The sequence below is a fragment of the Oppia nitens genome, unplaced genomic scaffold, assembly GCF_028296485.1.
Source record: "Oppia nitens isolate AA-2021 unplaced genomic scaffold, nextdenovo-longstitch-racon4-pilon3 scaffold5_pilon_pilon_pilon, whole genome shotgun sequence".
Classification (NCBI taxonomy): Eukaryota; Metazoa; Arthropoda; class Arachnida; order Sarcoptiformes; family Oppiidae; genus Oppia; species Oppia nitens.
This window is the reverse complement of record NW_026533243.1, coordinates 2,537,043-2,650,188: the sequence shown is the minus strand read 5'-3', so window position 1 is coordinate 2,650,188 and position 113,146 is coordinate 2,537,043. Positions and strand designations below refer to the sequence as shown.

The 113,146-nt window shown below is 25.2% G+C and overlaps 5 protein-coding genes across 6 annotated transcripts; 1 reads left to right on the top strand and 4 right to left on the bottom strand.

Moving 5' to 3' along the window:
* Window positions 1-6,796: 6,796 nt before the first annotated feature.
* Window positions 6,797-11,159, bottom strand: LOC128961240 (delta-sarcoglycan-like). Its single transcript, XM_054307457.1, has 5 exons — window positions 10,746-11,159; window positions 10,075-10,176; window positions 8,288-8,525; window positions 7,641-7,843; window positions 6,797-7,045 (listed from the first exon to the last, which is right to left on the bottom strand). The coding sequence occupies exons 1-5, from the start codon at window positions 11,157-11,159 to the stop codon at window positions 6,875-6,877; spliced, it is 1,128 nt and encodes a 375-aa protein (XP_054163432.1). The 3' UTR covers window positions 6,797-6,874.
* Window positions 11,160-22,291: 11,132 nt separating this feature from the next.
* Window positions 22,292-24,879, bottom strand: LOC128961812 (N-alpha-acetyltransferase 15, NatA auxiliary subunit-like). Its single transcript, XM_054308096.1, has one exon. The coding sequence runs from the start codon at window positions 24,841-24,843 to the stop codon at window positions 22,438-22,440; it is 2,406 nt and encodes an 801-aa protein (XP_054164071.1). The 5' UTR covers window positions 24,844-24,879; the 3' UTR covers window positions 22,292-22,437.
* A 2,782-nt stretch (window positions 24,880-27,661) lies between these two features.
* LOC128961239 (natural resistance-associated macrophage protein 2-like) lies at window positions 27,662-31,014 on the bottom strand. Its single transcript, XM_054307456.1, has 3 exons — window positions 30,874-31,014; window positions 27,790-29,596; window positions 27,662-27,717 (listed from the first exon to the last, which is right to left on the bottom strand). Exons 2-3 carry the CDS (start codon window positions 29,345-29,347, stop codon window positions 27,662-27,664), a joined length of 1,614 nt encoding a protein of 537 aa, XP_054163431.1. The 5' UTR covers window positions 29,348-29,596; window positions 30,874-31,014.
* A 4,021-nt stretch (window positions 31,015-35,035) lies between these two features.
* Window positions 35,036-36,981, top strand: LOC128961237 (carbonic anhydrase 12-like). The gene is made up of 3 exons (XM_054307454.1): window positions 35,036-35,242; window positions 35,304-35,450; window positions 36,946-36,981. The coding sequence occupies exons 1-3, from the start codon at window positions 35,036-35,038 to the stop codon at window positions 36,979-36,981; spliced, it is 390 nt and encodes a 129-aa protein (XP_054163429.1).
* Window positions 36,982-46,582: 9,601 nt separating this feature from the next.
* Window positions 46,583-81,504, bottom strand: LOC128961811 (plexin-B-like). Of its 2 annotated transcripts, none has more exons than XM_054308094.1 (18): window positions 81,488-81,504; window positions 62,940-64,642; window positions 60,099-61,031; window positions 57,274-57,402; window positions 57,059-57,151; window positions 56,579-56,663; window positions 56,100-56,272; window positions 54,227-54,372; window positions 54,030-54,135; window positions 50,623-50,759; window positions 50,203-50,476; window positions 49,231-50,079; window positions 48,955-49,085; window positions 48,779-48,838; window positions 47,791-48,670; window positions 47,563-47,723; window positions 46,888-47,176; window positions 46,583-46,822 (listed from the first exon to the last, which is right to left on the bottom strand). In XM_054308094.1, exons 2-18 carry the CDS (start codon window positions 64,269-64,271, stop codon window positions 46,640-46,642), a joined length of 5,961 nt encoding a protein of 1,986 aa, XP_054164069.1. In that variant the 5' UTR covers window positions 64,272-64,642; window positions 81,488-81,504; the 3' UTR covers window positions 46,583-46,639. The 2 variants fall into 2 exon arrangements, with proteins under 2 accessions (XP_054164069.1, XP_054164068.1); XM_054308093.1 differs by lacking the exon at window positions 81,488-81,504 and adding an exon at window positions 66,482-66,592.
* Between the last annotated feature and the right edge of the window lie 31,642 nt (window positions 81,505-113,146).

Sequence of the window (113,146 nt, the reverse complement as noted above, 5' to 3'; positions counted from 1 at the left end):
AAAATTACTAAACAATTTAATTGTATTGATCACAAATAACTTTATAGTGTTATTAATAAATGATATTTTTGTCATCAATAATGGGATTATTATCGCCAGACAAATACCAGTTAATATAACCATTGCTTACATTGTCATCATTGATGAAATCAATGTATTGACTTATTGTATATCTCATGGCTATCATTAGGACAACAAAATTGTAAAAGTTGTCGAAATTTATTATAATATTCAATTTATTAAATAAATTATAATATATTTTATCATTATTATAGCAATATGTGCTACAAATACTGACTTTAATAAACGTAAACAAAATAATATTACATAAATATATAACAAATTACATCATAATTTATAAACACTAACAAAATATAAAACAATATCCAATAGTTAAGTAATATTTGAACTAAAATATAGTATATATATATAATTATATAACTATATGTATAATATGAATATTAGTAAAACAAGATAATAAACAATTTCTACATATCATCATAAAAATGTTATTTACGCCTAAAATATAAATAATTATATAAAATATAAATATTTATAATATCAGTATGTACTGTATATAAAGCTAATATTTGAAAATTACCTACATATATAATAGTTTTTAGTGTATTTGTTTATTATTTAAAGCATTTATTTCAAAGCAGATTCAAAAACTGTTATTTAATCATAATTAACAATAATTTTAGTAATAATGACAAAATCTAATTATTATTTGAATAAAAAAACAAACCTATTGCAAAGTTCAATTTAAATAATCTTTGATTAGATAGTTGTTTATTTACTGTTAATGTAATTATTTTTAATAACACAAAATATAGTTTTTTTTTGCTAAAAATAACTTAAATATACCTTAGATATACTTTAGCAATAATAACAATAATTTCCAAACAGCTTTTTGATTTGCATTGATTTACATGTTAAAAAATATATATATATATATATATATACAGTAGTATATACAAAGTATATTTAATACGGTATAAATATTATACAACCTATACAATGTATAGTATACATACTGTACTCATACTGTATATGTATGATATATAATGACACTTAAAGTAAAAAGTTAAGCAAAAAACATTGTCAATACTGTAATRTAATGTAAATGCATAACTAAAATAGTTATAATCGACAAAAAACATAATCTTTTGGTTAAATGTCAATAATAGAGAGAAAGAAAAAATATGAATAATAAATCTAAACAATTTGTTTTGATGTACTATTGATAAAATAACGTGACATTTGACACTCAATTTTTTATTTTAATAATATAACATTAACTCTACATAACTGAATAAACACAAAATTGAATATAAAAAATATTGAAACGAATCTTTTAAAACTTTAAACACATATAAATATTATTTATATGAAAAAAATCTTTAAATCCCTTATTCCCTAACATAACGTTTTTTTATTTGACAGGATTATGAAAAATATGTTTATGTATATACACTGTGTTTTTAATGGGTTTTATGTATATAAAAAGTCAACGGCAAAAATGACAAAAAACATCTAACGTTTAAAAGTGAGTGACAAGTAGTCAGAAATAAAATTAAATTGAATTCAACGCTCAATTCAATATCACTATATAAAACATATACTGTATATTAACAGTAAAAGAGAGAAAAAACAGTGAAAAATCAAATATAGTTTTGTGAAGACATTGAGATATAGATCTCACACACAAAATATATTTTTTATTTATTAGTTTATTATAGCAATCTATCAGCGGATATATTATATTTAACCAATGAATCGCTTGTCTGTCAAACTTTTAACGACCAAATTGTGTTCACTATATATATATAGACATTATATATGAAATATATATACTGTATATAAACTGTATATAAAGTATATATATATATATATATATATATATATATATATATATATATATATATATCGATCACGAATTTAAAGTCCACACCAAACAACTACAATATCTATATGTTGTTTGAGTGACGGACCACTTAATGGTGTTTCAAATATTAAAAAAAGTGTTTAAAATTATTGAAAGAAAAGATACTGTATTTGAACACATWTTTTTTGTCCATTTATTGTAAATTTGATATATTTTATACAATATTTGAAATATAAAGTCTTGCGAAGTAAATAAATAAAGTACTCATCAATTGCAGGATTTTTATCTCTTCATATATTATATATACTGTATATACTGTATATATATATATATATATATATATATACAGTATATAACTTTAATCGCTAATTTTTTTAATAACCATATAAACAAATATATTAAAAAATAAAGTATTTTATATTTGATTTTATATATTGTGTTTACTTAAAGTTATATCCATTTTACAACTTTATTTATTTGTACTGTACTTTGCATTGTTGTTACCATTTTTAAAAAATCACCGAAATATAAATAGGCAAACAAGTGTTTTCAAGTATGTTTGCTTATCGACACTATTTTTTGATGCCATTTCAATATAGAAAACAAATATAAAACCTTATTTAATAAGCCTATAAGTGGCCCATAAATTCAGTTCAAGATTTTTAAATTCCATTAAATTAAAGGTAAAGTTTTATATAATACTAATATAAACTTTAATAAAAATTCCAACAATATTTCCAACAAACTTATTGATTAAAGTTTATTAAAACTAGAATAGAAATACCACAAATATATATATATATAAATTTATAAATAACTATCATTTAAAATTAAAATATATTTTTACTTTATAAATACTAATTAACCTTTAAAAATTTAAAAATTATTTTTTCTAAACATTCTTATAGTGTAAACTACAATATATTAAATGTATATAAAGCTTATTATAGATTTGTCACATCACTACACAAACAATTATTTATCTCATATATTAAAAGAAATTAATTGAATAACAAATGTGTTGTTAAGTTAATCTCAAACGAAAAAAATAATTCATTTTAAACCCACAAAAGAAAACACAGAATATTTTATTACATAAATACATAGTATTGTATACATTGCGAKAATAGGCTTATAAAATATTCTGTGAATAGTGTATTATAATAGTGTATTATTTGTCAGACAAACATCAAAAATATACACACAAAAAGTGATACATATGTAGTATACTATTATTCTTTATATTTATATACTTATAAAAACTATATATACTGTATATACATATTATAATATCGCATTTACGCATTTGAATAAGTTAGAGCTGAAGGGCGTTGGGTTTTATTTAACTTAGTTTATATAATATTATCAATGGTTACTAAAAAAAGTAAAGACAAAGAAATTATCACAATTTTATAAGAAAAGAAAAGTTTAATAATTAAAAGGTTTTTGCTTTTTATGTTTAATATTCATAATAGTCTTGTTATCAGTTAGTGTCTGACAGAGTTATAGACATGTTTAATAGCACTGCAGATATAATCAATTTTCTCAACATTTTTTCATATTTAAACATTGCTTAGTTAATGCATATTACAGTAATATTCAATATATTTTAGTAAATGTAAGAATTAGATAAATATATTATAATTTATGTATTGATTATAATATAATAAAAATGATAACTTAGTTAACCTTTTGTTTTACATGTTATGTATTCAATAAAATTAGACATAATATCCGGCCTTTGTTTTAAATAAATATATTGAGTCTATTATATATTAATTTTTAAATAATAAGTATAGTTTGTAAAGTTACTAAATAAAAAAATCTTAATAATAGATATATTAAATAAAATAAAAATTGTATGAAAAATTAAATATGTAATTTATAATTACAAAATTTTTAGGTCTAATCTATTGACTTAATATATTGCACAAAGAAAATTAAAATAATATATACATAAAATATTATGCATATATATATATATATATATATATATTTCTATATATGGTTTTGAAAATATAGTTAAATAATTTACTATTAATCATATGCATAACGTGCAAATAGATTGCCGAAAATAATAATTTTTATATTATTATTATTCATGTATTGTTTTTATTCGTTTATTTAATCATTATTATTATTTTTTAATTTTAAATAATAATTGATAAACAAAAGCTATTTTAATTAAATAACAAAAWATAACAATTAAAWTAGCAAATAAAATGGTTCTGATAATTAATCTTTATTTATATCACGCTAACTCATTTTAAATCTTTTTATAATATAAAATATCTTTATTAAATTATATAGTTATTGAAAAATGATAATACTATTATTATCTAAATTTATTATTAAATAACTTTAGATTTAAAATTCAYCTAAAATAGCAAAATAAAGCATTAGACWGCTATTATAAAATGCCCTAAAATATAATATATAATTTAATTATTTAATATTTTTTTAAAAATTTTTTGATTATCATATAAACATTTAATCACTCTTTTTGAATGACATTATTAATTTAAAATATAATAATATTAATAATAAATTATACATAGCTAATTAATATAAAATGATAAAAATAAATAAAAAAWCAACGATAGTCCTCTAATGATTAGTATTATAATATTTATTTTTTATATTTCTATATAACATGTGGTTTTAAATTACAATTTTGGATCTATTTTTATGTTAATTAATTATTTTTAATAATTAAAAAGTTAACGCTAATTATTGATATGTTGTGTGTGTGTGTGTGTGTGTGTCACATGAGATAACACTATAAAATTTTTGCATTTCATTTAAGTATTATATTTTCAAAATAAACTACATTTTTATTATATCAATATAAGTTACTACATGTATTGTTTCATATAATGATTTACCTATTATTACAAAACGTTGACTTATCAATAAAAATGACATTTTTGTTGACTGTTTTATCTCTTTTATTTTTAAATGTATTATAACTAAAACTAATAGTGTAAAAAATTAATTATAAAACTAATTAAAATACTAACAAAATTCATGACAACAAATGCCAGTAAAATGTAAAACATAAAAAATWAAAATATGATATTATATTGACTACTATTTGGTTATATTAGATAACAAGACATTGATTGTCATAGAAATATAAAATTAAAATTAAACTTCAATTTTAGTGACACATAAATAATTTATAAAATAGTAATTATATTGAATATATAACACGATTTGAACGAAAGTTGGCAAATATAAGTGAAACCAAATGTAATAATAAGTAAATATCGGTTGAAGTGATTGGAAACGAGAAATTGTTTGGACAGACATCACATCAGTGTCTTAGTGTATATCCCTGAGTGAGCTCTGATAGACTCAAACATATACAGTACATAACTGTAACCACTGTATCCATAACTGTATCTATAATCACATTTCTCAATAAACTATGTGTTATTTAAAAGAAATTGGATCTAAAGGGAAAGGGAGATTGTGTTATAAACATATAGACTACAAATATGATCGCATGAAAGCACACATTGGGCACTGGTAGGTTAGGCCACTAATTTTCACACCACTATTATTATATACATATATTCTACAGTATATAAAATATATAGAATTACTGTATTAAAAGTTTTCTATTTAATGACAAACTTAATATTGAATATTTGTCATCAAAAACATAAATATTAAGGTATAGAATATATATAAACATATATAYCGGTATATAAACAGTATTTTTATCTATAAAATTATTACCAAAAATATTTAGTAAAAATTATATTATAAATACTAATATATTTCATTTGTCAAAAGTGATTGCTTTCCATAGCATAGCAACCAATCATTTGATATTACTTACCGCAAAAATATTCTGGCGTTAAGTCATACATATAGATAGATATATAACTTATTTATGTATACATTGTACTGTATATAGTATTTAATGGAAAGTATGTTAAATCCGAGACCCGAAACCATTAACCGCACAAATGTATAGTAAATAACTCACGTGTTATTTGTGGCACTCATTGTAATGCATACTCATTGGCACTGGTATTAAGTGTTTGACTAGTAATGCAATAGTAATGCAATCACTATTTATTACCAGCAAATAATGTGTTGGTATTATTTTGTCGACACATTTGGTGGCAAATATATTGAAAATATTGTATATTATTAAGAATAATATTCTTATTTATTACACAACTATTAATACCTATTAAAAAAACTAAATATTATGTTAAAGATTTTGTATGATTTTATATTGAATTTACATAATTTAYTTTTTATGTATTATGCAATATTGTATATAAATTTTATAATCTTATTTTATTTATACTTTTTAAAAAATATGAAAAAATATAATTGACAAAAGAATCGCATTTTATTATTTATATGATTTTAAATACAATATTACATAAAATTTAAATAAAAATCTTATTTTTYATTTTTTGTATTTTTCATTATATTTACAGTATGTTGCACTACATTGTAATATATAGTTAAAAAAATTGTGAATTCAATGCATCTTTCATAAGATATTTGTTGCCATTATTGTCAATAATATGAAAATTTTCATAACATAATTGATAATAAAATTAATATAAAATACTGTATACTTTTTTTAATACATTAGTATATTATTTATATATTATTTATATATTAATATTATATATAATATAATAGTATTTGGAAGACACGATACAATGTCTGATGACTGGAGGCAGTGATGATATTAAAGTTGTGTGTAATATGTTGTTCACTCCCTCTTCACTCATATAATCAGATTCCTATTGTTGACTAATAATTTGCAATAAGTTTTTTAGTGATTAAAGAGACTGTAAGACGAAACCAACAAAATCGGTGCTAAATATATTGAAAAGAGAGAGACATTATTTGAAGTAATGGAGAGAACTGGTAGATAGTGATGGTGTTTGTGTTCATACAAACACACATTTGGCAGTAATTTTGTCGACAAATATAAATACTATCTCTCTCTTAGCAAACGGTAGCGTCGGCTCGACAACTGGCCTCCGGCGGTACAATAAATAACTTTCCCGAGTGGGCGCACAAACATAATTGATATATAGCCGGATAGGTTCGACCCCTTTTTGTTGGATAAGCTGTTTTTATACCACGAAATTCAATTTGTTTGGCATTCAAATGTATCTATAATTACAAAGATATCAGTTAATACACTGTTTTGTATAGATATATTATGAGGACAACAAATTAATGCAAATGTATGTATAAATATAATTAATAAAATAGTTTGTGTGTATAAAAAATAGTATTAAATCAATGCATATAAATCATAAATTAAAAACACTGACAAAAATATTTAAGGAATCGAAGTCAGTAATAGAAATATGAATCAAACAACAATTTTTTTTTGAAGAAGTAATCAAAAATTTTATTTTATTTCTACCCCTACATAACGGTTCCCCTCGTGGACTACCATAACTTCCTACTATGCTTTCAATCTATTTAGTTAATATATAAAAATATATTAAAGCATAAGAAAAATTTTTAGAAAAAAGAGGAAATTTATTAAAGTCATCAAATATATATATATATAACTTTTTATATAATACATAAATAAATTCTATTGTATATACTGTACAGTACTATATATAATACAGTATATACAGTACTTGATATATAAATCAAATCAATTGGGAATTATATAGTTATTAGAGTAAAAATAGTGTCGGATATACTATACAATAGTGAAAGTAATGACAAGAAAACAAACAAAACATACGATTTTCTCTTTTGAGCGCAAGTATGTGTTCGTAGCACTGGTGGTCAATAGGTTGGCTGTACTAGAGTTACCGTTTATGAAAACATTTTGCGGTCCCTTAATTTTGATGCGACGCGTCGGTGACAACACGTTAAGCTCATGCCATATACTGGACTCGACTAATGGCACTTGAATTGAACCATTGAATCTAATACCCGCACCATCTATACCATCGGTTTTACCATTTTTTCAGTAGTTATAGGTGTCGGTGATCAAGATAGTGATGGTGAAGATGATGGTAGTGGTAGTGTTAGCACATAGAGATTCAAAGAAATGATATTAATCAACAAATACAAGATTACCATCATATGTCAGATTAACGACTAAACCAACGAATTACTAACTATTACAACAAACACAACAACACTATTGATAAAATATATTTTGTTCAATACAATGAACATTCACTAAGAAGCTAACCTTACTCTCTCTCTCTCTCTCTCTCTCTCTCTAAAACTCAATTTATATATTTTCTTATAGTGACACAAATCACACAAAAAACACATACAAATAGACAATTAGAAATAGGATGACAAGGAAAATGTATTTGCATTGAGTAAAAGTATGGTATTGTTTGACAAATTCAATAAATATAATACTATACTCACTGTTGACCCTCAGCTTATCAGTAGCAATGACAACATTTTTATGATTAACTAAAAATAGTAGTCTCCCATCGGGTCCTTTCACTACAAATTGATTAGCAATTGCATTGATCCGACTGTTGGCCACAACTAATCGATTGTTAGCAACAATATTATTATTATCATTATTATTGCCATCACTATTGGTTTGCCGCGAGTTTATTATAATACTATCATCCGATTGTATTCTAAGACTTTGATCCTTAATATTTTGGAAATATATATAAAAGTAATAAAAATATTAAAAATTTAATGGAAAATAAGTTTATTTTTATAAAATTATATACAATGATATTTTGATAGTTTAAAATAACATTATAGCATATTATGGTTAGCGATATATATATATATATAGCACTGTGGTTGAGATAATTTTAAATAAAAACAAACTTGATATATCATATATAAGAAAAATGCATTATTATTGTTATAATCCGATAATATATAATGTAAGTTATTATCTATTTAGTAATAGAAACTTTTATTTTGTTTTCTGTATAGTTGAACGGTTATATAGTTTTACGGTACATATGATTTAAAGCACACATAACTATACAAAAACTAGCAAATAATAAATATAGCTATTTATTGAAGCAAATATTCAGTGAGTACTTAATGTCATAAATGATGAATTTTAGATGAGATTTAGCCAAAAAAAAAAGTTTATATGACTAATATATAAACTGATTGTAAGTCACATATAAGTTATATTACATTAAATATTATATATAAAAATATTTTAGGCATCATTTAAAATCCAGACCATTAACCATAAAATTATTATATTAAATAAATTATTTAATATAGTTAGCTATAAAAATTTAATACTGGTTACATTAACTTATTTTTTATTTAATACCCCATTGATGCTAATTGTCTTAACATGACTTTTGTATAAAAATAAGTTTTAATAAAAAAAACATAATATTTATTTCATTCAATATAAAGAATATATTTTTCTATAATAAAATCATTTGTCAAAATTTGATAATAATTTTTGTTGTAAAATATAATATTATTAGAAAATATTTACATTGGGGAATACTGTTAAAGCAAATACGTATACATTTAAATAACATGCATAGATAAAACTGAATATTGTATGAATATATTATGAAAAAATATAAATTTTGTCTATTTATATTTCAAGTCAATGTAAATAAGTATTACAATTCACATATAGTTTTTATCTCTGATGACTGCTTATAGTAATAGCAATTGAAAGTAATATCAATATTGTAAGTGAAACAGATATCATAAATACATTTACAATAATATAAAGAAAAGACAAAAAGAAAATACAGTATATCTAAGTGTTATATGAGAGGGAACTGGCGCTCAATTTTGATAAAATATTAAAAGATATATTATTTTTACATTTTTATTACTACAATATATTATTTTCTGTTATTCATATAGTAATTTTTAAATATATGAATCATATTATATACAAATAATAAAAAACAATCACAAATTTTAATAATGATAAGTAAAATTATTTTRTTTATTTTCAAAAAAGTTAATATAACGTTACTAAATAGTTATTTTATAACAAAAAATTAAATATTTATTTTTTTTATTAAACTCAACAAACTTTAAATGTCTAATAATTTTATTAATATTATATTTTACAATATAATATAAAAAGCATATAAATTAAATGATTTATTTTCAAAATTAATAAAAAATATACAATTATATTAAAGTTAAAAAATTATTTAAAAAGTTAAAATAAATTGATTGAAACATACTTTGCTTGAATGAATGGCATCTGCAAAGACATCTGACATTAATAAGGCCTCTCCTGATAGATGTACACCATTTGTATGTATTTTGAGTTTTCCTATACCATCCTAATGTTGTAATTATAAATATAATTATTGATTAAATAAATCTAAATTTTATTATAACTAATACTAAATCAAACTAATATATTTTATAATATAAAAAATCTAAATAATAATGATAATTATTTTTATTGTTTTGTGTTAGTTAAAATATTTTTTTCAAAACTTAATACTATAAACAATTCTAAAAATAATGAGAGTATAATTTTATTTTTGAAATAAGATAAAGTTATTTGACAATATAACTTATTTACTAAGATTAAGTTACAATAACTTATATATACTTATGCTGTATATATATACACTCAATGTATATAATCTATTAATTTATCACATGTTTAATGAATTGAGTAAAAGTGATGAAAAGAAAAGAAAATTAAGAATTTCTGGCAAATAATTGATTATAAATCTAAGATATTACCTAAGATATTACTATATTATCTATGATAATAAAAAATTAAAGTATAATTTCGCATTCAATTTATATAAACAACTTTAATTAAATACAATATAAAATAAAATATTTTTATGTATTATCAAATAAAATTTATTAATTAAAAGCATATTTGGTCTACCATTGAAAAGCTGATGACAGCAATGATCCATAGGGTTAGAGCGGCATTGATGACAACGGCTACCGTAACTAATATAATGAAAAAATATAAACATTGTTTTCTCCAGCCTTTAAAACCTATTTCATGAACCAGTAGTGACTGTTGATGATAAACAACTGGTATCGCATCACCGACACCGGTATTATTGACAAACTGTTCAAAATTTAGTTGTTCACTATTATTGTCAACAGTTTGGCAATTATTAACAAATTCATTGTAACGATGTGTCAATGTATTGGTACGACTATTCATTACATGACGACTGTCCTCATCGTTCATATGATAACTGTTTTGGTGATTATTGTCGACCATTGAGTGCATTGAGAACTGTTCTGTTGGCACAAAATCTTCAATAATATCGTCGTTTCGCAACATTTTTTACACTTTTTATTACTTGATTTACCACTTGTGAGAGCACTGTCACTGATTATCTGTTAGTCCGACAATATTACTGATTCCCATTGCGCTCATGTCATCTCAACATTTAGTATAGTTTCAGTTAATAACAAGTGTTTAATACAAAATAAAATGTTAAATCGTTTGACGTGAGTAACGGTAGTCTATATTAAAAAGAAATATAATATTTAAAGGAAATTCATTCATTGCTTCACTGATTTCTCAATTTAAATTCAAATAAGATATCCTTATATAATATATTTAGACAATATGTTTAAATGTGACAATGATATGGATCAATGACAATAAGATATTTTTATTATAATATAAAACAAAAAAAGTATATATAATTTTTAAATTAGCTATAATTATATTCACTACTTAACGATACTTCAAGAATATTCTGCAATTTATGTTTCCATACATTGAATTTATTCGTACAGTGAGTCAACACAAAAGTAGTATTTAATAAAACAAATTGCTTTTCATTTATTTGATTCATTCAAATGTAATCAAATGACAAAACAGTGAGACTATCATTAAATCAAGTGATAAATCCCTATTTGTTTCTCAGTTTCCGTCCTTTCAAATTATGTTAATGAAATGCTGCCACAAATTAGTACAACAATTATTATCACTTTAATAATGGTTTTAATTAATATCTCCGTTGGGTCTCATTATAGAAATGAAGAGAGAGAGAGAGAGAGAGAGAGAGAGACTGAATTTAGCAAAACAGAGTGATATTATTATATGATGCATATACTCATGAATGAAACAAAAAAATGGTAGTTATTATAAGTATCGTTCAAAGTTGGCAACATTGACCATAAATATGTTTAATTATGCAGTGTATTCAAACACTATCGTTATACTACACTTTAAATCCTTTTAGTCAACAAAAAACATAATGTGTTTGCTGTTATTGTATCGCTCAGTGGTATTATGTAGTAATATATGACTATTTTTCTACTTTACAGTGATATGAGTGTTAAATCCTTATATTTTACTGTAGTTATACAATACTGTATAATGCAGTTTATATCTAATTTACAGAATTGTAGTGCAAGTGTTAGGTCAGTGTTGTGTAAAATCTGATTAAAACATTAAAATAATAACTTAAATTCAATGGAAGTCTTGTTAAACACACAAAACACCAATAAAGGTATGTATGAGTTGATCTAATTTAAGGTTTAATATTATTTAACAATACTATTGTAATATCAGACATATGAGAGTTCATTATAATATAGAATAGTTGTTATAATATTAACAAACAATATTTATTTAAATACAATAATGTAATAATTTTGCATTTTATATAATGTCACACTTAATCAACTCATCTAAAAATATAATAACTGGAATAAATGCTAAATATTTAGAAAAAATGTTTTTAAACTAATATATTTAAACCATTTAAGTGTTAAGTAATAAATTTATTGTTTTGCATATATATATATAACAAAAATAACAATTTTGATGATTCAAACTTTTTTGTCTATTGTGTGAATAAAAATAAAGTAAATAAAATTAACTACAAGTTTACTATTTCTCTTATTATACTCTGTTTATGCTTAAAAAAGACCCCAAATTTTGTAGACTTAAGTGAAAATGTGTGTAAAAATGAATTAAATTAACAATCGATTGATTAAATCATGAGTTTTACCGGAGTTTCCTCACAAACATCTCCTGTCAACTCATTTCTGTCTTTTCATATAATTTGTATCCAAGACTCAAGATTTTGCAGTAAATTCATGAGAGACTATGTATTTGCTATAATCACTTGCAATCACTTTTCATTGAACACACAATTTAATTGTCAATAATTTTCTTTTATTACCAATAAATTAGTTCACAGTTTTCCCAAAGATGTTTGTCTGAACTGAAATATTTGTTAAAATAAAAAAATTATGTTAACTGTTATTTAGTTTAAATGCATCAAATTATTAATTATGAAGTTTTAATATAAAACATTTACTGAAAAATAACTATTTTTTGAATTTTATGATGTAATATTGAAATATATAATATTAATATGATTAAATTGTTTTTATTATTAATATTAATGTAAAAATTATAAAATATATATTTATAAAACGCTTAATTATTTTGTATTTGTATTTGTATTTATACACTTGTATTTATAAATAACTGGTATAAATCATTTTTATATATTAATAATAAATTTATATAAAGTTATATGAGTTAAGGTTACTTAAAATTTTAGTTTTGATATTGATGAATTATGTTATAATTTAAAAAATATTTAATTAATATTTAAATTTTTTTAATTTGATACATAATTAAACAAATATTATAGTGAGATATAATTATATACTGTATATGCTTTAATAAATATCGATTAAATATAAATTTAATTTTAAATACAATACAATTTAATATATGTGTTTTTGACACTTGTAATAGTATCGCATAAATGTATTACTTTTTATATTATATTTTTTTATAACTATTACTTTTAGATTAGATATAGTAATAAAATTGTGTTGAAATAATAATAAAAAAGAATAGATATATAATAACATCGTTGTAAAAACATAACAAAATAAATTTATATTGTTATTGTTAAATAACTTATAAAATATTAGTTTTATTAGTAAAAATCTATTTTAAAAAAGAAAACATTATTACATTTTATTTCATTACATTATATATATTTATTTAATAATTTTATTTAGGAATAACAATAATTGATAAAATTAAAAACACAAAAACAAAAAAATTATCAAAAATATAAAATTATATTTTTTATTATAATTCTTTACACTATTATTGATATTTATTTTGCTAATAAAATGAAATATTTATGATAAACAAAGTTGGCATTTAACATAAAAAACATATTATATATATATATATATATATATAGTTTATATCTTAAAATACAGGTCTGTAAACCTATTAATAAATTGATTAAATTTCCGTTTTTGTCGCACTCCTTATTTTCTATCGTTTTATTCAATTATTATCCCCTTATTTGTTGTGAATAATTTATATCAAATGTTAGAGTAATTTAATATATAATAAGTCACTCTATCTTTATCTATAAACATCACACCATTTCTTTTTATTATATAAGGCATGAGTGAGTGAATGAATGAATGAATGAGTGAGTGAGTGAGTGAGTGAGTGAGTGAGTGAGTGAGTGAGAGAGAGAGAGAGAGAGAGAGAGAGAGAGAGAGAGAGAGAGAGATCTTATAGTCTTATTACTGTATTAGTGCTCAAAACGTACGACATATGAGATAAATAATGATTGGATTCCCAATTGAAAGACCAGTGCATTACAGATAAGGTTTCAATTTGTGTCCATAAAAAACTAAACGTTAAAACTTTGCAGTGATTTTATGCATCGCATAAAGATATCGATATTTACTAGACATTAATATTCAATCATTTATATATTAATCATTAACGAGTTGCAAATGTATTTTATATTTATAGCCATAATTTATTTGACTGATAATTATTTAATATTATGTTAAATGTTAAGTTATTTAAGTTATTTCTGTTTATTTATTTTGTTTAATATTAATTTTATTTAATACGTTAATTAATTAATTTTATTTATATAAAAAATTCAATAAATATACAAACAGTCAGTATTTGTAACAATTTTTCCATTTAGTTGTCCTCTTTTTTTTGTCACAACATTTTGTTTACAGTGTTGTAAATACAGACAAATTGCAAATTTTATGTGTTGTTAGACCACTCACTAAAACACATACATTATTTGGAAAACACTGTACTGTCATATGTAATGTGTGTATTGTAAGGTACTTATCATAACATATAAAATAAAATGTAATTTAGCACATAATAAGTGCTGGAAATGTTTGGCACTAAAAATTATTCATTATTACAGTATTTATTACATTTCATAAATAGTATTATATATATATATATATATATATATGTATATATATAGTGTTTATGATATCATTGTAAGAATAATGCTAACTATTACAGTAAATAATAATATAGTGATAATATTTTGTAAATAATAATAATATTACTAATATAGTAATAATATTGTCATTTATTATACAAGTAAATTATATTAAAAATATTCTGTAATATGATTTTAAAAATGTTAGTCTAATTACTATATGATAATCGCATTATTCAATTATTGTTATTATAAAAAAAACTATTTTTTGAAGCGAGGGTTTAATTCATATATTATATAATACAATATACTCTGGAATATAATTATAATATTGAGCTCAACACAAAAATTTGTCATATAATATATAAATATATAGTTTAACATGTTTACATAATATTTAGTTTGATATACCATACAATCTAACCACTACATAGACGATAGAGCTATATAAAGTAAAAATCCTAAAACATGACTATAATAGGTATAATCTACTAAAAAAACTAATAATAAACTATAATACTTTTATAAATTATTGTATATAATGATTATACTGTAATTTTACTTATCTATGTTTATATTATATAACTAGCATTATGGCAATCTCCGAAAACATTGTATGACAGCTAATATTTAAATAGTGCTATACTATGGTGTACTGATCTGTACAGTAATGTAAAGTTTATGATTCACTGAGGCATCTAATTAGCAATTAGGTATGAATAGTGTTTGGTGTTTATGTATTGTACATCTAAACAGTAAAGTATTAAATACAGTTATAATTTATATAATATTTATATTTAATATGAATACATGTGTTAAATACACGTTTTATTTAGTTTTTACAATTGATAATTACACCAACTACTAATAATTGCAATGTTTTTAATATAGATATTTTCTCACATATATTATCACTAATTGTTTTTATATCTCTGTAATTATTATTTTTAATAAATATTACAAAGTTAAACAAATAATCATATCTTTTTTACAAAAATAAGTAAACTTAGTGAACAATTTTGTAATCATATGCATTACATTTATAATCAATTGCATAGTAATGTTAATTAAACTTATTATTTTTAATGCTTTTATTTTTAAAAATCTATAATAAAGTTTGCATAATCACTGTCATAAATTTTTTTTTATTATTAGAAAAAATATATATGAAGTCTAAATGCATACTATGAAAGCTCAAGTGTTACTATTAAATGTAATATACAGTACAGTATATCTCAAAAAGATATAAGAAAATGAATGTCTCTATCAGTAAGTGGGAGTCAAACAAAATTGTTGTGTTATAACAATCTTTTTGTTACTCATATTAAACAAAACAAAAAAGTGATGTCAAGAAACAATAGTATTAGTTGATAGAGAGGATCATTGTTACTATTAAATGAAGTGCTCTCTCTCTTTCTCTCTTTCTCTCTTTCTCTCTTTCTCTCTTTCTCTCTTTCTCTCTTTCTCTCTTTCTCTCTTTCTCTCTTTCTCTCTTCTCTCTTTCTCTCTTTCTCTCTTTCTCTCTTTCTCTCTCTTCTCTCTCTCTCTCTCTTTCTCTCTCTCTCTCTCTCTCTCTCTCTCTTCTCTTTCTTTCTATGTCTTTCCTACCCCTATATCATCAATGTTTTTCTTAACTTAGCATTTAATATATGAGACAACTCTAGCATCTCAATGGTGTCGATGTCTTACAAATCAACAATCTTTGAACCGTTGCTTAAAGTGCTCTAAAAGATGAAAGAATTGCAATTAAGTCAACATATAGTACAAAGCAAATGAAATTTGTCTTTATTTCTCTCTCTCTCTCTCTCACACACACACACACACACACACACACACACACACACACTCATTCACTCACTCAATTATTTTTATTTTATGATTTACCTATAATTGCTTATTTATAATGATATTTGAGAATAAAATGCACTGCAATAGATAGGCAACTGTAGCATAAAATAGCTGTAAATAACAATATATGTTATATTCTCATAAGACACGGAATATTCTATAATATTGCTATATATTTTGCGTAAACACAGCATAAAGAATACMCATTGGAAAGCTTCGGGCGATAGAAACCTATATATAATAATAGTGTCGATCGTTTTCACATTAAACAACACACACACACACGACTACAAATGGTTAAACCCTGTATTAGTTGAATGGTTTGATAGTATGTCATATTTGATGTTTTTTAAGTCTTCAATAAAAAAGTATTGAATATATTAAACATAAATAGTAGTAACAAAATCAATGGTTTACTCTCTTTATGTAATGTATGAGTGATATCATCAATGGGTTTGCGAAGGGAAAGCCGACAGGCGTTTTGGCACTTAATTCATACCTAAAATTTTTATCACTTATAAGTTAGACATCGATTTGCGCGTCAGTTCACACATTATATACAAAAAAGGGTTTTTTATTTGGCATCAAAATAGTTATACAACACTACAGAATAGGCAGTGCTCTCTCAGCTAAACAGACAATTCAATCAACTATTCATTAAATGCTTTGAATTAAAAAAAACTTTTACTATGTGTTCCCAAACTCTCTTAAGGCTATAAAGCGTTGTGTTGTACGGTATATACGGTATACTATATAATACTGTATTAAGATTACAGACTGTACTGTATGTGCTGAGAGATTAAATAAGAAAATAATATACATTTTCTGGTTTTACTAAATTTTTGTATATTATATAAATAAAAATTATTTTTATAATACATTAATAGTTATATTGAATAACAATTTTTAAAGTTGATACTTAAATGAATACATTTTTGGGTCTATAAATTTAATGTCACTTTTGTTATACAAATTACTTTTGTGATATTACCAACTTTCCAAAAAATAAAATAAAATAATACTGTGATACACATGTAATACATTAATGGCTATAATAAAATTAATATTTTTTTTAAATAACATGTTAATAAATTGATAGAAAATTTGACGATATTTTCAAATATAAAAACTTTTATTTTTATTTTGTTTCAAATGCAAAATATATATTTTATATATTTGTTTTATAATTTAAAACAAAGTTAAAATATATAATTTTTTAGAGTATACATTTAAATAGTATATCTATATTTTATAACAAATATATACGAATATATTGTGTTTGAATTTTGAACAAAAAAAGCAAATGTAATCATAAAATGATAGATAAATTTAAATAATAAATTCAAATTCAATGATATGTACGCCGGAGTTGACACACATATCACAACATATGTGTCTCTCATTGTTTTCGAGGCATTACATGATTTGTACACATATTTTATCGTCACTTTTCTGTTAATATTAGATCAAACAAAACGACACATCAATTACTAGAAGCAACACAATTGACTGTATATTAATAATAATAATAATAATAATAAAGATGTGATGACTTATTTAACAGATGGCTAACAATTTATTGAGTTTTACTTTTTTATTCACTTTACTATATGTAATGTAGTTATTATCGTACAGACTGTTTAACAGTTGTCAAAAAATTATTTTTATATATAAAACAATATACAAGAGATGCCAAACTTATCTTATCCTTTGTCTCCCATTTTAGTTTGGATGTCAACTCATATTGAAATGCTTTTCCTTAAATTGTCTCACATATCACAACAAAAGTTTGTCACAATATATCTAAACTATATAAAGCAATAACCATCTGTTTCTTGTATTGTTTTCTATGACAAACATATAAACTGACAGTTGATCCAAAATAATTAAAATACTATAATAACAGAGAGAATAAATGAATATAGTTTTCATATCATGTCATCTAAATATTATATATAGAATATTCTTGAGTTTATTGTCCTATTTATTAATAAATATAATCAAATAACACTTTCTATAGAAATAATATGCTATTTTGGATGCTATTACTATAAGTTATACTAAAATATCGTCATAAAAAATATTTTTTTTATCTAACATTGATTCCAATAAATAGTAAATATAATATTAAAACTACAATTTTAAAATAATACTTAAGTTAAGTTACCTGTAAATTTAACTCTTGATATTTTTGATAAATTATTTTTAAAAATTTCATAAAAGTATTCTATAATTAATTTATATTATTTTTTATACCTTTACTTTATTTGTTAGCGGCTTTACTGTTATATATTATCAATATTTATGATATTAATATTAACGTTAATTTTGTTAAAATATTAACGTTCAATTACAACGATTGCTAATTATTAAATAAAATGCATTTCCGATTATTGACTTAAAATTATAATTAACATTATAGTATAAAATTTATACCATATCATTTAGTAAAAAATCTTATTTTATATCTATAAAAATTGTCAAGTTAATTTTTATAACTTGTTGAATAATGTTAGTATTTATAAATTGTAAATTTATATCTGTTATAAACTATGAAAATATTTAAAATACTGTAATATGTTTACTGTTAAATAGAAATAATGTTTAAAATAATAAAATATAACCAAAATTTAGAAATAAAACTATTGACACATTTAGAAGTGTTAATGCAATAGCAAACTGTCAAATACAAAGTCAATTGAGTTACACCTAAATTACTAAAACAACAATCAATGAATTGCTTTAAAGTAAACTCAGGGATCACACACTTTGCATAACATTTTACCACATTTTGCTTTTAAAAACTTTATTCAACAATATTATCGATTTAAAATATCTTTTTATATACAAATAAAGGCATAAAAAGATTTTTAAATATATATATATATATTTATATATATTATACACAATCAATTAATCATTTTCATTCAGTAAACTTATCGATAGTTTATTTAAAAACTGTCTTAACCTTAGGTTTTATGTGTTTAATAAAAGAGATGGCAAAGAATTGAGAGTCAAATTTGCTTAACATTTAAGAGTCAAGAAAGAGATGTCGAGAGGAAGGCATGAGATAAGAAAATAGGATCTCATATCTTGAGTCTGAGAGTTGATATATGAACCTAATTAAGTGCAATATTGCAACAAAACATAGTTTTCACACAACTTTCTATCTCTCTTTCATCAAACTATCTCTCTCTCTCTCTCTCTCTCTCTCTCTCTCTCTCTCTTATCCACTTTCTCTCTTTATGTAGCACTCATTTGCAACAATTGTACGGATCAGATGAACCACTTTTGTCGCTAAAATTATTCACCAGAAAAACGATATATTTGGGTGAGTGAGCGGATAAGTGATGATAATATATATGATAAAATAGCAAGAAATAAAATTGTTTTGTAATTAGTTTTAATTGATATTTAGATGACACTCTGTATTGCAGTTTTATTATAAATTAAATATTTTAATTAAAAAAATATTTTACAAATCTTTAACTAATAATTTAAAAATATATAATTTTTTTTATTAAATTTGTATAGTAGATATTGTAAGCAGCATTAATAAATATAGTAGCTTGTATTATATTTGAAATAATTTTTTAAAAACTACAAAACTAATTGTAAAATTTATCTTAAATCAATCTCAATTATATTAAATGATTACTAAAATTAATATAAGCAGTAAACTAATATAATTATTTCAAAATGACTTACCTGAATTAGAGACTTAATAAAAAATATCAATTATATCCAAATTACTTATTTATATATTAAATCATACTTTGATTTTTAAAAATTGCTGAATAATATGTATATCTTTTAAAACAGTGGACAAACACATAGAATAAAAATATTTTAATCACAACTTTACGGCAATTATAATGAACCGACAAATGAGTTATAAATTATATTCTAAATCACAGAATACTTCTTCTCATATCATATATAAAATTATATATAACTTGTATGCGATTATTATGTAATGTTTGTATAAACTATTATATATATATATACAATATATTTAATAGATATGTATGTAAGTGTAAAACATGACAAAAATGTTGATATGATCTTTGCTGAGCCAACACTTGTGGTCAAATGTTTTTAACCGAAAGCATTACACAAAAGTAAAGTCAATATGAGTTTGGAATCACTGTTAGGCAAAACAGCACCGCTTTGGGAAACTCTGCCTATTATTCATAGAGCATGAGCTGACATAACCGGCAAGTTGTGGCACTCAGATACCAGTGCCATATGCCAAGTGATACTACTTTATTACTATTATTACAATATCTTTGAGTATTGCCATCGGTGGCCACATTATATATATATATATATATATGATGGTGTCTCTGGGGACGGGTATAAATTTTTTTTACTTTAATATAAGTATATCTCTGGAGGCTTTCTGGGAACAATAGTGGACATTATATTGTGCGGTATATAATTGATAGTATATTGAATCGATATTAAAAATATTACAAAAATTGCTTATATATATAAATTGTATTAATAAAATACTGACAATACTGTATAATAAAACCATTTTTAAACTATATAACTATCAATACCTGAATGGTGTTATTAATTGCACAAATATTCAATCATTATTTGGTTTGTTTTATAATACAGATATTGTTATGATTGTCTCTGAATACTATTATTAACTATGAAACTTTTAACTAGTATTTCAAAATTATAATAATTAATAAGTTATCATAAAATTACTATATATTTATCGTTTATATCAAAATTTCTAATAATAATGATAAAATGTGCCACATTTTACTATTATTAAATCTAGTGATGTGTTTCGTATATTTAAGAATAATAAACAAATTTCATTACAATTTCAGATTTTAATAATAAATAAAACATAACAATAAAAATTACCACAAAATAAAAACTACAGAAAAAGTTTGAAATTTGGTTTTTAAAATAAAATCTAAATTATAAAAACATAAAAAAAGTAAATACTTTAAATAAAATCCCTTAATTTGTTACTGGTCAATTTAATAAATATATTAATACAGTACTATTAAATTACAATTAGTTTAGTGTTTCAAATTTTTAATAATATCAATAGATTTGTATAAAACAATTACATACAAAGGCTTGTTGTATGTATAGTAGAGATAGTATGTAAATTTAGTTAATATATTTTAAAAGGGGTTAATGTTGTTGTCGTTTTATGTACTAAATTGTTTGTAGATTTTGTTTGTTAGTTTAATTTAATAAAAACCAAATATGGTTACAAATTGGTGTATATTAAATTATTACAATTTTATTATATTTTATTACTAAAACATCTCAATTGAATAAAATAAGCAACAAAAATGTTTTTGTTATAAGTCACTCTATTAATAATTAATTTAATTATAATAATAACATAATAACAAAAAGAGAATTTTGTGTATAGAAACTCATATTAATATATATCAGTCAAATAATATATTGAATTATTATAATCACTTTATCTGAAAAAGTTAGCAAATAATTAATTGTCTATCAATTAGAAGTATTACTATTATTAGTATTGGCGGACACTTTTGGTAATTTAGTCATTTCCTTGTCTAACACCTGTAATAATGATTCATTGAGTTGCTCTTTGTTTGCTTCAACCAATTGGCCGAACTGTTGCAACTGTTTCTGAAGTGTCGGGTGACTGGAATCAGTCATTTTGACCGCCCGTTTGAGTGACTGTAACATAAGCATCACTTTATTCTTGCGATAATATATCTCGAAGGCCAACAAATGTGTTTCGAGTCTCTCTTTGGACAACATCTGAAGTGGTGTCAAGAACTTGATAGCTTCGGCCAAAGGGCTTTCGGGTCGTTCGAGTTTCTTGGTGTCCAACTTTTCCTGATGTAGTTCACTGGTATTCTCAGAGTTTTTGTCATTTTGCTGATTCTGTTTATCATTTTCTGTCTTCTCCTTCTCGGCAGTCGCGGCCTTCAGTTTGGCCTTTCGTTGTTTGTTCCGTAGTTTCTTTAGTTCCGAAGCCGACATATTCGATATGTTCTTATCTTCCAACTCTTCATTATCACCGAGTGGTTTGTCGTGTAACCGTAAGTACACTTCAATGGCAATCTTTGCCGCTTTGAAGTAAAAGATATGCGACTTCAGGACGTCTTCGAGTCGAAGCAATTCGATGTAAGAGCGAAGTGTCATTTTACGCATACAATAAGTATGGAAATCGAACTGATCCTCATTGATCTCAGCAAAATGTCTATCAATTTCAATGCATCTCTTGAGCGCTTCACCCCATTTCTCTTGTCGTTTGTAAGCCAGAGCCGATTCCGTCTGAAACCACATGCATTGCATTTCATTAAGGTTTTCACTGGCCGGCACTCCTTCACGAGTAAATTTGGCGCACATTTCTTCGGCTTCGGTAACTTTGTTGCCGCGCAACAAGTATTTGGCGCATTTAGAGTTGAGAAACCTATCGGCGGTGTCCAGACTCTGTGCCTCATCCATGCATTTAATCGCTTCATCAATTTCTTCGGCGTGCTTATGGATCTTGGCTTTAACCACATAAAGTTCAATGAGTGTTGGTGTATGTTCCAGTGCTATATTAGCATACTTGAGCGCCTCTTTATAATCTTTGAGATAGTCATAATGTTGAGCTAAGTAATAGTAGACCCATAGAAGACACGTTACGGCCTCCGACCCGCACGAGGATTCATTGCTGTCAAAGCTATCAAAATTTATCAAATTTTGTACATAACTTAACATCAAATCCTGTATTATCTCAATCTTTTTCGGCAAACTTTTGTTATTTATTATTAACTTATGTGTTATATAATTATTATTTGATTTATCTCGCAATTCATTATTATAAATACTTTTAATATCTTTGAATAACGCCGGCTGTCCTTTTCGTAAGCTTTTTCTAAAGTAGATGTCAATCATTTCTTTAAATAAGTTCTGATTTGTCACAAAATTTAGTGGTAATCGAAATGGCGATTGACTTCTGGGATATTGTCGTTGAAAGTCGAGATAGAGTTTAAGCCTTTCGTTCTCGTGATCGCCAGTTAAACCCAATGCCCGCTCTAATAGATAATAATAGTTTGAGTTTTCCGGATTGCGACCAATGAGCTGATCTTTAATTAACTTCTTTGCCTCTTTGAATTTCCCGTTGGAAACCATTAATTCACTTTTAAACTCACTTATGGCCAGTTTATCACAAATATCCGACTCGTTTTTCTCCAAATAAGACAACGCTTCGGAATAATTGTTGGCCTCCTTTAGGATCATCACCTGATAGAGCAATAATTCCGAGTTCTCGTAGAACTCACTCTGCATTCTCTGGCCACCACCGGAGCCACTGTTGGCCGCATTGTTTTGGTTATGCATCGCTTTCTGTTGCTGTGATTGACTTGTTTTGCGGAACTCATCCAATATTTTTGCAGCCATTTCGTAATCTTTAAGTAAATGATAGGCCATTGAGTAGCCGATCCACGAGGCTCTTTGGGTTGGTCTCAATGCAAACAACTGATACCTCGTGTCTCGATAGCCCTCGAGATCACGCATTTGTATCTGCAATAAACTCAAGTCACGCAAGATCTGTATGTTGTCTTTGTCCCATTTGAGTGCATTTCGGTAACATTTAATGGCCTCATCGTACTTATGGTCTGACCTTTGAAGCAAACCATATACGTGCCAACACACGTGCGACTGAAGATCATTGCGTAAACCACGCCTCACATAGTCATAGGCCTCATCTTTACGGCCCAAACAGTTGAGTGTAAGTCCTTTCATGGCCAGTGTCTCTCCGTGTTCAGTGTGTTTGGGATTCGTTAGTATCTGTTTGGCAAACTTCAGACCATTCTTGTATTGTTTGTGTTCATAACACTTGAGGATCTTCTTGAACAACGCGTTCTCCTTTGGTGGCAATGGCTGTGATGGCGACATCTTTGCGGTGATCAATGATATTGTCGACCAAATGGGACACTAAAGGCTAATGTGGACCAGTTGTCTGTCGACAGTTTGTTTCGAGTCTTCAACACGTGTTTTAATGTGTCAACCAATGGATAACTTGATGGTCAGTGCAATTGTCTTCTTCTTCTTCGTCGATGATGTGATTGTTTTCAATTTGGTTTTAAAATTATCGATAAAATCATATATAAATCATAAATATTACTAATAGTATATAAACTAAAATGTTTTCTATAATAATAATTAATTAATTTTAATCAATCAATCAATTGTTATGTGTATTGTTGTTAGCGATAAACGACATGTGATTCAGTCAACGATATGTTAATTACTGTAATATTATTATTATTACTATATATTAAATATAAATATAAAATGTGTTTCAATGTGTGGTTCAATGCAATCGATTCATTTGATTCATTGATACATCAATTCTATTGTTAAATAGATAATCAATTGTTTAATTCAATTAAAATATTAAATAATAATTATATGAATCAATCAATGAGTCAATCAATTGAATAGATTTTTTGAACGCATTTCTCAATACATATCACACACTCCTCTCTCATGCCATTCATTATAACAATGGCTGAACTATTGCCGCACCAATGCATTCATAGTGTCGTACATCAAGTACGTCATATATACTACAATACAGTATTACAATAATTGTATTTCATTTATTAATTACTTTAATTACTACTTACAAATTTGATGTAATAATGATGATGGTGATTTTATAAAATTATTACACATATAACATTGATTTTACTATGATTTTAATAGTATTAATGTTATGTTTTATATTATTTTCATTTTTATTATATAATAACAAATATTTGTTTTGATAAAATTTGCTAATTAATTTAGCTATAGTAATTATCAATGAAATTTTTTTTACGATAATTCATATTATAGATAATTGTAAGATATTATTTATATTAACAAATATTTAATTTATTAATTAATATAAACTATTATCATAATTATTTAGTAATATTTAAGTGCTATTAATTATAAATATATTTTTTTTATTAATATATATTCTATAGTATAGAATCTATAGTATAGATATAGAAAAATAAATTGTTTTTTAAATCGTATTTTAATATGTAATAATTCAATAAAATTAATTAGCAATTGATTTAATTATTTTTATTTAGTTATAATATAACATTTGTTTAAATTTAAATAAATTCATCACATTTAACTATAATTAAGTTACGTTGATTCAATAATTTAATAGTACGGTAATTGTATTTTTAAAATTAATTTATTATTATTTTTATTACGCCATGAATATTGTTGGTATTTAATACTATAATAATCATAATTAATTTATATAAAATAAAATCAAACTAGTAGACACTACAAGCAATTTATTTGAAAAATTAATATTAGCATGCAAGTTTATTTGACTTGAATTATCTAAAATAATAAATTTATAATACTGTAGTAATTAATAGTGAAAATATTATATTTATAGATCGATAAAATAGATTAAAAAATTTCAGGAAAATTAGTGCTTAGAATATATACTTTGTTGAGAATATTCTGTAAACATTTAAAAAATATACTCTCAATTATTTATGCCATTGAATTTCAAATGCATTATTTCTCTAGACTAGTCACGATATAAGATTATATAATGACTTATATTTATCTAGATGATCAGGATAGTTTTTATAATAATAAAAATTACCAATTATTTTTAACTATGCATTATATTATACAAGTATTATTTTATGATTATGTTATAGTAGCTATTTTTATCAAACTTGGCATAGTATAATATATAAATTATATTTTATTTAAATATCATCTACATATTGGTGATAACATAAAATTAAGTTCAATAAATTATTCATGTCTACTGAGAAAAAGCTTTTTTCTATTGAATACTTTATTTGTCAGTGTTTTAGTACATTTGGATAATAATTGCAAAAATAATAAATGACATTTATTTATTGAGTAAAGAATTTTTTTAATATTTATGTGAAATTATTAAAAATAACTATTTTAATAAGTATTTTAATAAGTATTTTAATAAGTATTTTAATAAGTATTTTATTATAGCTGTTTTAATGACTATTAATAAAACTATGAAATAACTAAAAATTAGCAATTACAATACATACAGTATTTAATGTTGTTTTATCCAAAAAATGTTTTATCTGTTTATTGCTTATTTTATAATGCTATAAATGCTATAAATAAATAGCTTATTTTATCAAAATACATTGATATTTTCCTGTAAATAATCAACAATTTTGTTTATTAAATGGATTCAAATCTACTGATTATATGTAAGTAATGTATTGATATTGTTTTCATATTATTTACTTAATAACTATCAAGTTTTATTGAATGCTCAATTGTTTATTTAATTAGATTAATTATTTTATATAACATTAATATAACAAATTATTAATAATAAGTTATCAGTAAATAAATTAATAAAAATATAAATTATAATATAAATAAATAAATATATATATATATATATTGTATATGATATATATAAATAAAAAATTATATAAATTATTTGTTAAAAAATATTTAAGACTTGATTATAAAATAATTGCTCTTGATTAAAATATATGCTAATCAATAAATCATATAACATTACTAAACTACTGTATTTAATACTATAATACTAACTACAATAACACAATTAGTTTTAATATTTAGATAAAAAATGATAATTTAAACAAAATAAAACACTCGAATCCATTAAGACATATGAAGTATTAGTTAACAATACTTTAATCAAAGCAATTATAATATAATATTATAGTCTTGGATTGGACAGAGAGTTAGTTGGTTTGGCTATTGATATCTTTGGATCTTTATATTGATATTCAATGCTATCAACATTTTTAAAATATCGGCCAAATTTAGTATTTTGTGGCCAATCACTTGATAATAATACCACAGAATAGCAAATAATAAGATAAATTATAAATATAATATATAATACACCAAATATTGCAACTAATGTATAGATTAATGTATTTCCATTTTCATATACTCTATCAATAACAAAGTATAGGTTAATTGAAATTACAATAAATGAGACAATTGTTGAAAAACATTTCATAAATATTCCGTTAACGAACTGACCCATCACTTTGACATTTGATGTAAATGTTAGCACCGGTAGCAATGCAAACGGCAACATAATACTCATTAAGGCATTTAAATAATCATTCATTCCTGTCAAGCGACCAATGTCTGAGGTTAGGGTTACGGCGAGTGTCGGTGCTATGGCTATAGTTCGGGTCAATAGTACTCTTTTCCAACGATCCCACTTAAGATTTAAGAAGCCCTCCATAACAAACTGTCCCGAATACGTGCCCGTCATAGTTGATGACTGTCCGGCGGCAAATATACCAACAGCCCAGATATACATAGCAAAGGCACCAAACTGACAGCCCATATATATGCCAGCCTTGTAAAGATCGGCATCAAATGGTTTGTTGTTGTCTTCAAAATCACTCGTGTCATAGATTGAGTTATTCGTGGCTTTACATATCTGAAGCACATCTGCGTTAGATTTACCATAGAGTTCGTGAGCAAACACTGAAGTGACAAATATGTTTATCATCAGAGAGACTCCCAGTGCTAATACAGCCTCAATGAATACATAACGGTTAGCATCACTGATCTCTTCTTTGATTTTGCGATCAACTTTGCGTGATTTGACTAAAGCTGAGTGAAGGTATAGGTTATGTGGCATTATTATACAACCGATAATACCGACGGCCTGTAATAAAGATTTACTGTCACACCCTTCACAGTAAGGTATGACCACTCCTTTTGCAATATCAACGGCCAATGGCTTGACTTTGATGAACTCATAACCAAAAGTAATGGCCATTATTGCTATCAAAAGAGCAAAAAATGCCTCTAATTTGCGTAAACCATATCTATCCAACAATAGAAATGAAAATGTATCCAAAATTGTTAGTAAAACACCGGCATATAAAGGGATAGTCCTATTGGACAATAAATATATGGACACAGCAGTGCCTATAACTTCTTGCATATCGGAACCAATGATTGCAATTTCTGACATTATCCACAATAAAATTCGCGGAACTTTCGGGTATCTGATATAACAAACTTCTGCCAAATGTTTGCCAGTGACCACACCTAGACGTGCGGCCAAACGTTGCATAAAAAGTCCAACAATTGTTGACCAAACCAGAACCCACAGCAGCCGATATCTGGACACTGTACCCGATTGCAAATCAGATTCAATGTTTCCCGGGTCCAGATAAGCGATTGACATAAGAAATCCTGGACCAGTAAAGGCCCACAATCTACGCCAACTGAACCGGTAGTCACTAACAACGGGCACCGATACTTCTGCTGTAAAATAAGTGTCCAATTGTTCCGATGTTTTCTTATCATTTTCATTGCTAGCGATATCATTGATATCATCATTAGAGACGTCTCCTATTTTCATATTCATTTTGATAGCAATTGTTTGTTGCAAATGATTTGTTACAATAATGTATAATCAATRATGCAATTAAACAATAGTTCAAATTATAATAGTTTTAATAGAAATATGTAATTTAATTAATTAATTGTTGGCACAGTATTATTAGTAAATATAAAATATAATTGTCAGCAAATAAAAAAAAATTACGAAAACTCATAAAAATCCATTTCAGCTATAGTTACGTTTAATATTGTATTTTATTGCTTCACAATTAAACTAAATAAAATTGAATAATACAATTAGTCAAATAAATAATAACTATTGTTAACGTAATAAAATAATATAATAGTAATAATTTATTATTCATGTTATATTTTTGTATATATATATTAATATGTATTAAATTTAACTTCTAAATTTTATATTATGTAAATTTTTTAATATTATTGTTAACTAAAAACAAAATAAGATGAATATTTGTATATTTTTTATTACATTATTTTCAGTATTTTCTTTTATATCAAGTTCTGTTTCACGACAATCAACTGGAGGTTTATACTAATTATTTATTTTAATATTATGATACAAAAATTTATAAAAATAAATTAACTTATATTAAATAAAACTATAGATGTTTTTTGGAGTTATTGGGGCAAAAAAGGCGAAAATTTTTGGGAAAAACAATTTGATAAGTGTAGGGGTAGACAACAATCACCTATTGATATCAATACCAATAAGTTAGTGATCGATACCAATATGAAAGTTGAATTTATTAATTATGATCGGGCTATCAACTCGGCTGATATGTATAATACAGGATATAAAGGTATTATTTCAAAAATAATAATTTTATTATAAAAAATAACATTAAATTATTATTTAAATAAAACATTTAAGCTATTTTTGAGGTGTATGTAATACGAAACGTATAAAAAAAACTGTAGAATAATATTTATAATTTTAGATTTTATTATTAAGAAAAAAGTTTTCGATACTTAAGTAAAATTTAAATTATTTTGCTGTACATTACATACATAAAAACACTTTACTGAAAACTGGTAGTCAATAAACTATTAATAGTTAAAATTATAATAAATTAAAAATATTGCAACAAATAATTTCTCAATTATTATAGAAATTTAATTTTTTATATGATTAAAGTTTTTATACAGTATAAACATAGGTTAACATTTGATATTAGTTAACTTGAAGATTGATAATAAATTAAGAAATGCTATACAAATAAACATTAATAAAACTTCATCACACATTTCATAATAGTTTGTTATTAACAGTGCATAAAGATATTAACACATTACTATTGATAAATTTAATGCAAATAAACAATTGTTTTTTTAGATATTATATTTACACTTCACTTATTAAGTAAATATTATGTCTTAGCTATTGATCAATTTTTTTTGCTAAAGATTAAGATAGATTTTTAAATATAATAATAAGTTGTTTAGTTGTAGTTAACTGTTTTTATTTAGTTATCCTTATAATGAAAACTATATAATATAAAGTATTTGTTAATGAAAATAAAAACTTACATTAAATCGGGTGATGATTAAAAAATAATTTAATTTAAAAAGACATAAATGAGATAGCAATAAAAATCACATAAAAAATTTATATTAAAAAATCACAATAATAATTGTTTATATCATTATTATAGAACAATCAATAAAATTGTTTTTAAATAATTAATAGCAAATTAACACTCTTTATATACTAATAAATACTAATCAATAAATATGAGATAATTATGAAACAATTGTTTGTCCACAAATGATAAACCTTATAATAATTTTTAGTATTGCTATAATTAAAAAGTATAGTATATTATTTAAATACTACTAAACTTAACTTATTATTGACATACAATATTAATGTTACATTTCTCCAAATGATATTTTAGTATTTATTGAATAAAACACAATATATCTAATCATAGATTTCAAGTTAAATAATCAGTAAAATTGATTGAATCGGTATTATTATAGAGGAATTAGTGTAAGTAATTAACAGTAGTTTAGTTTAGTTTAAATAAAACTCTAATTGTGACCAAACACACAGTTTGTTAAAAATGATTAAAGGCTTTACTGATTTAAAATTTTTATTTATATTGTAACAAATTATTTGTTTCAATAACTTTCAAACTAAAAAACAAAAACAAAATTAATAATTTTTTCAGATATTGATATTTATTTTTTATTATGAAAATCATTGTTAAAATACTTAATGATATAATTATATGAGTAGAGATAAGCAAATAGGAATTTCTAGTAAATTTCTAAGTAATGCATTTTTATAAAAATTTTACTATTTTCTTATACTATGGTATCTCCATATTTATAGCTATTTTAATACTATATTATAAGAAATGATACACTACTCTACTATATGAATCCTTTATATAAAATTAATATATGATTATAATTATAATTTTTGTAAAATTGTTATAATCAATTAATTATGTTTTTAGTTCAACGAAATTGATTAATTTTTTAATTTGAATATTAATTAAATTACTAATATTAGATGCTAAAATTATTATAATATTGCTATTGAATCTCCAAACATATTATTATTGCTTTATAAAATACATTTATATATTTAATTTTTAAGAAAAGATTTATTTTTGAAAACTAATTGTTATTTAATATATTTGTCTAATTAAGATATTAATGATTTTTCAATAGACACATAATTTACAAAAAAATATTTATTATAATAATATTGCAATTTTTAAAAAATATTAAATTTACTTTATTATATAATATTTAAAAACTGTAAAACTGTATTATATTTTTTCTTAAAAAGTAGACAAATATTATTTAAGATTTAGATATAAAAAACACTTAATGAATTCACTCGTGAAGTGTTACATCAGATATCTGTCCACTTAAGACATATGTTACTGACCATTGATAACAAGTGGATGTAATTAAAAAAATATTATATCATTTTAATATGTTTTTGTGTAATATAAACACAAATTTGTAAATCAAATACTTTATATTAATTAAATTGTGAATACAGTATAGCCGTCACAATATAAATAAAATTTTTCTAATTCTTTCTCATGTTTAACAAACTACTGTTTAATCATCAAATTCGTTAAGATTTAACTTTTAAGTCTTTTATAATATACAGTAGTATACAGTATATTATGTACATATTATTATACGAAAATTATATAATTTAATATATTTTATCTTATAAAAACATTTATTAAACATTTATTTATTTATAAATCTTCATAACTAATATTTGCTTTTTGATAATCTACATTAAGGATTTTTAATATCTGTAATAATAAATACTGTATATTATTTAGTATGAATACACAATTGTAATTATATACATTGAATAATATTCAGTTTGAGTTATTATATAAATAGTATAATAAATGTATATAAAGTATATATAATATGATAACAGAATAAATTAAAATTTAATTAAGAAATAATAATTTAATTTAAGATAACATACAATTTTACAGCTATAAACTTGTATCAAATAGATGTCAAATTGTAAATATTTTTTTAAATTTTAAAATTAAAAAAATAGTTATAATATATTGATTAAACTAAGACTTTAAAAAAAATGTTTATCAGTTAAATTTTTTGAATACATCATTAATGACTAAATATTTAGATTTTGTAAAAATAATATAAATCAATGAAAATTGTTAATATTTAAAACTGTTAATTAATTTTAATTTCTATAAAAATTCAAAAACATTAGAAAATAATACATTTAATGTAATTTTCGTTTGTTTTGTCATTAAAATAAAGAATATAATTTATAATATGCTATTATAGACACAATATTGTATATCAGGTTATTTATTAATAGTTATTTAATATTTAAAGTATTACAAAAAATTAATTATTAATACGTACCTTAAAAAGTTTATTTTTATTTAAATATTAAATTTTTAAAAATCAATAACATTTATGTTATGTTGTGTTTAATGAAACTAACTTATATTTATAATTATATTTAATTATTTATAACAAATTATAGTGCACATTATATGCAATTAATTTGAATTCAAAAAATGAAATATAATATCATATAAATTATGTTATTTTTTACTGAAAATATATGCAATAAATAAATTGTGTTTTTAAAATTAACTTATTTTAATTTAAAACATATACATATAACTAACCTTGAGCAACAATTTTCAATTATATTTCAATATACTGTATTGTACTGTAATTTTGTTTATTATTTATTATTATCAAATAAATTAATTGTATTAACTGAGTCATCAAAGTATACAACAATTTTTATTTTATTTTATTGTCAACTCTTTTACATACAATAATGAATAAAAACATTTGTCTACTATTATATCAAATTAATCTAAATATTTATTGAAAATAAAATATTATTGTCATTTTGTTATTTAATTTGTTTATTTAAATGCAATATTTACAACATATTAACAAATATGTTATTTATTATAACTATAAATAATACGTTTTTTAAAAAAATATTGATATACATAAATTTAGATATTAAAATTGTATATTACCGATAATAAAACTTTTATATTGCAATTGTATTTCCTATATTGTACTTAATTTTTCCTGATCATTTAAAAAGTCAAATATCTAGTTGTCCCTCCAAATTGCATGTGATTAATGACAATAAAACATGTTATCAATCACGTAGACAGCAATTTAAAAGTATACTTTATTAATTTAAGTTTTATTATCATGCAAACTGATAATAATGCCAATTAGTATCGGATATTAAAATATGTATTGATAATTCAATCACGTACACAATTTTGTTGTTGCAATTGCTTATTAATACCCTATAAATGTTTCGTAGATAAAAATTAATACATTTTAAAAAATAAAATTCAGTTAAGATAACAATAATAATAGGTCATACAATAGATAGATATGATAAATTATATTAAATAATTTAGTTAACTACTAATTAGTAAAATTTATTTTAGTCAAACTAAATCCCGATAACAACACTGATACTGATGTCCTGATAACGGGATCGGCTCTAAACAACCAGACCTATAGGTTTAGTGAATTGCATTTTCATTGGAATGATGGATCAGATAATGGTTCAGAACATGCCATCAATGGCAAGAAGTTTGTGATGGAGGTGTGTATAGTCATTGTGTGTTTGATGGGTTACGACTCATTAGCACTGCAACCACTAAAAACTAATGGTGTTTACCTTTATTTAACAAAAAAAAAATTAAGGCACATATAGTGCACATGAATATCAAATACAGCGACTCGGAAACGGCCAACGCTCACGACGATGGATATGCTATTATTGCACTGTTATATATCGTAAGCACCCGATAATACACACATATAAACTACTAATTAAGCACTGTTTGGACATATATATTGCTATAGAGTATAGTTAAAGTTGTGTCGGAAAAGCAAACGTGTTTAATGAGACGTTAGATTAAGATTATATCAATTGATTGTTTATACAATTAAATAGTGACTGATGGCATACATTATCTAAACATTATTATATAATCAATAGACTCATTAAAGTAATGTTTGTTAATTTGCCAACTATTACTATGAATTTGATTGACCAAGTTAAATTAGTTTGTTCAAACTGCTAAATTAGCCGCAAATAAATAAAAATTGATTAATTATTTCAATTTATTATTTTGTATTAACTGTCCAGGAATTAGATAAACCAAACTTAATGTATGATATGATAACAGATCACTTGCATAATGTTCAAGATATTGGCCAACAATACATATTTGAAACACCAATATATTTGGAGAGTCTATTACCGCCAAATAAAGACTTGTTTTATCGTTATTTCGGTTCATATACGACACCCAAATGCAATGAAGCCGTCACTTGGATTGTATACCCGGAACTGGTCTTTATTGGTAGGAATCAGGTAATGTTAATATAATTATTATATATATATTAAAAATATTAAATAATATGATTTAAAAAAGATTAAAAAGTTTCGGACATTGTTTACGACAACATTTGACATAAGGACCGGTCATTTGAAGAGAATGATCGGTAATATTCGTCACTTACAGGACATTGCCGGACGAAAGATCTATACATCGGGAAAATTACCGATCAATTCAGATAATGTGTTGATATATTCTATAATATTGTTTATATTTTTGAAACATTTCTGTTAACATATTTATGTATTAATTATTTTTAATGTGATATTAGTTTGTTATTTATTACATATAATAACTACAGTATTTATGCTTTAAATAACTATAATAATTACTAAAAGATAATTTGAATTGTATAAATTGTATACAGTATTATATGGTATATACCGTATATCAATGTTGGCAGAAGCAAAATGTTTGTATAATACAAAGCGTATTATACTGTATAATACAATGTATAATACATGATCAATTTTCCTTACAAACAAAATTTAGCACCACTTAATGTTAAAAGCATGATATAAGCAAAAATAAATATTTATAATTTAATGTACACGGCTTATGATCTACCGAAAACTCGGGCCCTTTTTATGTATATTACATATGTTTTTTGTGTAACTATATCTCTATTAAATAATTATATAATTACATAAATGATGTCGCATTTTTTTAAACAACTCATGACAATATGGTATCTTTTATAATTACCAAATGTAGCACAAAAAACATAAGTAACATAAATAAAAAAGTACCGAGTTTGTTCTGAAAATGTTTGGTGTATAATAATTTATAAAGATATTGATTTATTTTAAATTATTTTATTATTATAATTAAAAATCTACGATTATTATAACAATAATGAATATTCTAGTAATTATATTTTTACCAAATATTTTTACTAAATTTTTAAACATGGATTACTAGTTCAATATTAGTTTTGAAAATTGTATAATACAAGCAGTTTATTGTACAATACTATATCATATAAAGTCAAAATTCAAAACCTTGTATTTTCCAACCCTGACATACATATCATATCTAGATTTATATTAATAAAACTTTTTGTTTGTTTGTTTTAAGCTATATTTAATTATTATTATTAAACAATAAACTATGTAAAGTATAGATACATATTAAGAAACATTTCACTAAAATAAGTAATATTCAAATGGGCAAATAGAAAGTTTCTAATAAATTTCACTGAGAAAGTTTCTCAGTAATAAATTTCTATAGAAATTTAACTTTTTTGTTATACTATGGGATCCTTATATCTATAGATATTGTAAAACTATAAATATATTAATGAGACACTACTATACATATAATATTATACTATATAATGTAGATTACTGTATAATACTAATATACAAATGGGATACCTACATAAACCTATGTATATTAAGAATTATAATTATTTAATAATAATCAGTTTTGTAAAATTTTATTCACCATTTTATTATACCATAGTTTAATATAATTAAATAAATTAATTTTTTACTTTAATTAATAATTAAAATACTAATAATAACATTTAAATATTACTTATAAAAACAATGATAAAGATAACAAATATCGAGAAAATAAAATTAACCATGGGGATCCCATAAATAAAAATTTCTTTTAGAAACTTTCTAGAAATTTCTCTATTATTTTATAAATTTCTATTTTTTGTCAACACTAGGTAGTACTGACCATACCTTTTATGATTAGTAAATAAAAGTAATAGACATTACATTGACAACCTGTGCTTTACAATAATAACTAAAATTTGTAATAAAATTTCAAATTAAAATAAAATTATTTAATAAAAAATACAATCAGTTTTTAATCTATTGTTTCGTCAACTGAGTAACTCAACTAATGTTTTACAACTTTGAACTTTAAAAACTTTATAAAAGCTTAAATTTAACTATAAATTAAAAGTAATTTGTTATAAAATTTAATTTCACTTACAATTGATATCAGTTGCTATATTAATAAAAATTAAGATAAATTAAATCAAAATAAACAATAAAATGATACAAAATATTTTAATGTAATCATAAGTATTAGAAATTTGTTGCAATTAAATCATATCTAATCAATTGTAATACTTTATAATTATATTCAAATATTTTGTATCAGTTTTTTCTTGTTGTTTATTTTGAATCAAATTAGCTTAATATTTTATTAGCAATTTATTTTATAATACATATATATATTATTAATTTAAATAAACATTAAATATTCTATAATATTGTAAGTTCTCTCAAAAAATACTAATCAGAACCAAAAGTAGACAAAAACTGTTAAGTTTATAACAGTTAATAGTAATAATTAAATATAACTTTAAAAAATAATAAATTTCATTAATATATCTATTAATATATCACATGATTTATATAATTCTGTGACATTCTATAACATTGAATAAATAAATACTGTAATTGTTTTATTTGTTTTATAATAAAACATATTATTTTTATAAATTATATTAATGTATTATTTACTTATACATTGTACATGTAATATAATAATCATATAAATATAATTTTTAAAATAATTGGTTTTATTCTAAATTTAAATTCAGATCACAATTATTGTATTTACATTAATCATTAGTACAGGTATTAAAGTACAGTATATGTTTGCTTTCATAAATCTAATGTATTAATGTACAGTACTGTAGATGTAATTTATATTTTTAATATAATACAATTTTTATATTAACAATTAATAACTATGAATTTGCCATTATTACAAAAATATTATATATTTAAAATAAAAACAAAATTATTTAGTAGTATATGAATTATTATAATATTCTTGAACATCAATATAATTAGTTCCCATAGATGACACTATTTGAATCAAAATATAAAACAAATAAATAAGTTTATAATTTACACTTGTTATTGTTAAAATAATATTGTATAAATTATAATATATATTAATTACTGTACATTAATTTATGTATAACTCATTAAATATTTTTAACTTTTTTTATTAGAAAATTCTAAACAAAATTATAATATTATTATTTACTTAACTAGTAATTAAATAAGTCAAATTATACAATTTTATTTGAAAATTATTTTTACGATTTAGTTTTCATATTCAATTACAGTTACTATACTTTAACAGAGGCTTTTGTACTGTTAAGTAACATAACTGTCCAAATAATTTATTTAAATCTACTGTAAATTATCACGAATTATGTTTACTGTTTTGCAACCGATAGGGTTTGTCTTTAATGAAAATAGTTTTAATAAATATATAAAAACATGTTATTTATTAGTAATATTACACTAAAATGTTCAAATAATAGTGAAAAATATAATAATAATAAAAGTTAATATAATTTATATTTATTGAAGTTCTTAAAGAAATTGCATTTATATAAGAAAATATATGTAATATATGCTAAACTCACTGATTTTTTCATTAATATCTGAGTTTAATAATAATAAAAATGTGTGCAAATGTTTTACTGCAAAAAAATATATAATACACTTAACAAATAAATTATATTTAATATCTTTTAAACCAAAATGCATAACAATATTATTTTTTATTACATTACAGGAAATGTATAGTTTGAGAGAAAAAAAACTAATAAAATACTATTAAGTTTTCTAAAAAAGACTATTGTTAGCGAACTTTTGTTTAAATGTGTAACTAAGAGCACCGGGAGGAAAGACATTTAGATTTTATAGACAATGCAATGTTTGAATTTAAATGGTTTGGTTTGAAGAGGTGAGCATCAGTTTGACTGCTTCTTCACCAGATTTACCACTACGTGATCTGACATCAAGAGTATGGCATTTGTTTGTACACTATATGTGGGTTTGTTGTAAACAAAAGTTACTGAAAATATTGTTTTTGTTTTAAATAAAATATAACTACAATAAGATCTCATACATCTTGTTATAATTTTTGTGTTTTTTGCCTTTTATATAAATTGCAAATATTAATATTTAATCAGTCCATTAATTCATTATTTTTTTAATCAAATTTACTTTACAAAGTAAAGTGTCAAGTGTTAGATACAATATGTTTTTTTGACTTTATATTTTAAATATACATATATTTTCCATATAAATTTGAGGGTTTTTTTTGTGTCAATGATGCGACCATTTATTGGGGAATCCGTCACATGAAACACGATTGCGAGCGCTGATAACTAACACATATACACAAGTAATTGACTGACTTATGCATAATGAGACAATTGATAGATATGCAGACCGACCTGTGCAGGCATACCAACCCATAAATCATTGAATATCATATAAATGTTAAAACACGTACAGTGACATCACTAACATATACTATAAATAAGATAAAACAAAAACTTAACGATATTTTTTTAGATTAAACCTCAATAGATAAGTATTCATCAAAATGTAATTATTATATGAAAGTACTGTATATGTTATATACAGTATATACTATATACTGTAAAGTACAAAAACTGTTGTAATTTACACATACATTGTATTATTAATCACTTTTTAATCTCATAAATATAAGTATAAATTGATTGATAAGATTGATTATACGTTTAAATCAAATCAATAACATTATATATTTTTTGTATTGTGATCTAGATTAAATAAAAAAATTGTATATATCATAAAAATAGTGTATTGATAATTTTATTATAGCATTTTTATTAAAACAATTAATTAAATTTAGTACATCCTCATAATCTAAGTTTTATATGAATAAAAAAATCTAATTATATATTAATTATTATTTTTTTGTTTATTTTATTTTACACTATTTATCTTATTATGATTGGAAGAAAATATGTATATAATTTATTTTAGTTTTTATTAATATAATTTATGCTTAGAATAATACTTAAAATTAATTATCAGCAAAATATTTTATTTGTATAATATTTGTATATATTTATACAATAATTAATTTTGCATTCAAATAACAATTTTAATTAATAAAATATATATATATAAAAAATGATAAAAGCATTTTAGACAAAAAATATTTTGACTATATATTGATTATATGTGAGAACTTGGTATCTCTTTTACAAATGAAAAATTCAAATATAATGCAAATGAATGTAACGTTATTTTATTGATGAGCTTTTTGTTTGTTTTTTGTTTGGAAATGTTTTTTCTCTCAAAATAACTGATTTACATCCTTGTTATGTCTTGTTTTTAATTGTTTAATGTTTGGGGAGTCTATTGCATTGTTACTAATTTGTTAGCTCAGACCTTGTAGTGTGTGTTTGGTTTGTGCCTAAAAAAACTACAGAATCTAAATGAATTGAGGGCTGAAACTCGTGTATTCAATTGAATATAATTATGAGCCTAAAACTACTTTCTTTTAGTATTACTATTGCAAATGTATGGCTCATGTATTTACCAAAAGCTTTTTCTCGCAGACATAACAAGTACTGTATATACATATACTGTATGTCTATGTGTTTGTAATTAATTGATATTCAATTAAATCGCTTTTCTCCAAGAATTAAATTTCAATATTAATGAAATTTTTGACGTTAATTGCGGAACAAATATAATTATATAATACATTATATGCCTTTACTATTGTTGTCTTGTATTTCATTTCACATAATTGATTACATTATCATCATATGGTATATATTATCTATATGTATACAGTATAGTAAAGACATAATACAATAATATCTGAATATCTTTGTGTCAATTGCTATGAGAAACATAAAGTTAGGATAAAGTTATGGCTAATAATATAATTAATGTCAGATAACTAAATGACATCAATTGTTATACCAATACTGAAGATATTGTTATTAAGATTATTATTATTACTGCTATTATTATTATTACTATATTTTATTACATTTTAGTATTTGATGAAAACAATGCAAATATCAATCAATATATTCATTATATTAACTACACATAGATTGTATATAAAAGAAAAAATATTTTTTACTTACGGTAAGAATAAAATCATTTGGGATATACTTTAGTATTGTTGCCTTTAATATCATCGCAAATAATATGTTTGTATATATCATATAATTTTTTTCATATAAAATTCGTATAATAATTACATCTACAAATTGTCAATACAATATAATATTTTATCAAAACATAACTTGTATTACCCATACTTAGCGACACAATTATAACATAATCTATATTTGCAATGTCTACACAAAATTCAGTACTACCAACACAAATGCAATTTAAATTGATTTATGTTTATGTAATTTAATGCAAAAGCAATGGTCTAAATGATGGCAATGGGAGTGAAAATCACAGCAAAAGACAGTAAAAATAATAGACATTATCTTTAAATGTCTTAACAAAAGTTAAGTAAAACAAAATAATAATGAATGAGTAAACTTAACATTATATGTATGGTATTGACCGGTATTGTAGACTACTATTATAGGTCATGAACTCTTATATATCAGTTTCTGTCAATACAACAGTTGTAACTTAAACTGTGGAGAAAATATTTATGGATTACCTATGAATTTAAGTCAATAATCCTCATAATGAGTAATCTGTTAATTATTTTATTAAAACAGTTAATGTGTGACAATATATTTTTTATTTGTAGGACAAGTTTTATTGTAACTTAGAATTACTTAAATTAGAAACTTAAATCATTTATTTATTATTTAGTTTTAAATTTATATCAATTTTATAATTAATATAATATTAAATGTATTAATAATTATCATAAATTAGATCTTAAGTCAAATCAAGATTATTTAGATAATAATATTAGAAAATTAAAATCATCCATATATCTAACTTATGTATTATAATAATTTAAGATAAAATATTGACAGTATGGTCATAATACTATACTATAGTGATTTGATTCACATAATCACTAATAATATGTGGATATATTGGTAACATTATCTTTAATGTAAAGTGCATCCAATTGTTGTGGGGGAGAGACTGATAGACAAACAGAGATCAGTCAGTTAGTCGGTGAACCAAATATACAATAATATTATACATTTAAGGCAAAAATAATTATGTGATTTTAGGCACAATAATTGTATCAAATGAACAAATCAAATCCATAAGCACTGGTAGTGCATTGTGCGGCCAACCGGTAGGAAAGTTGGGCTAAGAGAAGGCTATCAAAAGTCAATGCTAGTGATGGTATAGTATAATATATATGATAGTAAATGACAGACAATAGAGATGAGGAGGTTGTGCAAAATGTGACGCCGCTTTCACAGTGTGTTCGCATGTATTTTATATGTAATCTATTGATGGTATATACTGTATATAAATATATATATATTGTATATAATATTTACCAAAAACAAAGAGAGAAATAGAGAGAAAATTTGAGCAAAAAAACAAATTACTTTAAAAGGGTCTCTAACTCTCTGATAGTTACCGACACACACTCAGAGCTGAAGCCCGTGTGACAGATATGAAGCCCTAAACCGACTGCCATTATGTCATATATTATGAAAGACAAGTGGACTGAAACAGAAATACATGGATTTCCCCAAACAAAAGGCTTTTATTAAAAAATCATTCAAAACTCTCTCTACTAATATATATTATACCGGTATATGCTATATGTGCTCATAACATGGTATGCACTGTTGAAACAATGTACCCAACACTGTAATAATAATAATAATAATATTTTTATGGTATTATATAATATTTGTAATGCAGTCAATATCCAAACTAATAACTAATATCTAATGTGTGTATAAGTTATAAGTATAACTGACTACAATGGCATATACAGTATATCCTAAAATATAATATAATATATAACATATTATTTTTGAATAATTTGAATGACTGAACACCTGATATATATGATATTATATAAAATATTACATAATAAATATACATAGAGATATAAAATGTACACAAATTGTATATTATATATATATATATATATTGGTATATATCGACAATTTATACAATTTAACTAATACTGAGTGCTTCACTATTCAATTGATTAAGTCGTGCATAAAACTGCATGTCTTGCATACAATAACTACACAAATACAGCAGTTGTATACTTCATATACTGTATATACACCGGTAGGTCATCATTGCACTGGAATGGACTCATAATAGCAAACATAACATTTCACATCCCTTTTCGTGTATTACACCAATACTACTATACTATTACTACTGACTGATTGTACAACAAAACCAGTTAACTCTTTATTAGCACCAAAACTAATAACTATTTTTAAGTGCATTGCCTAATGGTTATGGTGTTGGGGTCCAGACATTTTAGGCTAATTAAATATAACCATATATTGACTAAACATATATACATCCATGTGCTGCTAATGTAATTTTTGCAAAACTAATAAAAAATTTTACGAATATAATGAATCACACATTGAATAAGTCTATGCATTTAAATGCTCTCAATTTTTATATTAATAATTACAATAATCAAAATGTTTTGACTAAAAATTGCATTATATACAGTCTCTCTCTCGTTTACTAAAGATAAATAATTTATACTCAAATAATAATAATAAAATTTGTAAAATACTTGAATACACAATACAGTTGAAAACTTAGTTAATTTTCATTTGACTACTAAATTGTTTGAATAATAATGTGATAAATTTCTAGTGAGAAAGAAAAAAATAACACATTTTGCACTTCATTTAAAATAATTAAATTTTACTCTATTATAGCTAAAAACATACGGTGTATGTATTTTTGTAATTTACTCAATTGCATGAATTGATAGGAAAGGGAGTGATGAGTGGGTCAGACATAGACTGAAAAGTGAAAGCGAGAAAAAAGTTTTTGAGATATAATTCATAAAAATATATGTATTTATATTACTGTATATATAGTCAACACTTAAGTCCATTTACTATCCTATTGTGTATTTTGTTAGATATTAAGGACTGAAAAAATATAATTAATATATAAATAATATTTATTTGTCGGAATGATATAAGAGAGCGGGAAAGGGATCTTATATTTCAGTGGAGAATAAAAACGGTGAGAGTATGTGAGGGCTCAGACATCTAATTTGATTTATTATGAATGCATTTAGGAGTTTGTGTGCACAATATATCTATGGCTTCGGTATATAATGATTGTTAGTGTAGAGTATAAGTAGGTATACTATGATATGAATAGGAGGAATGGTATGGTATATACTGTATATATATAATATATATCATACAAAACCTCTTTTTTCAGTGAATATGAGCCCACAGTTTGGATTCCTAGCGGCCAAACATTGATCGCAATCCTTATATGTTGAGTGCATCTTAACCTTTACTATCTATTAGATTATGTATTGAATAATATATAATATAATAATAATTCTCATATTTATTATATGGGGTATCACTAGTACAGTATATACGGTATGTATTGCTTATGTAATCTAAATATCTGTATTTACAGTGCACTCCAAATATTGAGTGCAAACATTAAAAGCTCTGATGAGATGCTGTGATCAACACATACTACACCCTCACTGTAAATAAAGATCAATAACATTGTTAATGCCATACGATTAGTAGATACTATTGATTTCATGTCTAAAAATTGTGTCCAAAAAATTTTTTCATATATATTTCATGCTTTAGTTTCGAGACATTAATTTATTTTTTTGTTGCAATTAATTGACAAATTAATGTCTCGTTCAACGATAAGTCAGACATTTATGTTATCTCAGTGTAATAGTCAGCAAATAAATAACACAATAGCTTATAATTAATCAGAGATCGCAAAATATTTTTAAAAATTTAAATAAAATAGATTTTTTTTATAGTTATATGATTTTAAACATACAATATATATAATTTAATGGATAAGTATATTAAAAATATATATATATATATTTGTTATATTTTTAGTATAAAATTTTCATTTGTGTTTTTGATAAATTTTGTAATTAATGTATACAAGATTTACAATACAATAATTAAATCAACAAAATAGAAATATTATAGCATTTAAATAATAATATCATATACTGTATACTCCATTTAATTGTGTTAACTAATATAAAATTTACTATAAAACATAGAAATAAACTGAAATAATACTTTAAAAATTACATGGCTATAAATTTTTTAAAAAAATATAAACTAAACAAATTAACTATAACTTTTAAATAGTTTTTTAATTTGACATAAAAATAATTATCAAAAATCTGATATTTGGTTATACAGTATATGTGTCACAATATTATTGTTAATTAAATGTTTATAATATGAAATATAGATTATTGTTAGTTTTATGACAACTTCATCATATATATAATGAAAACAAACATTATATTGATATTATAACAACAGCTGTTAATGCGGTATTTTATTAGTTAATAAATGGTACAGAAATGATGGTCACTGAGCCGCACAGTTAGCAAAAAAATTATTATTTTCATATACTCTTATAGTCTATGATATTATGTCAAATAAGAGCATACTTTTTTGAAAACAATAAAATTATTTTGCAAAATAGTTTATTTGACTTATTAATGTTTAACTTTGAATCTAAGTCTTAGAGTAAAAAATGTTCAGATTTTAACAAATATTTAAAAATTAGTGAGATTTTAAATAAAGATTTAAGTAAAAGTAATTAATTAAATAAATTAACATTTAACACATAATAAATTCAATTATTTATTTCAAATATATCTTTATTAATTTTAAATAATAATTTTTAAATATTTCATACAAATTTATTTTATTTTGAGTGCACTTTAAAATTAATTTATATAAATTATAAATTTATATATGTACATATATATACCTATAAAGCAAATATAATTATTTTAGCTAAAAGCTAGATATATATATATATATATAATAATATATATTTAATTTACAAGTCGATAATAATTTCATAAAATTAAATTCTCATTAAAATTTAAAAAGCATTTAATAAAATGTATAATTAAATTTATGATGATAAAAACTATATTTACAATTTCAAATCGTAATTATTAATAATTACTAAATATAATAATAATATTTATAATTTTATAGATTTGATGCGTTTATACCCTGATTTGATTGGTTTTACAATTACAGTTTTAGTCAAAATTTTAAATGTATATTATAATTAACAAATAAATTGTTAAATAAATGCAAGTTTTCCAATAGAAATGCATAGATTTTCAATTAGCTTGGAAAACATTTGATAATTAATAAAACATTTAATAAAAACAGATACCTCAATGACAAATATGATAATTTAATCGCTTATAATGTTAATTACAATGTAAACTATTTAGTTATAGCAAATATAAATTATTGATTCAATACAATATGTATTTTTATGTATACAAAAATGATTATATAAACAACATTTGTTTTTATTTTAAATAAACTTCTCAAAAGACTAAGCTATTTATTAATCAATCAATTTAACAGTTGATTAGACTAACATAGTTTCCTGACTGCCCATTGAAAAGGCAATGGTCTCTAATTTGAGATGTAGGTGCTGTCGCTGACTCTGTGGATCACAGCACAGGGCTTCAAACAATGGTTCTCTATATCGTGAAACATAGATATAAAGTTCCCGTAAAGCGTTATATGTGTCAACTTCACCGGCATAAGACTGGTAGCAGAAAATATGGCAAATTTAATAACAGAAAAAAATTTAATTAATATATAAATATATACCTGTGATATGGCATTCATGTTGGCGACGACATCCGACTCATGTATTGGCGGCAACGATGCGATGTCAGCATAGTATTTGGATACCATTTTCCGATAGACAGGTATATCCCTTGCAAACAGTAATTTATTGGAAGGCGAGTCCTTTCCCAGTCTGTGCTCTTGTGTTGAACACGAGTCCATAAAAGTCTGTGCGATCACAGATAGACAGGCGTCCACTGATGAAGACTTTTCGATGTCAAACAAAAAGTCGGGATTTTTGACTAAATTCACCCAAAATCGGAGCGGAAGACTGGGTTTGAAGGAAAATAAATATAAAATCATTTGGTTTGTTATATTATAAGAAAATTGACAAAAATTTACACTTATGTCAAATATACTGAATTTACACAAATATATAATCATAATATATTTATTTTCAATGAAAAAATGCTAATTATTTATTTATATATTGTATACATAACAACTAACAGTGGCTTAAATAAATAAATAAATAAAATATAAATATATATAATAATTATTAGTAATAATTTTTATAAGTGTTTAAATTATATAAGTAAGTAAGTTATTTTCGTTAGAATTTTTTTTAATTGTATTTATTAATATTTAATAATTTAAATAATTTTTCAAATAGAGTTGTAATTATAATATTAACTGATTGTATTAAACTATGTTTACCTATTGCTTTTCCACGCGTGGATCACCTCGTGGTCAGTGATGCCGTAATTGGCGGCTGCGGTGTCCAGTAAGTCGAACAGCCATTTGACAGCGAGTGGCAGCTTATCATTGACTGTCAATATTGTGGACAAGAAATCGTCGACATATTTTTGGATTGTGCCCTAAGATTTAGAGTCGTTTAAGTTATTAATTATTGATTGCAATTAACAAATATAAAATAAATGTTACCTTTGTTGACAAAAGTCGCGTCAAATAGATTTCTGGTATCTGTTTGTGCAACTGATCCTTGGAGTTGTCGGTATGGTTGTCATCGAAAGGCTTGACCAGATGCCAGGTGCGCACCCGACTATCATCACATACACGGGTACTATTGCTGTTAATAGTACTGTAATAATGTGAATAATTGCTGGAATAGTGGTTTGAATAGTTGTTTGTTAATGTATTATATATGTTTCGGTGAGACGGCGAATGTGTAGGACTGTTGGATGGTATGGTTTCATACAAATGATTACTGGAACGCCTTTCCTTAATTATGAGACCCATTACAGCCATATCTTTGATGCCATAATGACTTAAAGTATTTAATCGTTTCCAACCATTTATCACTTTAGTAGTCAAATCTTCATCGGCAAGAATTAGATGACCACCTCTTCCGTGTCTCCACTCGAGGTTCACCTCATTGACTGTCGGCCGTTGAGAAAAAGTTACATTTTTATAGATAGTGTCAATGATTTTACTCTTCACTTGACTTATAGTATCGCAATTAAGGACTCGACACTGAATTTTTTCTGCCGTTCCCTCTTGAATAACATGAATAACTACTGTCATATAGTCAACCTGTTCACGGAGTAACCGTTCCTCGGACAGGGAGTATCTCGAGTCATGTGTCACATAATCTATGGGTCCTTTTTCTATCTGATGTTTAATGGCATTGAATAACAAAAACAGTGAACTACCGGCCACTTCATTGATGTATTTATACATGCAAAGTGACATCCAATTGGTCAACAGTTTTTCAACCACCGATTCCGTACGTCTAAGCAATAGTTGCGGATGTTTGGAGGACACATACTTTTGGATAAGTCTTATTAATAGTTCCCGAAGAATACTATGATTGATAACAATAAAAAAAATAAGATTATTGTCAATTGTTTGAACAGACAATTAATTATCACATCGAGTCAAAGATAATAATTCATTAGTTTTTATGACTTACTCAAAGGCGTAATCCATTTTCTCCATCAAAATAATCATCAAAAGTGATGCCACATTAACTCTGTGTTTGTCATCATTGAGGAAAAAAAGAGAGACAAAGGAAAAAAAAGTTTAACTAAGAAATGGATTTAAGTGATTGTCGTCTTTTACGAGACAAACGATTGAACCGATTCTTACTTATCACGAATGGTAAATGATTTCTGGTTTTCCAGTGTCTCAATAAACACCAAAAGGAAGTTACGGTTATATATGAGTTGCTCGAAGTGTGCCATCGACTCCTCACTATTATATGGATTGCCATTTGAGTGCTATTTTTGTGATGAATAACAACAAATAAAAAGATATAATAATAATTATGTAAACAATTAATAATATGGAGGAAACATATGAATGACATGAAATAAAACTCAAGAATATTCTAATCGATTGATAATCGGAAAGAAAAGTACTTACTTTGTAGTCACTTGAAAGAGGACTTCCATTGTCGGGTAAACCGGGAAAGAAAACTTTAATAATGTAAGCCCTGTGGTCAAGGGTAGGGATACCAGTGGTCTGTAAATCATTATTGAGGTCAGTCATGTCGGTCTGCAATTCGGCGAACGCCTGTTTGCATTCAGATCGGACACTGTTCTCGAGAGTATCCATTTGCAATTGGATCCGCTTATACTCGCGCTCAGCCTGAGAGCTCTTATGCTTGAAAATAGCTAAAACTATTAGACTCAATAACATGAGTACAGCACCGGCAGCCACGAAACAACCGATTACTAGTGGAGGCAATTCATAGGCGGCTGAAACTTCGTAGCGCAAGTAACCGATATCATAGCGAAGATTTCCCATTTTGACCACAACTGTTGGCAAATCATTTTCGTTAGGTCGACCCAACTCATCCGATCCCAGAGGCTGGACGTCGGGTGGAAAGCAAACCAGTTGTGTCATACTAAGAGATGTTATATTACAAGTTCGGGTGCCTATCGTCACGTTTACTTCGTGTTCAGTTGAGGCCAATCTAAGATTCTCGCCCTCAATGACTAATGACTCTCCTTTGTATAATTTGATACCATTTTCATCAAATGAAAACACCTTTGGGTCGGAAAGATATATAAGATTCGATGGCATCGTTGGATAGAACTCTTGCAAATCGCGAACAGACTGGACGTCGTCCATAACAAAACCAATTCTCAGTCTAAGTCCACTATTGCTAACATCGCGGATGTAATTACGTGACTGACTTTGGATGACCAGATCTTCCATAATTTTTGGTGACGGACACGACATCGTTGTCGAGTTAATTACATTACACGACTGTATAATTAGGATATGGGTTTGAAAACGGATATGAAATAAACAATTAGATAAAATACGCCTATAAAATGCTAAATAAATAAATAATTGAATATTGAATGGGGTCGGAGATAATAGCCATACCGTTTCATTGACAAGACTATTATCATCAAAGATAGCAATGCGTGGCAATTGTATTGATGTGAAATTACTTCCCGACACAAGTAATGGTCGACCGCCACTGAAAAAACTCTCCAACGGATAGATTCTGTAAATTGTCGGGTCTTTTGTGTATTTAAATGGATGGGAAAGAGTATGGTTTGATCCATCAATACATAGTATTAATTGTCGGACAGAGTATGAGGAATGGGGTGCAGGAGTGGTACGACAACTCAATTGTTTACTACTCGCCAACGAACTGTCCATTCATTATGGTTCACATTAAAAAAAATGAATTAAATGACATTTTTATAAATTGATTGATTGATCGTTATTTATAAGCAATAATGGCTTTAATTGTAGCAAAAAATCAGAAATTAAATGAACTGAAAACAAATGACATACCGTTCCACACGACAGGGCAGCTCATCCAAGAAAATCTCAATGTTGGAACCGATATTCAAATTAGTACCACTTAAATATAGACGGGTACCACCAGATTGTGGGCCCAATTTAGGGTTTACATCCATCAAGTGAACCGTCTATTGTGGGGCACAACAGCATAATAGGGAAAGATAGACAACAAAACATAACAATATTATTAGTTTTTATTCATGAGATGTTCCTCTAAAGGCACACCCAATTGAGTGCTGAATATTATAAGACATACAGTATTATACAATAATAATTTACAAATACTGTTATATATGTTATAATAATCAAAATTAGTAGTCATTAGTCATATTCCCAAAACATATCCATCACACAACCCGGTGCTCATTAATGAGTTGCTAAATATCAGTGCTAATTACATGTAATATACTGTACTATAGTATAAACGGCACAATGCCTGTGCTATTACTTCCCATTCCCCATCACTTAAACATCAAATAATTTGAATACATATTTTTGTAATCTTTTGTTTTTGATTAAATTATTTATTATTATTATTATTCTCGTAACAGATGCTAAAAGTGCGTTAAGAATCTAATTTTTATTTATTTGCTTAGTTTTATACATAGAATATTCTGTAGTCTTTTATTAAATTAGATTATATAAGAATATATACCACTTTATACATAAAATAATATAATGATTTGTCATTATCTGCAACAATGTGTATAATATTTATATAATAGCTTTATTTAAAGTTAATGCTTAGATAAAAACCAAACTCACATTTGTTAACAAAATGACATTTTTATAAAAAGATTGTTTGATTTCAATCGTAAAATTCAATTAGGGTTTTGTTTGTTTTGTTTTGTTTGGACTATATTTTCATATCAGTCTGTAAACTATTTTTAGTGGATTTCAAAAATAGATAGTAAATCATAAATAGATATAAAAAAATTACTAAAAATTTATTTGGATTTTGGTTTTAAAAACAAAAATGAAACAAATTATTGTTGTGTTTTATATGATTTTTAAAAGTAAAAAAGATTAAAACTATATATAATAATAATAAATAAAAGCTGAACTCAACTCTCAATTTAAGGTTGTTATCGAAGTATTATATAATAAATATAGTGAATGAAGTAAAAGATGGGATAAACTATTGTATTATTTCACTATCTTTTTGTATGTTTGGCTATAAATCTGAACTAAGATAGAGATTGAGTCCATTGATTTTTAAAAGCTTACAACAAAATAAAAAGAGAGATTAGATAACAAATAGAAAATAAATTACCAAAAATATCATCAAAAGACAAAAACATTATTATTTCTAAACAATGGATTTCAGGGCTGTATTGCCATTCAATAGAAAATGTGAAATAAAATGCCAAAAAACATATAAAAACAAAATTTACTAAATCAAACACTCAATACAAAAATTATATCAACAATTTTTATACTCTCTTTTTCTCTCAACAAATATGTTTAAAATTGATAAACTTGATCATAGATATGACAGATACAACAAATAGATAAAGTGAGAAAAACAGTGTCAAATACATGATGTGTGTGTGTAGTACTGTATACTATGTTTACTGTTAGACAATAACAACAACAAAAAATAAAATAAAATAAAAGGTATCAAACAATGCGTGTCTTGAGAAACAAATTTGGATAACTATTATCACGCTTTAGTTGAGAGTAATAACACCTGCGATACCAATATACTACTAAAGCATAGAGTACTCGTACAGTACAACCACACCAAAAGCAATTTCCAGTCGAGCACTGGTAGGCATAAAGATATATCGACACAACTGTATCTCTAATACTATATATATACTGTTGTATCACTTTTTGATTCAATTGTTTGCTAGTGTTTTGAGAGAGTTAACTGAATTGACAACAAAAAACTCAATAAACAGAGAGTGCTATTAACTAAACATTAAGTTCACTATTGATAGTATAATAAAATTACAATAGAAAAACATGCAAACTATAAATATTTATAAATTACATGTTATAATATATGTATATATCATAGAATATTATATTTTGTCATTATCTAAATTTTTAAAATCCCTTCCCAATGTTTTTTGAGCAAAAATACTAAAATAAAATGTGTTAGAATTAAACAATTTATTTTCAATATATATAATATTAAAATTTTGAATCTAATAATATAAATTAATTAATTTGATATTAGTAACTAATTAACAATGAAAATAAATCTTATTAAACTATTATATAATAATTAAACTAAATAATAAATGTTGTCATAACTTTTTAAGGCTAAAAAACATAAAAATGGACTTTGTATAACAGTTTTGTAATAATACTAATAATAATATATAAATTTAGCCAATATTATATGGTTGTTGTTGTTGTTGTTGTTGTCTGATGTCAATATAAATATAAAGTTTGATGCATTGATACCGAAAGCTAAATGTAATTTTAATCGACACACAAAACGTAATACTAGTACACAATTGACACAATGAAAGACTCGCTTTAATATTATTACTTTTATATGCCTATAAACTACAATATATTACTGTAATATTTTTAGAGCACAATATCAAACAGATATGAAAATATGTAATTAAAATTATATCAATCATTCACCGGAACATAAACACAATCCATCAAACATTGTTATGTGTGGACTAATCTATAACATTGAACGTAACGTAAATTTTATATATATATATGTATGAATCGAGTTTATACTACTATGTATGTATGTATTATATACAGTATATATATAACTTTATATTGTATTATATTATAGATATCGTAGTATAATAAGTATATGTATACTGTAAATATAGTAAATAATAAAAATTTATATAATAAAAGGAATAGTAATTGAGTTTTTTCCAATGGATGTAAAGTTAAAATATATTTATGAAAAAACTTTTCCTATCTTTAATGCTAACGATAAAAGCCTTCGAGACCTTTATTATTAAACTTAACGTATATTTACTGCAAATATGATATAAAAATTTATATATAAATAAAAACTAAAATTCTCAAAAAACTCAGTTTTTGAGGGTTTAAGGGATTTGTGTTTTCTCTCTATTCTTAAGACTGAAATTGATATGAAAAGCACATTAACTTAAGTGAAAGTAAAATATAAAGGAGAGGGAGAATAGTGAACAATACATTTAAAGTGCGAAAAAATCGAGAGGTTGTGTTCACACAATTTTTGTCAAAAATAATTTTTCAATCAATAATTTCATTTGTTTGAGAGCAACGTTATTATACATTAGCAACACATTGTATTTATAATAATAATAATATTAGGAGTTCCTCGCAAGCTATGGTGTGGGTGAACCACTTACTTAATGCCATAAGCTTTATGTATTATTCAACGATATACATACTTCTAGCGAAACTCAATTATAATAGTAACGTACCTTATATTGAAACTTTTCCTGAGCCCGGGTCACACCGGCCCGGTTGCCAATAACCACAACTGCCGACTGTTCACCAATAGGACTGACACCCGTACGACAGACAACACTATTAGTAGGCGTAAAAATTTAATTATTATTAGTTAAATAACTAAAAATATGTTTTTATCGATTTTATTAGTTAACATCAATAGACTTACCGAACGGATATACTGTATTCAACTGTCACACAGGGAATGCCTCCGAGCGCTACTTTGTCTCTGATCTCATCTTCAGTTAAGCCCAAATTGGAACCTTCGATGGCCACCAGTGTTCCGCCTTCTACTGGACCCGACAGGGGATGTATCTGTAGGTGGGTTTGCATTAAATAACAAATTAGAAATTAACTGTATATATCATTTTCTCATCAATTAATTCCTGTCTAATACATCATATTTTTAATAATCATTATTAATAACATTTTTGTAGGCAATGAATGGGCTGACACTTAAATTTTTAGGCCACACTATTGTAATGTTTTCGCTATTATTGTATTTATAAAAAATATAAATAAATATTCTGTTCATTCATTAGATATACAGTGCATTGTTGTTATCGGTTTGTGTTATATACAGTATAAAGAATATTCTGTATGTATTAAAACCATTTTGCGTGTGAAAACCATTGTTATAAATACAGTATACACAGCATCACAAAAATTGACTGAACAAATAGGTTTTACACAATATACAGTGTATACTTTATATTCTATAAATTATATGCCAAACTATATTTTTTTATATCAAATATATATGAGAAAAATTACTATTTTATATATACAATAATATTATAAAGTATTTTTGTGATTTCATTCATCATTTTATTTGTCACAAACACCTGACTATAGTCTATGCAGTAGTAGTAGTAATAGCTGTAAACTGTATGATATATATAAAAATAGTTTGCTTAGCAAGAATTGCAACCAACAATTGCCAGCCTTTTGGTGGTTTTAGTTTAAAAAAATGTGCAAAAAAAAGGGATGAATTATATGTGCGGAAAATTATTGTGTAGACTATAACATAAGGCAATTGTTAGATATACAGAATATAAGATATATATATATATATATATATATATATATATATAAAGAAATCTAAATTATTAAACATTATATAAGATATTTTTCCTTTTATGGTATATATTTTAATTAAAAAATAGTAATAATACTATATTTGATATTTAATTTTTACGATCGTAATCTGTATAAAACAGATTACTGTATAATAGAGAAAATGTTTAAAATATTTACAATTAAAATAATATTATGTATATACTATATGTAAGTACTTTATGTTTAAATTAACTCAGATTTAGTAGAGATATACGTATAATAAAGCTTTTCTTATTAATCTTTTCAATGATTTTGTTTAAATTAATAAAAATAGGGGTTTTTTATATTAGTTTGAATGCATTTTCGGAAGAGAAACTCAAATATATATTTATTTTATTTATAATTAATTCTGATTTTTCTCTATAATCATAGCAATGAACTCACGCATTGATCCAAATCTCTTAGGATTTTAATCAACTGATTATTTCGTGAAATTATTTTTTAGACTAAAAATAATTATTAAATGTTTTATAATCTATACATTAAAAAAACTAAATAAAGTTTCTTTAATATTTTAAATAAAAATTTTGTACTAATTTTCAAATGAATTATCAATTTTATATTAAATTTTTTAGAGCATTTTCTTTAGTTTTTTTGTGATAATCAATAAAATAATTGCCAATAAATATATGCTAATAACAGTAATAATATTAGTAATAATAAAATATTTGAGTATTTTTATTATAACTATAATTGTATGTGTTTTTTGATTGTGAAATCAAACCCAGCAATTAGTATCAATGATAATACATATAATTTAAGTTAATTTTGCTGGCATTTAAATTAATGCTAAAATGTATATGCATTTTGAAAAACAAGTTGAATTATATTATATATATTATACTTCTGGTGGTAGTATACGGTAGGCATACAATTAGACAGGTATTTCATGTTAATATATATGATATATATATAGGACTCACCCAATCGATTCTGGGTGGCGGACAAGAGGGCGCCGGGTTATCCACACACGAGTCCACGTATGAGCACTGAGAGGAACACCAAACGCACTGGTATTTCTTGTCTCGAGTCTGACATAATGAACAGTCAGGTCTCGAGGCATGACTTCCCAGTAAATGGCATTTGTATAGCGTAACTGACAGATAAATAAACAGACAGACAAAAGAATATGAAATATTTAATATCAATATAAATATTGAATACAATGTTAAGAGAGTCTCTGAAAGATGAAAATAAAGTTTTTTTTGTGAAATGTCTTTTGTTATATTAAGTAAATAGTATTTATGATGTGATGTAAGATAAAGTGTGTGTATGTGTGTGTGAAAGAGAGAGAGAGAGAGAGAGAGAGAGAGAGAGAGAGATAAACCATGAATTCAATTGAATGAATTGATGGCTTGAAAATGACAAGAAATATACAGAAAAAACTTAATATATATCTGACCATTGGTTTTGTCAATAAACGTATCGCCGTTCCATAAGACAGTCAACTCTCCTTTCATTTCTCCCACATCTTCTTCATAGGTGTACTACAAATGTTATACAAAAAACAAAATACATTGTGTTATAAAATATAATAATAATAATAACGGCAAATGAATAAATGCCATCAAATATTGCAAAAGAGATACAATTGAGACTAAACTACAAAAAGATGTGTTGAGAAAAAATAGACAAAAATAGTATATAAGATATGAATGTATGAAATGATAATAATGAGTAAAATACCGGATAAAAGAAAGAAAGAGAGAAATGGTTGGATCAGAAAACAGGGATCAGAAGTGGAGAAAACAAGTGAAAGGAATGCAATCTTTATTAATGTTAGGTAACGGGTATTATATGTTGGGTTGTACTGTATTGGTTGATATCGCGACTTACAATCAAATAAATATATATCACATACTAAAACAAATTCAATACATACCACACTTTCGGCACAAATTACTTTATTATCTCTGACTCTGGCGAACACCCGTTCCTTTGCGCCCTCAATCTCGACAATACATTGGAATCCCTCCTAAAATGTTAGCAAAAAAATAGATGAAACAAATTTTTATTGTCAATAAAATGTATATAAAAACAAATTGCTGTTTGTTTTTATTACAATAAACTATTTAACTAATATTTAATAAAACTAACCAAAGATGAGATGAGATTTCTGACTTCAATAGTTATTTCACGTTTAGCGCCGTTAGGTATAAGTATCTCATTGTCGATACTAAATGATGGACAGTGCTGTCGGCCCTTAATTAATGAATTTTGATGACTCTGATGATGAATGTGCCAAACGTTTGGGTAAAAAATAAATAGATAAACAACAGACATAAGATTAATACATTCATATTTAATGTTTATAAAAATATATTACTCAGTAATACAGTATTTATCATTAATGTTATTAAATGTAAATTAATACTATTTATTATATACAGTATTTACTATACTGTATATTATATATCTTGAAAGCTAAATTAGGATAATAATTAATATATGAACAAAATTTTATTTCATTTATCATAAATTATTACATTAAATGCAATACTAAAATGACATTAATAAATATATAAATAAGTGTATCAACAAAATAAAAATCACTTATTTTAATAAATTTAAATACAGTTTAATTAAAGTTTTTGAATCACATATAATTTCGTATTAATTGTATTGCCTTAAGAAATATTAAATTTTCTCATTTATTCATTTAGTATTATAATTTGTGTTACCATAAATAATATTAAATTTATATTTAAAACATATTAAATTATATTAATTTATACATACATGATATAAGTAACAAAATACAACAAAATATAATTTTAAAATTAAATGCAATTTATTATATATTCAGATGCATTAAAATTATAATATAATTTTGTAATAACAAAACAATACCTTTTATTATATCATATTTAAGAATATCAAGTAAAGTAAAGTAAAATAGATATCAGACTAACAATTAAGTTGTGACTAATATTCATATGAATATAATTTTTTTTATTATAAAAGATTATTATTCTATAAAAAATCACTTTATTTACATTTCAATTGCAATTTTGTTTGAAAAAATAAATGCATGTATTTATTCTATTCATTCATTCATTCATTTTCTTTACTTTTTTTTTGAATTTTTATCAAGAATTTAAATAAATATAATATGCTTTATAAGTAAAAGATGATATAAATGTATCGCACATATAATAATAATAATAATAATAATAATAATAATAATAATAATATACTTATATATCTATATATAAAGTACTTTATGAATATATAAAATACATATACATTTTATGTTAAGGAATTTGAAATGAATGAATGATTTCTTAATTTAAAAAATTATATAATATATTATAAATATTATTACCGAATGTGAAAGAAATAAGAAAAACATATTTTTCTCAACAATATTTCTGACGATTATTATTATTATTATAAGTTTTTTAAGAATATATACATAAAAGTATAATAATAATGCTTGAAATGGGAATTAAATTTTAATTTAAAAAGTAATATATGAGTTCATATCTAATGTGTGAGAAAAAAATCCAAGTATTGTATGTAAAATAAAATCTAAAATGTGTGCATCAAATCTGTTTTAATAGTAACTATGCAATGAATAACCCCAACAAATGAAGCATTAGTTATAATGTAATGAATGTACTATACATTTATATTATGTATAATAAATATTTTTTGTATAATATTTAGTAAATTACAGTAATATTACATAAAAATAGATATCGAAATTGCATGCATTATAAGTGTGTGTGTGATATACCATACTAAATGCCATATCATATCAAATACAATTTATAATTTATATGTATTTACAAAATTTGCATAACAAAAGACATATATAAAGTATATATATATATATATACCGGTATACAGATAATATTAAAAGACTGAATTTTGTATGAGTTTTAGGGAAGTCATTGAAAACTAATATATTTTATATTAAGGGTTGGGCTCTAGTATTCACAATAGTAGGCACCGGGCAATAGTGCTGGTAGTAGTAGTAGTGGCGGTGTTTGTGTGATTGTGTTGTTTTACAAACACAAAAAAAAACATTCAAATAAATTTATGTTTTTCTTATGTATGCCAAAATAAAACTGCATTTGAAATGTAATTTTCTAAATGCATGCTATAAATAGTGTCATTTATATGCAATATCTTTTTTCAGTACACTTGCATTACATAATTTTATAGATATTTTTGTTGACTAATACAGGAAAGAAAAATAAAACATAAATTGGATTTAAAATTTTTTTTTATAAGACAAGTGAAGACATCACATGAGCCAAACAAAAACCAATATATTTGTCTATTATATTGTTTTTAGTTGTGAGTGTGTGTGTGTGTGTGTGTGTGTGTGTGTGTGTGTGTGAGCTTAATATGATAGTCAAAACGGTGATTATCATAAATATATATAAAATAAGTTTGTGTGCACACAAAAGTTTTTTAATTTATTTATATATAAAAAATTGCAAAACTTTTATGAATAAATTTAATTTAGCATAAAATCTGTTGAATATCAATGGGTTTCATATATATATTTAGGAAAACACCCGAACATTATGTCCACACAAAAAACTTGTTTAAATATTATATTAAACACATTTGAAAAAATTATTGTTTTTATTATTAATATTAAACATAATATTTGTCAAATTAAATGTGATTTAAGGTTTTGTTGAACCCTTTTACTTGTTTACAATAATCATAACTTTAATAATAAAAAAGACAGTTATGAAAAAAGACATGACTGGAAAAATGATAAAATATTAAAGCCTTTATCTACTATTAGTCCTAAAACTTTAGCTATCAATTTATGATATTAAATTCAATAGTCGTTAAACGCAATAGATTTTAAATTATAGTATTAAATAATATTAAATACTGTATAATAAACATCAATTACTGAGTAAAAAAATAATTGACAGCACAGGTATGTAACTTACATTTTCGCCGACAATCATCCTTCGGGCGCATTGGGATGTGTTATGTGTACACATGTTCTCATGCATACACCAATTGCAAGCCCACGAACTGGTAACACATGATTTGCATGTTTTATGGACACTGCAGTCATAAAATACGAACGACCGGTTAATGAAGTCGGTATCGGTTTCGCTACTCCTGACCGCCAGATTTACTACTGTATGATCTTCACCGGGAGGAATGGCAGGGCGGGAGGCAACAGATGGTGCCATACATGAAAGTCCATTACGGGAAACACGGGCAGGAATTGGCGATCCGACACCAAATACACACAAATAGTTTGCACCGTATGGTAATTGAGGCAATTGATAGATAAGTAGTTCAATATTAGAAACTGTATTGTAAGGCATGAACTCGGGTTTGATGGCCTGAAAGTCGATACATTGTGTCGTTTCTAAGGAAAGCCATCGCGGAGATGAGATAATGCGCTCAGATATACCCCAATTGGTGGCGTTATTACACTCTGACTTAACCGTACATCTCTTTTCTAGTGAACACCACCCGCAGTAAGGATTTCTGGCGGCCAAACACTGGTCACAATCATGATATTGGGTACACCTCTCGATCTTGACTTTTGATATTTTATAAGGTGACGATGCGATCACATATTTAGGGTGATGTTCGTGATCGAGATGTATGTCTCCAAGTATAGGATGACCCCTGTCTACAATCACATCCTCAAACTCTTCGCCCACTGTAGAGCCAGATATTAAAATCTTTTTGATGGCACCATCACTGGTACCGACAAAAGCAACGGTATGTTGACCGGTAACAGTGGCCGTAACAGCTGTTAATGTGGTATTTTGATAGACAATAATTGCCGTCGAAGTAATTGGCAACGAACCGTTCAGTTTGATTGCTTCGTTACAAAAATTCTGTATATTTCCAGCTTTCTGTAGACACCGGGAGATAAAAACATATGTATGTGAGTTATGTATTTATATATATATATACTGTATATACCGTATACGGTATATACAGTATATAAAACATTTTATATAATCTTAGCGCAAAATTAGTGCCAAATATACAGTAAATAAGTCTTAATATTATTAGTATTAACTCAGACTTATATTATGGTCTCTAATACCCAGAGCTGGCAATTCTTGATTTAATAGTAATGACATTAAAAAAAAGTGAGAAATTGCAGTCGTATTACTAAATTACTGTTATATTCTGTAACTAATACTGTTTTTTCAAGTAATAAAAGCATACATGAATTGCAACATAACTTGCTTTATATGAATCGAAAGTACATAGAAATGGCTTATAAATTGCTTCAATCATTAAAACCTTTTTTATATATATATGTTTCATTTAGTACCGTATGTTATGTTATATTATGTTTATATCTCATATAATATTTTGACAATTTTTCTGTATTGTTATTATTTTTTGTCCAAATAAATAAATTTATAGCGTATATTAATACAATTGATGAACATAAAAATGCTATTTTCAAAGAGAATATTATTGATATATATATATATAAACTGTTGTTTTATATGAAACATAGTGTATATACAGTACAATCAATGAGGACAGGAATGAAAATCAAGTTAAACCTATTATTGGGTTATCAGAAAAAGGCTTACTTTGCAACAATATATTGTCAGATACTAAAGTGTTATATAATGCAAATCAATAGCTGAGAATAAAGAATAAATAGCAAATAAATGTCAACACATTTCAATGTCATTTACTATCAGAGATAAGAGGGCACCGGCATGTGTTGATCACAATATTTAAATGTATGGCATGAGTGCAATGCCACACACTTACAGAAGTTATACACAAACAATGACAATGGCATACATTTTGAAAGCAACAAAAAAGGAAACTCAGTCATGTTTAGATACAATGTATTGATATCTGTGTGCAAAAACAGGGTTAAGGATAGGGAACTGTAGGATATAAATGAACAAAAATAGTGGCAATAAATAGCAGTTATATATTCTGTATTAAAGAATCTCAATATATATATAATATGTGAGTTTATGTGTGAAGTCAACTAAGCATATCGTGTTATAATATGGTTCGGAAATGAATGGCTGGTTGTTATGCTGACGAGTGCTTAATACATATCATACATATCTACAGTATATATGAAATAACATATAAATACATACTGTATATGAAAACCTAGTCTCTGGTAATATCAAGTACTAGTCCTAAAACTATGACTAAAAGGATTTATGAGCACTCATGAGCTCTAGTAATAACATAAGCCATAAATTTATCGTAATTAACATAAAAGATATTTAGTAAATATCTCGTAAAATATATACAGAATATTCTTTCCATTTAAATGTCTATTTATATATGCAATGACTGCCTGTTGTACTATTGTTTGCGCTCCAGTTATGTATAAAAATCATAATATTTAATATAAAAAAAAGAAAAAAATTATGATATATTAGTCTGAAAAATGTATATAATGTGTAAAAATATAATAAACATAGTTTTGCTTTATGTATTTTATTGTACTATTTGTTAATAACAATTTCAGACACCAGTGACTAAAAATGTATATTTTGTTAACTCTATTTATGTGTTTCTAAGTAATTCATTTACACATAAAATAAATTAAATAATAGTGTTATGAATGAACTAAAAAATATATACTTATTGTAAAGTATTATATAATATACAGTTATACCATATACAGTAATAAAGTATATTATTAAATAAATGATATACTCTAGTAATGGCAATATATCTTTGAATCATTGATATATGAGTTTTGACAATTAGAGACCATAACAGTTATCGCATAAACACAGCACTAACAGCACACTTACCCCGGGCTCCGGACACTCATTAACACTGCCGGCAATATAATCCATATTACGAGTCAAAACACTTCCATTATAGCACAGGTGTATGTTTTGGGTAAACTTGTGTTCAATTAGTGATAAGGGAAACACACAAACAGCCGAATACTGGTCGGGCTTTGAAGAGTGGTCTATACTCGAGGAGAACACTCCTAATAATACTTGTGATCCCCTTTCGATGCGAAACTCATCCGCCAAATCATTGCCGACTTTGATGACAATGGCGTCCTGTAATAGATTATATTCTTGGCCGTCCTGTGCCACACATTGAAGGGTCACTTCAGTGTATGTGTGAAATCCGGCGTCACTGACACAGACACGCGTCAAACGGCTTATGTAACCCCACTCTTCCAGCGCTCGTAAGTGTGATTTCCTTTGAACGGTTGCAAAATAAATGAAGTCATTTGCGTGAAAGCCATAAACATATTTCACGAGATAGTAATCTCTTAAATGAGAACTAATGTCGACTCTGGCGCTATCAGTAAATGACTTTTCAATAATATTGAATAATCGGGGACCGGATTCAAGAGACCGACTACTAATGGCCGGAACCATATCTCTATATGAACCAAGCCGTGAGTTGGTGGCCCCCACGTATAGCACTGGTATGGCGTTATGTGGACTAAAATACTTTGCCGGTCCGACTAAGGCTATTGTCGACGAGTTCTCATCATTAGAGGCAACGGGAACTGTAACTAATTCTTCTCTCTGTCCGATATCACGCAAACTATGTCTTTGACACGACCCCTGATGAACTGATCCACAGGCGATCAACATTTTGCTGAACGGGTCAATGACTAGCACTTTGTTTATATTATTCACATACGGTATTTGTGTCTCATCGACACCGTGACAATCGCCAGGTGAACACATTGGACTATCACGCAGTGGACCCGTTTGTACGGCCACTTCAAGAGTTAGATTAGCACTGAATTGATAGACCCAATTGGAAGCGCCGACATATATGTGGCCAGAGATCGGGTCGATCTCAATATGGGTAAAGTTGATGCTCTTGTTTGTTGTGGTATACGAGGCATACACTGGTGGTTCATATTGCATGTGTTGTTGTAGAGCATCACATATATTAACCACTGAAATCCACAAAATTAAACATAAATATAGAAATTTGTGAAAATTATGACGACTTTTCCTAAATACGGATCTCCTGTATAGACATTTGTTGTCGATAGTGACAACACAATTGTTATCATTGCCGTACATTTCATAGTCGGCTATACTCCATGTGCTCATAGTTTGCGTTGTTTTTGACTTATTGTCGACTTGTTTCTCGACAATCATTTTTCTCGGCGATATCTCATCGATTTATTATATGTTAAGACTTTATTTCTGGTCAGATATGAATTGCTGTCACAAAACAATGTACTTATCATTCCTCACAATCTTTAGAATACGACTTTCCTTTCGTTATTTTCTTTCTTTTTCTTGTAGGCCTTTCCTCTCCAATTGAATGCAATTTGTGTAGTGATATCACTGTAGCAATCAATAAATATTTTCACTTTTTTTGAAACCAAATATATTTTGCTTATATTTTCTTTCTTTTTCTATTATTTTCTTCACTCTTTATATAAAATATTATTACATTATTTTATATATCGCTTTGAGATTTAAGATCCACAAAAATATTGTGACCAAAAAAAAAAGGATCGCATCTGAAATTTAAAAAATATATATATAAAATCATATCGAGAAAAATTGAGTACTTAAAACTATATTAAGTAAAAATATATAGATATTATATATATATACACAATATAAATTAAATTGAAAAAATATAGATTGTTATTAAATAAAAATTTGATTTACGATTTAACATCTAAATAAAAAAAATCATATACAGTAAATTTATACGTAAAAAGTAAGTCAATTGGTAGGGAATGTCATAAAAGTATTTCTGGTAATTATTAAGAATTTAAAAAATTTCACATTATTTCTCCAAAAATTCAATATCTAGTGGAAAATTCTGGATTATATTTGAAAATATTTTCACATTCAAGTTAAACATTATATTATTTGCTACTTAAATAAAAATTTATATTATTTAGATAAAAATTCAATAACTGACAAATGCTATTAAAATATAATACTAAAAATATTCATTTCAAATGTATTCTAATTATATGTAAAACTTAGACAAATAGTTTTACTAAATATTGGACTCAGGAATTGTATATAAGTTTATTATTAATAAGTATTACAAGTGATAATAACACAACAAACATATGATATGATAATCTTTAACTTTATTTATTGATTACTAAATCAGTTGTCACACCGTTTAATCCAATCAATGATATTTTGAGGCAAAAGCAATGGTCAACACTAATGACACCGACATATACAGCTTGTCTTTTGGGAACGTAGCACAAGGAAAACTAGACGTAATTTATGAAAATAAAAAATTTATTTTTTAAATATAGTCATTCGATGCATAGCTCCATTCGGGATCTCCACATCTCGCTTTTTTATAGCGATCTTCATTTGATATATGCTTGTCCGCGAAGAAAATGCTTCAGACCACTAAACAACCAAAAGTCACACATTGCAAGGTCGGGGGAATATGGCGGGTGCGGTACAGTCTTGACATTATTTTTGGCCAAAAACTCTTGAGTCAGATAGTATGAACTCGGCTGTTGTCGTGGTGCAGTAGCATTCCTTTTTTTGCAGATCCCTCAATGACTTTAGGAAGACATTGTGTGGTGTACCACAAAGCCGTGGCTGTCTTCTGTCCGCATAACTTTACCGCGGCCAAAACCCGCCGTATTGAAAAATACGGCGTACATAACTTTTCCAATAGTTTTATCACGTTTGACAATATCGGGCGGTACCTCATCTTCAAACACAAATATCTTCGCTTCACGTGACAATTTTGGCTCATAATAGTGAACATATGTTTCATCACCTGTAGTGATCTTATCAATTAAAACATGTCCCTTATTCTTCCACATCTTTAGATTTTCTCGGCAAATGTTCACACGTTGTTGTTTTTGTTCATCTGATAGAAAGTGAACAATCAATTGTGCGATGAATGCCTGATCATTTCATTATCTTTTCGACAGCGGCCGCATTTTCAGGGGTCGATATAATAATAGCCAAACACTTTTCTTTCGCCATCTTTGAGTGACTGTACACCGAGTTTGAAATGTCGGATCCATTTGGTGATTGTACTGTAAGCAGTTACCATCCGATAATTTCGTTCGGGTCTTGTGTGGACAAAAACTCATTTAAATTATGACATTTGTGTTCCTCCGATTCCATTGGTATCACCGAAAAACTTCCGACCAGACCTCAAATGGTTATATCTTATACACGACTAGAGATAATTAGATGAAAATCATTGATATGTAATCAAAACCACGTGTCAACTTTTTTATATTATACCGTTTAGGTGGCGCTATTTCCCAAACATCATAGAATTTGCTTTCATTTGATATATTAAAAGCTATGATACAATATATATACAAACAAAACATTAAGATACTAATACTCACTCATTAATGGCTAACAATCAATTGGCTCATCATTTCATTGACTATAATAATAGCCAAACACTGACTGTACTGACACACATGTGTTGGCCGTTTGCTTCAGTTATTCGTATTAATCGTATATTTATTTCATTATTTTTCGAGTCAATAACCAAAAGTCATTGAAAATCGTACTAATAATTGGTATTAAACATCACAATAAATACAATATAATACACACAATAGTAATATAATTTTGCAAAACAAAACGGGAGTGCATTTTATCGCAAATATACACACATTGCTTGAAATACATTGCTTTTTAAAATATATATACTGTATATATATATATATTGTATGTTATTATTATTATCATTATTAATATATTAAATCAAATTAAATATAAATAGCTATTATTTTTTTTAGATACGATTACAATCTTTCTCAATAATATATGATATATATAACTATTTAATTCACTTCACTAGATATACGGTATATAATAGTTAGGGGGAGAGACTTGATATACTGTCTGTATATTCAATGTAATAATATTATTAATTTAAAACATCATATAAATTGTTTTCAAAAATAAACTACTTTTTTAAGACTAAATAGTCGACAAACGCCTCTTAATATATTGGCTTTAATAATAATATGAGAAGCCAACAGTACTGGGAGAGCTCTGGGATATGAATGAAGTGGTGCACCAGCACTGGCAATCAGTGAGGTTTGCAAGTGAGTTGAAAAATAAAGAGAGAGAGAGAGAGAGAGAGAGAGAGGCACCGATTGAAATGAGTTTAGACCACCAGGTTTTAGGATGTAATGATACCCATCCACTGATTGCTTTAACTTTTTTTTAGTAAAAACTTTGAGCTCTCTGTTTGAAAAATATAGTAATGGGTGGGAATTACAGGCAAATTGAGGGGAGATTTTTCATGCATTACAACATTATGGGCCCAAACACTAATACAACAGTGCCTTCTCGTATTAGTCTACTCTCTAGTATTATATGATCGTACAGGCATTGAACATAYTRTATGAGATGATGTAGTCATATTGTAGGCTATACTTTATACCAGTGCTTATAATGTTATGAACACAAGTGCACAAAATTATTACTGTCAAAAACATATCTACTGAAAATTATGTGAAAGACATACCCGAAATAACTCACAGCACACACACACACAAAATTACCCCAAAATGCTTAGATTAGTTGAGATTTTGAATAGACATGCAAGTAGTATAACATCAGTGAGAGAGAGAGGAAGCAATCATCTCCCTATCTCTCTCTCTCTCTAGTTTTGAGTTTTAGGCTTTAAGTCAATGTAAAGGCAAGTGTCGGGCGAATTGTTTTGGGGTCAAAACATAACTAAAATATTCGGAATATTTTTATTTTCGGTCTCACTCTCAATAATATCCAATATTTATCAGCTTTGGTGGCCTACAAGTGATATGAGAGATGGACTCACACTTTATTAATATTATAATTCTCTTAACATTTCTATTATTACGATATGAGACGAGTCAAGTGTCACACACACACACACACACACACACACATACATACATACATACATAAACAACAAATGATTATTATTGTTATTTATTACAATAATTTTCAACATTAACCTATTGTTCTGTTATAGCAATAATGTATGTGAAAAATATAAAATAAAATTAGAGATTAAATAGGAAAGAGAGTGATAAATCTGATTGTATTATTATATACGGTATAATAAAACTATTTATTTATTAATAGTTATTAATATTTGATTTAATTGAACTAACAGTGTGTCTGAATTTACAGTGTATACAAGTTTAATAAGGAAAAGTAATATATTATATAATAATAAATTTTGGTGTTTTATCAAATTGAATATATATATATATATATAGGTTGGTCTGCCCTCATAGGGATAGGTATTAGATATGAGAGATCCGCACAAATCGAAATCAATTAAATTAATGGAGTTTTTCACATATTTTTTTATTCACTGCAAATATTTCATTATCTTTTTATTATTATTATAGTATATTAAATTTATAAATACATTACATATTTCTATATATTTAGAAATATTGTGTGTGTGTGTGTCTTGCTATTTGAAATGTATTTGTGTGAAAGTTTTTTTCATTTAATAATAAATTAAAATTGAATAACATTTATGATAATCATAAAAATACTGCAATAATATAATAATATAGTAGTGTTGGTATTCAACCTAAAAAAAGTTAAACTAATGTATAATTGAATTTTATTTTACACATATTTTTTCTCTCATAGGAAAATTATGAACACATTTTTGCTATAAAAATATCGTTAAATGTAATTATACTTATAATATTATAAGTTTTTTTTTTGTTAAAAGTATCAATTTATAAAATTTCAAATATATTATAAACTAACAAGTATGAATCAAATTTCAAATAATATAATATTGTAAATATTTATTGTAAATGTAAATGTTTTATAAATAAGAAAACATCATTTGCAGTATTTACTTAGTGATATCATTAATAAGTATATAAATAAATGCATAAAACTTGATTGGATTGAATTATTTGATCAAACAAAACGAATTGTCCTTATTTTTAGGTCATATTTAGTTTATGGAAACAAAACAGACAACAAAACAATAATAATAATAATATTGCTTAAAATATTGCTTTTCATAATGTTATCAAAACTATAGAAAGAGGGATCAATACATAGAATTAATAGTACAGTATATATACAGTATATTTATATTATATGTTATTTATACAGTACTTTATATACAGATATCTCAATTGGAAATGAATGGCAAACAAAAGTGAATACAAACAGCAATTATTAAAGCAAAAAGTATTTACCAGAAAAACATGTAAAATGTTTTCTTATGGGATGAGAAGGGAATGCATAATAAGTTTTCATTTGCAACCCAACCGTTCACTCGGAAGACATCCCTTTAATAAGTAGTGTTCAGAGAGACAAACATAACACACATACACACGACTAATGTATTATAAGAAGTCAATAAACGATGCGATAGCTTACTGTGCCGATCATGTTATTGTATATTTCAAGTAATAGCCCAGTAATGAGTGTGTTTTGATTAACAGTACATATATATGACGGCCAAACCACACACTAAGAAACTCATATATTAGGCCAGCGGTCACAACCCACACATTACAAATGTGTATATTTTGTTTGATGTAAGGGCTATGGTTAAGGGCACTGGTATTTAGACATAGCGTCACTCAGTTAATACTTAAGTCTGAGAATTTTATACATATGTCGGATATTTCAATATAAACTTTGAACATATTATATATATTATTATTGTATATATTGACACATATTTGAAAGCAAATAGTAAACAAAATTTTGGTGCAAATCAATAGATTAATGAAATACATGTTATAAATAAGTTGTATCCAATATTAGCAAACATCTCTGATATTAACCACACTTTTATAAATCCATTTGTTTGGACACACAATATCTCTCTTACAGTAATATTGCGGTCAAAGACATCATCAAACTATTTATTGACTTTACTATTATTATTATTATTACTCGGTCTCTATGTTTGTGAACCGGGAGGAGGAAAGTCATTTTCATTGAACGTGAAACAAAATGATAGTCAATAAATAGTTGGTAAGATAGCAGTCCAGTTATATTATTTGACTCTGTGATGGTTAAACATTACTAAAACTTATTTTTCTAAAGGTTTTATATTATATATACGATAAAAGTTTTCATATAAAACTACAATCATTGAGCTTAAGGACTGGTATAGACTCTCAGTCCATGGATTTTATTACTGGTCTCGTGTTGTTTGATAACCACAATCTATGGGAACAGATATTATATTTTTGGTTTACGTGAAGACAATGGTGTTGTCTACAGATTATTATTAACTAACAGTCAACTCATTTCAATTGAGACTCTGGTATTTGTCAACATTTTTTTTGTAGCTCATCTACTGTAGCGCATACACACTAACAATCAAATATGTTAACCCTATCTCTAACCAATTTTTGTCAAATATTGTCCAATGATATGACAAATAAAGTGAATGGTTTTGTGGTATATGATATTGTCAACGACGACCACAATCGGTGAACCCATAGAAAGTCTAAATAATAATTACTGGGAAATAGTATCCAAACAAATAGAGAGACAATAATATTAATACAATTGTCTACTCTTTTGGTCCAACAAAAGCATTATATAGTAAGTCGTGAATTGCTAATCAAATCACTCGTTTATCTCACTATTTACACAAAAAACTATTTGCAATTTCACCGAACCTTTTAAACTCTTTTTTTTAATTAAATAGAGATTTTGTCTTTTAATAAAAGTTTTTGCAAATAAACGTTTAATGTGTTTATTGGACTTATCATATATACTGTATATACAGTATATATAAGAATAATATATTTTTTAATTAAATCGCAAACTGTTTTATTTAACAATTATTTTCTTAGTTTTTGTTGATTGAGTGATTTGATTACTTGACAAAAAATTGTTTTATTTATGATTATATTTTATAAGTATATATATATATATTATAAAATAGAAGACTATATTTATACAAATCACATAATTTTTAATTTAAAATTTAGCTCTATTTTAGTACATTTATATTATAATATTTATAATATTACAATATTTTATATTTATGTACATGTTTTGTTGAGTCAGTAATGAGAGAGAGAGAGAGAGAGAGAGAGAGAGAGAGAGAGAGAGAGATTCAAATATTTAATATATGATTTTAGTGGAAAACTCTTTTAATAACATTTTTCTCCATATATTTCACTTTCATATATAGTATTTGTTGAGATATTTCCGTATGAAATGATAAGACGAGAGGAAAAATAAAAGTTAATGTATTATTACTGTAATAAATATTTAGGACAAAAATACTTATGTTTATTCATCTAACAGACATCCTATCGACGACTGACTTTAATGTCAAAGTGATATATGCGCTCATATTTAATGGTATATACCATTCATAGAAATAATGGCAAATAAGTATTTATAAAATACATAAATTTCATAAATATTGTATTTTCTTAAGCAAATGGAGTGTAAAACTACAACTTTGTAATTAATGTTTTGTAAAATATTTGTTTTAAAAAATAAAAATATATATATAATTAAAAAAATATTGTAGTAATACTTAATAATATACATATCTGTATAACAATGTATATAACCTAAAAGGGGTTTAACTTTTAATATTAAATTGAATAAATATTTATAGAAAATTTTGCTCACACACACACACACACACACACACACACACACACACACACACACACACACACACACACACTCACTCACTCACTCACTCACTCACTCACTCACTCACTCACTCACTCACTCACTCACTCACTCACTCACTCACTCACTCACTCACACACACACTCACTCACTCATTCATTCAATGCAAACAATTTAAATGAATAAATCAATGCCTACTCGAAATCCGTGAAATGCACTTAACATTCATGAAGTTTTTTGTGTGAGTCTTCATCTAATATACCGATGAAAACATATATACATTGAATGAACAAAATAAATAAATTTATCCAAAATTGAAGAAAAATTTAAATAAGAATAGATTGAATGAAATGCCAATGAATGGAAAATTTGGTTAAAGAGAGAGAGAGAGAGAGAGAGAGAGAGAGAGAGAGAGAGAGAAAGAGAATATATTATACTGTATACTGTTGTAAACTTTGAGTGAAAGTCTCTCTCTCTCTTTCTTTCTTTCTTTCTCACACATACACATATATATACACTCTTAATATTAAGAAAAAAATTGTATTAAAAAATCAGAAAAATAGGATATTTATCAGATATATGGGTGTATTGACTATCATTAGAATAGCAATATAAAAGGCACCGAAAAGCAACACAATATTATTTGGATGCATCGGTTAAATTGTTAGTATATTACTGATGGCTTTAATCCTATTGAGAGATACTATAAGATGATAACTATTTACTACAGTACTACTGAAATAATGTTATTTAACTTTAATACTAACGATACAATAGATAGCATATGCTGTATATGATATCTACTGTAACTTCACTTTTTCCCAACTTCTAACCCTATCTATAAAATCATCAAAAGTTAACTATTTTTTATGAAAATAAAATAGTAAAATAGTTTTCAATAAAAAATAGTTGGGTTCAAAGTTTATGCTTGAGCTCAATGCACGCTACATAAGCGATACAACAACTATTGGTTTATATAAAAGTAATATTCATTGGGAACTCATTTCAAACTAACTTTCAAATAAGTCTCGGTTTCAATGAGACTCAGGAATTCAATGAATGGGTTCAACGAAAAACATAAAAATCAATATTTTTTATCAAAATATATCGTAAAAGCAAAAGTAGTGCACTTATTGTTGAATCAGTTGTAAAAATTTTTGTTACGATGAGAGCCATAAGTTATACATGTTTTGTGGTATAAATTGAAAAATTTTCAAATGAGTAAAAATATAATATATATATATATATGAATAATATTATAGATTGAGAAAAGTAAAATTAGTGCCAAAACTTCAGTGGCTTTCCTAATATTACAGTGCAATCCGATAACATAATAATGACTGCTATTAAATTGAATAATATTATCTCAATGTGTTTGAAACTATAATAATAATAACCAAAGTGTAATGTATTTTTATATATAAATATATTGTTATAATTTTTTTTATTTCAATTTAGATATAAAGTTACCATTTTTTGATGCATTTCCCCATTACTTTTCACTCTCATTCTCGCTATCCCTCTATCTTTGTCTATCCTTCCAAACATTACCCATAACTTTCTCTATGCAAACAATTGGTAATCCGATAGCATTTAAGTCAAAAACAATACTCATTTTTATAGTGTTGAAAGCATTATAAAACATGTGAACAATAGGATAGATGTGAAGCCATAGAAAAATGTTTGCTATTTATTATATAATATAAGCTATTATTCAATTGTAATGTTTTTTATGCTCTTATATTGATATTAATGAGAAAATAGTTACTGTTTTTGAAGACATTATTATATACCGTATATTTATGTATCATTTAATTTATTTTCTCTATATTTGATGCAAAAACCTTTGTTTGAAAATTTTTTGGCAAATTTTTTTTCAAATCTATTTTATGAGAAAAAAGCTGAAAAATTAGTATAATAAATAAAAATGTTCAAACAAGCAGTCTTATTATTTTCTGACTGTTATTACGTAATATTAAATATTTTAAATAAAATTTTTACATAAAAAATATTTTTTAAACAAATACTAACTCGATAAATTGCTCTCATATATATATATAAATATAATTATGATATTTACAAATTACTATATAACTTATAAAATACATAAACCAGATTAATGCAAATTAAATATATGCATAAAACTATTAAAAAAAATTAAGTTAATTGAAATTTTCTAACGGCAAGCATAGTCTAAATTTCAAACATGCCTGTTATATATGATGTTTATAAATGCATAATATTGTAATATATTTTTGTTTTGTGAATATAATTTGCTAAGTAATTAATTAATGCCATAACATTAAACCATCAAATAATTTAGTGAATAACACATACAACACATAATACACAATGCATTTGATTTTAAATTAAATGAATTCATTTGGGTATTAAAATATCTGACAAATAATCATCTCATTTCAAAAGTTAAATATTTAATATATATCATATCTATGTATGAACTATATATATATATTTATATATATTATTTTAACTTATTAAACTAAATTAATATTTGTCTAACTAAATCCAATTATTATGTATTATTAGCAAAAGAAAAGTTTTGATTACACTTTCAAAGTAAACACAAAACTTCATTTAATTGTATAGTATTTGTTAATATCGTCATTAAAACACAAAAACAAGACTAATGAAATAAAATAGTTTATATACAGTATATATAATTTTTATGAGACAAAAAAAGCCAGTTATTTATTGACTGGTTTTAATTAAATAAAAATAACACACACACACACACACCACACCTAAAAGTTTTTATTGTTGTAATAATAATATAATCAAATGGTTTGCTCATAAAACCCAAAAACCAAACAACAAATAGTTATTTACTCAGACTATTAGAGATGAGAAATGCATTTATACTATCATCTAATTTACATCTAATTAATGGCATTCAATGATTAGCGACAGTGAAAACCCGGAAATATCAGCAAATGATATAATCAATTACACAAACATTCAATAAAATGCATAAAAGCACCATGGCAATTTACTTTTAATTCTATTATCATTTATTTTATAGTAAATTATATCACCTAATAAATTAATTAAATTTTTATAACTACAAATATAATTATTAAATAATTATATCACAAATAATTTTATTGTTTTTTTTTGTCAAATAATAATAATATTTGTATGATTTATATAAATGAATTTGTTTTTATTAATGACTTTTAAATGATTTGACCGAAAATTTTTGTTGGAAACGGTTAAACAAAAAAGTCATTATATAAATAACTAATGATTTGATTTAATACAGTTTGAGAGAAAACTATCATTTGTTATAATAATAATAACAATTTATTTGGTGAATATAATGATATCGATAAATAAATAAAACCTTTTTAATGTTTATTATTTTTATTAGTGTTTACAGAAGTTTGTTTAAAAGTGGCAAATATAACACAAATAAAAATTTTACATTATTGTTATTATTATTATCATTACTTTATTATGAAAACAAATTTGAAGACTAGATTTGCTTTCAAAATGTAGAGTAATTTCCAGATTTGAAAACAATTTTCTTTTCAAATACTACTCAAATATATATATACTTTATTTTCATATAAATACTTCTTATATATATTTCTTATATAAAATATCATATAAGTCTCGTTGATATTATTATTATTATTTTATTTTTATTATGATTACAATAATAGTGAGACTTATACTATAATATAATAAAAGTGAGAGAAGAGTCTTAATCTTCAAATATCTGTGAAGAGGTTGTCAACGAAAAAGAGATTCATAATTGTATACCAATTGGATATAAGGACTAAATATGTGATGAAAAACAATTTGCGAGACAACACTTGGGACATAAAATACTAGTTATGAGTGCATGTGTTTGCTATAAAATGACAATATTGGAGACATTTGGAAAGGGAGATGAAATTAGATGAAAATATTATATATATATATATATATATATACAGTATATAAGAGATAGAGAAAGAGAGACTTTCAATGAGATTATAACAGATTGAATGAATGCCTTTTCAATCGCTTTTAGTGGTGATAATCATAAGTGCGTGAAGTCTTGTAGTATATAACATAAAATTATAGATATTGTGTTTTTTTTGTTTTCTGTTTTCATATAATATTGTATGGATTTTATCGATAAGTATAATGGTATGAAAACTCAAGTGAATAGCACCGGTAGATATACAGAGTATACGTAGAAAGTATAGCCAAGTGTTTCGCAATTACTCAATCATTTTGAAAGGGATGGTCAGTCATCACAAGCACACAGATTATGAGTTAAGGAAAGACTCTTCAGAAAAGACTAGTGTTTCCTCTCTTTTCACTAACAAATACAGTAGTTATCTATCAATAGCTTCCTTATGTGTGCACTGAACTCGACATCTTAGGTAAGGATTGAGAAAAAGAGAGAAAAAAGAGGAAAAAAATTGAAAGAAATACAAATGTCTGTCTTGGGATTTACATCCCTAACCCAACCGACAAATGCAACGAAAAGTGAAGAAGCTCTCAATGAAACAAAATTTTTATGGCTACCAGTGTTCTAACGAATACGTATTGTAGTATTCATGTAGTATTACAACTAAAATCCATGTAAAGTCATTGTATTTTGAATTTATATTTTATACCATACATTTACAATACCCTCTCTCTCTCTCTCTCTCTCTCTCTCTCTCTCTCTCTCTGACTCTGACTCTGACTAACTCTAAAACATGATTTTAAAAGCATTTTTGTAATTTATCTTTTATTTCTATTATATTAGGCATTTACTAAAACTGAATAATAGAGAAAATGCAATACCTTTTTACAGACAGTTTTCAAATACAAATAGAGAAACGTGTTTCAAATCGATTCAAATTTATTAGATTATATCATATTTTTTTGTGTTCACTGGGAAAGTTGTGTTGCATTTGATGGCACAAGTTATGTATTGGCAGCTAAAAGAGTCACTGCGGTTGGCCTCTCAAACAACACACGACCCCATTATCTCTATCATAAGTGCCGCCGATATGTTCGCTATATTATTGGCACATAAATTGCTAGTATTGTTGTTATTAATTTAGTAAAGAGAGTGAATCAAATCAAAAATCATATACAATATATAATAAGTTATTGTAAGAAATTGAAAGTAAAGCAGTAATTTACTGGAAAAAAAGATTTCGTTGATATCAAACGTTTGCAATCATTGAATTACTTGTAGTAATAGTAGTAGTGTTTCACAACTAAATAAAAAGTGAAATCTAAAAGTAGAAAATCATTTGTCGACTTCTGGAGGCATAACAGTGTCAATGCTATCAAACAAATTCAATGAATGCTCTCTCTCTCTCTCTCTCTCTCTCTCTCTCCTAAATGTTTTAACATTTGAAAGATATAGAGAAGAGTCACGTTTTGCCTCTTTTTATTGCCAGCTCTTAAGCAGCACAACAACATCACAAAAAATGCAATGGCTTTTCATAGACATATATACAAACACACTGTAATATTATACACTATTGATTATGAGATGCCATTGTATACAAACTACACTATAAATTGAGTTTTACAATACAATTTTCAAAATGCTTTCAATATATCTCTATATATAATATATATATATATTTATAACAATAATGTTTAACAAAAGGCGCTGAAAAATGAAGATATTTTTCACACAACGACTTTACCATTCGTTACATTACGTGAACTATTGGAGCAAATGTTTGGTTTCATTACTATAATAACAATGGAAAACCTATGAAAACGTTTGCCAATTCACACAATATTTTTAAATACATCCAACAAACTTAATAAAACATTTTTATGATATTAAAAAGGGCTGTTCACTGGTATGACTAGTTAATGCCAACCCCCACATGTACTCTCATAATGAGAGAAACACCGGTCTTAATGTCAAACTGTCAGTCTATCTATCTATATATTGGGTGCACGACTACATCACATACCACAGAAAAATACATACATTGAACACATCAATAGTTGAACGCCAACTAAATTTACACCATTTTTCTGAACAGTAGTCATCAAACTGTCTGAGCTTTTAGAGGTAGTGGTGGCGGCTGTCCTGTCACTCATCCAAAGCTAGGATTACATCATTAAAGCGTCGGTCGTATTAATGCATTATTTGCACTCTCCGTAACACACGCTGAGGCCATAGGGCTTCGGGCACTGTTGGGTATAATGTTTGGAGATATTGCTATATGGCTACGGAAATAGTGCAGATGCCTGTGTGCGCTCAGTCAGTCGGAAATGACGAGAAAATAACTTATGACGGCTTCGACACTGTTATGTTCATACCATTCCCTTTTAAAAACTAGACACACTCTACAACATAATGTTCAATAATATGTTCATTCATCCAACTGTTTGACCAAACAATGTAATACACAGTAACACAAACATACAGACCATAGCAGACATTGCCATTAATGATGACTTTAATGGTTGAATCATTTGAGACATTACAGTGAAAAATCAAATGTAAACGAAAAAAAATCATTTGTTTATTTGTAAAACATTCTTAAAATTTTAGTTTAATTTAATGATAAAAGAAATAATTTAGTTAATTATATACTTAGTAATACTAAGCAAATATATATATATATATATATTTATTTAATTAAAAATAACACTTTTAATGTATTTACATTTTGATCATTTAAAAAATAATATTTATAAATTTTATTTATTTGATATTTTATTTTTAGGTCTGAAAGATTACATTATATTAAAATTGTATATTTATGTAAACTTTTTTTCTTATTTAAACATCAATGAATTATTATTATACTTTTATATTTTTTCTATTAAAACTCAAAATGTTATCTTATATCAAAATTACATATCTTTTAATATATTTAAATTCATATCTCATTTCAACAAATATTGCTTAATAAAGAAATTTTATAATAAGAACTAAAACCAAAAAAAAAAAAATAAAATTCAATTTTTTCATATATATATCAAAGCCATACATAAATATCTGAGATATTCGTAGAAATCATTTTTGTCCGCTTCAGTGATAACTCATTTTAAATATCATATAATAATTTAATTGAATTCATAAATTGAATTTCAATTTTGTTGGTTTAATAAATAGTATTTTTTATAATTTATTTTCTATTTTTAATTTTTCAAAGAAATTTCAAAAACTTAGAAAGTTATTTTAAATAAATAATTAAATATTTATACATATTATATTATGCAATACTATTATCATGGGATGCAAAATATTTAATAATATATAAAATGTAAGATTTTTTTGTTATAAATTTTATTATTACACTCATTTTTCAACATAATAACAAAAAAATGTAATATATTTAATAATTCTAATGCAAGGATAACATTATTATATAAAATAATTTTTCATTTTTTTCGGATTTATAAATTGATGAATTAATTTATATTATTTATATATTTTTTTGTAAAAACAAACATTACTAAACCTAGTTTTAAGCATCAAATTTTAATCTCAGATAAAAAAATGTGTTAAAACACACACACACATCAAAAATTGCCTTCAAGTGTTTATACATTATTTTACATTATATACAGTGAATATATGATACAATATATTCAATATTTATGTATTTAAATATTGAATATATAAAGATCTCACTCAAACAACATTACGTGTATATTAGAGAAAGTGAAAGTTAAGCAAAAAAATATGTATAGCATAATAATGTATACAATTTTATTTTTTCATTGAATTGTGAATTATGTTATTGAATATTATCTGTGGTTTGTAAGTCATGAAAGTTGAGATGGGTATTAAAATCAGGAGTCAATACACTACACAACAACAACAACAACAACAACAATATAATACTGTAAGATACCGATGCTTTTCAATATGTTACGCAACACTGAGGATAATGCATTTTTATTGAAAAATACAGTAAACTTTTTAAGTGATATTTTAATATGTATTAATACCTCAATAGTCGTACGGTTTTAAGCAAACACAATATATGCTATCAAAGCGTTTTTTGCCTCAAAATAAAGTAAACATAAGAAAATGCTTTCAAATAAAAAAAACTATAATAACTTAGATTTTAAGTGTTAGATATAAGAAAAATTGAGAATTAATCCGATTTCAAGCGTTTGACTCATACAGTGGATGAGAGGACAAGGATATGAAAAAAGCATATCATCCATAAGCACCATAAACATTATATAAAGTATTAATGTTTATTATAAGATTTCTAAGTTTTTTATATATATTATAGCGTCTATAATATGTTTAAAACGTATTGTTTTTTGTCTGTCCGTTTGTGGAACAGTCAGCCACTGGTAGGGGTTATGTCTTAGTAGTAGTAGTTGTAGTGAAATGGGAATTATAATAAATTATTGGATGTTTTTTGTTTATACGGTATGTGTGTGTGTTTGTGTGTCTGTGTTGACTGACTCTCATGAGTGAACATATAGACTGGTAATCGTAGGAAAAACTTAGCCATTTTCCAGTTGAAGGGATTATTTTTAAAAAATTGTTTCAAATCTAGTGATCGATTGCCTATTTTCTTACTTTTGTTGTTGTTGTTGTTGCCTCCACTGATATAATACCAACACACACATATAGTATATATATATATAATATATCTTTAGAGAGAGAGAGAGAGAGAGAGAGAGAGAGAGAGAGAGAGAGAGAGAAAGAGAGAGAGAGAAAGAGAGAGAGATAAATGCAATAACAGTAATAGTGGCCAATTGTTTGGGTTGGGTTTGCAGCTCTATTTGTATGATTGTGTGTTTGCTTTAAAAAATAATAGCAAAATGAAAGTTATGACAAATAAAAATTATTGTATAAAAATTTCTTTTTTGAGCACAAAAAATAATATTACAGCAAAAAAATATACTTGTATTTTATCCTTTTAAAAATAAAATTTTTATATAACACACTAAAACCTTAATCATTGGCGTTAAAAATATAAAAATAAGTTTTTTTTATTGCTTTTATTACTTATATTCTTGTACTTTTACGTTATAATATATATATATATATATATATATATATATATATATATATACGGTATATATACTGTATATATATTAAATAATGTTATTTTGATTTCTAATCCTATTTTTAAGTTTAGTTAAAGTTGTTGTTATTTGAAAAAATAAAATAAAGATATAATTGTAATATACTGGTTGGAGATATGTACAAACCATTACACTTTGGATAAAATTATTGCTATCATAAAATGTGTTGATTTTATGTTATAAATTATGTGAAAAATAACTTTTTATAATTTTTATAATTAAAAAATAAGTTATAAAAATTATAGTTTTATTTATTACATTGAACTTTTTATAACCTAAACAATTGTTTTAAATATTTTTTGCAAATATAATGAAATATATGAAAATACTTATTTTGTTAATTATATTCAGTAAAATATTTTAGTTTAATTATAATTTGATGAATATCTTTGTCTAAAAAAATCAAAACCAAACAAAAAAATGCTTAAAGAGATTAAAATCTTTGCATAATTTTGTTTTATCCATTAATTTAATAAATATTTTTTAGACATAAGTTATTAAATCTATGCTTAGGTACTGTGTATGTGTTTGAGTCTATAGATTAACATTAATGATGTGAAAATGAAATGTATTAATAAATAACAAAAATATAAAAAATTAATTGAAAATGAATTCATAATTAAGGGAAGAGATTAAAGCAAACAGTTTATGCTATAATAATAATAATTAAAATATCTATAAAATTATTATATAAAACTTACCTAAAATATAGAGTATAAACTTAATTAATACATCCTATTGTTGCGATAGAAGTCCTCTTTTAAAATTAATATCTATTAATTAAATAAGACAAACATATTATTAGATTAATAAATTACAATTTAAAATACGAATACACATATAAATTATATAAATAATATTGCATAATTAAATTTATATATATCAACATTTTATATTTATATATTTATTAAATTTCATATATTCTTTATTATGATAATATTATTATCATTGCATTTATCAAACAAAAAAAATATTTCACAAAAAATGTTTAACTTTTTTCATTTATAAATAGAGTTATTTATATTTGATAAGAGATCAATCAATGGGTTAAATGACTGAAAATACAATATTATTATTATTATTATTATTACAATTCTTGCTATAAAAACAAACTTAATTTATAGTAAAAATATTTTCGTTTACTGTTTTTTGTATGTTTGAGCAATAAATAAGTGCGAAATTTAATTTAGTTTAATAAAATTAATAAAAGAAAATATATATACTAAATAAATAATGGGGGAGAGAGAGAGAGAGAGAGAGAGAGAGAGAGAGAGAGAGAGAGAGAGAGAGAGAGAGAGAGTACTAAATATTTAGTATTCATAAAATGTCACCAAAATTATACAAACATTAGTGACTCATATAAACGATAAAAGATTTGTTGAGTATCTCTCAGGCATTTTAAACACCAGCAGTTGCTGTCAGTCTGTCTGTCCTTAACTTAAACAGTGACCTATTGTTGTGATAAAGTGCTCCAAACATTCATTGATAATGAAAACGGTGTTTGCATTGCATTGACAATCATTTGACTTATGTATAGTAGTGTGTCTTAAGATAAGAATGATTCACTCATTTTGGAGTCATTTTTAGAGAGAGAGAGAGAGAGAGAGAGAGAGAGAGAGAGAGATAGTGTGTATGTGTTATAAATCTAATTAGTCTTAAGTGCAATCCATGCATCAGATCTCCTGAGATCTATTATCCTAACTTTGTCGATGAATGATGTAATGGCGCCACAATCAGTAACACCAATACACAACTGTCCAACCAATAGAAGAACAAACATAATGGACTGTCTTTAAGACAAAAACTGACTTATACTCTGTTGTGTTACCACTTCTACGATTGACTAACTTTTTGGAAAAATTAGTGCCAAAAGATAATGAAAAAATAAGACAAAGTATATATACTGTATCTGCAATTTACACACACATACACATACATATATATATACACCGGTGCACAACACGACCAACCATTTATTAGTGGTTCAAAAAATAAATACCAACTATTCTTAACCATTAAGTTAATAACAGTAAAAGAGAAAACAAATCAATGGTTTTTCAAAGTCTACAGGAAATAAAGTCCCAAAATATATATCATTACATTTGTATTAACAGATTTTGTCACTTAAATCAATCCTAACTTTTTAAAAGTGCAATAAATTACTTTTCGCATATTAAATATGTATTTGTCATTAAACTAATGCCAGAAAACACAGCGCTATTGAAAATCAATTTTTATATTATTGTGGTGTCTATTGTTGAGAGAGAAAGAGAGAGAGAGAGAGAGAGAGAGAGAGAGAGAGAGAGAGAGAGAGAGAGAGAGAAGCCAACAAAATATTTAATCAAAACACTATTATTAGCACTAATATTGATATTGAAAACATTATTCATGAGCTGTTTTTATCGGTCATAGTATACAAAAAAATTTACTCCAAAAATATTAGTCATATATGAATAATAAATGAGAAGTATATTAATAATAAATATATATACAAATATTGTGAGTGAATGGCAGTACTTTTTAGATATAATGGCAAATATTATGTGTGGGATTCAGGTATTCACTGTAAAACATGCAATATATATAATTTTATAATATTTACTGTACTGTATAAAATTATCTGTACTAACATTAAAGCTATGTTGTGTTAAATACTATCAATGATTATATTGATATTGATTTTAACATTTGATAAAAGCTTTATAATTAAAGCCAAATAATAGTTTATTTTTTTGAGGGAAAAATATTCAGGAAATGAAAAAAAGAAATAATAAATGCAATACCTTTTTGTGGATATATATATACTGTATATATATATATATATATAACAAAATAAACTTATGTATGAAAATGATAATATAAATTGTGATTCAAAGAGAGAGAGAGAGAGAGAGAGAGAGAGAGAGAGAGAGAGCACAATAGATTGTGTGATGTCTGAGTGTTTGGATCAGTTGTCAGACAGACAGACATGGGATCAGATTTGGCCGCAAACTATTGCCATCACTATTGCCATCAATTTTACCAAACAAAACATAATTTCCAATTCCAATGAGCGCTCAATTCAAGTGATGCCCCAAAAAACTTACTGTCTATTCAAGTGATGGGGAAAACCTCTTATTCTGAATATCTATGTGTCTCTAACAATGTGTGTGTGTATTGTTATTCATGCGAAACTACCGTACATTACAAGTAATATATACGCTGACACACAAAAAACACCGAAAAAATCCTATTTTGATATCAACACCACTCACCCGTCTATTCATTGATTATATGATGGAAAAAAAGGATCTTTAAATTAGATGAGAGAAACAGTCATCAAATAAGAGGGTGTATATCAACACTGCTTTAGCGGTCAATAAAATGATAGCTTATATAATGCAGTATAAGAAATGGCAGCTCTTTTTATAATCGCTGGTAACGAGTGATGCAATTGTTATCAATAGTATAGTAGTATACTGTATATCAATACAGTTATGGCATTTGGCTGTCACTTAAACTATGATAGCATCCGATATAAGTATTATTGATGTCTTCGGCCAATAGTTATTTGAACACTAAATATGTATTATATATCAATGACATATAAATGTAATGTAATAAAATATAGTAGAAAATAAAAATCAATAAAAATAGCGTTCAAAATGAATAGCTTACTAACAAACTATCAATTTATTCACTCGTCTCTCTCTCTCTCTCTCTCTGGCCACTCTACCAGTGCTTTAGTGATAACAGTGCTCTGGAAGTACTGTAGTAACTGTACACTAAAGTATAAATTACACTATATTAAGAGAAATTTAACTATTAATACTATAAATATAAATCATATAAATAAACATTAATATATACTGTAGAGTAATGTATGAGTGATTGAACCGAAGCTATAGATATGGAAATAAAGGCAAAACTACTGTATATAATAAATTTTGCACTCATTATAATAATGAATATAAAGAGATTCAATTGCAACGCCAACTCAATTATACATTATATTCAATAAATATCACTAAAAGTATTGGCGTTTGCATTGCTTTTGTGGGCATTGATGTCACAGCTGAGACTCCAAATCAAGTGTTTCGGTGATCAACAATACATTTGCTGTATCTCTATGTCTGGGAAGCAAAGGGTGATTATATTTGAATCCCTAATATTCATTTGAATTACAATTATTCACAGAGATTCAGAAACTGATGGACAAAATAGAGAGGAAAGTCAGTAGAGGATGAGTGAATAAAAGTGTCGGCAGACACACACATACATACATACTCTCTCTCTCTCTCTCTCTTTTGGCCATTTACCGTCAACAATATATTGAACATCATGTGTACACATAAGTACAATATATGTATGAAAAACATTAGATTTTGTAGTACTACTTGAGTGACGGATGAAAAGTTTTACCGTTATATACAAACAAACGCATAGTTTGAGTGCTTCACAGTTAGTCAGTCGTAGATTTTATTTGTTTGATCGCAAAGTTTTGCCCGTTATTTGTGCGGTGGCTTATGGGTCGAGACCTCAAACATATATGGGTTGGACAGTCAACCCTTCAATAATATTCAACAATAGATTGAAAAATAGAAAGAGAGAGAGAGTTTTAGAGCACAGTTAGGTTTTTGGAGGAAACCAATGTTCGGATGTGTGTTTTTGTTGGTATTTCCAAACAACAATCGGGGAATAATTTTCTTTATCGCTCCTGTAGTTTAGATACACAGACCAGATATATGAGGCGCTCAATCAGTCACTAAATTATTGAAATGGGAGCCATAAATATCCTTCCCTTTGGCTAAAAACATACAACTCATAACTCTTAGAGTGAGAGGATGTATATTATTGTATTAAATGGCTTGTAATGGTGGTCACACTTAGATACTGGTCTCAGGGAACGTCATGTCGTAAATGAGAGGAGAGTATTGTATTAATAGTGAAGTAGTGCTTAGTGTGTGTGCATTATATTATCTGGTGTTATAAATATGGTATAAATTTAATAAAGCGTCCAAATTGTCATTTTTATCTCAAAAACAATCTCACAAAACAATGATATATGAAGTGTCGCCCCATCTCTAAGGCACTGACACTCTATACTAGTTCTACAGTATAGTCATATAGACTGCCATTTCATCTAATCAAAGATTATATGTGAGACCAATCTTGCAATCACATCAATGATTGAGAGGAAAGTTGAGTCTAATAGAGTGAGTAAGAGAGAGAGAAAGAGAGAGAGAAAGAGAGAGAGAAAGAGAGAGAGAGAGAGAAAGAGAGAGAGAGAGAAGAGAGAGACTAAAAAGTGAATGTAATTTTCATTATGAGTCATACAATTTGCTTTTAGATGTTTAACTCAGATGGAAATGATATACCGTATACATTGTATTATACAGTTTATACTGTACTACCAGTTATAGAGCAATACCAATGAAGTGTAATTATTATCTCTCTTTAGTTGAATTACAATTGCAAACAATGTAAATGACTGGTCATTGAATCAATTGTCATAATTATAACTTTTAAGACAATCGATAATTGACCAAAAAAGTAGTCACAAAAAATCGACTAATAAATTGAGATTACATTTATACATACATATTATTTATACGTATATAATAAATGACAAATATATATATATATTATTTATTTAAAAAATTATCACAAATGTAAGTAAAGTTATCTAAAAGAGATAATCTATAACTTATCAAAAAGACAAACTCACACACACTGTATCACACAAATCCTGTTCAATAGACTTTTGTGACATTTGAGGCAAATAAGGGATTGGGTTTTGTAGACGTTTGTCCACTTCTGACTATTTAATATGACAGTGAATACACTTTAATAATAATTTCAGATGTGAATAGAGAGAGAGAGAGAGAGAGAGAGAGAGAGAGAGAGAGAGAGAGAGAGAGAGAGAGAGAGAGAGAGAGAGAGAGAGAGAGAGAGAGAGAGAGAGAGAGAGAGAGAGAGGAGAGAGAGAGAGAGAGAGAGAGAGAGAGTTTGATAAAACAAACTCATCTATAATACAATACACGTCTCGATAGTCCTAATGTTTATCATTAGAAGAGATGGAAAATTTGTTAGCAATAACAGCGCCGTTGACTTCAAATGTAATACCAGTGCTGTCTGTGTACAGTATGAGTATATGTGGATATTTGAGCCAATAGTTTGGTAATAAGCCGTTGTGTTCAATGAAAAAAGATGTGCCAAATATTTGTTTGTTTAAGTAAACATCACTTTTGCCAGTTATGAAGTATTACTGGTATTAAAACTCCTAACATTGCATGTGTTGTGTTGTGTCAGTTAATTCATATATTTTTACTTATGGCTGGCAATGAAGGATCAGATGAAAAAATTGAAGTCAAAGCCACCAGAAAATAGTCAACAAAACCAATAGTCAGAGAAAGAGAGTGCTTGTGATAGATATACCTTTAGGCCATTAATTTTACTGAACATAGAAAAACATGACTAATATTTGTCATTCACTTTCGGTATAAACTAATACTTAAATCCTAATAACAAATTTTGCGTAATAATAATGATATAATAATAATAATAATATTTTTTGACATATATTTCATGTCAATAAAAATGAGTGACATTTCATTGCATTTTCAAGAATATTCTGTTAGTTGTTCACAGTATCTCTCCCTCTAATTCTCGTTATGTAAACACCAAAATCACTATATATTTCAAGTATTTTAATAACATTTTTTAATATACAGACTTTATTTTTATTATTGCAACAATTTCAATGACAACTAAATAGCAATATTATTACAAAATATTTTATTATTATTGAAATGTTTATTAAAATGTGTTTTTATAAGTCATAAAATAAATAAAATTGTTACCATGTATATTATTACATTAAAAATTATATTGTTTTAATTAAATCAAAATTAGACTTACAATTTATACTAAATTTTAATAAAAATTATTTGATTATATGAAAATTATTTAATGTAAAATGTGAAATATTTAGCTTTTTAAGGCTAATTTTATATAAAAATAATACTTTAAAAATTTTTCTAACTTTTAAAAATATAAATAATTTCTATTTATCAAATAACTAATGTATACTATATATTATATACTATATAAATAAAAAATATATATTATTATTATTTATTTTACTTGATGGTATCTCAAACTTTAAAAAATATAAAAATTATTTTGTTATATATTTAAAAATCTAATGTTAAGATAGTGTATGACATTACCAAAAAATTATAGACATTTTAGTCACGACCGGGTAATCGTAGTAAAAATAAATTGAGATAATGGCTTGAATTAAGTGTTAAGTGTACTCATTGTCGATAAAACATTTTTGTCGCACTTTTTTTATTTTAAGAATACTTTTAAATTTAAAATTAAGTTTAAGTAGTATATCGTAAATATAATAAAACATACGAAAGAGAGAGAGAGAGAGAGAGAGAGAGAGAGAGAGAGAGAGAGAGAGAGAGAGAGAGAGAGAGAGAGCATTAAAACAAAGTGTTAAATGAGAAAAGTATTTAAAACAAATGCATAAATATTTAAATATCGTAACATTTGAGTCTCAATAATAACTACTGTGTTTGTAATACTTAAAATAAAGTAGTTTTTGTTGTATAAATTTGTTTAAAACTCTCAAATGTATTGCAAAATTTATATAGTAATGCATTCAATGTATAGTTTGAAATGTTTAGTTAATTTTAATTTCTTTTACACTTTTAAAATAGTCTTCATTACAAAAATAATAATTTATATTTTGAACTGTGGACTGTATTGTTAAAAAAACTTACAATAAATTAACATTAACTTTTATAATTTTTTACAATTTTTATATTATTGTATATGATAAAATATAAAATATAAAATTTGCATATAAGAAAATAAATATCAACATCTAATACTACTTTTACTCTTAATGTTTTTAGCATATAATTGTAAATATAAATGCTATTATAACAAAACCTAATTTTGTTTTATATAAAAATATATATTTATTTATTATAGAAAGATATAATAATTTTGCAATTGTTGAAGTATTTAATCTATACATTGAGTAATTTATGAGTAGAAAAATAATATTTGTGTGATAACTATTAGAATAATGGATACCCAAAAGTTAAACATATACTTATACACAATAGTTAATAAAAAAATTACATAACAATATTGAAAATTGTATTTTATTTTATAAAATAAGTGTTATATAATAATATTTATATTCTTTTATCCAAACGTGACATCTATTTTATATGTATATATTAAATAAAAATATATACTATATATAACTATAGAGATCATACATTATGTAAAGGTTTCGGTGCATCTATTTCTGTAGGCATACCCTCACTCATTCACAACCAAACTTTTTATGTATGTATGTATGTGTGTGTCCTTTCAAAACAGTCACTTCATGTTATTTATCTGATTTGGATTGTGTCACACATTCAGACATCAAGTGAACCGTTATATCAGTAGACAGACTGATATGATATGAAAACACACACACAGAGCACAAAGTTTTTTCAATACAATATTGTATTATAATATTTGATATCATATACAAAAAAAATAATAATACATACTCTGCTATATTACTATGATTCAAAGCACACATCAAAAATTATATACAGTATATGATAATATATATATATATTTAGATAAGATATGTAAAACTATCTATTTATTCAAACTAAATTATTTTTATTGCAAAACTAAATTTAAAAATAATATTGATATATTTAATATAAAATATTTTTAAACCTTATAACCTTTCAAATAACAAATTATTGAATTAGAAATTTTAACTCCAATTATTATATTTAATAGAATTTATTTTATATATTTTTTTAATAAATGAAAGTTTAATTTATTTATATATTTAAGATGTATTATTAATAAAACATTTAATGATAAGCCAAATGTCATTTTATAAATATCTTTATTTAGATAAATATATTTGTCTAAATTGCTCGGCTATTAAAGTAAATGCAATTGAATTTTATGAGAAAAAGTTGAGAAAATGGCTATAAAAATGATGGCTATATTATTGGATGAAAATGATGAAATCATATTACGATATAATATTAGATAGAATTATATTGTGTTATTTAATTTCATTTTTTTATTACTAAACTATTACATTAATTCAGAATATTAAACCAATAAATTAGTATTAATTTTTATGGATTATATTTAAGTACATATCGTTATAAGGTTTCTAATATAAGAATTTATTTATTTATTTTTGCTACTGATTTGTAAGCACTGGTATGAAACTAATAAACTGTATTTCTCTGTTTGATCTGAATATATAACAGTTAATGTGTTGGATATCTCATCAAAAAATAAATGATCATAACTTATAAGTTATTGTTTGCCACATATATTAAATACTTAGTGCGCTATATGTGTGCGACTATTATAAGATATAATAATAATTCACAATAAAAACTGGAAAAGAAAGAAAAGTATGCGAAAGATTAAAATGATAAGCGACTCAAATGTTAGACCATTAATGGACTGCCAGTTATGACTTCCACAATAGACAGACACATCAAGTGATGGACAAACAAAACCATTTTTAGTGCAACACTTAAATTGACTGCATTTGCAAAGCCGTCAGATATTTAGATAGTTATGGTTATACTCTGAGTGAGAGACAAAACTGCAGAAAAAATACATTTAGAGGAAAAATATGAAATCATGTATTGGTTGGACAAAGAAATGGATGGGCAATAGATTTTGAACAACAATGATGGCCGAACCTCCCAACCCACTCATCAAAAGTACACTAAGAGAGAGAGAGAGAGAGAGAGAGTCCGCCATAAAAGTCCAGCTGAGGGTTTAGATATATTGTATATATAAATCTATACACAGTATATATATTTATTATAATAAATACGGGGAATATGATCACCAAATGAATCAATATATTATCAAACGATCAAAATGTTTCATAAAATTTGTAGTTATATTATTATTTGCTTCTTTGCTTATATAAAGATTGGGCACATCCCATCCCTTTACATATTAGATATATAATAATAATAAATACTTCAGTAATAAGATGTAGAAGAAAATAACAAAAATATATTTTATATTCAATACTCAATTCAAGTGCCGATCCCCTCCCCGACAGCCATGGTTTCAATCAGTCGATTCAGTAGTATATGAGATATAGAGAAAACGGAAAACAAATAAATAGGAAAAATCTTTGGATATTTGTGTCACTTATTTCATTGTTCAGTAAGCAATATCTTGTCTCCCTTTCCTTCAGCCCTTATTCCTCTCTCTCTCTCTCTCTCGACAACTAAAAACATATAAGCAATCACTGAATTTATGGCAGCAATAGACACTCATTAATATTTGGGACTAAAAACAAGGCAATTACTTTTAGTCAAATATATGACTTATAAATGAGAAATGCCATCATTTTTATAAGTCCCCGGACAGGCATTCAATGATAAACAAACAAGAGTCGGGTGATCAGCAGCACAGTTAGCTGAGACAGCCGATGCCATTTGTTTAGACCAATGATGCATAACTTGTAATAGTTGTGATGGTTTGCGGCACAAATGGCAAACAACAACACCAACAAATGAGAGATAAATGTGTCGGTTATCTCAAGACATAAAAGAAAATTTGTGTGCATTTAAGTGATGCCAACACCCGACTGTCCCCTTACTATCTCCACTCTCACTCGCACTCGATGTCAGTTCAATATTTAGACTATTAATTGAACGCCTCAACAGTCACAGGAAAAAAATATATATAAGCGTCCAATGAGTCCAATGTCTCCTTTTATACATTCATTTACTTTTCGGCAGTCATTCAAACTTATTGCTTGAGATCTATAGACCAGAAAATCCAATTTATACTAAATTTCTTCATAGAAATGGTTGTTAGGTCTAAGTTTAAATAACAACTATACTCTCTCTCTCTCTCTCTCTCTCTCTCTCTCTCTCTCTCTCTCTCTCTCTCTCTCAACTCATCCTCAGCTAAATCCAAAGCAATTGACATTTAGTTACTGTTGTAACTGTCAATCTGAATAAGGATGAGGTGAGCACATGGAGATAGCCATATCATTGTTAGTCATTTAGTAGCGTAGCCTCTATTATATTGTATGAAATAGATTTGTATTTACAAAACTAAATAAGTAAATTATTAAATAAAGTTTTAAGTCAATACAAAATTTTGTCATTCATTCATTGAAAAACATTGTTGTCCTAAATATGCATTTATTTTAATTATTTATATTTAAAGTCTTTTCAATTGAATTGAAAATAAAGTATTTAAAAAAACGTATAAAATGTAAATAACATTTGAGATAATAAATTTAAAGCCAATTATATGTAAATGCCTGCTAACTCTTGCAAAGCACCGGTATATTTACAAAATGATTGATTTTTGTTTATTTGCAGACATTTTAATAAATAAATCATTGTATTAAATGACATTAATTTTGCATTTAACTTTGCCCTTTCATATAATAATAATAATAATAATAATACTTTTACTGTAGTCATGTATTTTTATTGCTAAACGATTTTATATTTATAAACAAGTTATTAAATTTCTGGATCTCTACCATTACTGTCAAAATTGATTTTTTTTCTAAATTTAAATAAAAATTTATTTATTTATTACTTGAAAATATAAGAAGCGCAACGTTTTATAATAAATAAATATAAAATTCAAAGTAAATGTAATGTAAAACTTTAAATTTAAAGTTCATAACACGATTCAACTTTAATATAAATTTATATATAATAAATAAATAAAATATATCAATAGTTATAACAGAGAAAATATTTGCTATTAAAATATAAAAGTCATGTAAATCTGTTTTTATTTAACATATAATATTAAAATTTCAAAAATGTTATAATAAAGTTTAAGAAATAAATAAAATTTTATCTAAATATAAAATACTATTATAAATTTTTATTGGTAAATAAAATTTTAAATAATTTAACTAAAATAAATTAATTTTACTGAAATATTTTCATATACTGTACTACAGTTTTGTATATAATTTATGTAATAATAATAACAATATTTCTTATTGATTATTTTTAAAGCATAGTATTAAAATATACATGTTTTATGAGTGCAATAGATAAATCATATATAAAATATTGATGAGAAGCAATAAAATCCAAACTTAATCTCCTAAACCTAAATATACCAAATATACGTAATGTAGTGGACATCTCTTATCTCTTATTTTAAAGGTTACGCCACTTATTTTGCTGGCACTACCCATCTAACTATAACTACTTTTTTTGCTATACAAAAGTTAATCTCTCGTTTTCTACTTTTGTATTATCTTTAATCATAATTACATATAAAAACACAATACAATTGAAAAAAGATAACAATGAAAAAGAAATGGGGAAATATAGCAATAAGTATTGAGTATATATACTGTATTAGTAAAATGCATGAACTCATTGACGATTGTCTTAAAACAACTGATCTCTAATTTATCAGTCGTTTCCCTCTTTTTTGTCTTTTAATATGACTTTTTTCTGCTCAACTGATGAAAACAGTTATAGCATTAAAACTACATTATATACAGTATATATAGCATATTATAACTATTATTGAAGCAAATGTTGACTTTCAGCTTGCTTTTCATTAGTTCAAAGTTTATATAATTACCTCTTAAACTAAATATATGTAATAAATTTGTGGCAGTTTTCTGTAGTATAGTACTTAAAACATACAATTTTGATAAATAGTTAGTCTATCTGTTGTTAATATATATATAAGTGCACAAACAAACCAAGCAGAAAGTGAACTGACATCTTTAACAGCACACACACATACATACATACAGTGTGTTTGTATTGTATAACTCAATACATTTTTCAAGCTAAGAGTAATACAAATGTAAACTTTTTTCTATGTTAAGTAAAATTCTTTCAGATATATTACTTCATCATAAAAGTTGTGTTTGTTTGGCTTAAAAGCAAAAATTTATATTTTGCTTATATATATATATACACTGTATATACTGTTTATATATATTTACACTTTTCTAACTCTTTTGAAGCATAAAAGTCTTTTAAAGAATTGGTAAAAAAGACACAACACTTTCAGTTGAATACAACACATATATTACATACCATATAATGTATAAAAACATAAAAACTGAAGACTGCCGTAGACTTAATATACAGTTTACAACTTGAAAGTACTGTATTGTATATTACAATAGTAAGTGAGTGAGTGTGTGAGTGTGTGTGTGTGTGTGTGTGTGTGTGAGAGAGAGAGAGAGAGAGAGAGAGAGAGAGAGAGAGAGAGAGAGAGAGACTGTAATTTAATGATCACTTGTGTGTTAAGATAAAGATATTAGATTTTATGTTTCACTATTGAAACTGTAACGACATGTCATATACTCTCAATCTCTCCCTTTCCTATTGTATTATCTTTTTGTTAACAATAGTCTGTATAAACATTATGTCTGCGATAAGACAATCATCTGTTGGTTGTTATTATATATAGTATTATATATTATATAATTTAAATGAAAATATGATTCATGCAATTTCTCTGTGTTTATGTTATATTATTGTTGTATTTACTTATATATATATATATTTTCTTTTTGTCCCAATTTTTTTTATAATCTTTATTATAAGTATAGTATAAATGTACAGAATATTCCCAATACATTAATAAAAGTAAGTAAAAGTAATGTAAAAATGTTTAACATAAATACAACATCACATTTAAATAAATTACAAAATACTTATATTATAGAAAGCATTTTAGATTATTTGTGTAATATTTATAGAACTTTTATGCATATTTATTATGTATATATTATATTTAATAAATAGTATGTTATTAATAAAAATGTGACATAAATTTCATAGCAATTTCTTTTATATAAGTTATATATATACACGAGATATGCATTTGTCAGGTAATAAATGTTTTGGTATAAATATATACATTTATATACATATATGTATATACTGTATATTCTTTATATTTATTGGAATTATAATTAAAATAAAATTTATATTAAAATTAATAGATGCTCTTCATATAAATAAATTTATATAATTTATATATCTGTTTGACAGATGATATGATATAAAAGGAAATGCAATGATTTTCATTGATTAAAGCAAAACTAGTAAATATTAGGTATAATTTTTATTTAATAAAATTAATTTATTTTTCAAAAAAAATGTTAAAACCATTTATATAATCATTAATTTTTAAACGCAAACTCATAGTTTTGAGGTCAATAACATTGAAGTCAATTTCAATTTATGAATAAAACAATTTTTAAATATTCATATAGTGGTGTATTTTCTATATTAATATTTAATAATATAGTGTATGCTTTTGTATCAAAATTGTTTTATAAAAATAATCATTTTTATTTGTTTTATTTTAGAAATTGTAAAAATTATATTTCTAATCAATTAAATTTTTGCTTTAATATTAAAGTTAAATATTAATAATTAAAAACAAAATATTTTTAAATATTCTTATTTGAATTTAAATATTATACTTTTTAAAAGACTGTAAATTTTTATATAGCAGCAAGTTTTACTGCAATACATTGGTTATATGGTGTAAAGCCAGTTTTACAGGTGATATACATATGAGTTTAATGGACAGGTAGTTAACCAAATGCTTCATACATTGCGTGACTTTCAGTACATTTGATTGCAAACCCTAATAACTGACCAGTCATTCAACTTTTATTTGCATCAATAGACATAATATAAAATATATTTTGCTTTCAAATCAATAAAATAATTTGAAAATTACATAAATATACAAAAAAAATATAAATACTGTTTAGTCATGAATTTTATTTATTTGTTTTACAAATTGTAGTTATAATAAATAGTAATGTAATAGAAAATAGTAGATTAAATTAGTTTATCTCATATAACTGTACTCTCGTTAAAACAAATTATTGTTATAATGGCCAACAAACAAACAAAACAACCAAAATTAAAACCAATAATAAAAAATAAACAAAAAACTTAATTAAGTTTATTATTATTATTATTATTTGTTGTATTGCAAAACAATATTATTTTGATTTTCTCATTCAAATTTAATTGAGTACTCAATTTTTATCATAATTAATGACTGCCATCACCACTACAACTACTACTCATTGCACTTATAATAAACGACATAAAAAATATATATTATTAAAACAAATGGCATAATAATTATAATAATTGTTATGATATAAGAGAAACACAAATTTTCCATATAATTAAAATAATTTTAATATTATACATATGTTATGCTTATAAATAATTTTGCTTTGCATAAGACATCAGCAAATGTTAAATTCAATTTACAATATAATAAATGCGCGAATAATATATAATAAGCTACAGTATATTGAATATAATATAATATATAATATAATAATAATATTAGCGGACATACATGAGATCCATTGAAGTGGCAATAATCACTTTAACTTAATGTTTGGCAATCTTTTTGTATAATCAAAATATAATTAAATATTAAATAGCAATTTTTGTGTGCATTTTGAAAAATTAGAGTATAAATTATAGTCATAGCCTTATATACACACAGTTTGCTAACAATAAGCTATATTTTCAGTCAAACAACACTACAGTAGAGGTGAACTAACTTTTACTGTTTGTCTGTAATCGTATATAACTATTGCAGTATTAAAAATATTTAATGTTTGCTTTGAAAATAATGGATAAAAATTTTTAAATATTCAAACTTTTAATTGAATTAATGTTTGTGTTGTTAACAAAAAAAAGTTGTTATATCTTTTTCTCAAACAAAATATTTTATATACAAAATATAATATTAAATTTTTAAACACACATGTGTTGTATATAATAATATAAAATTATATGTATATAAATAAATGATATGTTTTTATAAATTATAAGTTTGAAAATATTTTTAACAAAATTACTTTTGAGCAGTTAATGGTCTATAATTTAAAATTAATTTTTTTCTGATAGATAAGATAATTTATTAAATAAAATAGTTCAGAATAATAAATAAATAAATAAATAGGTTTTACAATATATGTATCAAATGAAATCACGTAAAATATTTTTTTATATATAAAATTTTTGCTTTATATAAATAAGTCATTAAATATTATATGCAAAATGAAAACTATCCATTTAAAATAAAATTTAATACAAACAACAAATGTTTTTAATATCAAAGTTTACTAAACAACATATTTTAGAGATACACTCAACTCTCATGTAATTTGTGCTCAAAAAATATTCATTTTTTTCAAGAAAATTACCCAAAATTTTGTTTTATAATAATAACATGAAAATTGTAGATATAATTCATAAACATGTGATTTTCAGGGCAAACAAATTGCGTGATATTTTATAAACATAATTTTGGTATATTTTTATGCAAACATAATATATAGATTAGCTTAATCTATGGGATACACATCTGTATCACAGAAAAAATATATATATTATGACAGACATAAGCAAAAGGATGGAAAAGGGGAGAGAAATTGACAGTATATTACATATGAGTGTTATTTCCAACGATAGACACACGCATTGAAAAGTTCAATACATCACTGGATTTTAACATTATTTTGTGATAACTTTTTTCTATCAAAAAATATATAAAGATTTTACTATTTATTATTTTTACTGTTACTTTTATACAATAAATAATCAATAGATAACACACAACTATAGATAAGTATTCAATCTTTAGTCTCTCTCTCTCTCTCTCTAACAATATAATACAACTGGTCTTCAAAAGAGTTGCCAATTTTTTACACAATTCTTTAAAATAGACATATTTTTAAAAGTAAAATAATAATAAATAAAAACTTTATAAAACTATTTTATGACCAAATTGTGTCAAATTATTTTTTAAAAAGAATGACATCACTTATGTAAAAAAGAAATAAAAAGAGTTATATAAAGTTATAAAATAAATTTTCTGATAGAAATTTATGTTATGTAACGCTGTATTTAACAAAAAGTAGTAGTAATAGTTGTATACATATATGAAAAATGCCAAAAAAAATTGATGCCATTGTAAGTCAATTGCTGTCAAATATGAATGAAATGCTAATTTATATAAATAAATGTCTTTACATATTGATATCATATTTTTTTAGTAAAATATATTTTTTGTTAAATTTTATGATATAAATCTATAATATTAAATTTCATTACTTATTTCAATACGTGATAATATTTAATTAATATTTCTATTTTATCTAAATAATTTATCTTATTTTAAGTGATTGCATAATTTTAATATAGATAATATTAGCTAAATAATATTATAAAATGTTTTAAAATTAAAATCACATTTTAAAAGATAGACAATTTGAAAGTTTAAAAATTATCAACAGACTTACTGCTGACAACAATTTTTGTAAACATAAATTTCACTTGAAATCAGTGTCAATATATGATAGTTTAAAATATTTTTTAATAAATAAATACAAAATATTTGATTTGTTGTGTCAACATTTGAATAAACTTTTAGTATTGATTTATTTGAAGGAAAAACAATGCAACAAATATACTGTATATAACTTATATTATTATAAAATCTAAACATATTTTGATATAATTTACTTTAATAATCTTTTAGGATTTATTTTTATATACATAATATATAATATATATATTTTTGTTAAATAATACAATATATTTGTTTTGTTTATTATATGCATAGAAACAACAAAAACAAATCACGAAATCTTTTGCATATCGCTATAAATATCAACAAAATAGATATATTTAATACTAAATAAATAATAAGTTATATATATATGTATATTGTATGTTGTTTGTTGCTTACAAAAAACAATATGGGAGGCAATATCTAAATATTATTTATGCATTTTGTCCTAAATTATAGAAATTCAATACAAAAGCACAGTTATCTGTGAGTTGTGTTGAGCACATTAATGACAGACATAATGCCATAATTATAATGTTTAGCAAAATTTTATATATCAATGGGAAGACCAGTTTTGGATTAAGCAGATGTCTCATGACGTCCTCCTCCCTGTGCTCTCTCTCTCTCTCTCTCTCTCTCTCTCTCTCTTATTTCTTTTATCAAAACTTTCATTAGACTAGTATTTCAAACAACATATAATTAGTGTGCATTTATTTTTGCACAAAACTACACAAACAATAAAACTAAATAATGTGTAACTTTTGTCACAAATTATCTATTATTTAAATCAAAGTTTTATTTCAATACATTCATCATTTATACATTCATTCATTTATTTATTTCATTTATTTATACCATTATGTCTATCTTCGGGTAACTTAACTAAATACATATAATGAAAATACTAGTAAAATGTATTTTTTTTAAAAAAGCAATAACTTTCCCAAACTCCTACTTTTTTAAGACATACATTATTATATTGACTGATAGTTATTTTGAAAACTAAATGATTTTAAAAAGCGATAAATAAATTAATATAATGTTTAAGTAAGGCGAGAGACTAGTCATCATCTGCCAAATGATGGGCTAATTATGTAAATGTTTTTTACTGACTCCACAAAAAACAAGTGTATTAATTATGTATAGATTATTGTTGTTATTTATAGACATATAAAAACAACATACCTGTTCTGTTGCTATTTGTTATGGGTGTCTGTGAATCCATTTATTTATATATCATAAATATATACAGACATACATAGACATAAATTTTCAGTTTTATGTGTTTTTAATGATTTTTTAATTTTGCTAATGTAGCGATAAAATCAATTTTCAAATATCTATTACTATACATATGCACTAAAAAAAATATTTCTCATACATATTGTATACTGTATTTTATTTTTTAATATTTATGTAAGTATAAGATATAATGAAAACGTTATATACAGTATAAATATATTTTATATAATAAAAAATTTAGTTTGAATGCAAACCCACAGAGAAATAAGCCAAACATTTTCATTTTTATCATATATTAATAATATGCGGGATATTATCGTCACAACAAAACAACATAAATGAAAAAATAATATAAAACTTATAAATTAAATATAATTCAGAATATAAATTAATGTCAGTATAAAAAATAATATTAATTTCATATATATATATATATATAACTTTATATATTAATTTGTGAAATTATAGCAAAAAATTTATAATTTAAATAAAATAATAAAAATTTATTTTTATCTTTATTTTTTCACTCTTATTTATATTATATTATTATTAAAATTAACTATAATTATCAAAACACCTAAAAATGAGTCAAAATTTATTAATTATTATTCAATTTTATTTTATTTTAATAACTTTTTAATAATTGTTTAAAAATGAAATATTTTATATGCATTGTTTCTATAATATTCATTATTGATTGAGATATCTAATATTGTTTATAAATTTAATATATTGGTAAAATTATCAGATAATAATTATATTAGTGCACAAATATTTTTTTATTTATCTATTTTAATAAGACGATATATTAATTAAATATTTAAATAAAACAATTGTTGATATTTTTATAAAGTTTGCCGACAAAAATTATATTTTCAAATTGGTAACTTTAACTACACTTTATTATTATTATAATAACAAAAAAAACAATATAATATAATATCTAAAGACTTACCATAATTTTCAATGAAAAACTTTCCGTATATGACTTAGGCTTTTAATGGGTGTTATTTGCAGTTTTTGTATTAAATAAAATATAAGATAATAGTCTTTGGCTTTTAAAAGTTCACAATAAAATAAATGTCTGTAAAATTATATATATATATATATAATTTATATATATATATACAGTATATTTATGGGTCACAAACAATATCTTATATTTTCAGTTCTTAAGCTTCGCATATAAAAACAATAAAGTCTTATCTTTGTCTTTCACTCTCACTATCTAATGGTTAAGATATTCTTCTCTTCTATTATTGAAATGTCTTTTCAGTTACCAATTCTTGAAAGTTGTCGATGTCTTTGATAGAGACAGACAACGAGTGTGTGTCTCTGTGTGTGTGTATATGTTATGCCAGAAGAATAATTCATGAATCCATTAGATTTTGGACACAAATATACAGTATTGCGGTGTTTGCAATAGTAATGATAATAATAATAATCTTGAAAATAGTATTGACTTCTACTGAAAGGACTGTCTTTTTACTTTTTTCAGTATTTTCTTTATTTATATTTTTATATCAATAAGCAGCGAATCGATAGGTCGTAACTATTTTTAAAAATAAAAATAAAAAATTGTAAAATAAATTTCAGATTTTCTCAATCTTATATATAAATTATATATATATTTATTGTCTCTCAATCTTTATTTTAAATCTTAATGTTAAGGTACAGACAGACATTTCTATTATTAAATGAAAATGTGTGAATTGGGATTCTGGGAATTCAGTGCACAGCATAGCACTGGCATCTAATTCATAGACATACCAGTGCACTGTTCAGACACAACCAGTGAATGCAAACAAACATTTATTTTATTTTTCTATATCTTTTCCATAGAAAAAAAATCCAACAAAAATATTGATGACTTAAGCGAAACCCATATAAGTGATAGAAAAGTCAATGAAAAATATTGGGAAGTCTTTCAACACAATTATTATAATTTCCGGCAAAAAGAGTGAAATGAGTGTCTAATCGGAACAAACCATCATTTGGTTTGGTTTTCATAGTATTTTCACTTTATTTTTATTCATAATATCGCTGGCAATTAAATCCAATACCAGAGAGTCGGCGGCCAAATGCTTGTCCTAAACATTTTGATGGACAACAACAACAACATAACTAATACACCAAATACTTACTATGGTTTTGAACAAATGTTTGGTGTATTGTTGATTATTTTTTGGCGTAAAACGAGTGGTAAACAATAAATATAATTTAGTGCCACTTCATGGACCAGAAGCTCAATGTCCGATGCAATTAAGCCGCTCTTTCAATGACGACTTAATGACATACAAACGCCGAGTATTTATAAATGCGGTTATATTTTGTTGGCAAATGTTTGTCAATGTTTTTATGTGTGCAATGGTTTGGACTGTAAATTGCCTGAAGAGTGGAGAGTCCAACCAATAGGGCATTAAATGAGAGCTAACTCTTGCACAAGAAGTGGATGAACTTCAACGTCATATAAGCCGTTGTATTAGCCATAATAGGAAAGGCAAATATAAATAGCCCTTACATTTGCTTATGGCATCACACGACTGGTTGACCACAAGAATTAGGGCCAAACTTATGGGTATAAAAAACAAATAAAATGTGAATAAATATACTTATATACAAAATAGTAAAATAAAAAAGTATTGCCATATATATGCTGTATATAAAACTTTGTAATAATATAAATCCTGACTAATATTGGATTTTCAGAGACAGATCGAGACTTGTATTTGGCATTTGATATAAGCCAACCATTCATTGCATTATGTATTAGACACTAATATATTACAATCAATAACAGAAACAATGCAATCACTATCACTTGCTATTTGCTATATTTAGACTAAAAGTAAATGAGATTTCAATTCAATTATGACAATAACTAATAAATTAGATCATAAATTGCATTTGTATGGCCAGTGTATTAGACTTTTTGATTGTACAAAGAATTTGATTATTAAATTAAATAGTGTACTAATGATAGCAAAAAAAAAATAAATAAATACAAAATTAAATAAATACAAATTATTTACAATCTATTTTTGAAGACTTGTTATATTGAGACTAAATTAGACAAAAGAGTGAAAATTGGGTGATAAAAGAAATAAAAGAAATAAAAATAAATTACTATTTGATTGAAAGTGTTTGTTGTTTACCAGATTTTAGTGACCAAGTGATAGATAGAAAGTGAGATAGAGTTTATATATTGAAAATAATCACAAAATTTAGTGATTGCGTGCCTTTACATTCAAATATGTTTTTACCCAAAAAAATATTGAAACTAAAAGTTTTGTTTTTGTGTGTAAATATAGCAAAGTTTTTAAAAGAGATTCCTATGCCATGCCTTTCATCAATCAAACCGATCACAACTTTGTATTAATGGTATACAGTAAATGATACCTGATTTTTCAAGGTCAGTTTTTCAGGTCAGGTCAGGTACGGGTCCGAACACCAAAATTTTTTGGTCAGGTCAGGTCAGGTCCGAAAATTTTTTATTCATTATTTAAACGACAATTATTACAAAATATGACAATCAAACACAAAATTTATTAAATTATTATTTATAAAATATTTGTATAAATTAAAGATAAAATATTACAAAAGATGATGGTTTTGATCTAATAAATAATAACATATTAACTTTATTAGAATCTAAGTTAGATCTACTATCAGTTATCGTTAATMCCGAGTAATTAAAGTTAATTTAGACAAATTTGTTGCATAAAATAAATAAAATTGTTTTCTGATAAAATTATTTTCGGACCTACATAGTCAGGTCAGGTCAGGTCAAAATTTGTACTTGTTAGTATTAATCCGAGATTTTAGGTATCAGATCAGGTACGGGTCAGGTACGGGTCCGAAACTTTTCGCTCTCTAGTATACAGTATTGTTTGATACATGTTTTTGTCAGTTCAGGCATCTCTCCCTTTGCTTTGTTTTTATCTAACTTTCATCTGAACTAAATAAGCACAAGTGATATATCCAGTGAAACGCAAAAATCTAATATAAAATAAAAGTGAGGCAAATATATAATTTATATATATATTTGAAGTCCCAAATGTCATATTTCTTTACTATCGGGAAATATATGCCTCTTAGTTGGTATACCTCAGCTCTAGTATCATAAAATTATAAATACAATATATACTGTAGTAAATAAAAGTACAAACAATAAAAATTTTACATAAAAAAATTACATTAAAAGTATTTGGAGAAATCGTTGAAAATAAAAGTTAAAATATTGAAATATTAAATCCACAAAATATTCACATCCACTAAAAGTGAAACCAATAAAAGCTAACTGAAACAAGTGAACATCTATTAAATATTATAATAAGCTTAAGTATCAAATGGCTGTCTAGGCCTACAATCATACAACAGTGCCATATAAATAATAAGCAAACTATGACTGTTTATATGTTTGTTATACAGTATGTATAACACCATAAATTGTAACATTTGTTATTCAATGCAAACTCACTCTTTCATCCAAAAACTGTTATAATAATAATTTGATGCACAAGAGTTAGAGTAGCTTTAATTTTACCATTACTAGTAACAGCAGCACTGGTAGCTTTCCGTGTCGGGGGATCGGGATATTGCAATCACGTTATTTACCTCATGGGATCAATGATCGAGCCCGCAGTTAGTCACTGTATAATAGAGGAGAGAGAAAGAGAGAGAGAGAGAGAGAGAGAGAGAGAGAGAGAGACCCGAAATACAAAAAAGGCAATGAATTTTCTCTCAATTTTCAATTGGCATTATTGTTAAGGCCTACTAATCAATCAAATGGTCGGTTATATACGGAATGTAATGCCTTTGCTATGTGTAAGAGTGGCAATTCTGGTGCAATAAGTTTAACACCAATTACTTATAACATTAACCATTCATATAAATTATTAGTTGAATTTATATATATATGTTACCATTTTAGCTCCAAGTGCTGCAAAACAATACCATTTCATTATTATTATTATTATTTTGTTACACCGCACCAAACCTATCAATTATCTATGCATATGAATGGCATCACTAATGAATATTTCCAATTTAATCCAATAAATACGGACTCTCTATAAACTGTTTATATGATATGTTTTGTTAAAATATAGTTTTGAACACCAATTTTCAAACAAAATATCTGTTTTTATAAATCATTTACATCACTAATAAATAATATATGTATAATCAGTAAACCCCTAATTGAATTGTCAGAGCCACACAGTTATGTAATGGCAAGACTAGGATGTCTATAGCCATCCATTATCTACTAGTTATAACCATCGGGTAGATGACTGGCATTTAATTAATAGTTATTTTTATGAAAGACAAATATATGAAACTATAAATTGATTTTATAACAAAATATTTTAACTATTATTGTTATTAATAACGATGTTAATAAATGAGATATAAAAATAACATTGTGTCATTTTACAGTAATATTTTTAGTAAAAATATTATTTTTTTAATATCAACTCACATTAAAAATATTTCTGTGTTTATATACTGTATTTTATATAATTAATATGTAAGAGATGTTCAATCAAAATAAATAGTCATTCATTAACTATGAATTTAATACCTTTATATTATTGTAGCTATATTTTCGTGAACACAACCAATACAACATCAAATAGTATATCAAATATAATATTATTATATAACATATGTTTGAGAGACAATCTTCATAGTTATCTAACTTTTGCAGAGTTATTAAACATATGAAGTTTAATAACATATGAGAGAAACAGAAAAATTAATATTTATTACATGAAAACATGTTTGTTAAACAATAATACCTTTTAAAGATAAATACTGTAAATATAGAAATATAAATAATGATATATATAAGCATTTTGTTATGCTCTCTCTCTCTCTCTCTCTCTCTCTCTCTCTCTCTCTCTCTCCTCATTATTGAACAACTGATTTCAATGTTAATAATTGTAATATTATTTGAGTTTGTATTTTATATATAAATAATATTATATCAATGACTTGGCGTGAGTCTTGTCTATCATACAATGAATGCGTGTTTTCATTCAATTACACGAAGTTTTTTTTGAACAGAAAGTTATAAATATATAAGGTTTAGATTTAATATACAAAACACATATATTGGCTAACAATTCAGTAAAATGTCATGTTTTAAGAGTTTTAAAGAGTCAAATATATTGTAGAATATTCAGAACACAATTATAGTTATATATACTTTGATTTTTTCATAACAAAACATTAGGTCAAGTCATTGAACACATTTAGTTTGTACTGTACAGCAGTTTTTCACAATCAATTCAAATGCAAATTTATTATACAATAAATATAACATCAGTTACTGGCAATAGATTTAATGTAACACAAAATGTATGTTTAGTCATTGACTTATACTTTTCATTATTATATGGGTTTGAATCAGTCAGTGATTTCCCAACAATTTTATGATTAGCCGAGAAAAGTAGTTCACAGACGACAAGCCCTCTATTTTTTGAACACTAATTCAATGGATGGTGTGTTTAGTTCGTTCATCCATACAATCCCTACTTAAAACTGCTGTATTATATCTCTTTTGGTTTAGCTCTGCAAATGTTATATCAATACTACAGTATTCAACTCTTTTTAGACCAAACTTTACTTTAAGTATATGCTATATAACTCGTTAGCCATAGTCAGCCACTTAGTAAATACTCGAGTTGTTGGTTATAATGATTCAATATATCTATATCTATGTATTAAAATTATATACAGTATATATAAATATACTGTATTAGTAATGTATACATCAGTATTATCAATATAACAACTCTAGCATTTGGTGTATCTATGACTATGAGTGCATCCCTTTTATCTCTAATGAATGATTAACTGATTGATGAGAATTTTATTCATTAAATATTAATGCCATTCATCTCTTATGTCAAATAAAGAGAGATATAGCTCTCTCTCTCTCTCTCTCTCTCTCTCTCTCTCTCTCTCTCTCTCTCTCTCTCTCTTACTCTCATTCACTCACTCACTCACTCACTCACTCACTCACTCACTCTGCATGAGTTTATTTAAGTGATGTATGGATAAAAATATATCAATGACCATATGATAAGAAATTATTTAAGAAAAAATGGTAACTTTATTATTAATGTGTTATACTGTACTATTGCCTGATACGGCATCGCATGGAAAGTCACACTAATATTTGATGAATTTGTTTGTAAAAAATTGATATATATTTTTGTAGTGCAAACACACATTGACTTTAATACAATATATCTAACGATAGAAATTTGAGTGAATAGAGAATTAGCCATAAAAAGTGGGTATAAGTTATTTGTTTATATATTTTTTATATATAATATTATAGTAATACACGCTTTATATAAGTTATAACCGCTTTTAGAGAGCAAACCGTGTATTTAAATATTAAAAAGGTTTTGCCATTTCTCAAGTTCAGTGCACTCATAAATTGTATGCCAATCCATTTGAGATGCCGGTGCCATATTAGCCAAGGTTTCTCATTTGCCATAATATGACATCCTATCGGACGAATGGGTAATAAATAGTAATATTCAACAAAGTATTTGAAACTTCTGTATATTTGAAGAGAGTTTGCAAAACTAAAAACGTGTCGACGACTGGAAATCAGTGACAATATTCATACCCAACAAATGTCAACTCAATTATATATTAATTGTAGATCTGTGCCACCATTTGCTGACAAAATGTTATATTTACTTATTATTGCTTATATTATATAACTCTCACTTTATGTATGTGTTTGTTATAAATCTAAGTTATGTTTCATTTGAAAAATACTTATTCACATCAATAGAGACAGACATACAGTACTATGAGACATAACATCTAGTATATGGTACGCAAAAAAAGGTTTTAAGATAACAATAAAATGAAATAATGCAAAAGTCATATAAAGTATTAAATAATGATTTTTAGTGAATGAGCGAAAGAGAGAGAGAGAGAGAGAGAGAGAGAGAGAGAGAGAGAGAGAGAGAGTCAGGTATACATATTATACAAGTCGGGAGATTAAAGTGTCAATAAATAGTTAGATCTGATTCTGATAAATGACATCAAATGGCATCAAATGTTGAATTTAAATCCTATTTTTATTATTTCTCTTTATTTTATTTAATTCTCAAATCTTGTTTGACTGCTATTTCATGAGTGAACACAACTTTCATTTATTACCAACTTTCTCTCTCTTTCTCTCTCTCTTTCTCTCTTTCTCTCTCTCTCTTTCTCTCTTTCTCTCTCTCTCTCTCTCTCTCTCTCTCTCTCTCTYTCTCTCTCTTTCTCTCTCTTTCTCTCATTTCTTTAAATATATGAAACCAAAAGCATATTTAATATATTAATATATATTTTTTTGTTCAAAAATTGATTCATGAATTTTATAAACCATTTTTATTAATATTTGCCAAATTTCTTCACGAATGAACATTTAATACGAGAGATAAGGCATTCATTCATTGATGAGAAATGAAAGAGTATTAAAATAAAAATTTATAATATATTAATGTATTTACTCTTACATTCTCTTAAAACATTTTTTGTGTTATTATTCACTTTATTTTATTTACACAATATTTTATTTAGAAAATAATTTTGATAATCCATTGAATGGTAGCAAATAAAAAAATAAAACTTTTTTTTGTAAAACAAACATTAAAAGTGAAAGTCAGTGACAATGAAAAATAACAATAAAAATAAAATAAAGTTTAGTTTAATTAAAAAAATCAGCTTTTATTTGTCAGTAAGACATTAATATTTAACCAAAACTGTTATAATATAAGACAATAAAATTATATCAATTTACTCATAATAATGATTATATGATTTATGTGTAACACAATTGTCTTTATCCTCAACTCTTAGTTTTTACACAAATATTTTTGGTTAACTATTTTTAGACACTAATAGTCTTTAAAAAGAGTGTGTTTTAGTCACATCTTTTGGCTTTTCCTATCATTAAATTAATGAGTTTTGTCGACAAACATCAATCCTTTGTCATATATATATATATATATATATATATATTGTATACACCAGTGTACACAACAATTTAAATCATCTATTATTACTATTAATATTATTTGTTAAAACTTAAGCATTAATAATCATTTTTTTCAAGAAACTATTATATGGGAGAAAAACACAATTTGAAATAAAAATGACTTTTAACAACACATCAACTATATATATATATATATATAAGTGAAAAATAGAAGTCATATCAGAAAAATGAGTTTTTTGGTGAAAATATAGCGGTTTTTGCAGAATTTTTCAAAATAAAAATTTAAGCCAAATGTTTAAGATTTTTCAAATGGATAGATATGTGTTTTTTGTGCTAACAATTGAGATAAATCTTTTGGCACCAAAATGACTAATTTTCAACCGTTTTATTGGTTTAACAGACAGTTAACATTTGAAAAGATAAAGATAGGGATGACTGAGCTGTTCATCACTACTGATGTTTAAATTGACGCTCATTTTTATTATTATATTAAATGCAAACTTTTCAGTTCAAACGTCTAAATTAAATTATGACCCAAAACCTCAATACTGTTTTTGAGAGTTTTGTTAAAGTTTTAAATATACAGACAAAACGAAAATAGTGAGTGAAAAAAATCAAATAATAAAATCAACGCTTTTAACAAAACTAACAGACAGTCAGTGTGTTATAGTATTAATGACATCAATAGATTAGTGAATAAATTATAATAAATATATATATATTTATAAAGTGAGAGTTAAACAGATGAGCACAGGGATAGCTAAGTCAACCGTCAAATAATATATATTTCCGCAAAATAAAGATTTTTCTTTCGGCACTTCCAGAAATGTATAATATTATATTAATACTAATATATTATATGAAATATAAATTTCAATTGCATTTGAGTAGATATAATCACGCCTATTGTACATACATTTGCTTTAAAATATTTGATTGCACATAAAAATTCAATTCATATGAGGGATGTATTCATTGTTGAAAACATCGTTAACGAAACAGTGAGTGAGTAAGTGATAGAAGAGAGAGAGAGAGAGAGAGAGAGAGAGAGAGAGAGAGAGAGAGAGAGAGAGAGAGAGACATTTGTCGACTTTATAAAGTTATGGTATTCATGGCATACATCTAAAAAATATCTTTCTAACTACTTTAGTACAGTAACTGTACTTTGATATGACTGACCGTTCAGTCCAACTATCAGTGCTATTGAGCCGTCACTTTGTGAGTCATTCCAATACATCTCTAAATTATAGTTTCCATAGAAAGACTGTCGACTAACTGTATGTGAGCTCAACCTAATAAAGCCGACACCAAATTGCAATTATATTTTTCGGTCACTTTTCACACACACATGTGAAAAAGCTATCAAACTAACTAAACGGGCCCTCACTTTATATATATTTTTTGGTCGTTTATTGTGTTTTGGGTGCTCTCTGTTTCTCTCTCTTTCTAATGCAATGCAGAAACTGATGGATGATATGAGTCACACAACTCCTCCGAGTTTGCTATGTATAATAGACATCGGAAAGTGAGGTTTGGATATGAAGTTTGGGTACTGTTTTTCAACGATGATATGAATTGCAAACTTAATTCATTGCGTGAATCGCTAGCTAAACAAATTTTGGCTAAAAGTCGCTGCACTCACACAAACATATACAGTACTTATATTAGGTCTCTCTCTCTCTCTCTCTCTCTCTCTCTCTCTCTCTCTATGGATCATACAATGTGTTTGTTATATACACAATAAGTTATGTCTATTTCGGAGGCCTACACTTCAAAGTTTAATTAATTGAATTGAATATATGTGCAAATTGTGTGCATTTGATTAAATGTTTGGAAAAATTGTCGTCAGTTGTGACCCCATATATACCCAATATCTGTATGTTTTTATAAGCATTGCTAATACAATAATAGGATAAATATGAATGAAATGCAAAACTAAACCAAACAGAGAACTACAGGGATAGATAAAGAGAGGACTGGTGTGTCTATGTGTGTGTGCTTTATGTCAGTGAAAGGTTTGTTATTTATTTTGTTGCAAAGGATAATCATTTTTTGTTAGTAGAAATGGAAATCCACTTTAAGATCATATATTCAGTGCTATACTTTGGTTCACAAAAAAAATAAAAATATTGTGGCCTTTATTTAGAGCAGATGTGTCTCTCTTGAGGACTAACATTACATACAGTATTCTCTCTCTCTTTCAGATTTAAGACAGAAGACGAATCTGTTTTTCAGATACAATCCTTAACTATTAAACCTTTCAAAAAAAAAATCTAACACTCCTTTTCATATACATAAGTAAAAACAAAGACATTCAGTACAAAAACAGACATCAGTTGATGCAAAGCTCAGAATTATTAAAATGAAGAACTGATTGTGAACTTAGAGCTGAGAGACAATTGATGGACAGTCGGGTAATAACTTAAATATATATTATATGTATCACATCTGAGACTTAGTGAAAGTCTTAGAAAAGTTATTCAATAATTATAAAGCATATTAAGAGTAAGTGAAAAGACATTAGACATAAGTGATTGCATTAAAACCCAATACTTTTGCCCAACACTTATCTCAGTGTTTCACTGCAATGACAATCAAATTGTAAATAAAAACGTAAATAATACCATTTTTTACTAATGTTTTCATAGCGAAAGCATAACAAAAATCTCTTTATATATATATATTAACTGTTATGAGGACGCAGATGGCTATTATTGTACTTATATTATACAGTAGTTCATATACACTGATTCACTATATTTTGATATTGAATTAACTATTTTTATAAAAATAAAGACGAGAGTTGAGAGACGAAAGAGAGTGAGTAAGTGAGAGAGAGAGAGAGAGAGAGAGAGAGAGAGAGAGAGAGAGAGAGAGAGAGAGAATATGGAAAATAAATTGCAAATCAAAACAAATAAAGACCGCAATCATCGGTATATACATATAACTTGAATAACGATATCAATCGATTGTGTGATCGGGTGGTTGTTTGGACTAACAGAGCGCAGACATAACTACAGACCAGAAAAATAAGTGAGTGATTACTGAATATTCAAGTGGTCGGCACTTTGTGTCCTCAATATATAAAGAGATCTAAATTGTTGTATAGAAAGGGAATTATTGAATATATATTGAGAAAACCATTGAAACTCAATATACAGTATAATATGGATTTTAACACAACAGATATACCGTATAGTATACGGTATATTCAATTCAGTATTGATTGTGTGATGTATAACTATAGACTCAATTGAATGTATTAAAACTTTAATACACGACAGACTAAACAATTAAATTCAATGAAATTAACAAAAAATTAGTCCTCAGTTTTACACATCTGTATTTGTGCCCAAAATAATTACATCAATTTTCTGGGGGTTTTGAGTAATAAATTTTATTTATATTCGCATTTGAAAAGATTGTGTCACAAAAAAAATTAAACTTTATTTGCTATAACAGATATCATAGAAATAGATTGTTAAACAAAGAGATTTTATGAAACGGCAAAACCAGCGGTAGGTCTGGAGCTCTGGAACTGTTAGATTGGATACCGAGCCCTGTGTTCAACACTAGTTTTAACTACTAGTCTACGCCCGATAAGGACTATAATACAATACAATACAGTATATTATGTATATAATGGCAAATGAATGCATTGAAACTAAATAAAGCGATCATCCATTAATCAATTTCTTCATTTTTATTATTTTTTTATTTAATAGTATTTACTTTTTTTTATTTATTAATACATATATATTGGTATTATATTTTTGCACATTTCATATAATATTTCATTTAGTGTGAGACAGTTTTTTCACTATAATAAAGCTTATTATAATAACATTATATTTATAACAGTTTGAATATAACTATAAATTTTTGCCGGAATCGTAACAAATGATGGTTTTTGGTAAATATTAGACACTATTTTTCATATATATATATATATATATCTATCTCTCACTTACTTTTCACCAAATCTCCCGTTTCCCTCATCACTAAAACACATCTCTTAAATATAACAATCCCCTTAACTCAGGCTTAATAACAAATAATATATAAACATATTCAGTGATATATAAATTTATATGTTATATATATTATTGTTTTAAACCTCAAAATCTTTAGTCACCGAAAAAGTTTGAACACAAAAGAGGGTAAAAGCCTTTGAGGTTTTCCACTTCTCTCCCTCTTTTTTTGAGTCCATAACTATGGTTTAGACACATATCAAACATTTTTATTTTGTTTCAAACGTTTCTTAAGCAATGGATTTATACTACAATTTATATCCTCATTACCGCCTCCTCTTCCATACCATTGTAAGGCACACATGGAGTTAATGCACTGAACTAACATACACTAAGCACTGGTATGCAAAAAATACAGAATGTGCCAAATGGTGATCAAAAAATAATGAGTGAAAGAAAAAAGAGTGAAAAGTGAAATAACTTTATTATTAAAACACTTTAGTAATTATATGGCAAATCTCATTAATATTGTCACAAAACTAAAAATATTTTATTTATTACTAGTTTAAAGTTTTTATGTCTCTATTTTACTATTGGATAACAAACCAATTGACAATTTTATAATTTATGAATACAATATATTTTAAATAGTTAACAGCTTGACAAACACATAAATATGTTATCAAGGTAATTATCTTGCCATG

Coding starts and splice junctions, on each gene's coding strand:
- LOC128961240 (XM_054307457.1), bottom strand. CDS start 11,159: ATGTTGCGAAACGACGATATTATTGAAGATTTTGTGCCAACAGAACAG. Junction 7,844..8,287: donor TGATAAGCTGAGGGTCAACA/GTGAGTATAGTA, acceptor CCGATGGTATAG/ATGGTGCGGGTATTAGATTC. Junction 7,046..7,640: donor TGCGCTCAAAAGAGAAAATC/GTATGTTTTGTT, acceptor TTGTAATTATAG/ATACATTTGAATGCCAAACA.
- LOC128961812 (XM_054308096.1), bottom strand. CDS start 24,843: ATGTCGCCATCACAGCCATTGCCACCAAAGGAGAACGCGTTGTTCAAG.
- LOC128961239 (XM_054307456.1), bottom strand. CDS start 29,347: ATGAATATGAAAATAGGAGACGTCTCTAATGATGATATCAATGATATC. Junction 27,718..27,789: donor TTCTGTGGTATTATTATCAA/GTGATTGGCCAC, acceptor ATCAATATAAAG/ATCCAAAGATATCAATAGCC.
- LOC128961237 (XM_054307454.1), top strand. CDS start 35,036: ATGTATGATATGATAACAGATCACTTGCATAATGTTCAAGATATTGGC. Junction 35,243..35,303: donor TCTTTATTGGTAGGAATCAG/GTAATGTTAATA, acceptor GATTTAAAAAAG/ATTAAAAAGTTTCGGACATT. Junction 35,451..36,945: donor TACCGATCAATTCAGATAAT/GTGTTGATATAT, acceptor TGTCAACACTAG/GTAGTACTGACCATACCTTT.
- LOC128961811 (XM_054308094.1), bottom strand. CDS start 64,271: ATGATTGTCGAGAAACAAGTCGACAATAAGTCAAAAACAACGCAAACT. Junction 57,403..60,098: donor GGATGATTGTCGGCGAAAAT/GTAAGTTACATA, acceptor ATTCATCATCAG/AGTCATCAAAATTCATTAAT. Junction 48,839..48,954: donor TCATTTACCATTCGTGATAA/GTAAGAATCGGT, acceptor TGACAAACACAG/AGTTAATGTGGCATCACTTT.